The sequence below is a fragment of the Oncorhynchus mykiss genome, chromosome 27 (genome assembly GCF_013265735.2).
Source record: "Oncorhynchus mykiss isolate Arlee chromosome 27, USDA_OmykA_1.1, whole genome shotgun sequence".
Classification (NCBI taxonomy): Eukaryota; Metazoa; Chordata; class Actinopteri; order Salmoniformes; family Salmonidae; genus Oncorhynchus; species Oncorhynchus mykiss.
This window is the reverse complement of record NC_048591.1, coordinates 5,372,451-5,502,867: the sequence shown is the minus strand read 5'-3', so window position 1 is coordinate 5,502,867 and position 130,417 is coordinate 5,372,451. Positions and strand designations below refer to the sequence as shown.

At 42.7% G+C, this 130,417-nt stretch overlaps 2 protein-coding genes across 6 annotated transcripts; one reads left to right on the top strand and one right to left on the bottom strand.

Annotated features, from left to right (window-relative positions):
- The first annotated feature begins 12,312 nt into the window (after nucleotides 1-12,312).
- LOC110507384 (cell surface glycoprotein MUC18) lies at nucleotides 12,313-59,853 on the top strand. Of its 4 annotated transcripts, none has more exons than XM_021587344.2 (17): nucleotides 12,313-12,499; nucleotides 42,857-42,984; nucleotides 43,306-43,537; nucleotides 43,687-43,757; nucleotides 44,010-44,097; nucleotides 44,592-44,771; nucleotides 45,125-45,252; nucleotides 45,513-45,648; nucleotides 46,015-46,130; nucleotides 52,568-52,709; nucleotides 52,795-52,925; nucleotides 53,276-53,414; nucleotides 53,645-53,680; nucleotides 54,915-55,004; nucleotides 55,742-55,868; nucleotides 56,285-56,390; nucleotides 56,633-59,853. In XM_021587344.2, the coding sequence occupies exons 1-17, from the start codon at nucleotides 12,436-12,438 to the stop codon at nucleotides 56,633-56,635; spliced, it is 1,917 nt and encodes a 638-aa protein (XP_021443019.2). In that variant the 5' UTR covers nucleotides 12,313-12,435; the 3' UTR covers nucleotides 56,636-59,853. The 4 variants fall into 4 exon arrangements, with proteins under 4 accessions (XP_021443019.2, XP_021443017.2, XP_021443020.2 ...); XM_021587342.2 differs by having other exon boundaries at nucleotides 56,285-56,391; nucleotides 56,637-59,853; XM_021587343.2 differs by having other exon boundaries at nucleotides 12,330-12,499; nucleotides 42,860-42,984; nucleotides 56,285-56,391; nucleotides 56,637-59,853.
- Nucleotides 59,854-63,803: 3,950 nt separating this feature from the next.
- Nucleotides 63,804-127,312, bottom strand: cbl (Cbl proto-oncogene, E3 ubiquitin protein ligase). Of its 2 annotated transcripts, XM_021587339.2 has the most exons (16): nucleotides 126,467-127,312; nucleotides 108,032-108,279; nucleotides 89,339-89,485; nucleotides 88,624-88,780; nucleotides 76,445-76,566; nucleotides 75,268-75,405; nucleotides 74,335-74,422; nucleotides 73,757-73,888; nucleotides 73,393-73,605; nucleotides 72,603-72,734; nucleotides 71,918-72,295; nucleotides 71,647-71,741; nucleotides 70,383-70,535; nucleotides 70,047-70,135; nucleotides 67,081-67,305; nucleotides 63,804-66,631 (listed from the first exon to the last, which is right to left on the bottom strand). In XM_021587339.2, exons 1-16 carry the CDS (start codon nucleotides 126,608-126,610, stop codon nucleotides 66,336-66,338), a joined length of 2,757 nt encoding a protein of 918 aa, XP_021443014.2. In that variant the 5' UTR covers nucleotides 126,611-127,312; the 3' UTR covers nucleotides 63,804-66,335. The 2 variants fall into 2 exon arrangements, with proteins under 2 accessions (XP_021443014.2, XP_021443016.2); XM_021587341.2 differs by lacking the exon at nucleotides 72,603-72,734.
- Nucleotides 127,313-130,417: the final 3,105 nt, after the last annotated feature.

Genomic DNA, 130,417 nt, shown 5'->3' with positions numbered 1-130,417 from the left:
TATGTTTCCATCAAAACAGAGCAACGTCTCCACAAACAGATTGTCGTCTGATATCCCGGGGAAAGAAAAACAGAGCGCAATGAAGTCTACTGAGCATAAAAGGAGTTGTCTGGTCTGTTGAATGGCCTTCATTACGGTTTTAGAAAGATTGATCCCCCAGACGGCAGCACACCTGCCATGCACAGGACTACACAGGACTACACAGCAGATAAGGCAACGATGAAAGACTAAAAGCCTTTGTCTCGAAGGAAGCGTGAACACCTCTTCCACCTTTAATCATGGTATTATTATTGATGCCCCCTGCATGTACTGTACCTCACCTCAAGGACTTTTAAGTTCACAGTAGTCTGATCTGGGGAGGCTTGGCAGCTAGCTGAGAAAATAGCTTCACAGAGGCCTCTCCCACAGCCTCCAGTAGGTCACTACAACATAAATAAATAAAATACATATCTTAAAGAACACAGACTTGAAATAGAGCCTATGAATGGCAGACTAAAAATGATTAAAAACAAAGCCATACATGTATTCAAACTAATGATGAAATATTGAAATCGTAACAATGATAGCTCCTCATAAAATATCATATCCCAATTACATTTTTATTTAGTCATTGTATAACTTATTATAATATAGAAAGAGTTTAATTCCAAAATCCTGTACACTGAGTGTACAAAACCTTCCTAATAGTTGCACCCTCCTTTTCCCTCAGAACAGCCTCAATTCATCGGGGCATTGACTCTACACGGTTTTTAAAGCATTCTACAGGGATACTGGCCTATGTTATCTCCCATATTTCCCACAGTTGTGTCAAGTTGGCTGGATGTTCTTTGGTTGGTGGACCATTCTTGACACACATGGGAAACTGTTTAGTGTGAAAAACCCAGCAGCGTTGCAGTTCTTCACACTTTCAAAACAGTGCACCTGGCACCTACTACCATAACCCATTCAAAGACACTTCAATATTTTGTCTTGCCCAATCACCCTCTGGATGGCACGCATACACAATCCATGTCTTAATTGTCCCAAGGCTTTAAAATCCTTCTTTAACTAAAATGTCTTTCCTCCCAAATGGCGCAGTGATCTAAGGCAGTGTTTGAGGGGTCACTACAGACCCGGGTTTGATCCCAGGCTGTGACCGGGAGTCCCATTGGACAGTGCACAATTGGCCCAGCATTGTTTACTTGGCTCCTGGTGCTCTAGTGACTTCTTGTGGTGGGCCCGGGGCCTGCAAGCTGACTTCAGTTGTCAGTTGAACATTGTTTCTTCCAACACATTGGCGCGGCTGGCTTCTGGGATAAGTGTGTAGGTGTAAAAGACTGCGTTTTGGCGGGTCAACTTTCAGAGGACGCATTACTCAACCTTCATTTGAGACATTAATATTTAGTGAATGAAATTACATTTAAGTCATTTATCAGATGCTCTTATCCAGAGCGACTTATAATAAGTGCATCCATAGCTAGGTGAGACAACCACATATCACAGCCAAACATACTGTATACGAACATGCCATTCCAGCTAAACAATGGATATATAGCGTTTTGCAAAAAAAATACATTTTCATACAAGTCTAAAAATCTATGAATAAAAATCAGAGAACAGTAATATTTTACACATAGGCAATATTTTCTCATGAAAAAACACAAATCTGAAAAATTGGTGGACATAGCATTTTGGAAATACACCCTTCCTATCTCATTGAAACCTCGGTGCTCCTACATCCATTCAATCCCCTGACACAGAAAGAGAAAGCAGGAGGAGGAGAGAGAGGGGGGGGGGGGGGGGGGGGTAGACAGACAGACAGACAGACAGACAGACAGACAGACAAAGAGCAATCTGATCAAATAACTCAAAATTGGTTCATAACAGTCCACTTCACTTCAAAGGAGTAGTTCAGTTAGACTCAAAGTCCCACAAATGCAGAGGAGCCTAAATGCAGCCAAAATGCCTGTCTGTTGCATTTTCCTACTGCTGCCAGTGCCTAATGGTCAGAAGGTACCTTTCATTACTTGACAGCAGTGACGTGTGTGTGCTCTCCCACAGGTGTACAAACAGTCAGCGGCTCTGTATGCAAACACAGTGTATATTGAGACTGTCGACTCCGATACACTTGGTCTCACACCGCAGGGGGAGCTCCAATGCTGATGATAAAACTCCTGGCTCTAGTGCAGCGAGCACACTGCGCTATTTGTACTGGAGCTAGCCAGTTTTTTTTCAGACTACCTAAAAAAAAAGACTTCTGTCTACCTGTAGCAGAGGTTTTCTTTCAGCGCAGAGTAGTAGTTCCTTCTTTTCAAGTTCTTTATCACGTGGCAAATGTATTGAGGCTTGTAGTTGAAATCCATGATTTCCGAAGGCCCAGATATAGCACATTTTGAGTACAGAGGAATAAGCAGAGCAATCTAAGTTTTCTAATAGGCTTTGATTTATCAATTAGAACAGCTGTTGGTCAAGCAATTGAATGCTCGGGAATGCTCTGGAACCAACTGAAATGTAATTCAATGCCGTGTATGCTTTACGAATCTGGCAAGAGAACAGGCCCATGTATCATTTCAACACAATTACATTTTAAGGGACCCTCAGTCCGATCATACACTATATATATACAAAAGTATGTGGACACCAATTCAAATTAGCGGATTTGGCTATTTCAGCTCCACTCGTTACTGACAGGTGTATAAAATCGAGCACACGACTATGCAATCTCTAAAAGAAATTGTGGCAGAAGAATGGCCTTACTGAAGAGCTCAGTGACTTTCAACGTGTCACTGTCATAGGATGCCACCTTTCCAACAAGTCAGTTCGTCAAAATTCTGCCCTGCTAAAGCTGCAAGTGTAAGTGTAAGTGTTGTTATTGTGAAGTGGAAATGGTTAGGAGCAGAAACGGCTCAGCCGCTCACAGAACAGGACCGCCGAGTGCTGAAGCGTGTAACGGGTAAAAATCGTCTGTCCTCTGGAAGCAACGTCAGCACAATAACTGTCGGGAGCTTCATGAAATGGGTTTCCATGGCCGAGCAGTCGCACAAAAGCCTAAGATCACCTTGCGCAATGCCAAGTGCAGGTTGGAGTGGTGTGAAGCTCACCACCATTGGGCTCTGGAGCAGTGGAAACGCGTTCTCTGGAGTGATGAATCACACTTCATCATCCGACAGTCTGACGGACAAATCTGGGTTTGGCGGATGCCAGGTAAACGCTACCTGCCCAAATGCATTGTGCCAACTGTAAAGTTTGGTGGAGTAGGAATAATGGTCTGGGGCTGTTTTTCATGGTTTGAGCTAGGCCCCTTAGTTCCAGTAAAGGGAAATCTTAACACTACAGCATACAATGACATACTAGACAATTCTGTGCTTCCAACTTTGTGGCAACGATTTGGGGTTTGTGGCAAGGTCCTTTCCCGTTTCAGCATGACAAGGCCACCGTCTGTGCCCAACATCAGTGCCAGACCTCCCTAATGCTCTTGTGGCTGAATGGAAGCAAGTCCCCGCAGCAATGTTCCAACATCTAGTGGAAAGCCTTCACAGAAGAGTGGAGGTTGTTATAGCAGCAAAGGGGAACAACTCCATATTAACGCCCATGATTTTGGAATGAGATGTTCGACGAGCAGGTGTCCACATACTTTTGGTAATGTAGCGTATTTTTCACTCATACACGTCAAATGGTTTTTCCCACTATTTATTTAAATGTTATGTAAGTCCTGAGATCTGATAGGACAGCCATGACTGCAGGGAAGGTTGAAAATGCAGATCAAATAAATGACTCCATTGGTGATTGTCTTCTCACAGCTTTCCAAGATTTATGTAATGCTTTTCATAAAGCATATACCATGTCCATGTACCATCAATGAGCCTACATAGCAAGATGCCTTATAGCAAGATGTGATTTGCATAATTGGCAATTACTCAAATAATTCACATTTCAGATGAAGAAAATGAAGATATTTAGGGGTTCACAGTGAAGCTGTGAAACCTATTGTTATTGTCTGAATTTGTATTAGTATAATTTTTCCTTGACTTGGTCAAATAACTCAAGCATTGAGTAACTTGATAAAAAGGAATGGCACTGATTGGACTATTATTATAAGCAGTCTCAGTTATAAGTAGCCTAGAGACTTTAAACTTTGTAGGTATCTTTCTTCCTGCTGAACAAATCTGCTTCAAGGGTCCACCAGAATAGATTTTCCTCCATCTTGGACATTTTTGAAAACTTTTGAAAAATATATTTTTCATGAACCATACGTCAAAATAACAAAATTGGATTAAGAGATGGCTGAATTATTGATAAATAAGGAAATCTGATCAATCCATTGTAAATCCACTCCACAATGGCCTATCAACTTTAAACTTTTTAGGGTCATCAAATACATTACTATGATGAACCATATTAAGTTAAGCATATCTTTAAAAAAATTATGAAACTATTAACAATTCACTTTCTTGACTATGTAATGCTAATACTTAAAAATAATAATAACATTCAGATTCACTCCAAATTTGGTCTTTGAACTAATCACAATAATCCATAAAGAGTTTGAGAAAATAAAGCTGACGCGTTCAAAGATGGCCACCAGTAGATGCATTTCAGCACATTAAGGGCATTGACTCTACACGGTTTTTAAAGCATTCTACAGGGATACTGGCCTATGTTATCTCCCATATTTCCCACAGTTGTGTCAAGTTGGCTGGATGTTCTTTGGTTGGTGGACCATTCTTGACACACATGGGAAACTGTTTAGTGTGAAAAACCCAGCAGCGTTGCAGTTCTTCACACTTTCAAAACAGTGCACCTGGCACCTACTACCATAACCCATTCAAAGACACTTCAATATTTTGTCTTGCCCAATCACCCTCTGGATGGCACGCATACACAATCCATGTCTTAATTGTCCCAAGGCTTTAAAATCCTTCTTTAACTAAAATGTCTTTCCTCCCAAATGGCGCAGTGATCTAAGGCAGTGTTTGAGGGGTCACTACAGACCCGGGTTTGATCCCAGGCTGTGACCGGGAGTCCCATTGGACAGTGCACAATTGGCCCAGCATTGTTTACTTGGCTCCTGGTGCTCTAGTGACTTCTTGTGGTGGGCCCGGGGCCTGCAAGCTGACTTCAGTTGTCAGTTGAACATTGTTTCTTCCAACACATTGGCGCGGCTGGCTTCTGGGATAAGTGTGTAGGTGTAAAAGACTGCGTTTTGGCGGGTCAACTTTCAGAGGACGCATTACTCAACCTTCATTTGAGACATTAATATTTAGTGAATGAAATTACATTTAAGTCATTTATCAGATGCTCTTATCCAGAGCGACTTATAATAAGTGCATCCATAGCTAGGTGAGACAACCACATATCACAGCCAAACATACTGTATACGAACATGCCATTCCAGCTAAACAATGGATATATAGCGTTTTGCAAAAAAAATACATTTTCATACAAGTCTAAAAATCTATGAATAAAAATCAGAGAACAGTAATATTTTACACATAGGCAATATTTTCTCATGAAAAAACACAAATCTGAAAAATTGGTGGACATAGCATTTTGGAAATACACCCTTCCTATCTCATTGAAACCTCGGTGCTCCTACATCCATTCAATCCCCTGACACAGAAAGAGAAAGCAGGAGGAGGAGAGAGAGGGGGGGGGGGGGGGGGGGGTAGACAGACAGACAGACAGACAGACAGACAGACAGACAAAGAGCAATCTGATCAAATAACTCAAAATTGGTTCATAACAGTCCACTTCACTTCAAAGGAGTAGTTCAGTTAGACTCAAAGTCCCACAAATGCAGAGGAGCCTAAATGCAGCCAAAATGCCTGTCTGTTGCATTTTCCTACTGCTGCCAGTGCCTAATGGTCAGAAGGTACCTTTCATTACTTGACAGCAGTGACGTGTGTGTGCTCTCCCACAGGTGTACAAACAGTCAGCGGCTCTGTATGCAAACACAGTGTATATTGAGACTGTCGACTCCGATACACTTGGTCTCACACCGCAGGGGGAGCTCCAATGCTGATGATAAAACTCCTGGCTCTAGTGCAGCGAGCACACTGCGCTATTTGTACTGGAGCTAGCCAGTTTTTTTTCAGACTACCTAAAAAAAAAGACTTCTGTCTACCTGTAGCAGAGGTTTTCTTTCAGCGCAGAGTAGTAGTTCCTTCTTTTCAAGTTCTTTATCACGTGGCAAATGTATTGAGGCTTGTAGTTGAAATCCATGATTTCCGAAGGCCCAGATATAGCACATTTTGAGTACAGAGGAATAAGCAGAGCAATCTAAGTTTTCTAATAGGCTTTGATTTATCAATTAGAACAGCTGTTGGTCAAGCAATTGAATGCTCGGGAATGCTCTGGAACCAACTGAAATGTAATTCAATGCCGTGTATGCTTTACGAATCTGGCAAGAGAACAGGCCCATGTATCATTTCAACACAATTACATTTTAAGGGACCCTCAGTCCGATCATACACTATATATATACAAAAGTATGTGGACACCAATTCAAATTAGCGGATTTGGCTATTTCAGCTCCACTCGTTACTGACAGGTGTATAAAATCGAGCACACGACTATGCAATCTCTAAAAGAAATTGTGGCAGAAGAATGGCCTTACTGAAGAGCTCAGTGACTTTCAACGTGTCACTGTCATAGGATGCCACCTTTCCAACAAGTCAGTTCGTCAAAATTCTGCCCTGCTAAAGCTGCAAGTGTAAGTGTAAGTGTTGTTATTGTGAAGTGGAAATGGTTAGGAGCAGAAACGGCTCAGCCGCTCACAGAACAGGACCGCCGAGTGCTGAAGCGTGTAACGGGTAAAAATCGTCTGTCCTCTGGAAGCAACGTCAGCACAATAACTGTCGGGAGCTTCATGAAATGGGTTTCCATGGCCGAGCAGTCGCACAAAAGCCTAAGATCACCTTGCGCAATGCCAAGTGCAGGTTGGAGTGGTGTGAAGCTCACCACCATTGGGCTCTGGAGCAGTGGAAACGCGTTCTCTGGAGTGATGAATCACACTTCATCATCCGACAGTCTGACGGACAAATCTGGGTTTGGCGGATGCCAGGTAAACGCTACCTGCCCAAATGCATTGTGCCAACTGTAAAGTTTGGTGGAGTAGGAATAATGGTCTGGGGCTGTTTTTCATGGTTTGAGCTAGGCCCCTTAGTTCCAGTAAAGGGAAATCTTAACACTACAGCATACAATGACATACTAGACAATTCTGTGCTTCCAACTTTGTGGCAACGATTTGGGGTTTGTGGCAAGGTCCTTTCCCGTTTCAGCATGACAAGGCCACCGTCTGTGCCCAACATCAGTGCCAGACCTCCCTAATGCTCTTGTGGCTGAATGGAAGCAAGTCCCCGCAGCAATGTTCCAACATCTAGTGGAAAGCCTTCACAGAAGAGTGGAGGTTGTTATAGCAGCAAAGGGGAACAACTCCATATTAACGCCCATGATTTTGGAATGAGATGTTCGACGAGCAGGTGTCCACATACTTTTGGTAATGTAGCGTATTTTTCACTCATACACGTCAAATGGTTTTTCCCACTATTTATTTAAATGTTATGTAAGTCCTGAGATCTGATAGGACAGCCATGACTGCAGGGAAGGTTGAAAATGCAGATCAAATAAATGACTCCATTGGTGATTGTCTTCTCACAGCTTTCCAAGATTTATGTAATGCTTTTCATAAAGCATATACCATGTCCATGTACCATCAATGAGCCTACATAGCAAGATGCCTTATAGCAAGATGTGATTTGCATAATTGGCAATTACTCAAATAATTCACATTTCAGATGAAGAAAATGAAGATATTTAGGGGTTCACAGTGAAGCTGTGAAACCTATTGTTATTGTCTGAATTTGTATTAGTATAATTTTTCCTTGACTTGGTCAAATAACTCAAGCATTGAGTAACTTGATAAAAAGGAATGGCACTGATTGGACTATTATTATAAGCAGTCTCAGTTATAAGTAGCCTAGAGACTTTAAACTTTGTAGGTATCTTTCTTCCTGCTGAACAAATCTGCTTCAAGGGTCCACCAGAATAGATTTTCCTCCATCTTGGACATTTTTGAAAACTTTTGAAAAATATATTTTTCATGAACCATACGTCAAAATAACAAAATTGGATTAAGAGATGGCTGAATTATTGATAAATAAGGAAATCTGATCAATCCATTGTAAATCCACTCCACAATGGCCTATCAACTTTAAACTTTTTAGGGTCATCAAATACATTACTATGATGAACCATATTAAGTTAAGCATATCTTTAAAAAAATTATGAAACTATTAACAATTCACTTTCTTGACTATGTAATGCTAATACTTAAAAATAATAATAACATTCAGATTCACTCCAAATTTGGTCTTTGAACTAATCACAATAATCCATAAAGAGTTTGAGAAAATAAAGCTGACGCGTTCAAAGATGGCCACCAGTAGATGCATTTCAGCACATATTATGATGAATAAAGCTAAGGCATTGGTCAAAAGATGGCTGAGTTCTTGACAAATAAAAAAATGGGCTTTTACATGTCCATTTAAACCACAGATGCCTATCAATTTGAAATGTGTCATCGCAATCATGGACGTCCCAAAGATGACCCACATTGAATTTGGTATTGAAACAAAGAAACTATTAACAATGCATTATTTGCATATGCAATGTTTATGCTCAGAATTATCTGCTATCATCTTCTCATCATGAACCATACTTCAGATTCACTACAGATTTTGTATTTTGACTCATTACATCATTCTTTAATGGTTTTGAGGAAAAATTGTTGCTGCTTTCAAAAATGGCTGCTCTGTACCTATAGATGCACTTTAGCGCACATGCTACTGTTGAAAATACTTTTAAAAACTTCTTCTCGTGAACCATAAATCAGATTGACTCCAGATTTGGCATATAAACTCAATGAATTTATGAATGGTTAGTTGCTGCATTCAAATTCAGTCACGCTACACCACTAAATGGTACCACTAGGAGCTCCCGAATGGCGCAGAGGTCTAAGGCACTGCTTCTCAGTGCAAGAGGAGTCACTACAGATGCTGGTTTGATTCCAGACTGTAACACAACTGGCCGTGATTGGGAGTCCCATAGGGCGGCGCACAACTGGCCCAGAATCATCTGGGTTAGGGTTTGTCTGGGGTAGGCTGTCAATGTAAATCAGAATTTGTTCTTAACTGACTTGCCTAGCTAAATAAAGGTCAAATAAAATATCACACCAGGGCTATAAGAATTGAACTGATGGACATGAGACCATGACAGTTGTAAATGCAAACCATTTGTACACCCTTGGAAAAAAAGGTGCTATCTAGAACCTAAAAGGGTTCTTTCTACCTGGAACCAAAAAGGGTTCTCCTATTGAGACAGCCGAAGAACCCCTTTGAAACCCTCTTTTCTAAGAGTGTATACGTCCTGAGAAGCTGTGTGAATATAAAGTCACCGCAACCTTAGATGGATGCACCAGACTAGTTGTGAAAGTATTTCTGCATAAGTTGGTCATCAAATGTGATCTGATCTTCATCTAAGTCACAACAATAGACAAACATAGTGTGCTTAAACTAATAACACACAAATTATTGTATTTTTCTTGTCTATATTGAATAAATCCTTTAAACATTCACAGTGTAGGTTGGAAAAAGTATGTGAACCCCTTAGGCTAATGACTTCTCCAAAAGATAATTGGAGTCAGGAGTCAGCTAACCTGGAGTCCAATCAATGAGATTTTGGTTAGAGCTGTAACCCTATAAAAAACACTCACAAAATGTGAGTTTGCTATTCACAAGAAGCATTGGCTGATGTGAACCATGCCTCAAACAAAAAGGGATCTCAGAAGACCTAAGACTAAGAAATGTTGACTCGCACAAAGCTGGAAAGGATTACAAAAGTATCTCTAAAAGCCTTGATGTTCATCAGTCAACAGTAAGACAAATGGTCTATAAATGGATAAAGTTCAGCACTGTTGCTACTCTCCCTAGGAGTGGCCGTCCTGCAAAGATGACTGCAAGAGCACAGCGCAGAATGCTCAATGAGGTTAAGAAGAATCCTAGAGTGTCAGCTAAAGACTTACAGAAATCTCTGGAACATGCTAACATCTCTATTGTTGAGTATACAATACGTAAAACACTGAACAAGAATGGTGTTCATGGGAGGACACCACGGAAGAAGCCACTGCTGTCCCAAAAAAACAATGCTGCACGTCTGAAGTTCACTAAAAAGTACCTGGATGTCCCACAGCGCTACTGCCAAAATATTCTGTGGACAGATAAAAAATAAAATTGAGTTGTTTGGAAGGAACACACTACACTATGTGTGGAGGAAAAAAAGGCCCAGCACACCAACATCAAAACCTCATCCTAACTGTAAAATATGGTGAGGGAGCATCATGGTTTGTGGTTGCTTTGCTGCCTCAGGGTCTGGACAGCTTGCTATCATGGAAAAATGAATTCCCAAGTTTATCAAGACATTTTGCAGGAGAATGTTAGGCTACCTGTCCGCCAATTGAAGCTCAGCAGAAGTTGGGTGATGCAACAGAACAACGACCCAAAACACAGACGTAAATCAACAACAGAATGGCTTCAACAGAAGAAAATATGACTTCTGAAGTGGCCCAGTCAGAGTCCTGACCTCAACCCGATTGAGATGCTGTGGCATGACCTCAAGAGAGCAGTTCACACCAGACATCCCAAGAATACTGCTGAACAGTTTTGTAAAGAGGAATGGTCCAAAATTCCTCCTGACCATTGTGCAGGTCTGATCCGCAACTACACATTTTTTTTTTGGCTGAGGTTATTGCTGCCAAAGGAGGGTCAACTAGGCTACGCTGGGGTGGCAGCGTAGCCTAGTGGGTCGAGCCTAGTGGTTAGAGCTGACAAGGTAAAAATTCTGTCGTTCTGCCCCTGAACAAGGCACTTAACCCATTGTTCCTAGGCCATCATTGAAAATAAGAATTTGTTCTTAATTGACTTGCCTAGCTGAATAAAGGTAAAATAATAAAACGTATCCAAGGGTACACATACCTTCCCCACCCTGCACTGTGAATGTTTACACAGTGTGTTCAATAAAGACATGAAAATGCATAATTGTTTATGTGCTATTAGTTTAAATAGACTGTGTTTGTCTATTGTTGTGACCTAGATGACGATCAGATCTAATTTTATGACCAATTTCGGCAAAAATCCAGGTATTTCCAAAGGGTTCACATACTTTTTCTTGCCACTGTAGATATAATTGGCACCAGTGGCACCATAGGATACTAGAGCAATAACTAGTGATCAAGTGGACTTTGTCTTTTGCAAATGAATGTCAGACATAAATTATGCAGACAAACAATGCGAAAAATTGTGATTAGTATATCTGTATAATCACATATTTTTGCCCTATTATGTGGTCTGAATGTAGTGAAAAGTGGATATTTTATTTGGGAAAATTAGAAAGCGGAAGTCCTGCCGCTTGCGCAGTCAGCGTATTACAGCTGTGAGAGTGTATTGAAGTACTTTCGAATGCTAAAATTGAGTGTACTTAGTGAGATTTAAATCATTTACACAAACAGATTTCAACAAAATAAAGTCCCAGATTACAAAGATGACGGCAATATACAAATAAACGAATGCTGAAAATATTTCACATATCTTAACATTAGTCAAATTGACCCGAGAATTGGTATATAAATTCAATAGTGTTGGGGAGAAGTGAACTACATGTGGTTCAACTCGTTATTTAACTACATTTTGCAGTAGCTTGGTCATAGTTTAACTAAATTCAAATCTAGGTATTGTTTTAGAAATAGAAAATAAAATTCCTAATTCTCACTTGAAACATAGTTTTTGTGTTTAATATGCTACATTACACATTCTGTTGACATCTTACTTCAGAGTGATTTGTTCTTGCAATTTCAAGTCTATGACATTTTATATTTAGATATGATCATTTATGAAGTAGTTGGGATGTAGTGAACTACTTTTTCAAAGTAATTTTAGTTAAGTAAACTATATTTTTCTTACGGGTAGCTTCAGTTTAGCTTAACTTCTTCCAGTGTGAAGTAATTGGTACCTTGGTAAACTAGATTTCTAGAGTAGCTTCCCCATCACTGAAACTCAATACATTGAGTAATGAGTGCTTGCTTTGTTGTCCAAATGATCTTGTGTACCCCGTTCATTTCTGCTCGCAACTATATGTTATATTCTATTATATTCCATTCTAAACAATCAAGGAACCCTTGTACCCAACCATGTTATCATTAAGGCTACCTGTTCAGAAAGATTTGACTACTGTCTGTACTATCGCCTTTCCCCTACAAGTTCCTCCTACCAACTACACTGTCCCTCTCGACCATATCTGCACCCAGATCTCTTGCCCCTCTCGCACCCTGTCTGTCTCGCAGTTTTCCAGCATCGTCCAGCCGTCACACTCACTCTCAGGACGACACTGGGCAGAAGCAACAATATGGCTTTACGAATGAAGGCTTGCATGTTCGTGGGACTTTTCCTGCTTTCTCTGGCCTGGAAAGGTATGTGACCTAATACAGATCTAACCTCTTGAAAACACTGCATAGGACGCGGTTTTCTGCGGTCTATCGTTTGGTGACTACTGTACTGTACATTGGAAACTTTGCGGGGTTGCTTGTCAACTGAAGGCTGGCTTCTTGATGGAACGCTTCTCTGCTCCGCTCCGAATAAGGCTGCGTAGACGCAGCAAACTGCAAATATGTGATACCTTTATTCGGTCGTTTTTCTGGTCAATTGTTTAAGAAAGCTGAAAAGCAAATGGTAGCTTATTTTCACAAATTATGAATATAGTTGCCTAGGATGTTTAAAGCATATCAGTTTTCTAACATCAGTTAAAGTTAAAAGATACTGTAGGTAACCTAGTTACAATAATTCAAGTAATTTAAGTGTTTGAGATTTACATCAGAACACATGTGCACGTCTAATGTGTATAAAGTAGTTATTTATTTGTCATCATATAAATAGTAGTAGTAAGTGGATAGAAGAAGTGGATTCAATTAGTCACCCCTATACAGCAAATTCTGTCTTGAAAGATGGTCATTAGATTGTATCACTTAGCCTATGCATATGAACAAAAAGCTCTTCTTTCATGTTGTATGCATGCCCTCACTATTACTGTTTTTGGGTCATTATTTTGTTTTGACAGAATACCCAAATACTGTAATTTTAGGTATGTGTGACTCTTGAGGAATGCAATCTGTAACTGGCTATGAGAAAGATGAAAGTTGTCGCAAAGAGACCACTTTTCTAGTCTGTTCTATAGCTTGCTTCTTTTAGATCAAAAACGATTTATTCACAGAACTGCAATTGTGAAAAGCATTCCACTGATGCGATTGTATTTTTGTCCATAATGAAATAGCTCAATTATTTCAGATTTTATGGGAGCCTACTCTAAGGTCTATGAATGTTTGTGCAGTAAACCCATCAAATACAGCTATGTTTTTGTTATATGCTTCGCAGATACTGGTTGTTACAAATGTTTTTTTTGGTCATTTGGTCGAATATGTTGTCGAGAAGGGAAAATCAGCTGCCTAGCTGCTTACTGTCAGGTCATGTCTTCCTACCAGGGTTAATCTTGGTCAGTCATGTTCTGACAACATTTACATTTCCGCCATTTAGCAGATGTTCTTATCCAGTCATACAGTACAGTAGTGAGTGCATACATTTTTACACGGAGTCAGATATGATCACTCTGTGATGGATGCAGTATGCATGCTCTTACCAAATCTACACAGAACGATTTCTAGGGGAAAAGGTGAGGGGAAACGAAGGAAAAAGGATACAGGTCCCTCTGCTAGGCTATACCTTAGTGACATCTGAGATTATAATGTATGTTTTTTGTAAATGGACTAACTCAATCTGTGAAACAAAAGGAGCACCAGTCATTTTAAAACCTCTACGGGATTGGTGTCCCCGCCATGGGACGGTTGAGCCAACGTGCGCTAATGTGATTAGCATGATGTTTTACATAACAAGAACATTTCCCAGGACATAGACATATCTGATATGGGCAGAAAGCTTAAATTGTTGTTAGTCTAACTGCACTGTCCAATTTACAGTAGCTATTACAGTGAAAGAATACCGTGCTATTGTTTGAAGAGAGTGCACAGTTATAAACTTGAAAATGTACATTTATTAATAAACCAATTAGGCACATTTGGGCAGTCTTGATACAACATTGTGAACAGAAATGCAATGGTTCATTGGATCAGTCTGAATCATTGCACATACACTGCTGCCATCTAGTGGCCAAAATCTAAACTGCGCTGGAATAATACATTGTGGCCTTTCTCTTGCATTTCAAAGATGATGGAACAAAAGAAATACAAAAAACGTGTTTTTTTTCTTTGTATTATCTTTTACCAGATCTAATGTGTTATATTCTCCTACATTAATTTCACATTTACACAAACGTCAAAGTGTTTCCTTTCAAATGGTATCAAGAATATGCATATCCTTGCATCAGGTCCTGAGATACAGGCAGTTAGATTTGGGTATGTCATTTAAGGTGAAGATTGAAAAAAAAGGATCTGATCCTTAAGATGTGGAATGATGACTTATAAGTGTATTTTAGGGCGTACTGCCTGGGTGGGGTGGGAGGATGGGGGGGGGGGGGGGGGGGGGCATGTTGTAGGAAGTGTGGTGCGTATAATATCCTATTTTACAGCTCAGTAATTTCAAAGCATTTTTTCATCATATTTGTCTGTTTCTGTTTATTTAGACAGGTGTCTCCGGTCTTTCCCTTATAACCCGTTCTTTGCGTATCTGACTTCCCTCTTACGCCTCTACATCTCTGGTCGCCTTCTCTCCCCTCCTGTTTGGACACTTGTCTCGCTAACTCCCTCTCTTCATTGTTTTAGCTCACGCTCGGCTATTGTTCCTAATCTCATCCTTTCCTTGACCTCCCTGCTTCTGGTGAGCTTACTTCCTAAACCCCTGCCTTACTTCTTGGCCTCGGGGGACCAATTGTGGTGTTTTCCCACCGCCCCTCTTATCCCTTAGATGCTAGTTTTGGACTATGGTGGGAATGCCATAGCTATCATGTTGAACATACTGTACATATAGCATGGGTTGATAGAGCAGGCTACATCATATGACTTTATAGGCTACGTCGTCATTATTTACTGTCGGTCATGTTCTTGATTTCTTACTATGGGTTTGTCTGATGTCCATGTGTTGTCTATCTCGTCTATTCTTTGATGGGCATCCTTCACATTCACATTTGACAGCCGCATAAATAGTCAGCCGCATTAAATGTTTTTTTCATTCTGAAAAAAAACAGGTAAAGTCTGGTCTTGCTGTGTTGGATTTCATATTAGCCTCAATTGATTACTATGCCAGAGTGATCAAAAGGGTTTGCCCTCATCTGGTTGCTATGGAGGCCAAGTGTCATATTGGACACAGATTTCAAAGATATCTTATTGCCAGGATGCCAGCATGCTAGCTTGTTATTGACCACAAAGGCCCCAGCAAATACTTTCATATTTACCCTCAAAGGAGCATCACTTTAATAACTTATCTAAATGCATTAATGAAGCTGCTTACAGTAATACCTAAATTAACCTTCACAATAGTGACGGCATCAAAGGAGTGGTGGTATCATCAGGGATTCCAATAATGACCTTTTGATAATGATAGAATGTACTTCCTGTAACACCAGCCAAATGCAGGGGCAAACGGCATGCTCATCACAAAGACATCTCCCGTTAAAAGGACATCTTTTCTTTCCTTTTTTTTGTTGAGGAATGCTGGTGATGGGCTGGGTGTTGAGAGGGGCTGCCAGTCAATGTACACAATAAAAGTGATTGTGCACCACCTTAGAGCTTAGATAAAATGAAGTGTAGATCTGGGCAGCAAATCAGCAGAGAGCTGTGATTGAAACGGAAGTCCCTATATTCGGGCCTCTGGCAAAGGGGATAGAGTGCGGAATGCCACTGTTTCACTTCCAAGCCCCACTTAAATTTTCACGGTGACAGAGTTCTTACACTGTAAAGCCTTGTTCATCTTAGCCTTCTGATAAGAGCAACCAGTTACAGCCAGTGGCACACATTCTCCATCCTCATCCTGTTTATGTAACAGTTAAGTTTTTAGGTAGAATCCTCCTACAGTCAAATGTTTCCAGGAATTCAAAGTAGTAGCCTGGGACATGATCTTGAATAGTTAATATCTTTCTTCACACTGGTTGGAATCCTTGTGAATGAAGCCTCACCACAGACACTTTGCTTGATGTCTTTAAAAAATATATTTATTTATTTATTTGTATCTTTTTTTCCACCTTTATTTAACCAGGTAAGCTAGTTGAGAACAAGTTCTCATTTGCAACTGTGACCTGGCCAAGATAAAGCATAGCAGTTTGACACATACAACAACACAGTTACACATGGAATGAACAAAACATACAGTCACAGTAGAAAAAAACAAAACAAAGTCTATATACAGTGAGTGCAAATAAGGGAGTTAAGGCAATAAATAGGCGATGGTGGCGAAGTAATTGCTCTGACAGCTGCTCTGACAGCTGGTTCTTAAAGCTAGTGAGGGAGATGGGAATCTCCAGCTTCAGTGATTTTTGCAGTTCGTTCCAGTCAGTGGCAGCAGAGAACTGGAAGGAAAGGCGACCAAAAGAGGAATTGACTTTGGGGGTGACCAGTGAGATATACCTGCTGGAGCGTGTGCTACGAGTGGGTGCTGCTATGGTGACCAGCGAGCTGAGATAGGGCGGGGCTTTACCTAGCGGAAACTAGATAACCTGTAGCCAGTGGGTTTGGCGACGAGTATGAAGCGAGGGCCAGCCAATGAGAGCGTACAGGTCGCAGTGGTGGGTAGTATATGGGGCTTTGGTGATAAAACGGATGGTACTGTGATAGACTACATCCAGTTTGCTGAGTAGAGTGTTGGAGGCTATTTTATAGATGACATCGCCGAAGTCAATGATCGGTAGGATGGTCAGTTCTACGAGGGTATGTTTGGCAGCATGAGTGAAGGAAGCTTTGTTGTGAAATAGGAAGCCGATTCTAGATTACATTTTTGATTGGAGATGCTTAATGTGAGTCTGGAAGGAGAGTTTACAGTCTTTATTTTTTTATTTCACCTTTATTTAACCAGGTAGGCTAGTTGAGAACAAGTTCTCATTTGCAACTGCGACCTGGCCAAGATAAAGCATAGCAGTGTGAACAGACAACACAGAGTTACACATGGAGTAAACCATTTACAAGTCAATAACACAGTAGAAAAAAAAGAGAGTCTATATACATTGTGTGCAAAAGGCATGAGGAGGTAGGCGAATAATTACAATTTTGCAGATTAACACTGGAGTGATAAATGATCAGATGGTCATGTACAGGTAGAGATACTGGTGTGCAAAAGAGCAGAAAAGTAAATAAATATAAACAGTATGGGGATGAGGTAGGTAAAATTGGGTGGGCTATTTACCGATAGACTATGTACAGCTGCAGCTATCAGTTATCTGCTCAGATAGCAGATGTTTGCAGTTGGTGAGGGAGATAAGTCTCCAACTTCAGCGATTTTTGCAATTCGTTCCAGTCACATGCAGCAGAGAACTGGAAGGAAAGGCGGCCCAATGAGGTGTTGGCTTTAGGGATGATCAGTGAGATACACCTGCTGGAGCGCAACTAGGTATTTGTTATCCACGTATTCTAAGTCAGAGCCGTCCAGAGTAGTGATGCTGGATGGGCAGGCAGGTGCGGGCAATGTGTCATATTATGTTTATGTCATGCAAGTCTAACCCTATAAAAATGCTTTATCATTTTACATTTGAAAGCAAGCCATAACCAATGCTTTTGAGAACAGTGCGGTAGGTTTATATGTTTGATAAATAGCAGCTGGTTAGCCACCCTGCTCAGAAATGTAGCTGTGGTTGTTTTTTTTTAATGCCGTAATGTCCTGTGCTGTACCCAGATTAGGCCACATTGCCCCTTATCATCATAGTCCAGAAATAAACTTTAGCTCAGCTCTCCAAACGCTGTTTACATATTCACATTCAACACAAAGTCCTCGTGACAAAGTCAAGAAACAGGCCACCTCCGCTTTTTGATATTGTTCGGTTGTTACTGTGAAACATCCATCAGAAATGCTTGTGTAATGTCAATTCATTCTTCACACAATGGTCATTCATCGGTTTTAGACCTGTGTGAAAATGTCCAGATCTCTGTGCGAAATCAACAGGACAAGTTATAAACTCAAAGGATAGGCCTTTCCGATGTATGCCCGGAGAGAAAGTTAGTATCATATCCCAAGCAATGCTATACATTGTTTTTTATAGAAATATAAAAAATATACACACATTCATCTTGCAAAGCATAATCATTTCTAAGAATTAGCAGGATGGTACAGGAAGATGGAAGGAGGTCAGGAACAGAAACATGAATGATTTCTTTTTCAGCATTTAGCGTCATCTTGGACCCTACTTGGAATCTGACTCAAAAAGAGGACAGTGAGGCTGAGTTGTGACGATGTTGCTTGGTTACTGGTATGGTGCTCTGAAGTCTGAAGACACATCAAAGCTAACTGGGGAAACTGCCTGATTGATCAGATAGTCACAATGTTGTAAAAACATGCTGTCCTCAGCGCTAAAAGGCTAGAGGCCGTTGTCAGGGGTCTGGTTTTGAGGGATGTTTTGGGTCGTCAAGAAAACTTGGGGGCTTTTCCAAATCAACCCTATGATTGAATTAGGTTAGAACAACAACCAGAGTCCGTTAGGGACCTGCTAGCGTAATATTAGTTTAATTGGACCCCAAAGGATCTCTCCTTCAACTGGATTACTGCTGTATCTGGCTAGCTAGAAAGGAGCACACTTTCTTTATCTTGAGCAGCCTGTCAAAGCTATTGAACGAAGCCAGGCTTCCTGAATGAAGTACCCTCTCGCAGTAGTCTGCAGCCACACTGGTGTAAAGGATTCAGGAAAGTTTCACAAGCCGAGCTTAGTGATTATATATATAGATTTTGAAAAAGAATCAATCTTCCAAACCATTAACTTTTATTGTTGCTCGCTCTTACTCTCTCCATTAAGTTGTAGAGGACACCATCTGAAGTGTGAAACAAGTTAGAGAGTATAGCAGTGGCTACCGGGGCATTATGTTTGCTGTGTTGTCAGGATGAAATGGCCTAATGATTTTTAGGCTGTAGGGAATGACTTTCAATACTAGAGATGGCACGAGTAGAGACAAACAATGGACAGAAGCCAGGAAAGGAAATGTCCTGTGTAAAGTCCAGATCGGAGAGTATGAATCTGCCCCCAGACAGGCATTACCACAATCAATACATGGTGTGCTGGATCAGACTGGAGAAATGAAAGGAGCAGTCCATTGATTTGATTGTTTGTTTGTGTGGAGGCTCCCTCCCAGGCTCTCTCCACTGTTGACGTCAGGGCATTGTTGACACTTTGTTAGCACTGGCTATCTCGCTTAAGCTAATTGGTAGCACACAACCACTGCTCGATCAATTAAGCAATCAGGCTCGTTGAATGAAATCTTTGTCGTCAGCAAATGTTTCAAACAGCCATACAAATGTTTTTTTTTTATGATAAAGAAAGACAATTCTTGTGTCTTTTTTGTATTATTTCCAGGTGTAAAGGATCTGGTTCCGATCTGGTTTTGATTTCGATTGGTTCAACGCTGCGTTCAGTAATGCATTTACAGATTGGCTTGATGTGAAATTGCCATTACAGTCTTTCAATGTCTCCAGATGTGCAATGAGGCAGCCCGTATGTAAGACACCTGCCACATGTTGCATTAATATGTGTTCTCCAGTGGGGCTGTCGGACAGTCCATTGATCCATGAATGTTTAGTGTGTTTGAAATCACTTCAGCTGTTGATAGAAATTCCACCACTATCTTGCCATCAGTTCAACAGAAATCAGAAGAGCTGCCCTTATACCTTAGCTCTTTTGATTCCCACTGAACTGATCTCTAGACAGATGCACACACAGCTGCATACACCAGGCGCCAAAACTGTCTGAGAGAACCCAGACGAAGGTTCAGGTTACTGAAGTCTTCATTATCCAGTAGCATGTCTGTCCGCATCCCCCTGGTGTCATGTCTCAAGCACTGCTGCTACTTGATTCCTCTGAAGTCCTCCAGCCTCTGGAATCCTCCTTTATTGGCCACCCACTCCCACTCCCACACCTCCTTCTACCTCATTTCACTACACTCGCAATAACATCTGCCAACCATGTGTGTGTGACCAACACAATTTGCTTTGATTTGATCTCTCGTCGTTTTCTTCGATACAGACCAAGTGTTCTGTTATTGGAGCTGAATAAGTGTCAGACTGGTGTCATTGACATAATGCTTGACCGCATTGGATGTAATTGCCTGCCAATTACCTACCTTACATTTATCGAGGCTGGTGGGAGGAGCTATATGAGGACGGGCTTATTGTAATGGATGGAATGGAATAAATGGAACGGAGTCAAACATGTGTTTTCCATATGTGTGATGTGTTTCATACCGTTCCAGTCATTCAATAGCAGCCATTACAATGAGCCCATTCTCCTATAGCTCCTCCCAACGGCCTCCTCGGATCTAGCCTAACAATTTAGCGGAAAATGCTAAATATATTACTGCAAGAATTGCTGCACTGCCCACACATGTTACAGGCTTGGGCCTTCTTGGTTCTGTCTATTGATGCCTGTTGATGGTGTGATCTCACCGTCACAACAACAGTCATGTAAAGCCCCCTTCATCAAACTCTCAGAACAAGAGATCACAGAGACATTTGATTCACTGTTTCAAATCACTGAACGTTGGAATAACAAATAGCTAGCCTGCTTCGTAAGAGAGAGGGGGGGGGGATCTATCAGGGTGCACATCCTTTGATTGGTTATTAGCAGCTTTTCACACAGAATACACGTTTACCCTGAGAAATTGTCTGGGTGGTCCGCAGCACGTTTAAATTCATCATCAACACTCTGATTGCCTGTTGCTGCAGTGCTCTTGAACAGTGTAAACAAAGTCGCCTCCATTCAAATCCTCCCCAGCTTAACCAGAGCACTTTCGCATTGTGTTTATCTCAATGGAGACTGCCCCCACTGAGGCACCGTAGGGCTTCCCATGGAGGAGCTAACATGGACATTAAGGGACTAACCACGTCTTCACCTCTTGCTGTTCTTCTCCTGTCGCTGAGGGGCTTTGGCTAGTTGGATCTCAATCATTCGCTTTCCCTCCACACAAAAAAAGAACCCCTCAGTGACTTGCTGCCGTGTCATCAACACTTTAATATGAGTCTTCACCTGAGATCCTGAGAAGATACCTAGTTCTTAGGAAGTGTTCCTGTTGGTGTCTGTGGTAGCTAGGTGTTTCTGTTATGAGGTCAGAAAAAGTGTTATCGCAGTAGAGTAATTTTACTTTCCTGAATAGCTTGTGTGCTTGCTAAGACAGTCTTGGGTCTGGGTTAAAGCAACTAACCAAACCAAGTCAAACTCTGTATGCCACTACTGGTCAGCCATAAACTGATGCTTTGTCCACTGAGGAAAAATATTTTTGGTTTTTCTTTGACAAATGGCCAAAAACATCAGCGGTCACTTAAAATGTTGCTCTGCTCTTGCAAAATCCGTAATATTGGTATACTGAAGTTAGTCATTATTAAACAGGTGTTTGATCAAGGTATGAAATAAAAATCTGAGAACTGAATTTCTGTTCAATTTCTTTCATACCAGTTAAACTTAGCTCTACAGTTGTGGCAGTAAGTGTCCAAAGTTGGTTTTGCATTGTTGGTGTTGTCCTCTAGTAAACCTTGATTCTCAAAACTAGTAATTACTTCCGCAACATTTTGAGGAAGGCCCTTTCCTGTTTCAGCATGACAATGCCTCCGTGCACAAAGCGAGTTCCATACAGAAATGGTTTGTCGAGATCGGTGTGGAAGAACTTGACTGGCCTGCACAGAGCCCTGACCTCAACCCCATCGAACACCTTTGGGATGAATTGGAACGCAGACTGTGAGCCAGGCCTAATCACACAACATCAGTGCCCGACCTCACTAATGCTCTTGTGGCCGAATGGAAACAAGTCCCCGCAGCAATGTTCCAACATCTAGTGGAAAGCCTTCCCAGAAGAGTGGAGGCAATGGAAGCAAACGGGGGACCAACTCCATATTAATCCCCATAATTTTGTAACGAGATTTTCAAGCAGGTGTCCACATACTTTTGGTCATGTAGTGTACCACGGCAGGAACCCGGGTATTCCGCTTTGCGTCATTGGCCATATACCACACCCCCTCTGGCATCCAGGACCTCCCTGTTTATAATTAAGCAATAAGGCCCGAGGAGGTGTGGTATATGGCCAATATACCACGGCTAAGAGCTGTTCTTATGTGGCTAAGAGCTGTTCTTATCCGCAATGCGGAGTGCCTGGATACAGCCCTTAGCCAAGGTATACTGGCCATATATCACAAACCCCAGTGTAGTGAGGTGCGTACTGGCAGCAGAGAAGTCAGGCGCAAGAGAGCGAAAGCGGATTTACAACGGTGTCGTTTAATATAACAATTTAGCGGAAAATGCTAAATATATTACTGCAAGAATTGCTGCACTGCCCACACATGTTACAGGCTTGGGCCTTCTTGGTTCTGTCTATTGATGCCTGTTGATGGTGTGATCTCACCGTCACAACAACAGTCATGTAAAGCCCCCTTCATCAAACTCTCAGAACAAGAGATCACAGAGACATTTGATTCACTGTTTCAAATCACTGAACGTTGGAATAACAAATAGCTAGCCTGCTTCGTAAGAGAGAGAGGGGGGGATCTATCAGGGTGCACATCCTTTGATTGGTTATTAGCAGCTTTTCACACAGAATACACGTTTACCCTGAGAAATTGTCTGGGTGGTCCGCAGCACGTTTAAATTCATCATCAACACTCTGATTGCCTGTTGCTGCAGTGCTCTTGAACAGTGTAAACAAAGTCGCCTCCATTCAAATCCTCCCCAGCTTAACCAGAGCACTTTCGCATTGTGTTTATCTCAATGGAGACTGCCCCCACTGAGGCACCGTAGGGCTTCCCATGGAGGAGCTAACATGGACATTAAGGGACTAACCACGTCTTCACCTCTTGCTGTTCTTCTCCTGTCGCTGAGGGGCTTTGGCTAGTTGGATCTCAATCATTCGCTTTCCCTCCACACAAAAAAAGAACCCCTCAGTGACTTGCTGCCGTGTCATCAACACTTTAATATGAGTCTTCACCTGAGATCCTGAGAAGATACCTAGTTCTTAGGAAGTGTTCCTGTTGGTGTCTGTGGTAGCTAGGTGTTTCTGTTATGAGGTCAGACAAAGTGTTATCGCAGTAGAGTAATTTTACTTTCCTGAATAGCTTGTGTGCTTGCTAAGACAGTCTTGGGTCTGGGTTAAAGCAACTAACCAAACCAAGTCAAACTCTGTATGCCACTACTGGTCAGCCATAAACTGATGCTTTGTCCACTGAGGAAAAATATTTTTGGTTTTTCTTTGACAAATGGCCAAAAACATCAGCGGTCACTTAAAATGTTGCTCTGCTCTTGCAAAATCCGTAATATTGGTATACTGAAGTAAGTCATTATTAAACAGGTGTTTGATCAAGGTATGAAATAAAAATCTGAGAACTGAATTTCTGTTCAATTTCTTTCATACCAGTTAAACTTAGCTCTACAGTTGTGGCAGTAAGTGTCCAAAGTTGGTTTTGCATTGTTGGTGTTGTCCTCTAGTAAACCTTGATTCTCAAAACTAGTAATTACTTCCGCAACAGTTTGAGGAAGGCCCTTTCCTGTTTCAGCATGACAATGCCTCCGTGCACAAAGCGAGTTCCATACAGAAATGGTTTGTCGAGATCGGTGTGGAAGAACTTGACTGGCCTGCACAGAGCCCTGACCTCAACCCCATCGAACACCTTTGGGATGAATTGGAACGCAGACTGTGAGCCAGGCCTAATCACACAACATCAGTGCCCGACCTCACTAATGCTCTTGTGGCCGAATGGAAACAAGTCCCCGCAGCAATGTTCCAACATCTAGTGGAAAGCCTTCCCAGAAGAGTGGAGGCAATGGAAGCAAACGGGGGACCAACTCCATATTAATCCCCATAATTTTGTAACGAGATTTTCAAGCAGGTGTCCACATACTTTTGGTCATGTAGTGTACCACGGCAGGAACCCGGGTATTCCGCTTTGCGTCATTGGCCATATACCACACCCCCTCTGGCATCCAGGACCTCCCTGTTTATAATTAAGCAATAAGGCCCGAGGAGGTGTGGTATATGGCCAATATACCACGGCTAAGAGCTGTTCTTATGTGGCTAAGAGCTGTTCTTATCCGCAATGCGGAGTGCCTGGATACAGCCCTTAGCCAAGGTATACTGGCCATATATCACAAACCCCAGTGTAGTGAGGTGCGTACTGGCAGCAGAGAAGTCAGGCGCAAGAGAGCGAAGCGGATTTACAACGGTGTCGTTTAATATCCATAAACCACCGTCAACAGTACAATACAATAAATGGATCAAACAAATACCAGCATACCTGTGCATTAGCACTACAAGAAACAATTACCGACAAGAACATGAATGGGAACAGAGGGTTAAATACACAACATGTAATTGATGGAATTGGAACCAGGTGTAATGGAAGGCAAGACAAAACCAATGGAAAATGAAAAGTGGATCAGCGATGGCTAGAAGGTCGGCGACTTCGACCGCCGCCCGAACAAGGAGAGGGACCAACTTCAGCAGAAGTCGTGACACCCAGAGTTGCCTTATTGCTATTATAAACTGTTTCCCAACATAATTAGAGCAGTAAAAATAACAGTTTTATCACACCCGTGGTATGCGGTCTGATATACCACGTCTGTCAGCCAATCAGCATTCAGGGCTCTAACCACCCAGTTAAAAATTACACACTAGCCTGTTATGACTGCACCTTCATCAGACTGTCTACCTGTATCAGTCTATGATTTTATTTCACACCTACACAATTAGTTGTGACTCTCAGTTTGTTTTGCTGTCTGGCATGATACAATAAGAAGGACATTATTTAATGTTTGCATGCTTTTGGATACATTAACCAAACAAATGTTTCGGGACAATGCCCAGTCGGCATGTAAACAGTTGCTTTAATACTCGACTCATTACCTGGTTGTGAAAGATTATTGTTGTTTTCTCCAGATTTCTCATTTATTAAGATGTTTTTTGTGCCAATTCTTGCTGTTCTTGCTGTTGGGAGACAAACGCTGAGAGCTAAATCAAATCAGGCTAGCTTTTATTTCCTCTTTGCCCCTCAGGAGCAGTTAAGGTCATTTGTTTCAGTAATTGGCATATTTTGTGGCCAAGCACCTCTCCATGTATTCATGTGGTTATTAGATAATATAGCTCTACTCATGGTTCTCACCCCCTTCCATAGACTTGTGATGATAACGGATCGGAGAGAGTCAGGCATGACAGCTGTGCTCTGTGAGTCTGTGTGAACCAAGGGAGTCACATTTGTTTCAACTTTTCACCCCCTCAGCTGACGACACACAGACACAGATGCAGAGAGAAGCAGAAAGGCACACATGCACACGCACTTTGATCTTAACGACAACTAAATGACATTTGTAAACATTCCATGCAACCGTCCAAACTTTTGATCATGGATGGAGATACAGATACACTTGATAGAGATATCGAGTGCTAACACACCTAAGGTAGTTCTAACAGCCTGCTTGTGCCATGAATGAAAGAGGCCTGTTCTGTTCTGTGTTCTTCACTGTCCCGTGTCCACTGTCACATGAATTGTGTTGTGTGGAAGCAACGTCTAAAGCCCGGAGCTCATTACGCGATTTGCTGGAATCTGAGGCCACTCAGCGGCTTTGTGTTTGGTAAAATGGTCCTTCTGCACTGTCTCTGTCTAAGCATTAAGCTCATGGAGCCAGATCAAATTGAATAATGCTCTTACATAGAGTAGACGATGGGCTAAATGAGTGAGATTGCATTTATTTTTTGACCCTAATTGACCTTTTATACACTAAATATGTGTTTGTTTGAGTCTGGCACTTTTCAGGAATCACCATACAAAGTGGTGTAGGAAATGTAGGTGACATTGCTGAGTAACAACTGATGGCATTGCAAACACAAACACAGCGGGATCGTACCAGCTAACAGCAAACGTTCCCACAACTTTAGACAGCGTTCCCTTAAGAGTCTCTTTAGGTTATTAACTAACGTTTTGATAGGAATGTTCCTGTGATGTGCAAGGAATGTTTTCAAGAGACCATTCCGTTAATGTCAAACATAACTTGCGGTTACCATGTTCTCAGGACTTAAGATATTAATGTTCTAGACACGTTTCATGGGAACATTGCAAGAACATTCATGTGTCCAAAGAAAAATATATTACACATCACATCTTTTTACCGAGCCAATCAAAGCCCGATCCATGTTTAACTCTTTGTCTGTTGGCAAGGTTATGGATACTCACCTGTGGTGGCTCCTCATAGGAGGAAATTCAGTGAATTTCACAAAAATAAAAATAGTGAAACATTTAAAAAGTTATCCTTTTTAGATAAAACTATGCTATATATATTCACGTCACCAAATAACTGATTAAAACACATTGTTTTGCAATGAATGTCTACAGAATCCTCAACAGCCCTCACCATGGTGTAGAAGGAGGACAGCTAGCTTCCGTCCTCCTCTGGGTACATTGACTTCAATACAAAACCTAGGAGGATCATGGTTCTCACCCCCTTCCATAGACTTACACAGTAATTATGAAAACTTCCGGAAGCCACTCCTCAGTAAAAGGCACATGACAACCCACTTGGAGATTGCCAAAAAGCACATAAAGACTCTCTGACCATGAGAAACAAGATTCTCTGGTCTGCTGAAACCCATATTGAACTCTTTGGCCTGAACGCCAAACATCACGTCTGGAGGAAACTTGGCACCATCTCTATGGTGAAGCATGGTGGTGGCAGCATCATGCTGTGGGGATGTTTTTCAGCAGCAGGGACTTGGAGACAAGTCAGGATCGAGGGAAAGATGAACGGATCAAACTACAGAGAGATCTTTGATGAAAACCTGTTCCAGAGTGCTCAGGACCCTATCCAATCTAACAGAGAATGAGAGGATCTGCAAAGAAGAATGGGAGAAACTCCCCAAATACAGGTGTGCCAAGCTTCTATAGCGTCATACCCAAGAAGACTCAAGGCTGTAGTCACTGCCAAAGGTTCTTCAACAAAGTGCTGAGTAAAGGGTCTGATTACTTATGTAAATGTGATGTTTCTGTGTTTTATTTTTTATACATTTGCAAAGATTTCTAAATCTTTGTCATTATTGGGTTTTGTGTGTAGATTGATGAGGGGGAAAAAACGATTCAATCCATTTTAAAAGAAGGCTGTAATGTAACTAAACAAGGGGTCTGAATACTTTCCGAATGCACTGTATTTAACACACGATTACATTGTGCATGTTAATTTATACAGTAATTATTATACATCATGTCCGCACTTGGGATTTGAATTCACAACCTCTTGGTTCACGGTATTCCGATCTTCCTGCTATGCCAGCATGTCAGTTATCAGTTAATCTGAGTATTCTCATCATTTATTTTATTGATTTATTTCAGCAATTTAAGGGCTTTCGGTATTAGTTGTTGGTGGGGCATATTATCCTGTTTTAATGTTACTCCTGAATCACTATAATCAATCAAATATTATTTAGCACAATTACTGGAAGTCTATGGTATCTACTAGTATGCTAGGAGTTATCATGGACTTCCAGTCATTGCGTTAAACACTAGTTAGCAATTGTGCTAACGCTAGTTAGCAACTTCCTTCAAACTTCACGCAGAAGCATAAACATTTTATCCACGGGTTCATCTGGGGAATTAGATAAATGGCTAAATGGCTTCATTGCCAAAATACTGAAGTATCCCTTTAAAATTTGGAGATGGAACTTTGTGCTGTGTATTGTTTTGGTATAACTGCAGTCTGCATCACATCCGGCCGTGATTGGGAGTCCCATAGGGCGGCGCACAATTGAGCCAGCGTCGTCCGTGTTTGGCCGGGGTAGGCCGTCATTGTAAATAAGAATTTGTTCTTAACTGACTTGCCTAGTTAAATAAAGGTTAAATAAATGAAATGACTGTCATCGTCATTGCTTAAATGTGAAATGTGAGAAAGTACAGACATGCTATTGTAAACATACACATTTCTGATATTCTGAGAATATGGCAACCATGTTCTGGTTATGTTTCTATCAGAAGCAACACTGTGACTTGGTCCATGTTTTGTCAACAAATTAGCATTGTTTCAGATAGAAATGCAACGACTAGAACTGATGTGATTCCTTATCAGAGACACGTTTGTTCCAAATGTTATATGTGCTGTGGATTTTTAAAAAGACGACAGAGTTCTCTTTGAGATGCTCAGCTATCTAGAATTCTACATTCTTTCAAGGAGAAACACATTTAAATTAGAACAGATAGGTGTGTTGTAACTGTTGCCAAGTTATGACATTAACATACTGTATGTTGCTAAGAATGTGAGAGTAGGGTGACTCCCCTTGCGGGTCTCAAACCTAGGCCACCAGCACCGATGACAAACACTCTCACTACTGTCCCAAGAACGTATATCTCTAGGGCATGTGCTTATTAGGCCAGTACCACCCTATCCCCTCCTCCCTACGCACTTGTGTAGATTTGAAACAACTTGATAGGTGTAAGCAATAGGGTGAATGCACTTTGAAGTAAATCTCAGCTCTGTTAAAAGTACACTCGAGAAAAAAAACTTTTATTGAGCATAGTGATTCAGGAGAATCATTAAAACAGGTTAATATGCCCCAACAACATTAAGGAAACAAAATCAATGATAGTCCAAATTAGCTGATAACTGACACAGATGTGGTGGCGTAGCAGGAAGATCTGAATACCGTGAACCAAGAGGCTGTGAGTTCAAATCCCAGGTGAGAACATATTGAACAATAATTACTGTATGAATTAACATGCACCATGTAGTCAAAGTGTGTCAAATATGTAAGTTGAAAACACTGTTAAAAGCAGTGTGTCAGTATCCCTAACCTTGCCAACAGACAACAAGAGCTGTGAAAGGATCAATGGTTCACCAATCAAATCAGGGCCTGATGTCTTGACAAATGATACACAGAAATGTTGCTGTCACGTTCCCATGAGCAGTGTCTAGAACATTAACATCTAATATTGCGAGAACATGGCAACCATGTTCGGTGGAAAGTTGATGGAATATTCTCCTAATGCTCATAAAACTGGACACGAATGTTCTTGCAACGGAAATGTGCCTATTGAAACTCGTCTTGAACATTAATGCTGCATACTCTGAGAACATTGTAACCACGTTCTAGATCAGTGCTGCTTGACATTACGGGAAAGTTCTCCTAACTTTAACATCAAAAGGTTCTCAGAAAGGTTTGCTAACGTAGATAGGATGTTCCCCTAAAAAAAAAAAAAAGGCACGTGCTTCTGATTTGCGAGGTAAAACAAACCACAGCATCTCAAATGTGAAGGCAGAAAATGACTTTAGACCATGTGAGTTTAGAAGGCTGTTTTGTTTCTAGAACATATGTTCTAGTGAAGATTTTCCAGGAAGAAGCTAAGATACACTCTTTGTGTGGATTTTCATCACAGTGTGGAGAATCTGTTGAATCTTCTATGTGGAGTATATTGTAGATCGGCAATATGAAGTATGTCAGGAACTTACTGTGTACTACAGAACGCTAACTGTTATTACGCTTATTGAACTGTGGTTTTTCACGTCATGACATTGGTCATTTCCATAGCTTTCTCGCTCGAGCTCGGCCGACTGTGATTGTGGTTCTCAACCCCTTGACTTCTGCTCTGGGATCAAACGCACACTGCTTTCTGTTCCTGTTGTGAGGGTTAATGACCTGAGAGAAAACACTCAACACCAGCTAGTCACCATCGAGCAGTCCAGGAGGAGCAGGATAAGGAAGAGGAGGCCCTTCCTGGTACTACCACTCCTTATGTTTTCTCCTTGACTCCAAAAGACACGGTGGCCAATCGCTGTGGAGTGCTCGCCCCTGTCTCACTGTCAAGTAGCTAGACACTTCTGGACAGTGGTCCGTCAACTGGGTTCGGTACTGTGAGTTTTCTGAGAGAGTGTTTGTGTGCGTGCGTGCATGTGTGTGTGCACATGTGGTTGGGCCTTTCCTATAACCAAGGCAGCCATAATGGACTGAGATGCCGAGCATTCCTCAGACATTTCTCCCCCTGCCTGCCTGCTTCTCTCTTCTCTTCTGTTCCCCCGCCAGTTTCAGGGGCAGAGGGCCTCTGACCCCTCAGACCAGCCCTGGGTTCCTGCCACGGTTCTCAATTCAAGCCAATCAGAATGAGTTTTCCCCCACAAAAGGGATTTATTATAGATATATTTTGTAAATACTCCTCGGTTTCATCAGCTGTCAAGGTCTCAGACCATCCCGGAAGTGAAGAAGCCGAATGCAGAGGTCGTGGGTTGGCGTGGTTACATGACCCGGTTGGACGTACTGCCAAATTCTCTAAAACGACATTGGAGGCGGCTTATGGTAGAGAAATTAACATTCAATTCTGTGGCAACAGCTCTGGTGGATTTTCTTGCAGTCAGCATCCCAATTGCACGCTCCCTCAAACCATGAGACATCTGTGGCATTGTGTTGTGTGACAAAACTGCCCATATTAGAGTGGCCTTCTATTGTACCCAGCACAAGGTGCACCTGTGTAATGGCCATGTTGATTAATCAGCTTCTCGATATGCCACACCTGTCAGGTGGATGGATTATTTTGGCAAAGGAGAACTGCTCACTAATGTAAACAAGTTTGTGCACAAAATTTGAGAGAAATAAGCTTTTTGTGCGGATGGAAAATTTTGAGGATCTGTTATTTCAGTTCATGAAACTTGGTGCCAACACTTTACATGTTGCGTTTATATTTTTGTTTGGTATATTTGATTCAGCAGATGTGATTGAATGCCATTACAGATGAACCACAGAGCCAGACTAGCCAGACAAGGAGAGAAGTTCAATTTCTGTAGTTGCTGGTGAACATACACATTGAATTTGACAGTTACACCAAGTTCCATATTTAGACATAATATTTTACAGAGAGCTACATTTGAGAAAACTCAGATGTACAGTAGTTACTGTATTATATCAAATATCACCGTATAGGTGTTCTCTCTCTGGGAGATAAGACTCATATGGTAGGGAGACACAGCCGTGTCAAATATTGTCTTTGGCCTCAGCCACGTCCGTTTGCATCTCGGATCTCGGATCAAAAGTGAGGGAACACCGAAGTCCCTCTTGCAGAGCCTCTTAGAGCCCTGCTTTTAGCTGACGGCCTGTATAGGTATTGGAGAGTACTGGAGTGGCCCTCGGGGGTGCTCACTTGATTGGTTGAAATGTGGGAGCGGGGGAGATCGCTCAGCCCGTGTCAGAAGCAGTGTCTCGTCCACTGCCATCAATACACACTGCTGCTTAATAATGAATGCTGTTTTCTGAAACATCAAACGTCTCCCAGCTCATCTAAGGCACATTAGGCATTTTAACCCTAATGCCTAATGCAGACCAGACTACTGACTCCCTTACTGTGTTTGTGCGTGCATGTGCACGTGTGCGTGCATGTGCGCGTGTGTTTGTGCTGTTTCATGGAACATACAGCAGAGCACTCTGGTCGTGTCTGTTTACATTCCAGACAATGTTCTTCTCTCTGGACTTACTGTACAGTAGCCATTAGCTACTGTACAAGATCCTATCGCCATTATACGTTGTATGGCTCCTACATATAGAGCTGTATTATTGGGCGAGGTCATTTACATCTTAGCATCGTTCACGAGGAAGCACATGAAATAATACAAAGTGGACACTACATTATTTTATTCTATCTTTGCGGTAGCCATTTAGCTAATCTAAGGCGCTTTCAAGTGTAAAATGTTTAAATCCTGTTTAAATGTTTAAAGCCTGTTGTTGAACCCATTCGCCAATCTAAGTAACATAATACCAAAAATCCCCATCAAAATCCGTCAGTTTAAGCTTGCATGGGCTGCATCTCAATCCACCGCATCCGCCTATGTCGGCCTTCCGCATTTGCGGTGGAAGGTGGCCGAGCTACAGCCGTGTTTGTCCGACCATGAGACCCCCACTAATGTCAGTCTAATGGAAGTATGGAGGTAGTTTTGTACCAACAAAATAAAGGGTTAAATATGTGTAAAATATATATATATATATTTCCTGGCTTTCGTATATCTCTTAGATATCGGACAGGCACTTCAAAACCTTATCCCTTATTAGCAATTTTTTAAATGTATTTTTTGCTGTTTATGAACGTGTTATTCATGTGTTTCTATGGGCTATAGTAGTAAAGGCCAAATTCAATATTTTAATCCTCCCACCCAAAAATATATTGATATCTAAAAGAGTCCTTAAATTCACAATCAAATAACTAAATGATCCATGGTATGACCATCTTAAAACAATTCCATATGTTAGCTTAGTACCTTCTTTATAAGAACACTACATTGCTACTATTTTCAGGACTAGCGTACTACGATAAAGCCCTTGTAAAAGATGCTACATTAGTTTTGATGTCACCATACTGTACCAATTTATTGCTCTGCAAGACGTTGAAGTAAAACTGAATACTTTTTAATAGGGAACAGCTCTTTCTGTAATATTGGCTCCAAATTATTTGTTTTATCTCCACATAAAGGCTTTTTTTCACTGCATTGGATATCGAATGCCCTTAAAACAGGGATCGTCAACTAGATTCAGCCAAGGGGCAATTTCTTCTTGAGCGGATGGGCAGGGGGCCTGAACATAATTACAAATCATTTGTAGACCGCAAATTGACAGCAAGAAGCCCAAATAGATATAATATTTGACTAAAACATAATCATTTTATACCTTGCTTTACATTTGTATACAATCTATAAAGTGTGGGAATATTTTGGAACAGTTTTCCAAAATGGAAATCACTTGAAGCTGATTTCCCTGTGTTTTTACAATCTTTTATGACCAACAATGAAAAATATTAATAAAGTTGGGGGGGGGGGGGATAAAACCACACAATCTGTTGGTAAAACCTGCTTTAAAAGATTTCTCTGTCCCAATGGGTGAACGGCTGCTTCTCAGGCACACTCAACCCCTTGTATAGTACTGTGTACTACCTGGCATTGATTCACGCCACTTTTAGGGTACACCAAAAAAGGAGAGAGCCGCTCTCGAATACTTCTAAAGGTGGCTATCTTTAGAATTGCCGATGGGAGAGAGACAATGCGAGAGAGAGAGAGAGTTCCAGCATACATCTCATATTTCTGAAGGCATGTCATGGGGTTTGCTCTGTCGTCACAGTCAATGCGGCACGAATATAATTGTCCCTAATGGCCTTTCCCATACTTTTGTGCTTCAGTGTTATTTTTGCCTTTTCCTGAGTACACAAATCCTTTTGGAGGCCACTTTTTCTCTGAAATGTGGGAAAGAGGATGGAAGGGGAAATTTGTACCACCATGGGATAAGGCAAAAGGCGGGAACCCTGTGAGTTTGCAGTTAAAATGCAGCTGTCCATTTTGTTATGATTTCACTTGTATTTTTGGGGGGTGGGAGTCAGAGCTGGACATGGGAAGCTGACCGCATCCCACATAATGTCAGAAGTCATGGACAACACATACTTTTATGCAGAGGTTATCCAAACAGTGAGTGTTGGAGAGTGTGCGTGGAAGAGAGCAATATGTTGCCATGTTATCAAAGCAGGAGAAGACAGTGAACTCTCTTTGGTGTTCATCTTTTGAGACAATGCCAAACAAATAACAAATATTTCAAGAGCGATGAGCCAGTGAACCTGCTGAATCTGCAGTAGTAGTCTTCAGTCTCTTCACAGTGGGAGCCGGAGAATGTTCTAGACTGGGTCGTGTTCATTAGGGTACATCGTAGAAAAACAGTGCAACAGAAAACAAAAAACCTGTAACCTCATTGGACAGGTTCAGGTAGTACCTCCCTGTTTCACAACTTTTCCTCCCAATGGAACATGTAATTCAAGACAACATCCAGATGGACCAATAGAAGAGGAGTGTTACGTTTTTTTAAAATCCGCCCCTGAGGTGATTTTAGGAACAGGTGTGCTGCTGAAAGAGTAAGAAGGGATCGGATTCACTGAGAAAAAAATTGGATGACATTATTTTCTGTTGCGTGTGTGTGGTCCCATTTCTCCATCTTATGTTTACTTTCTGTTCCTCTCTCTTATACATCATTGGACTGTAACGGTATGTTGACTGGCCCCCAGAGTAGGCATTAGATGACGGCCCAGGGGAAAGCATTTGAGTCATGGTGACCAAGCAGCACACCTGTTCCTAAAATCACCAAAGGGGTGGATGTTTTTTTAAAACATAGTCACAGCTTCTTGCAGCGCAAGATGTTGGAGTTAGCCTTTCTAATGCTAACTGGCTAGCAGCTAACTCAGCACAGTGAAGTTGGAGTTAGCCTTTCTAATGCTAACTGGCTAGCAGCTAACTCAGCACAGTGAAGTTGGAGTTAGCCTTTCTAATGCTAACTGGCTAGCAGCTAACTCAGCACAGTGAAGTTGGAGTTAGCCTTTCTAATGCTAACTCGCTTGCAGCTAACTCAGCACAGTGAAGTTGGAGTTAGCCTTTCTAATGCTAACTCGCTAGCAGCTAACTCAGCACAGTGAAGTTGGAGTTAGCTGCTAGCCAGTTAGCATTAGAAAGGCTAATTCAGCACAGTGAAGTTGGAGTTAGCCTTTCTAATGGTAACTCGCTAGCAGCTAACTCAGCACAGTGAAGTTGGAACCATATAGCAGGTGTGGTGAGTTGAAGCTCAGCCATAACACTAGCGTTATCCCAAGGTTACGCCACTACCGTAGCTAGCACAGTGTCATTAAATGATGGCTGGAATTGGGACCAGTACACATTGTTATTAGGTCTCAAGAGATTTCAGAATATACCCAATGTTACTGTGATGGCATAGAAAAACAGTTCTTTGATCTCTGTGTCTCTCTGTTATATTTTCATTTTTAAAAGTTTTTTCTGTAGCCACTGTGTATCGAATACCAAGTTTGGTGAGAAAACATGTCTTATTCATGGTCCTTTATATTGAGTCCATTATGCCCAAGGCCAAGGGCTTTTGCCTGCTCGCCATTCACATTCAGACAGGGGCTACTCTATTGTTGTCACGTTCTGACCTTAGTTCTCATCGACAGTACCGAGGCAGCTGTCGATCGTTGTCTCTGATTGAGAATCATACTTAGGTAGCCTGTTTTCTCCATTTTGGCGGTGGGTGATTGTTTTCTATGTCTGTGTTTTCCACACGGAGCTGTTTCTTTTTCAGTTTGTGTAGTGTTCAGTTTTGTTTAAGAATATGACGAACACTTACCACGCTGCGTATTGGTCCGATCCTTCCTACTCCTCCTCAGAAGAGGAGGACGAAAACCGTTACAGAATCACCCACCACAACTTGACCAAGCAGCGCGGTAACCAGGAGCAGAGGGTTCTGGACTCCTGGACATGGGGTAGTAGAGGACGAAAACCGTTACAATTATTGTTGAACACATCATGTAACACTTTTGTTCTAACTTGTTCGGAATTTAATGCAAAGGACAGACATTTACAGAACTACTGCCATTACAATAATTGTTCACGTGGTAGTTCAGTTTTGATATGTCACAATCTACAGTAACGTAATGTGAACGTGTATTTCGTGCACTGATGCTGATTTATGTTATTTTTGATTTTTTACAATAAAAGTAGCATGTTATCATGCAGTCGTCCCACCAGTGAAATCTGGGTTGTTGTTCTTCGCCACAGTGCCAATGATATACAGTGTGTATGTGTTTTTAAGTTCTCTATAGCAGGGTTTTCCAAACTCGGTCCTGCCCCCCGGGTGCATGTTTACCCTTAGCAGTCCACAACTGATTCAAATAATCGAAGCTTGATGATGAGTTAGTTATTTGAATCAGCTGTGTAGTGCTAGGGCAAAAAAACAAAAACGTGCCCCCGGGGGGAAGTTTGTGAAAGCCCGGGTTATAGCTAGAGGTGAAACATGTTTGTCAGGTAATAACTGCTGTCATCCTGCTGTTGCTATTCAAAACCTAGCAGGAAGTTGTAGGAACCTCCAACCCTAATTAAAAGCTCTGGGGGTGAAGTTTCCGCTAGGTATATATCAAGGATCAGCTACCCCTCCCCCAATCCTACCTAATCTTACCAATTAGTGGGGGAAAATCCCAAATTGACTCAAGACTGGTGTCTAGAGGGGCGACTTCACTCTGCTCCTAATAAAACAGAATCCCAAAAGAGGATATTTAAAGTTAATGAGCCAGGCAATAATTAGGGGACGGCCAGAGTCCTAGTGTCTGATGCTTCACAGTGGGCCTCTTCTCGTTTGCTCTGAAGTATGCACGCCTGTGATCACTTTTCCATTCTCTTTTGAAGGTCTAGTCCCAAAGCATATGTGATGATGTGACTTTTAACATGTTCTGTGTGTGCAGACATGCTTGACTGACTGTGAATTGTACTCCTGGCGCAGCGTAACCGGTGAGGATCAGTGTTTTTGACAGATAAAAGGGCATTTGATGGATCTGATGATTAAAGGGGAGCTCTTTCTTTGGTGCCTGTTAGAACAGACAGAGGGTACAGCAGCAGAACTAATTTGATTGACGAGCTCTTGACAAGGTCCTCCTATTTGCATCTTTGGGAATGCCTCAGAGAAAGACCTACTCTCTTAAGGATTTTAAGACCTCTAGGCAACAGGGGAAACTAGTGGTACAAGAAGGCAGTTCTGTGTTGGGTTGACACGGTCTTGAACTTTGTTGCCCTCTCAGGAGGTTACTCCACCGCTTGCCATCCAGTATATTTCTCCTGTCAAAGGATGACACCAAAATGTAAGAATCTAGGCTACAGCACCACTCTGTGCCAACTGTCAATGCCAACTCTCTCCTGGTCTAGAGCCAGACAGGCCAGACAAACCCAGCCATGTTGTTCCTAGGTTCTCACGAACACTGACACGGCACTAAAGTAGGGGGTCTATTTATGACGCTTAGGGGGTCAACGCATTGTAGTGTCTACCGTATCGTGTAAGCAAACACACATGACATGGTATTGTTATTCTTAGAGGTGAACTGTCATTATGAACAATGAGTGGTGTATAAGAGTATGTATGGAAACATATACAGTGCACTCGGAAAGTATTCAGACCCCTTCCCTTTTCCACATTTTGTTATGTTACAGCCTTATTCTAAAATGGATCAAATAAATAAATTCCACAACAATCTACACACAATACCCCATAATGACAAAGCAAAATCAGTTTTTTAGAAATGTTTGAAATGTATTTAAAAAAACTATCTTAAAAAATACCTTACTTAAGTAATCAGGCCCTTTGCTATGAGACTCGAAATTGAGATTAGGTGCATCCTGTTTCTGTTTAAGGCTGTGAAGTAACAAAATGTGGACAAAGTGAAGGTTTCTGAAAACTTTCCAAATGCACTGTATCGTGCAGTGATCAAATTCTATAATGAACATCTATGGGGAAAATGAGAAAGCATGGAATAGCTGCTTTCTGTCCTCCTGGTTCCTAAACTGTACCGTTCATCCTAACGAATCATTTTAGATTTGTGAAATTTCAGTTTACCGAAGACCAGGGTAAAGTCCACTATAAATAAAGAATGGATTTATTTTTAGTGGGGAGAAATAAATATTATAAAGAAGATTTAGATGTAGCCCTGGTCTTGTTTAGAATAGATTCATCTAGCGTGCCAGACTTTACAGCTACACAGAGACACACTCACCTGACTGGAAGATCAATCAGAGTAGATGAAATACATTGTAGGCATTATATACGAACATTCTTTGTGGTACTATATGCAGTTTATATGAAGAGTTTTCAAATACAAATGATTCTCTTCACAACTGCCTCTAGAGAGTAATACTCAGTCACTTATTGAAACATAAACAGACGTAAAGTCAAGGGAAGAATGACTCTCCAATGGATGTGCAGAAAGATTCCATACCGTGTATATATGCACTATAATGTGGTGTGTGTATGTGTGTGTGTAGATGTGTGTCGATCTCAAATGCTGTAAATCTGGCAGGATGCCTTTAACGTGTGTAGTCTGTTTACTGGTGGAATCATGTCTTCAGGTCAAGTTCACGGGCCCCCAGAGCATAAACTTGCTTAAATTGAATGTTTCACGTTTGATTGGTAAGGTGAAGCTTTATTTAGCAGTTGGTTGTTGGGGGAGTCTCAACACAGATCTGAATCCACCGCCACACCCTCCCCCTCACAGGGATTTGTACCACTCCATAGCCCCCCAAGCCAGATGATAGGGATGAGCAGTATTGTCAGATGACAGGTCTCTCAGTTAGGAAATGACAAGGACATCATCCATAATTGAAAATCGTCATTGAAAACCTCAGTGGCAACATGAATTGAATCCCTAAAATGACTGCGGAGACTCTGATGGTATGTAATTTAACAATGCAGGTCTTTGGCTAGTGTGGTTGAAACCCATATATCCTGTCAAGGTCCAGTGGTTATGCTAGTTGAAAGGTGAGACCTTGAAGCAGATTAGATGGGGAGATACAGTAAATGAAGAGATAAGAGGTGGTGTGAGTGCCCCACACCTGCTCCCTTAAAGCCAGGCTAGCTAGACAGACAGACAGATGGACAGAGAGAGGGAGGCGGGTAGGGCGTGTCCCTCCATCCATCCCTTTGAGTCAAAACACATTCCAGGCTTTGAAAAGCCAGTGCCATGTCTCATCTACCTGTCTTGGGATGCTGTTTTTTTTTCCACTGCAGGTTAGGGGAAGAAAAAAAAGAACGCGTTATAGTGTGTGAAATCTCGAAAACATTACTCCGAATGCATGATCTAGTGCGTGATTGCGTTGACTCCCGCCATAGGTCATTTAAGTACAGCGCGTCAATTACCAGCTGTTGTCAAACACGTGAGTGTTTATCTCGAGAGGAGCTGTACGATGTCCGCATTGCTGTCACAGAGAACCCCGAACCAAATGGAATTCAAATAATTGAACCTATGTCATCAATTAGTCGTTTAAAAACCGAGAAATAACTTACATTTCAGATAATCGCTCAGCACTAGGTGTTTGCAGGCAGGAGTTACGTCTACAAATACATCAAGGTCTGGTGTGCAGATATGCAAAATATTTGATATAATATGGCCTGAAAAAGAGGGCTCCGCCTTTACATGCCTTTGAAAGCAGTAACAATAATGAATAGTTAAACCTGAAAATGCTTGTTTCTGTTATCTGGTGTAATTATGCCACGCTTTGTTGGCAAGCCCACTGATCTCACATGATTGAGCATGGACAGCTGGAACACTTCCGGTTCCTCACTTGAACTATCAACAGTGACTTCCTTGCTAGTGCATTGTAATGACACTCCTTTTAATCTCTCATCTTCTGTCAGAGAGCATGTCAACACCTAGAAATAATCAGAGTTGTCAGCCCGCTCCAGACGTGTCTCAGACTCATTTGTTGTAATTAGACTCAATTATGATGTTCAAGGTGGTTGATTCTTAGGTATGCAGACAACTGCCTCCAGCTAAACTCTGACTGCCGTGAACAATGCTGTGTTTGAAGCCACTTTTTTTTTTCATGAAACCTTTTTTTAAGACATTCTTAATGTGTCCAGTCTACTAGGTAATCACATTTAAAACCTGCAAAGCGTTTCATGTCATAATGATGAAAGGATGTTTTCAACTGCTGGTATCAAGCATTTTGTTTATTTGCGAGATAATGCTATACCATGTGATAATTATCTTCAATGTTAGGTAAGATGATGCCTAAATACCATGGGAGAAAGGTCTTGGTAACACCTTACAGTAGGCTGCATTCATAAAGCCTTAATAAGGGCTACTTAATGTTTGAACGTATCTCTTCTGCACATGAAGGTACTCACATGAAGGTACTCACCTCATATGTGCACAGTGTGAACAAGGGGCACAGCTCCTCTCACATTCTGGCCTCCCGGCCATCAATAACTCTTAATATAGTACCAGTCAAAAGTTTGGCAACACCTACTCATTCAAGGGTTTTTCTTTATTTGAACTATTTTCTACATTGTAGAATAATAGTGAAGGCATCAAAACTATGAAATAAAACATATGTAGTAACCAAAAAAATGTTAAACAAATCTAAATATTCTACTTTGAGATTCTTCAAAGTAGCCCCCCTTTGCCTTGATGACAGCTTTGCACACTCTTGGCATTCTTTCAACCAGCTTCACCTGGAATGCTTTTCCAACAGCCTTGAAGGAGTTCCCACATATGCTGAGCACTTGTTGGCTGCTTTTCCTTCAATCTGTGGTCCAACTTATCCCAAACCATCTCAATTGGGTTGAGGTCGGGTGATTGTGGAGGCCAGGTCATCTGATACAGCACTCCATCATTCTCCTTCTTAGTCAAATAGCCCTTACACTGGAGGTGTGTTGGGTCATTGTCCTGTTGAAAAACATGATAGTCCCAATAAGCGATGGGACTATCATGGCGTATCGCTGTAGAATGCCATGCTGTTTAAGTGTGCCTGAATTATAAATAAATCACTGACAGTGTCACCAGCAAATCACCTCCACACCATCACACCTCCTCCATGCTTCAGGGCGGGAACCACACTTACGGAGATCAAAAATCTCACATTTGGACTCATCAGACCAAAGTACATATTTCCACCGGAGCAAGTTTCTCTTGTGTCATTTAGTAGTGGTTTCTTTGCAGCAATTCGACCATGAAGGCTTGATTCACTCCTCTGAACAGTTGATGTTGAGATGTGTCTGTTACTTGAACTCTGTGAAGCATTTATTTGGGCTGCAATTTCTGAGGCTGGTAACTCTAATGAACTTATCCCCTGTAGCAGAGGTAACTCTGGGTCTTCCTTTCCTGTGGCGTTCCTCATGAGAGCCAGTTTCATCATGGCGCTTGATGGTTTTTGCGACTGCACTTGAATAAACTTTAAAAGTTCTTGACATTTTCTGCATTGACTGACCTTCATGTCTTAAAGTAATGTTGGACTGTCATTTCTCTTTGCTTTTTTTGAGCTGTTCTAGACAGCTGTGATATGGACTTTGTTTTTTACCAAATAGGGCTATATTCTGTATACCACATCGACCTTGTCACAACACAACTGATTGGCTCAAACACATTAAGTAGGAAAGGAATTCCACAAATGAACTTTTATCAAGGCACACCTGTTAATTGAAATGCATTCCAGCTGACTACCTGATGAAGCTGGTTGAGAAAATGCCAAGAGTGTGCAAATCTGTCAAGGCAAAGGGTGGCTACTTTGAAGAATCCAAAATATCAAATATATTGGGATTTGATTAACACTTTTTTGGGGTTACTACATGATTCCCTGTGTTATTTCATAGTGTTGATGTCTTCACTATTATTCTACAATGTAGAAAATAGTACAAATAAAGAAAAACCCTGGAATGAGTAGGAGTGTCCAAACTTTTAAATGGTACTGTAGATCTCGTAAGTAAGGTGAGCAATGTGTAACCCCTCCCCCCCGTCCCCCCGTACCTTTGTTTACACACACAAATGCATGCACATGGACACACACACAGTCCTTGACTTGGGCAGGAGCTCACCGGAGCTGAGTACAAGCACCTAAAATGTTCTACTGCTTGATCTCCTGTTCATCTCACAGAATATTAGCTCAAACGTATTGTGGAGTTCCTGCACCTTAATATAACATGAGTACCACCACCTATTTCAGTCCAAGTCAAGCACTGGACACACACAAGCCTGTTCAGAGTGAGTCAGCATTGGCCTGTTGTTACGTTGCTAATGCACAGGAAATGTTTTTGTGGGAATACCTAATTGAATCACTGTAATAAGACAACATCCTTCTTCCTCCATTAGCCTCTGGTGTGTGTGTGATTTACTGTTGGTGCAGGACATGGCGTAGAGATAATAACCTGCCTGTCACTGTGTTGTTGAGGTCAAACGTGCTCAGTGAGTATTAATGTGCCCTCCATGTGAACTGTCTCACCTGTTGAAGGGAAAAGGAAGACACGCATACGTACATACAGTACATGTACGTAGACCATGCATCCAATAAGACACACAAAGACACACTGTCCACTCCCCCCCCCCCCCCCATACACACACACACACACACACACACACATGATTGAGTTGCCACATTTCTTCCTTAACTCTTAACTCAGGCTTCTGAAAGTAGCTCATTAACGCTGGATCTGGGCAGAAAAGTCTATAGGCACAGCAAGGGGTCATTGCCAACCTAGAGGCTATAGGAAGGAGCCCGCTTTCATATTGTGTGTAAAGTGCATAATGGCCCTTCTGGTCTGTGTGTCGTCCTAGACACGCTTGGAGAGAAGAACCACTCATTCCTCTGTGAGAGAGCCGAACACTGGCTCACTATGCTGTCTGTAAATTGAGTCTTTCTTCCCTCCTAAACGGTGACACACTGGAATGCAGAACATTACCATGGACATGGGTGGGCTCCCAGAATTCCTGTCATTGCTTCTTTTTTCTTTGACCATTATGAGCTTTTTGTTGCTTTTTTTCAGCTTCGACCATATCAGGCCAGGCCTGTGTGTGTGTGTGTGTTAATGGTGAAACAGCAATGTCCGTTTGTGATATTACAACAACAAAGAAGTTACTGCAAGCAACAAACACAGTTTTTTAATTGATAGAAGATGGTGGTGTGGCGGCCATCGGTGCTGTTTCCCCCTACTGTGGAGGCCATCTTTAATGTTGGTACAGAAATTATTACTAAGTATGATCAAAACTACAAACTTTCACATCATTGTGAAAAGGGTCTTTAAACATGACTGATTCTGCCCACTCTGCCGGCTGTAAATGATCTCAAACATGTGGCTTGTTTCTCTGTGTCTCTACAGCAGCCTGGGCCAAGGTGCAGGTGAACATGGAGGACAGAGTGGAGGTGTTTCTGGGGGACACGGCCCAGATCACATGCATGTTCACGGTCTCAGACAGCCCCGACAACGTCATTATCCAGTGGTACATGGTGAGTAGTCCCACACACAAATGCATGAACATGGACACACACACACGCACATTAGCCTGGTTGCAAAATCTGTTAGTGCTTTAGCACACATCCCTTCCATCTCAGATCCCTGTTTCACAAATGAACACATGCTCTCTTAGCTCTATGGGCTGATTCCTAACCTACATCTGTACATTTATGCATCAGCTAACATTGATGTAAATGGGAGATTTACATGGGCACAAATATTTACTTTACACCCATGGATCTCAAGGATTCGTCCCTCTGTCTCTGCCCTGTTTTCCAATTGACTTTGACGATGATCTTCGACTTGGATCGTAGATCACGAAGACCAATGTCCGCTTGAGGATCTACTACGGAAATGGCACCATGCAGGTAGTCGACCGGGGCGGGCAGTTCACAGACAAGATCAGTGTGAAGGGGATGGGGAATAGCAGCGAGGTGGTGCTGACCATCAGGGACGTGAAGCTGGAGGATGAGCTAGAGTTCATCTGCCACGTCAACGAGATGTCAGCCGGTAGCGATGAGGGACGCACTGTGCTCAAGGTGTTCGGTAAGAGCGTGATGCACCCATTCCTAGGGCCAGTTTACCTGGACCCAAATTTAGCCTAGTCCTGGACTAGAAAGCATGTGGCATGCTTATAAAGCTTCCGTATTCTAGCTATTGCTCTCTATTTGATGTCATCCATTGTTCCTCTCTAGCGTCACCTGATCGTCCAATCATCACGGGGGAGGAATCTGGGATCTCTGTCAGCAATGAGAACCCATCTAAGGTAAAGACAAACAAACGAAAAACCACATTGTTAGCGATAGACAGTGAGGACCTCAGGTTATAGTATGGGGGTAAGGTAAGGGCTTGTAACTTTTGAGGGCTTGTAACACTGACATTTTGCGAAATGAAAGCATGTCGGTTTTATTGTAAAAAAAACAACAAAAACATTGAGCTTTTTATCCCCGAAATCGAGTACATGGTTTTCAGGAGAAAAGGGTTTACACTGTCCGTGTAACGTCATTTTTCTCCACAGATAGGGAGCTGTGAGGCTAAGAACGGCTACCCCAGGCCCAACATCACTTGGTACCGGGACCAGAGCTCACTACAGAACACGCCAGGCGGTGAGTACTACTAAGGCTTGGACCACAGTGTCCATTAGACACATTAGTATGAAACAGAGTTGATAATAACAGCTATCAATTCCACATCTGCTTCATGCTCTTCCTGCTTTTTGTGTGTGGGCAACGTGACAATAATAAACACATTTAGAATGTTGTAAACATGCCTCGGGATCTCACAAGGAATAACTTTGGGGTAATCAAAGGTGAAAGGCAGATTGATGTCAGTCAGGAATTTGACAGTGAAATTTAAGAACAATGATCTATGGATTAGTATGACAGCCTGTTGGAGAAATAGATGTCTGTTTCATGTGCCTGAATATGAGATGTGGCTGTGGAAAATATTAAAAATAGAAGACAAAAGTATGTGATAGTAAACCACCCCATGTATTCTCTCCCCCAACCTGGCCATTGGGGAGGCATCAACATGTGTAAGCAGCTACACTTCTACAGTAACTCAAGTTCTCTGTTTTCCATATGTGCTACATGTCTCACAGAGGTCAGTGTGGTGACCCTGGTCACTAAGGAGTCCAGTGGTCTGTACACTGTCCAGAGTGACCTTCACCTGAATGTGGTCAAGAAAGACAAGGATTCGTTCTTCTACTGCGAAGTCAGCTACCTTGTCCCCGGTGGAACCAAGATGACTGAAACCAACAAAATCAACATCACTGTCTACTGTGAGTCTACTGTGCCGCCCTCTTAATGTGTCCCCCCTCATATGGAGACAGTAGAAAACTATACACATGCACAGTCACAGATGTACACAAGCACAGTGCCATCTCAAATCTTGTTCAGTCTCAACGAGAAGCATGAATCTTAAATACAAGTAACTATGCCCCCGTGCAAACGTTTTTTATTTTCTGACTCTTTGTGCTGTCGCCACGTGTTTCTGTCAAGTTTCTCTTGTCCTGTACTTTATATGGCCATACTTGCCACTTTCCAGGTGATATTTGTCAACGAGAATTAGAATCTTGTTGACTTGCCTGGATAAATAAAGGTTAACTCGAATGGATGTAAAAAATCTCTTCAGATCCAACCACTTCCCTTGATGTGTGGGTGGAGTCACCAAAGGGTAGTGTCAAAGAAGGAGACACAGTTGAGGTTCATTGCCGTGCCGACGGGAATCCTCAACCACCCTTTACATTCATGCACAATATGGTAAGAAACCCTTGCCTATCCCCTAGTCCCATGTACAAATGTTAAATAAAATGCTTTCTGTCTCCAACTATAAACAGAACTATGTACATTTATGCATGTGTTTACTGTAAATGATTGGATGGGCCTATACCTCTGGATGTGGATTGTGTGTGTGTGTGTGTGTGTGTGTGTGTGTGTGTGTGCGTGCGTGTATGCGTGCGCGTCTTTGTTCATACACAACACTGTTGATGTATGTTATAAATGCCACTGTCTCTCTGTAGGAGGAGCTGGAATCTGATCTGAACGTATTGGTCCTGAAAAACGTGACAAGGCAAAGCAACGGCAACATCATGTGTACAGCACTGGACCTGGACACGTATGAAGAAACCCTCGGGCAAACAGAGCTCTTCGTCGACTGTGAGTGAGACATTACTCTGGTACAACTGTCCTGTACTTCCCGGACATTTCTGGGACGTTAGTCATTGTTAGTAGCACCAGGAGTTGTGACATGACCGGGAAAAAACTTTAGGGCCCTCTTTGTGATCTTATTAGTAGCACCAGGAATTATTCCCTGGCTCTGGGAAAAACTCCTGGCCTAATTATTGCAGTAGTAGTGAAATGTAGTGGAATGTAGTGCACTGGTTCTCAAACTGTGGGTCGGGAATGTGAAACTGGATGTGAACAATGTATACCATTGCCCCTTCGATCTGGTTACCAACATTGGCCTACTGTATATAGAGTAGTGTAGCAGTGTTCTTCACATTGGATGTTGTGTGTCCATAGATCTGGACCCGGCTGTATTGATCCCCAAAGACACCCATGTCATGGCCCAGGGAGAGGAGCTGATGGCCACATGCAACGCTCTGTCCTCCCTGCCCACACACACTGTATGGTTCAAGGTAAATGACAGTAGCCCACTGAGTCAAACGCTATACTCCTACACAGTTATATTAGACTGTGTTACCGTATATTTCATTTTTAGAGGCGATCTATCTATGCTGATATTTAGTATTTATTAGGATCCCCGTACTCTTCCTAGGGTCAAAACGGGGTTAAATCAATTACCTTACAACAAAACACAACAACAGCCTGCCTACATCTTAAATAAAACAGTACATTATACAATATATTGTTACATTATTACTCTCTTAATACAAATGTACAAAATAAAATACACAATACCTCAACATTAACATGTGTGTGTGTAGAGTGTGTTTTAGAGTGTGTGTGAATGCGTGTGTGTGTGTGTGTGTGTGTGTGTGTGTGTGTGTGTGTCTCTTCGCATTCCATGTTGTGCAATGAGGTGTTGTTTTATATATTTTTTTTAATGATTTTACTGTTTGCTTGAGTTACTTGATGTGGAAGAGAGTTCCATGTAGTCATGGCTGTATGTAGTACTGTGCGTTTCCCATAGTCTGTTCTGGACTTTGGGACTGTGAAGAGACCTCTGTATGTATGGGTATGTATGGGTGTTATGTATGTATGTATGGGTGTATGGGTGTTAGAGCTGTGTATTAGCTACTTTCAACATGGCAATACCTCTCACAAAGACAAGTAGTGATGCAGTCAATTTGCCTATGTTCTTCTTTGTGGCATTGACTATATACAGTAGCTGTGCAGTAGTTCATCTGTGATAAAACTAAGGCCTGTCGGACTTGTTTGGTTGATTGTGATGTCAAGAAATCAGAGCAGTGCTTTATCACGGACAGACCTCTCCCCATCTTCGCTACCGTTGCATCAATATGTTGTGACCATGTCAGTTTACAATCTAGGGTTACACCAAGCAGTTCCTCAACTTGCTCAATTGCCACATTATTCATTACAATATTAGGTTTAGGGTTTAGCTAATGTTTGGTCACAAATACAAAGCTTTTAGTTTTTGATATATATTTAGGACTAGCTAATTACTTGCCACCCATTCTAGAACTGACTACAGCTCGTTGTTCAGTGTTGCAGTGATTTCACTTGCTGTGGTAGGTGATGTGAGTCATCAACATACGTAGACACACAGGCTTTACTCAATACTGGTGGAAGGTCAAAAGACAGGTTTACTCACTAACATAAACCAAACTCTACCTGGTTTATGTTAGAGAGGCTTCCATTAAATAACTCCTGCTGTGTTCTGTTAAATAGGTACAGTAACTATCAATCCACGATATGGCAGAGAAAGGAAAGCCATGTTTTTTTCAGCAGAAGACAATGATCGATAATGTCTAACTAAACAGCTCCCACAACCCCCTGATATCTGTCTCAAGTATCTTTCGAATCTCCCTGGGTCTTTCGGATCTCCCTGTGTCTTTCAGATCTCCCTGTGTCTTTCGGATCTCCCTGTGTCTTTCGGATCTCCCTGTGTCTTTCGGATCTCCCTGTGTCTTTCGGATCTCCCTGTGTCTTTCGGATCTCCCTGTGTCTTTCTGATCTCCCTGTGTCTTTCGGATCTCCCTGTGTCTTTCGGCTCTCCCTGGGTCTTTCGAATCTCCCTGTGTCTTTCGGATCTCCCTGTGTCTTTCGGATCTCCTTGTGTCTTTCGGATCTCTCTGTGTCTTTCGGATCTCCCTGTGTCTTTCGGATCTCCCTGTGTCTTTCGGATCTCCCTGTGTCTTTCGGATCTCCCTGTGTCTTTCGACTCTCCTAAAAGAGGTGTAGCTGTGCTTGATTGGCACCGGAGGGGATGGCTGCCTTTTTACGGGCTCCTAACCAACTGTGTTATTTTGTTTGTTTTTTCGCGTTGTTTGTAACTTGTTTTTTAAACTTATTTTGTACATACACATGTTGCTGCTACCCTATCTAATGACCAAAAATAACTTCTGGACATCAGAAAAGCGATTACTCACCTCGAACTGGACAAAGATTCTTTATTTAACGAGTCCGATGCGAAGGATATACATCTTTCTTGGGAACGGGCCCAAATTCCTATAATTTGCGTGAAGAAAAGTCAGAGAAAAAGGGGGAGGAGATCGGGCTGCCTTCTGAGATTTTAAGTAAGTAAATCTCCACTACCATGCGTTCTATTGGCCAATCATTGGAAAACAAAATGGATGATGTAATGTCAAGACTGTCCTACCAATGGAACATTAAAAACTGTAATATCTTATGTTTCACTGAGTCGTGGCTGAACGACAACACAGATAATATAGAGCTGGTGGGATTTTCCATGCAGGACAGAGATGCTACGTCTGGTAAGAAGAGGGGCTGGGGTGTGTGTCTCAAGGTATTGCTCGCCTGAGGTAGAGTACCTTATGATAAGCTGTAGACCACACTATCTACCAAGAAGAGTTCTCATCTATATTATTTGTAATCGTCTATTTATCACCACAAACCGATACTGGCACAATGACCACACTCAACCAGCTGTATAAGGCCATAAGCAAACAAGAAAATACTCTTCTAGAAGTAGCACTCCTAGTGGCTGGGGACTTTAATGCAGGCAAACTTAAATCCGTTTTACCTCATTTCTACCAGCATGTCACATGTGCAACCAGAGGGAAAACAACTCCAGACCACCTTTACTCCACACACAGAGACACATACAAAGCTCTCCCTTACCATCCATTTGGCAAATCTGACCACAATTATATCCTCCTGATTGATTCCTGCTTACAAGCAAAAACTAAAGCAGGAAGTACCAGTGACTTTCTCAATACGGAAGTGGTCAGATGACGCAGATGCTACACTACAGGACAGTTTTGCTAGCACAGACTGGAATATGTTCCGTGATTCATCCTGTGGCATTGAGGAGTATACCACCACAGTCATCGACTTCATCAATAAGTGCATTTACGACGTCGCCCAACCGTGACCGTACCTACATATCCCAACCAGGAGCCATGGATTACAGGCAACATCCGCATCGAGCTAAAGGCTAGAGCTGCCGCTTTCAAGGAGTGGGACACTAATCCGGACGTTTATAAGAAATCCCGCTACGAACCATCAAACAGGCAAAGAGTCAATACAGGATTAAGATTGAATCCTACTACACCGACTCTGACACTCATCAGATGTGGCAGGACTTGAAAATTATTACGGACTACAAAGGCAAACCCAGCTGCGCGCTGCCCAGTGACGCGAGCCTACCAGATGAGCTAAATGCCTTTTATTCTCGCTTCGAGGCAAGCAACACTGAAGCATGCATGAGAGCACCAGCTGATCCAGACGACTGTGTGATAATGGTCTTGGTAGCCGATGTGTGCAAGACCTTTAAACAGGTCAACAGTCACAAAGCCCCGGGGCCAGACGGATTACCAGGACATGTACTCAGAGCATGCGCGGACCAACTGGCAAGTTTCTTCACTGACATTTTCAACCTCTCCCTGACCGAGTCTGTAATACCTACATGTTTCAAGCAGACCACCATAGTCCCTGTGCCCAAGGAAGCGAAGGTAACCCGCCTAAATGATTACCGCCCCGTAGCACTCACGTCGGTAGCCATGAAGTGCTTTGAAAGGCTGGTCATGGCTCACATAAACAGCATCATCCCGGATATCGTAGACCCACTCCAATTTGCATACCGCCCCAACAGATCCATAGATGACGCAATCTCAATCGCACTCCACACTGCCCTTTCCCACCTAGTCCCCTCCTGTACTCCCTGTTCACCCACGACTGCGTGGCCAAACACGACTCCAACACCATCATTAAGTTTGCTGATGACACAACAGTGGTAGTGATTACCGACAACGATGAGACAGCCTATAGGGAGGAGGTCAGAGACCTGGCAGTGTGGTGCCAGGATAACAACCTCTCCCTCAATGTGTGCAAGACAAAGGAGCAGATCGTGGTGGGCCAAACAGGCCCCCATTATCATCTATGGGGCTGTAGTGGAGTGGGACGAGAGTTTCAAGTTCCTTGGTGTCCAAATCACCAACGAGCTACCATGGTCCAAACACACCAAGACAGCTGTGAAGAGGGCACGACAACACCTATTCCCCCTCAGGAGACTGAAAATATTTGGCATGGGTCCCCAGATCCTCAGAAAGTTCTACAGCTGGTTGCATCACTGCCTGGTATGGCAACTGCTCGGCATCCAACCGTAAGGCGCTACAGAGGGTAGTGCGTACGGCCCAGTACATCACTGGGGCCAAGCTTCCTGCCATGAAGGACCTATATAACAGGCGGTGTCAGAGGAATGCCCATAAAATCGTCATAGACTCCAGTCACCCAAGTCATAGACTGTTCTCTCTGCAACCGCACGGGCAAGTGGTACCAGAGCGCCAAGTCTAGGACCAAAAGGCTCCTTAATAGTACCTACCCCAAGCCATAAGACTGCTGAACATTTAATCAGATGGCCACCTGGACTATTTACAGTTGAAGTCAGAAGTTGTTTTTTTTTACCTTTATTTAACTAGGCAAATCAGTTAAGAACAAATTCTTATTTTCAATGACGGCCTAGGAATAGTGGGTTAACTGCCTTGTTCAGGGGCAGAACGACAGATTTTTTACCTTCGTTACTAGTCCAACGCTCTAACCACTAGGCTACCTGCCGCCCATGTTGGAGTCATTAAAACTTGTTTTTCAACCACTCTACAAATTTCTTGTTAATTAACAAACTATAGTTTTGGCAAGTCGGTTAGGACATCTACTTTGTGTATGACACAAATACTTTTCCCAACAAGATTAACAAGACAGACAGATTATTTCACTTATCACTCACTGTATCACAATTCCAGTGGGTCAGAAGTTGACTGTGCCTTTAAACAGCTTGGAAAATTCCAAAAAATTATGTCATGGCTTTATAAGCTTCTCATAGTCTAATTGATATAATTTGAGTCAATTGGAGGTGTACCTGTGTATGTATTTCAAGGCCTACCTTTAAACTCAGTGCCTTTGCTTGACATCATGGAAAATCAAAAGAAATCAGCCAAGACCTCAGAAAACAAATTGTGGACCTCCACAAGTCTGGTTCATCCTTGGGAGCAATTTCCAAACGCCTGAAGGTACCACGTTCATCTGTACAAACAATAGTATGCAAGTATTAACACCATGGGACCATGCAGCCGTCATACCGCTCAGGAAGGAGACGCGTTCTGTCTCCTAGAGATGAACGTACTTTGGTGCGAAAAGTGCAAATCAATTCCAGAACAACAGCAAAGGGCCTTGTGAAGATGCTGAAGGAAACAGGTACAGAAGTATCTATATCCACAGTAAAACGAGTCCTATATCGACATAACCTGAAAGGCCGCTCAGCAAGGAAGAAGCCACTGCTCCAAAACCGCCATAAAAAAGACTACGGGTTGCAACTGCACATGGGGACAAAGATCATACTTTTTGGAGAAATGTCCTCTGGTCTGATGAAACAAAAATAGAACTGTTTGGCCATAATGACCATTGTTATGTTTGGAGGAAAAAGGGGGAGGCTTGCAGGCCGAAGAACACCATCCCAACCGTGAAGCACGGGGTGGCAACATCATGTTGTGGGGGTGCTTTGCTGCAGGAGGGACTGGTGCACTCACAAAATAGATGGCATCATGAGGCAGGTAACCTTTGTGGATATATTGAAGCAAGATCTCAAGACATCAGTCAGGAAGTTAAAGCTTGGTTGCAAATGGGTCTTCCAAATGGACAATGACCCCAAGCATAATTCAAAAGTTGTGGCAAAATGTCTTAAGGACAACAAAATCAAGGTATTGGAGTAGCCATCACAAAGCCCAAGGAGGCCTACAAACCTGACTCAGTTACACCAGCTCTGTCAGGAGGAATGGGCCAAAATTCACCCAACTTATTGTGGGAAGCTTGTGGAAGGCTACCCGAAATGTTTGACCCAAATGAAACAATGTAAAGGTAATGCTACCAAATACTAATTGATTGTATGTAAACTTCTGACCTATTGGGAATGTGATGAAAGAAACAAAAGCTGAAATAAATCATTCTCTCTACTATTATTCTGACATTTCACATTCTTAAAATAAAGTGGTGATCCTAACTGACCTAAGACAGGGATTTTTTTTACTAGGATTAAATGTCAGGAATTGTGAAAAACTGAGTTTAAATGTCTTTGGCTAAGGTCTATGTAAACTTCCGACTTCAACTGTACATTGACCCCATTTGTTTTTACACTGCTGGTACTCGCGGTTTATTATCTATGCATAGTCACGTTACCCCTACCTACATGTACAAATGACCTCGACTAATCCGTACCCCCGCACATTGACTCCCCTGTACCCCTGTATAGAGCCTTGTTTTTGTTATTTTATTGTGTTACTTTTTTATTATTATTTACTTCAGTTTATTTCTTGAGCTGAATTGTTGGTTAAGGGCTTGTAAGTAATTATTTCATTGCGCATGTGACATTTGATTTATTTAGACGTGTGTGTGTGTGTGTGTGTGTGTGTGTGTCTAGAAAGGAAAAAAAGTTGCAGAGGGCCACACACTGACCCTGAAGGACGCTGTGTTTGACATGGCGGGGACGTACGTGTGTGTGGTGAAGGTGTCTTCACTGGAAGGACTGGAGACCAGTGGCTCTTTACGTGTCTTCGTAGAGGGTGAGCCCACAAACACAAACACACACAAACACACACACACACATATACACACACACACAACTAACCCTCCTCCTCTCCCATGCAGGACACCCAGAGATCAAGAAGTCAGCAGACCCAGTCCAGGAGGTGAGCCCAGGGAAGTCCCAGAAGCTGAGCTGCCACGCTAGAGGATACCCAACCCCTGTTATCACATGGAGCTCCTCTGACAAATCACAGGTAGACAGACAGACAGACAGACCAGCAGGAAAAGAGGGCTTCTCTGGGTCAACTCATACAGACAATGTTTGACTAGCTTTTGATCTATTTATGCACAGATCTGTTCCCAATCCTGGCTTCCTGGGTCATTTCCTGTAACAATGTTAATCGACAAAGCAACTCACGTTCAACATTCCTTTCTGAACTGACATCTCTACATTTGTCAATAATGTTTATTGTTCGTCCCAAATGACCGTCTTTTCCCATTGTAGTGCACTACTTTTGACCCGGGGCCCATAGGATGACATTTGGGACAGACCCGTGGTTCGGTTTCTGGTCTTATCTGTACTTTATTTCGCCGTTTGTGCCAGATCCTGAAGTTGTCCCAAAGAGAGACAGAGGACGAGGTTCTCAGTGTGGTGAGCATCAAGGTGACCTCTGACGTCACAGCCTACTGCAACGCCTCCAACGACCATGGCACAGTCTCCACCTCCTTCAGCCTCAAAGCCAGTAAGTTCTGTCTGTCCACTTTCTTATTTGTCATATCGTGTATATTTCATGTCAACATGTCCGGTCTGATTGTTTAGAGAAAATCAACAGGCAGAATATACTAACGGCCAAAGGATTTAATTAATGGCAACATAAGAAAAAACTCGAACCTGAGCTTCAAATCATCTTTAGTAAAGCTTCTCTTAGTTTCCCTCAAACTCAGTGTCACTCTCCCCTTTGCCTGTTTACAGTTGTCCAAACGACCTCGTCAGCTCCCAGTACTACAGGTAAGTGTACCACTCTTTTAGTAGATAACACTCACCGTCATCACTGCTGTGGCATTGGTTGAGTTCCACGTAGTCTTTATTGCTGTCATTCCTTGAAGATCACTGTATCACATCAACGGGGTGTTTAACATTTCCCAAGCATTGTGAGATCTGATCACCTGTGAATGCAATAAAAAAAATGACCATGGTGTTGAAACAAGCAACTTCATTTATCAATCAAGCGAGCACCCTTGTGCTCAATCCTATTTCCCCCAATCTTGTGTTCGAACGGTTTGCGGTCTAGTTTAGCTTTCTATGTGAGTCAGGCCAAACATTTTTTAAAGAGAAGAAAAATAAAAACGCGACAGGTGCTTTTAGAAATGACCCAAATCTGAATTAAAACCCATAAATGGTCTTTATGGGTGCACTAAGGTTTCTACTAATGAGGACGGTCATGGTTGAGAAACCTTTTGTTGACTCATTGGTGTGCGAGAGCTGTTTATCTTCCAAATGTTGCTCCGTCATATAATACGAACATATCCTGATCTGTTCTTTGATAACTGTCATAATTAGATGTTCGATTAAATTAAATCTTCATGGCCCGGCTTCCCAGACACGGATAGATTAAGCCTCTTGTCCTGAACTGGACTAAAAATCAATTTCAATGGAGATTCTGGGCTGTCATTGAGCATGCTTTTTAGTCCAGAATTAGGCTCAATCTGGGTCCAGGACACCAGCCATAGAACTCTTACTACGCTGTCATCCTATTTCGGACTATGTTCACTAAATGGCTGCGTATCGCCCTATTGCATAAATATAGCCTATAGCTGTCCTGTTTGCACACAGATCAGGATCGAGGCTGAAACTGTAGCCGTGCGCTGATGGTAAAAGTGCCCTCAACACAGTCTCCTGACTCCCATTTCCTCAAGCGGACCGCTCACGTCATGCCAGGAAATCTATGCCTACGTCCCTCTGAGGGAAAATCCTGTTTGTTGTTTCATTTGCAGACAAAATTGGATTAAGTAGCCAGCGCTGCCGCTCCTGGAAACGATTAGGACATTTTTTGGGGGGAGGAGTGCAGACTGCAGAGCCTTTCCTGGTTCATGTCTCCTGCCTATCTGTGTTTGTAACACGGAGCTAAGTGATTAGGGCCATGCTAAGTAGACAAGGCGGTTGTTGCACAGTCGTTAACAGTGTTGTGTTGCCATAGAGCTGGTGTATTATCGTGACAACTGTGTCCATGTTGTTTGTCCAGTAACAACTCCATTAGTTCCAGGAACAGTGGTAGCTCCAGTGACAGTAACAACAGTAACGCCAGTAACTCCTCCGAAGAGAGTCAAGAAAGGTTTGTGACTTCTTGTCGATGCTGCCACCCACCTAACGCTCTTAGAAGGCTGCCCTGCCCACCCCTCGCTCCACCCAGCTCACACTGCCTAGACTGACCCCGCCCCCAACCACCACCACCACCATCACCCTCCACAACCCCCCACCACAGCTCTCGCTTTCTCAACACAGGACCCTCGTTCTCTATGCAGGGGCAGGCTTTGTACTCACTACTCAGGAGGCAACACCTGTGACATATGGAATAATTTATAATTGAATAGGATCTCTCGGTTTGTGACTTTGTAATACTGCATGAAAATGTACCGTATTACACAACTTTATCTATGTGGAGAGATACTTATAAATGATAAAGTGGAAAATTATGAAATCTAGATTTTTTAAAACATTTTTTATCATCATACATTGTTAGTTACAATGTTATCATTTGTATATTTTCTCTGTATGATGCTTCATGAATCATTGGAAACGTAATCAGAAAAAACTAAGTTAAACCAGGCTGAAAAGTTAAATTTGCACATGAACAACCTGGTTCAGAGACTGTACACCTGTTCATCACCACCACCACCTGTGCATGCTGTTGTCTCTGAATGATGCAAGCGACCCCCACGCACACGCACACACAAACACACACCATCATCATCATCATCAGAAACTCCTTAAAGAGGACGATGTTATCATAAAGCAATTACCGGACAGGAAATTACCCGTGGTTCCGCCTCTTCTTCTTTGTCCCACCAGAGGGCAGCGGTGTGATCATAGCTGTCATCATCATCTGTATTCTCCTGCTGGCTATCCTTGGCAGTGTGCTGTACTTCCTGTACAAGAAGGGCAAGCTCCCATGTGGGCGTTCGGGCAAGCAGGATCTGTAAGTGTGTTTTCCATTTTTTTTTAAATGTATTTAAGGTTTGCAAAATTCCAGAAGCATTCTCAAAATTCCCAGGTTTTCCAGGAATCCTCCAACCAGGATTGCTGGAAGAGCTGTGCATTTTGGGGAAAGTTTTTTATATCAGAGCGCTTAATTTGTTGAATATGCCTCAGACGATACCTCTACAACAGCTCATCGTTTTTTTTGTCCATGATTTTACCTGAAGTGTCATTATTGTTGCTATCAGATACCCTTTTCACACTATCGTGCTAACCCGAACCGTACTGTGCTGGCTGGGATAGTTTCTAGTCCTTTTTAGTATCGCAACTATGGTGGAGGCATAAACAGGCCAGCTCGTAGTAGTGTGAAAAGGGTAATATATTGGTCATGCTGGTGATTACGAGCTGTCCTTCTAGTACCAAACCGAATAAGGGCGGCATAGTGGTGGAGATGAAGAGTGACAACACAGAGGAGGCCGTGCTTTTAAGTGTCAACGGAGACAAGAAACCTCCTAGTGACCAGGTAACTATGGACACTGGCTATTGTTTTACCATCCTTGTAAATTGTACTACTCATCAAAATTATAGTTAAAATTGTATTTTTTAGTATCTGATCTTCAGTGGTTAATACAATGCAATGTTGTGTTGGTGTTGAATGTTCCTTACCAGCTGTCCTATGATACAATCTATGAGCACATTTACATATGGTTTCGCTTCTCTGTGTGTGTGTGTGTGTGTGTGTGTGTGTGTGTGTGTCCTCTGGAGTAAAGTGATAAGTACATGTACGTGCAGAAGTGAGCGTAGGTGTGTGAGGGGGCGACTGCTGCAGCTGCTCCCAGGCCAGTTCACTCGCTCAGGGTGGGATGGATCCTTTGATGCCTCGTAGCCTACAACTTCCAGGAGAACTCATCTGATATGTGCTGCAGTTCTCTAACCTGATCCCAGATTCGTAGTTCTTTAGCATGGCAGTGGCTAACAAAGGACGTGGCTATGTTCTCTCAAGTCATGCTATTTCATACTTTATCCTGTTTTTCATATGCATAATGAAGAACATGACAGAGATGCTGGCCTAAGCACGTACAGATCTGGGATCAGCCTAGCAATTTTAATGAATGTGGTTATTCTTTGCACCCATAAAATCCAGTTAGAGCATGAAATAAGAGGGACTGTTTGTTATATATTTTCCTTAATCCAAATGCCAACTCAGGCAACCAATCACTGAAGAGCAGCCCGGAACTGCTTTTTCATGAAGTGTAATATGTTCTGTATGAATTTCTTTATTTAAAATAACCTGAGACAAACCTTTTAAAAAGACATGGCTAGGAGTTGTTTTTGGTTTGTTGCTTTTTGATGGAGGGACGTCTGTGTAGGCTTCGCGCTAGCTCTGGTCCAGGGCGTTAGTGTGCGTTCCTTCTGCAGCATAGTGGAGCAACGTGAACTAACGCCCTGGACCAGAGCTAGCTTTACTCTAGAGGTCCACCTGCTGTTGTTCTGCGTGTGATTGGCTGCATTCACTTCCTACTTTGCTAAAGTCTGTACACTGAAACCGTGGGTGCATAATGACGGTCTTACCAACCATGTCTACATGTATACAGCCTGCTTCATCTACCCATGTAAACCAACATTCAACCTTTAGAGCTATGTTCTCAAAATGGACCCCAGTATGGGTCATGATTCCGTTTCAGTTTAGTCTTTGTATTTTTGTTGTTGTTGTAGCTTTTACTTACCACTGAAACTAATCTTAGATGTGTTTTCCCTTTGTTTTTGGCTTTGTGAATGAACATGTAAGGCCTTGTCTCATCCTCTGTTATCTTATGAGAGATGGGCCCTGTTTGAATATGTTGGAATGCATCCTTTCTTCTTTCCCTCATTTGGAGTAATCAATGAGCTGACACGACTTGGATAGGTGAAGGCCTATCCAATCAGGTCAAATCAGTGATTTCTTCATGGGTGGTGAAATATGCATGGATAAGGGGTCCCCATTCCTATCAGTTCCGGATTGGGTTATTTTGTACTACAATAGCCAATAGCAGAGCTCCGATGAAGCCAAAGCGTCATTGGTTACTTTTTCATTCTTCCATAGTTCTTGTACTTTTTTTTCTTCTTCCATAGTTCTTGTACTCTTTTTTTTCATTCTTCCATAGTTCTTGTACTCTTTTTTTTCATTCTTCCATAGTTCTTGTACTCTTTTTTTTCATTCTTCCATAGTTCTTGTACTCTTTTTTTTCATTCTTCCATAGTTCTTGTGCTCTTTTTTTTCATTCTTCCATAGTTCTTGTACTCTTTTTTTTTCTTCTTCCATAGTTCTTGTACTCTTTTTTTTCATTCTTCCATAGTTCTTGTACTCTTTTTTTTCTTCTTCCATAGTTCTTGTACTCTTTTTTTTCTTCTTCCATAGTTCTTGTACTCCTTGTAAATAAGAGTTAAGAATCACGCTGATATGTTTCCAGTTCTGTCTGCCTTATATACATTCAGCCTCTTATTCTACAAATCACAGCGAGCAGTACAGCTGACTTTCTTTCACACTTGTTTTATCGTTATTTGTGAATATTTGTCCAGTGCACTGATTTTGTTTTGTTTGTTATGATTTGTCGTCATGTTTTGTCTGTGAATATCTGGTTTAAGTTGGGTGAAGGAGTGTTTGCGAGTGAAATGTCAGCTTCGTTTCTCATGAAAGTGAAGATAAAATGGCTCTTTAATGTGGGGAGAGGGGTAAGTTGAGCCACCCTTGTTTCTAGGAAACCATTCACAAAATGTATAATTTGACCAAATTTTTAGCAAGAGGTCATCATTTCATGAAGTCTGAAGGAAGGAACCACATGGAAAAAGTGGTAAACAAGTTAGGTCCAAAAAACAGATTTTCGCCAAGTCAAATGAATTTAGGTTTGAGGTTTCGTGATGCTTGTATCTAAACCAAAGTATACAATTGTAAGATTGTTCTATACATTGGTTGGGGTCTCTATAAGCTTCAATATGAATTCCTAAACATACCATGAAAGTGCATCCTTGTAGCTGTGTGGGCTAGTAAAGTCAAAATGTTGGCCATGGGGTAAGCTGAGGCAATGCCAAGTTGAGCAAAGCTAAGTGTTTTCTTCCCAGGTGTAATGCAAGGCATTATCACTGGTATATGAGGTAACAACAGGATAAGGATAAATATGGTTTATAAAAACGTAGTGGTCATATTTAATTCAGTAAAGAAATGTAAGTATGTAAATTGTGCCAAGACAGCACTTTTGTTTGGACAAGCTGTTTTTAAAAACTGACATTTATATGAATTCGGATTATTTCCAGATCTACATATGTAGATATCCTTGTTAGAAAGAATACTATATTTCCCTTGATGGCGTGGTGCTGAAAGTAAAACAATTCAAATGTACTCTACTCACCCCTATGGCAAACATAACCTATATGAAAGTCGTCTGAACAGGGACTAAAATGTTCAACTCTGATAGTGTTTTACACAGAACTCCTCGGAAATGTTATGGTTATATGTATATACACATACCTAGTGGTTTTCATTCTACAAACAAAATGGCAAGACTTCATTTTATCTGTTGGTCAGACTACCACAATGTCTACAGGAGAGAATGACTTGATAACAATACACTCCTTAGTTTGAGCTTTCTTAATCACAAAGTAAGATCCGAAGAGCTCGCTCATGGCCATATTAAAACACAAACCCCAGAATGTCCTCTCATTACACCACAGGATAAAAGCTGGTATGCTTAAGTGAGCGCCAAACTTAAGTCTGCATCAATCATTAGGGCCACCAGTTCAAACAATTATTATTATAATATTTTTTTTTACTCATGGTTCTCCCAATCATATGTTACAGTCCAGCTAGGAGAAAAGTATGACAATCATCAATCTTTGATAGTTTGAGGTAAAATGTATGTTTGGTTCTTTTTTATTTATACCCTTCAATATCTCCCCCTAAAGATTTTGTGTTAATATTTTGGACAAGAACTGTGTTAATTTTGATTATTTAAAAAAAAAAAGTTTTATGGAAGTAAATGGCAAATAAAAATGACTTGTTCAATGAAAAACTTGTGTCTTGAAGCCCGAAAAGATTGTACATGATGTTGACGACCTTCCACGGTCCGTTTCCTTTGACAGGACTAGTGATCCATTGATAGAAAGAATAGTGTATAATATATACTCAAAATATAAACACTGCTTTTGGCTTGTGAAGACAGGAATGTAGACTGTACTACAGTCGCCGAGGCCGTGTGTTGGTCCTCTCCCATGTTTCCCACGTTGCTTCCCAAAGAGTACTAAAAAAAATAGATTTAGATAATTATCCCATTTTTAATTGATACCAAGATGAGAGGGGAACAGGAGTTGGTTGTACTGGGTCTGTGTTCATAAAGGGATCTTAGCCTTTTAAGAACACTAAAAATGGGGCTAACCATTCTTACCAAGAGATTCAGATAAAGGCACAAACGACAAGTAAGCAAGTCAGACCTCGATCGTCCCCTAGTGATCACTGCAGGGATGATCGTTGTAGTTGGACAGGGCGGTGGACTGGCAGAGCATCCGCTTCTCACTGGTAGATGCAATGGAGGACAAGCGCACCCCAATGTGGATCATTGAATCAAGTTCAGGTTCACTGTAGAAACTAAAATCCAAGGTTCCGATTCTCCACCCTTCTCCCAAAAAGCGTGCGTGTGCACACTACCCATCATGGATTTAAAATGCATTGAGTGTAAGCGTTTGAGGCAGTTTCCACCCATTGTTAAATCCACGACTGCATGTTTCTGGACTCGGGAGAAGGGTGGAGAATCAGGACATAACCCTAGTTGGGCTTTCTTTTGTCTTTTCTTTGTGATTCAAGTGACAAGACAGGACTGCATCAAATGAATGGATGTCTATGATAATGGATAAATAGCAGAAATAAATCAACAGGATAAATGATTACGGACAAAATAAATGCAGCATTGCAATGTAAATATATATTTTTCAAGACATGAAAAAATGCTTCTAATTCCAGAAAACAGTTTTATGAGGTTTTTGGAGGAGCAGCAAAGCATTAAATTAATAAATATGTTTATAATGGAAAATGCATAACAAAGAACAATGGACCCTGAAAGGCCCCCGTTATCGGACCGTCTACATGCATCAACTTACAGACATGTTCTAAACCAAAGTGGACGTGGTGGTACTGACGGTACTGGTGGTACTGAAGCAGTAAGGCAGCGAGAGAGCGGCGGACACTTGTCCAATCCCAAATCCACCCATAGCCCCTATGCACTTACGGAGGTCTCAGGAGCAATTACCATATTACTTCTAAAAAGGCACATAGGGTCAGGGGCTTGATTTGGGATTGGACAAGTGTCTTCCAAAAGCCCAAGCCTGGGGCACAATCAGCAGCCAATAACATGTTATGTATAAAACATGGGTTTTTAAAAACTAGATGGATGAAGAAAATATTTTGCTGCGGCACAGGTGTGAACCAGAGTAGTGAGCTGAACACAGTCCTTGAGCAAAGCATAAGTACCGTCAAACAGAGACCGGGACAAGACGTCTTACTATTCATTTAATAAAACAGTACAGCACTGTGCATACTTCCAAAGTGATATGAGCATTAAAAAACATCAAAAAGTTAAACGCCTTGACTGTTGAAGAGAAACATGGCAACGTGGACAGACAGCGCCCTCTTCTGGTAAAAAGTGGAACAATTCCAATTGTGAAAAGGAGTTTGGTGTGTAACGTGGTGACGCCATCCAATAGGCAGAGAGGGAACATAGGTACTGTAAGAAGAACACTGGACTAACTGAGACCAAAGGGTTGAAACCAAGTTCTCTCGTCGGACAACGCCTTATTCTTAGTCATCAGTAGGACATTACCGACACTTCTAAACATATGGCACTGCTCACAGAATTATTCACAAAAGTAAACAAAAACCGTCGGGGGGGGAAAATACAAAATAGAATTCTGACATATACAGGAATGCTAAATTAAATAAAACATAGCAATTTCCGCACATTATTTTAAATCAGTAAGTATACACCTCATTTTTAAAGTGACAGTATGGTAGCAAAAATTGGTATAGTATGCAGAAAAAGTCAATATACACTTATGAGTGCCTTCAGAAAGTTCACACCCTTTGACTTCATCCACATTTTGTTGTTGTGTTACAGCCTGAAGTTAATGTAGATTGTCGCTGGCCGACACACAATATCCCATAATGTCAAAGTGGAAAATATTTCTACATTTTCACAAATTCATAAAAAATGAAAAGCTGAACTGTCTTGAGTCAATAAGTATCCGACCCTTTTGTTATGGGAAAAAGGAGTTAAAAAAATGTGCTTAACAAGTCACAAATTGCATTGACTCATTCTGTGTGCAATAAGTGTTTAACATGATCTTTGAATGACTACCTCATCTCTGTACCCCAGACATACAATTATCTGCAAGGTCCCTAAGTTGAGCAGTGCATTTCAAAGACAGAGTCAACCACAAAGACCAAAGTTTTCCAATGCTTTGCAAATAATTGCACCTATTGGTAGATGGGTAAAAATAAATGCTGACATTGAACTTCCCTTTGAGCATGGTGAAGTTATAAATTACATTTTGGATGGTGTATCCATACACCCAGTCATTACAAAGATACAGGTGTCCTTCCTAACTCAGTTGACGGAGAGGATGGTATCAACATGAGGCTAATTGTGACTTTAAAACAGTTTGAGAGTTTAATGGCTGTGATAGGAGAAACTGAGGATGGATCAACAACATTGTAGTTACTCCACAATACTAACTCATTGACAGAGTGAAAAGGAAGCCTGTGCAGAATAAAAAATATTCCAAAACATGCCTCCTGTTTGCAACAAGGCACTAAAGTAAAACCACCAAAAAATATATATTTTTTGTCCTGAATACAAAGCGTTATATTTGGGGCAAATCCAGTACAACACATTACTGAGTACAATATTCTCCATATTTTCAAGCTAAGTGGTAGCTGCATCATGTTATGGGTATATGCTTGTAATCGTTAAGGACTGGGGAGTTTTCAGGATAAAAAAATAAACATAACGGAGCTAAGCACAGGCAAAATCCTAGAGGAAAACCTGGTTTAGTTTGCTTTCTACCAGACACCAGGAGATTAATTCACTTTTCAGCAAGACAATAACCTAAAACACAAGGCCAAATCTACACCTGGAGTTGCTTACCAAGAAGACAGTGAATGTTCCCAAGTGGCTGAGTTACAGTTTCAACTTACATCTGCATGAAAATATATGGCAAGACTTGAAAATGGTTGTCTAGCAATGATCAACTTAACAGAGCTTGAAGAATAAAAAACGTGAAAAAAAAGAATGTGCAAATATTGTACAATCCAGGAGTGCAAAGCTCTTAGACTTTCCCAGAAAGACTCACAGCTGTAATCGCTGCCAAAGGCGATTCTAACATGTATTGACTCAGGGGTGTGAATTCTTATGGAAATGAGATATATTTCTGCATTTCACTTTCAATACATTTGAAAAAAAATTTAAGCACTTTCACTTTGCCAGTATTGTGTGTAGATCGGTGAGAACAAGAAACACGTGTAATCCATTTTGAATTCAGGCTGTAACAACAAAATGTGGAGTAAGTCATGTATACATACATGTTCATACATAGACAAGAATCAGTACAGTCATCAAGATTAAAGGATACGTGGTTCCATTCTGAAACCTCACAATCCCTATTGAAGGTGGTGCATTCAAAAGTGACTTCATGGTTTCCCTCAAGGCAACTAGGAACAGAAGAAAAAGAAACAACAACAAGAAAGACGCCCACAAACCTCCTCCAGTCTGGAGACCGTGAGATACAGGTGAGAAGCTAGCCTATACGATGATTCTACAGCCCATGGTGGCAATCCCATTAACAGAGCTTCTCCACCTTTTAGGGGCCAACGTACCTCGATAGTACCGGTCCCGGAGAGAAACATCTAGGAATGTGAGCCAGTGCCATTTTTATTTATTTATTTATTTTTTACATTTGAACCAACAATGTAATAGAAGTCAGCACAAAATGATATGCAAGTTTTAATGACAATTTAGTAATAGGCTACTTTCGTAAATTCAATACGTGTGGATTATTCATCGGTATGGGCTCCCTAAAAATAGAGGTTTGTGGATTGCGTTCAAACTCCAAAGGCCCTACTGATTCTGAAAACACAGGAAAACTCAAAAGTGAACGAAGACCTACCACGTAGACAGACAGGAACGAGGTGCACCTGCTGTAATTCAATGAGTGCATTGCTTAGTTTAACAATTTGTTGCCAACTCATTAGAGAGTCAAGACGAGTCTGAACAGTCCATGTGAAGTCTCTTGTCTGGTTAGGGTACAAAACAGTATTTCTGAGTAACAGATAGGATTGCAACATTTTCCCTGGAATCAGGAGGTAATGAGCAGGGAGGCTATCTTATCCTCCAACTGGGATTTCTGGGAAACCTGGGAATTCTGGGAAGGTTTCAGTAACATTTCAACCCCAGTTACAGAGGAAAGATGTGTTAGTCCTCCTTCAACAGGGGAGTGTTTTAACAAATTCGGGGAAACCAGAGAGAAAAATTCCCACACTCCCAACTGGTCCACAAACCCTGCTGTTGCGTTGACCCAAACACTGGTTGTAATACCTCTATAGGAAAAAGAAAGGCATACACTCTTTAGAACCTGTCACTGTGTGACCGAAAAGGTTTACGGAAATAAATAAGATTGGGTGTGCGTCTCAAGATGTTCTTGTTCACTAAGCTACTGGGCTTAGTTGCAGCTGTGCAATTAAGTCAACCCTTAAAATGACAAAGCTCGCACAATTATAATCTAGATTAAAAGTGGAGGCATCTACAATACAGATTTCTGACACTGTTACTCTTCACCAATCACATGGTTTGTTTTGCTGATGCTACCATTTAGGTCAATCTGCGGGACAGTGCCATTTACGATGTCATCATAATTCCTCTAAAGGCTAACCGGTCCAACACTTTCCTAAATATGGGGAAACAATTGAAGTCGGCTTGAATTGCACAACCCCAAGTATTTTCAAGTATGCTACATCACCAAATAAAGAACACAAATGAGATACTGTCACTTTAAAAAAAAAAAGAGCGGTTAAACAATATTTCACAAAATGTACATTTAAGGCTTAATTGTATAGCACTAACAATAGTAGCAGCAGTAAAGCACTTCTGAATTAATAATAACAACAATGATCATAATAATAATATATTATTAAAGTAATCGATGACACATTTCTCTCACGACGCTGAACAGCTTCGGTGCACATCGCAGACGAAGCTCTCCTCACGTCTAAGCTGTTGTCAATGTATCATAGAATCTTGACCCCGGTACTGGGTCTTTATGAGAATCCATCAATCCTTTTTTTTCTCTCACCATTACATTTCCGTACACTTTGCCTCTCCCATTCAGACTCTTGCTTGAGAGCACTACATTTGAGGAGGAAGAAGAACGAAAACGTCTGAGCAATATATTAATTCCACATTCGTTTTGCACAGAAGAGGGATTGGGACATGGGCCAACCGGGACCTCCCAGATGGCTTCGATTGATTGGCTCCGACAGCAGAGCCCGGACTTGCCTCTAAAAACCGTCTTACTGAAAAAAACAAAAAACACAGGCTTCCCAGTCTGGGCATCGGTATCACTGGACGAGATGATTAGGGGTGGTTAGATGTAGGAAACCATGCTACCCACCGTAGAAAATGATGCACATAGACAACAACACAGTCAAACACAGCTTTGCTTTTCACCGGGGTTTTAAGTCAAATGGTCAACCAGTGAGCTAGGTCAGCCATCACGTCCCAACACTACTAGCCAAGTCATTGGCCCGGCACACACACACACACACACACACACACACACACACACATTATTTTCCCCCCAAAGAAGTACCGAAGCATTAATAAAGGCCATATTTGACATGTTGCCAAATGTTCTGCTGTGAGTCTAGGAAACAAAGGTGCTCTCTCCCAAAGAACCACCATCTTTGTCCTCTGCAATCCATCCTTAAACATCAACGACGTGAAATAAAAACAGACCTTCGAAGCGGAACTCATTGGAAATATATATGTATACATTACACACATTTAATATATATTTAGTTATATATTAAATTCTTAGATAGACACACATATGTGTTTTTGGGGGGGGGGGGGGGGGGGGGGTGTCGATTACATTTCGGTAGAGGCCTCGAGAGGACGTGAAAACAACCGTCGAAGCGTCGGTTGTGCGATGAGCCACCATCATCATCATCATCATCACTTCACCCCATGGGATCTGGAGAGTGGCCCTGCAGCACATTACAAAAGGCGTCCGGTCACTCTTGAAAAGGCGCGTGAAGCGCAGGGCTCGGAATGAGCTAGTTTTGAGAGGGCGCCGGACAGGAGACGGCAGGGGCTCCAGTTAGCGCTGAAGCGCTAGTACTGCAGGCGATGGACTTTGGGCTGAGCTGGGCAGGGCTGGAGCAGAGGAGGTACTATGTAAGAATGTGCGCCGTGGAGGGAATGGAGACAAACTCGCGCAGGATATTCTTGGCCATCTCCATATTGTTCTGTGCAATCATCAGGGCTTTCTGGATGTCCTGGTAGGTGTAGCCTTGCCTCATGAGATGCTCAATCTCACTGGTGATCTGGGGGTTGGCTACTCCTCCACCACCTCCTCCTCCGCCACCACCGCCGCCTAATCCAGGAGGTATGGGCCGGTGCTCGGAGTTGATGCGGCGGGGGAGGGGCTTGGGCGGCCGCTCTGGGGCGTCGCTGGAATCTGAGAAGGCTAGAAGGACAGGGAGGAGAATAGAACAGCATTCACATCACAAACCACAGAACGACAAGCAGCATCCACATTCCTGTACTCCTGCCCAAATCTCGATTCGCAATCCGAAGTCTTGAAGACGCCATAAGGGTGCTCTGAGATAATATGTATAAATATAGGAATACAACACTAGGGACAACCTTGTTAAATAAACAGGGTTGTGTAACCGTTCGAGACACATAGGGCCAGGAGTTTCTCCTCAACACGACTGGTCTGGAAAAACTCTGGGCACTAGTAACAGAATTAGCTATTTATTTAACTCAAATCTGGTGCACCGTTTTTTCGTACATGGTCTCTATCAAACAAACTACCTAGTGCCCAGAGTTCCCTGGTCAGATCAGGAAAAAACTCCCCGCCCTACAAATTAACTATAAAGGTCTGAAACAGGTGGCTCTGAAGCGAACGCTTACAGGCGGATGCTCCGGGCTCGCTGTCCACGGAGAGACGGTTGAAGGCAGCGCTGGAAGTGGCCCCCAGCTCGGACAGGGCGCGTCGGGCCGGGGCCATGGGCAACGCTGGTTTGGGGATGTCGTAGCCGTTTTCCTCCTCTACCTCCTCAGGGGGCTCCCGCACCGGGCAGGGGATCTCCCAGATGGGACAATTGGTACTGGCCAAGGGGGGCAGCTCAGAGTAATCTGAGGAACGGAGAGATTCACAGTGGGGTCAGAAGGGTGAAATGAAACAATGGCATTTGAATCTCTTTGAATAGAATACAGTGGGGATAGAATAGAATACAGTGGGGATAGAATAGAATACAGTGGGATAGAATAGAATACAGTGGGGATAGAATAGAATACAGTGGGGATAGAATAGAATACAGTGGGATAGAATAGAATACAGTGGGATAGAATAGAATACAGTGGGGATAGAATAGAATACAGTGGGGATAGAATAGAATACAGTGGGGATAGAATAGAATACAGTGGGGATAGAATAGAATACAGTGGGGATAGAATAGAATACAGTGGGGATAGAATAGAGTACAGTGGGATAGAATAGAATACAGTGGGGATAGAATAGAATACAGTGGGGATAGAATAGAATACAGTGGGGATAGAATAGAATACAGTGGGGATAGAATAGAATACAGTGGGATAGAATAGAATACAGTGGGATAGAATAGAATACAGTGGGATAGAATAGAATACAGTGGGGATAGAATAGAATACAGTGGGATAGAATAGAATACAGTGGGGATAGAATAGAATACAGTGGGGATAGAATAGAATACAGTGGGGATAGAATAGAATACAGTGGGGATAGAATAGAATACAGTGGGGATAGAATAGAATACAGTGGGATAGAATAGAATACAGTGGGATAGAATAGAATACAGTGGGGATAGAATAGAATACAGTGGGGATAGAATAGAATACAGTGGGGATAGAATAGAATACAGTGGGGATAGAATAGAATACAGTGGGGATAGAATAGAATACAGTGGGGATAGAATAGAATACAGTGGGGATAGAATAGAATACAGTGGGATAGAATAGAATACAGTGGGATAGAATAGAATACAGTGGGATAGAATAGAATACAGTGGGATAGAATAGAATACAGTGGGGATAGAATAGAATACAGTGGGATAGAATAGAATACAGTGGGGATAGAATAGAATACAGTGGGGATAGAATAGAATACAGTGGGGATAGAATAGAATACAGTGGGGATAGAATAGAATACAGTGGGGATAGAATAGAATACAGTGGGGATAGAATAGAATACAGTGGGATAGAATAGAATACAGTGGGATAGAATAGAATACAGTGGGGATAGAATAGAATACAGTGGGGATAGAATAGAATACAGTGGGGATAGAATAGAATACAGTGGGGATAGAATAGAATACAGTGGGGATAGAATAGAATACAGTGGGGATAGAATAGAATACAGTGGGGATAGAATAGAATACAGTGGGGATAGAATAGAATACAGTGGGATAGAATAGAATACAGTGGGGATAGAATAGAATACAGTGGGGATAGAATAGAATACAGTGGGGATAGAATAGAATACAGTGGGGATAGAATAGAATACAGTGGGATAGAATAGAATACAGTGGGATAGAATAGAATTCAGTGGGGCTAGAATAGAATACAGCGGGGATAGAATAGAATACAGTGGGTATAGAATAGAATACAGTGGGGATAGAATAGAATACAGTGGGGATAGAATAGGATACAGTGGGATAGAATAGAATACAGTGGGGATAGAATAGAATACAGCGGGGATAGAATAGAATACAGTGGGTATAGAATAGAATACAGTGGGGATAGAATAGAATACAGTGGGGATAGAATAGAATACAGTGGGGATAGAATAGAATACAGTGGGATAGAATAGAATACAGTGGGGATAGAATAGAATTCAGTGGGGATAGAATAGAATTCAGTGGGGATAGAATAGAATACAGTGGGATAGAATAGAATACAGTGGGGATAGAATAGAATACAGTGGGTATAGAATAGAATACAGTGGGGATAGAATAGGATACAGTGGGATAGAATAGAATACAGTGGGGATAGAATAGAATACAGTGGGGATAGAATAGAATACAGTGGGGATAGAATAGAATACAGTGGGATAGAATAGAATACAGTGGGGATAGAATAGAATACAGCGGGGATAGAATAGAATACAGTGGGTATAGAATAGAATACAGTGGGGATAGAATAGAATACAGTGGGGATAGAATAGGATACAGTGGGATAGAATATAATACAGTGGGGATATAATAGAATACAGTGGGATAGAATAGAATACAGTGGGGATAGAATAGAATACAGCGGGGATAGAATAGAATACAGTGGGTATAGAATAGAATACAGTGGGGATAGAATAGAATACAGTGGGGATAGAATAGGATACAGTGGGATAGAATATAATACAGTGGGGATATAATAGAATACAGTGGGATAGAATACAGTGGGCTAGAATACAGTGGGCTAGAATACAGCGGGGATAGAATAGAATACAGCGGGGATAGAATAGAATACAGTGGGGATAGAATAGAATACAGTGGGGATAGAATAGGATACAGTGGGATAGAATAGAATACAGTGGGGATATAATAGAATACAGTGGGCTAGAATACAGTGGGCTAGAATACAGTGGGATAGAATACAGTGGGATAGAATACAGTGGGATAGAATACAGTGGGATAGAATACAGTGGGATAGATCAGTGGGCTAAAATGAGAATAGAGCTGAGTGCTGAACTAGGTAAAGATGGGGTATACTGCATGTGTGTTTATAATAAGCAGAAGTAGATAGGGTTTCGAACAGAGAGTGGCCATAAAGTACTGGTCAATAGTGAACTACGTAGTGAAAATGGTGCCATTTGGCACACAGACAGTGTTGCGGTAGGGCAGTACCCGAGTCTCTGGCCAGGTGAGCCTGGACCTGCACGTTATACATGGCTTCATACATTTGAGGTCCTTCATCCAGGTCATTCAGCATGGGCCTACCAAACACAGGAAGGGGAGGAAAACTAATAGGACATGACATCATATGGCCAGTAATTATTATTATTATTTTTTTTTTTACTTGTGTTTTTTGCTATTGACGTGCAAATCAAATGTCAGAATAAGAAAACACATAACAGAAGATGTACACATTACCCCCTACAATATCATCAACAGTATCAACAAACTCACAGTGAAGTGTTTTTCAATGAGAGGATAGGCTGACTTATAGCAGAGGGTGCTTACCATGAGTTGAGAGAGGTAGGCTGGGGGGGTTTGGGGACTGGGGTCTCTGCCATGGGGACCAGGACGGGCCGAGAGGTGGGGATCATGTAGTCGGACTCCTCGTCACTCTCGTAGGCCTCCTCCCCAGCCACTGGTTTCAGACCTGGATGGGGTCTGACAACGCAGGGAGAGAGAGGGGGACACTTCATATAACCAGGGCCAGGAGATTTTGGGACCTGATCAGGGAAAACTCGGGGTTCTGAGCTATACACCTAGGACAGAGTTTTTCATGGGTCACTTGGTCAGGAAAAACTCCTGGCCCTACACAGTGGGGAGAACAAGTATTTGATACACTATGACGGTCAATCACCCTCGGTCTGGGGCTCCATGCAAGATCTCACCTCGTGGGGCATCAATGATCATGAGGAAGGTGAGGGATCAGCCCAGAACTACACGGCAGGACCTGGTCAATGACCTGAAGAGAGCTGGGACCACAGTCTCAAAGAAAACCATTAGTAACACACTACGCCGTCATGGATTAAAATCCTGCAGCGCACGCAAGGTCCCCCTGCTGAAACCAGCGCATGTCCAGGCCCGTCTGAAGTTTGCCAATGACCATCTGGATGATCCAGAGGAGGAATGGGATAATGTCATGTGGTCTGATGAGACAAAAATAGAGCTTTTTGGTCTAAACTCCACTCTCCGTGTTTGGAGGAAGAAGAAGGATGAGTACAACCCCAAGAACACCATTCCAACCGTGAAGCATGGTGGAAACATCATTCTTTGGGGATGCTTTTCTGCAAAGGGGACAGGACGACTGCACCGTATTGAGGGGAGGATGGATGGGGCCATGTATCACGAGATCTTGGCTAACAACCTCCTTCCCTCAGTAAGAGCATTGAAGATGGGTCGTGGCTGGGTATTCCAGCATGACAACGACCCGAAACACACAGCCAGGGCAACTAAGGAGCTGCAGTGTGTGCAAACCTGGTCAAGAACTACAGGAAACGTATGATCTCTGTAATTGCAAACAAAGGTTTCTGTACCAAATATTAAGTTATGCTTTTCTGATGTAAAAATCATACAACGTGATTTTCTGGATTTTTGTTTTAGATTCCGTCTCTCACAGTTGAAGTGTACCTACGATAAAAATTACAGACCTCTACATGCTTTGTAAGTAGGAAAACCTGCAAAATCAGCAGTGTATCAAATACTTGTTCTCCCCACTGTACATCATACAACACATTCACACAGCAGGGAGAGGAGTGTGTGCACTTTATGGTACCTTGTTGACAGAGCATAGATGGCATTTGCCGAGACTGAAGGCTTCACTTTGGGGTTGTCATACGCCTGACTGCCAGACGCCATGCCTCCAAAACTCTGGGGAGGAACAAGAGAAGACCGACAAGACACACAGTCAGACACAGCTAAAGTCGTATTTCTGTAAATACCAATTTGTGATCCCCATACAAATTGTACACCGTCTTGGCATAGGTTAAATCCATGTCTGTGAAACCACATTTAACCAACGGATCTAACAGAAGATCGTATTAGACCTGGGCTCCCTTCTCCAGCTGATGGTCCAGACTGAGCGAGCTGTTGTTCCTCTGTCCGTCTGTGCATCCGTCTAGCACTGAGGGTAGGGCCAGGGGGAGCGAGTGTCTGTTGGAGAGCTCCCGGACCCCCCGCGTGTCTCCCACACTGGGTGGCTGTCCGGGGGCCTTGGGCACTGGCCTGGGGTTCCAGTCGGCCAGGTTGCGGTTGGGCGGGGCCGGGGGCAGCTTGGGCTCCCCCAGGGGGGTGCAGGGTAGGGGCCGTCTGCCGAGCCACCCGTCAGGCCCGGCAGAGAGAGGTCTGTCTGGGGGAGGAGGGGGTGGCAGGTCCCTCAGGGCTGGGGGCAGGGGGAGAGGCTTGTCCTTGTGGTGGGAGGACGCCTATGGGAAAGGAGAGCACAATTACAGACCACGAGGACAATCAATTGAATCGGTTTTCAAAGGAGGAAGTAGCCTACTTCACAGGAGTATTTGTCAACTTATTACGGAAGCACATTAATTAACAGCTGTCAAGCCTTTAGTTTTTTTAAAGAAAGTTGTTTGAGGTTTTTGGTTGAATTATTATAATTTTTTATTTCTAGTCAACCTCCACTGTCCTCCAACAGTGGCTAAATAGGCCCCTCTCTCACACATTTCAACTTGTGACATTCCCATTTGTCTATTGCTGTTTGATGAGCAGAGAGCTTGCCTTGGATGTGGCCCCTGGGCTGGATGCTCCTGGGGGGTTAGGTGGTCGGTGCTGCAGGAGGTCAAGGCGTGGGGGCACGGGGGGCAGGGAGGACTGGGGCGCCAGGGACATGGGCGAGGGGGGACGCTCCACCTGCAACGCACCAACATCACCACCCCACAGCTCAGGAAGAGAGTTCTTGGATACTTTTCACTGCACTTACTCTTCAAAACCAGGTGGAAAACTTTCCCCCATCACGTCAAAGCTGTGTGTGTAGTCTCACTCTCAAAGTAGTCGTCTGTTCAAGCTTACGCCACTGGCTGAGTTCTGACGTGTTACAGACAGACAGCCGAGAGATGCCGGCTCACAAGAGGAGAAAAAGAAAGGGGACCTCCACATCAAATACCTGGGGGAAGCAAAGCTAACCCTGACCTTAGAAGTCAAAGATGAAAGCGATGCGATCTTACACTCTGAAGGTGCGAGAAAGAGAGAGGGAGAGAGTTCCTCAGAACAGTTCAGTTCACAGCAGGGGTGTTCAACTATAGTCCACAAGGATTACAGTAGGCTATGTGCCCAAATTCAGTAGGCAAACTTAGAAAAAAATTCTGTCACAAATAATACGTTTCTATCTGAACGTTCCACAGTGTTGCGCCTTGCTGAACGTGGCCCAGGGATAGAGGAAGAGTAATGTATTAAGATTGGGGAGGGGGGGAGCTGATCCTAGACCTGTCACCTAGAGAAAACTTCACCCGGGAGCTATAGAGAAGAGGGCTCCATAATCAGCTTTAGGCCCCAGCTAGACCACGCTCACCTTGGAACAGGCCAGCTTGCTCATCATGAGGTGGGGGTCGTCCAGCCGGTCGTCGTCGTCATCGTCGTAGCTGGGCGAGGGGGCGCCCTCTGCCCCGAACAAGCCCCTACAGGAGCCGCCTATGGGGTCCTTGGGGTCAAAGGGGTCAACCACGATGGGCTCCGTGCCCTTGATCTCACAGCGGCAGAACGGGCAGCCCTGACCCTCCGACTCCTGAAGGAGAAGAAAAGAGGAGAGAGAGGGATTAGGGAAATTCATGTCGATATGGAGGACGCACATGCATGCACCCACATACTCACTTCCGCCCGCTGACCCACTGATCCACCCAACCCAGCAAGTGTGAAAGAGACTAGGGGTACAGTACCTGCCAGGCGGTGAGACAGGAGGTACACATGAGGTGACCGCAGGGCTCGATCTTCACGTCCTTGTCGTTCTCCGCACAGATTTTACACAGCTGGAAGGTGGAGCCCATCTCACAGTACAGCTCATATTGCTCCTGAGGACATGCACACAGTCAGCCATGGGATTTCAGGAGGCCTCACTGAGCACAGGGTAACACATTCATACAAATAGAGCACATTAAAGCACCCTTAGTCGAGTTCGGTTCGTACCGTATGCGGCCACTGAAAAGAGCCAGGGTCATGTTCAGGAGGACACAGCACGGCAAAACATTTTGAAACAGACAACTAAATGAGAATTTTCTACTGGGCAAGTTCATATGCGTTTCACTCAGTTTCAAATCTTTTTCCCTACTAAACAGGACCCAAGATTCAGGAAGTGCAGTATGTCCTGTGAGGTTATGAATGAGAGCGAGCGAGACAGAGAGACAGAGACAGAGACAGAGACAGAGACAGAGAGAGAGAGAGAGAGAGAGAGAGAGAGAGAGAGAGAGAGAGAGAGAGAGAGAGAGAGAGAGAGAGAGAGAGAGAGAGAGAGACCCACCTGTGTGACTTTAATATGGTCTTGTGGCGAGGGCTCACACAGTCCTGTGAGGTCTGGGTTCTGGGTGCGCCCGTCGGGGAACAGGTAGCTGGGCAGAGGAGATGGAACTCTGGTCACTCACAAGGGTAAAGCAACACACACAGGTTGTCTCAAATTACACCCTATTCCCCTTATAAAGTACACTACTACTGACTAGAGCCACACAGGGCTGCCACATAGGATCAAAAGCACAGCACAATATGGGGAATAGGGTGTAATTTGAGTCACAACCACACTGCATGCTTTTGACTATATCTTTCATGTAACCTTGAGGCCTAAGTGATACTTTCATAGTGGCTTTATAGAACACATGCATCAGGCTCTTTGCAAAGCAAACCTTTCCACAGACTAATTCAGCATTTGATTACAGGTTTGAAGATACTTACCACAGCATTTATACAAATAAAAAAGAAATACAAAATTTAAACACCGGCATACTCGAGGACAGTGGTTCCCAACTCCGGTCCTCGAGTACCCTCCAACAGTACACCTTTCTGTTGAAACCACAGACAAACACACCTCAATTCAACTTGTCAAGGGATTGATGATTAGTTGACAAGTAGAATCAGGTGTGCTGCTGGGGGTACTCGAGTGTGGAAACACTGCTGTAGGAGACGATATTATATACACTGTCCACCCAAACTACTGCACGTTGCAAACCAAACTCTCCCGTTGCTTATGAAAACATGGAGTCGTGGCCGACGCAACATGAGACGTGTTGGTTTGAGTTCAGTGGCATAGGGACTTTGAGACGTATCCACAAAGTTTATATGGGCGAGGGAGGAGACAGAAATACAGGCGAGACAGAAAGACCGACAGAGAGAGAGACAGACAAGCGAGACAGAAAGAGAGAGAGACCGACACAGAGAGAGAGAGAGAGGTTGGTGAACTCACAATCCTTCCCGGAAGCCGTCGATGAGGGCCTGGAAGAGGGGCTTGTTGTGGGGGATGGTCTGCAGGATGTTCCCATCTGCAGTGACGTAGCCGATGGCCCACTGGCCCAGCCGCGTGCAGCTCAGCCTGAAGATGTAGCTGTGGAACACCCACATACACACCAAGGACTAATGACAACAGGGGGGGACGGACGGACGGACGGACAAAATAAAATGCCCAATCCCAGCTCATCCCCACCCTAAACAAACTCCTGGTGAGCTTCCCTGCACTGAGTTCAATACTAAATGACATATTTTCATTAACAAGCCTTTTATAAAGCAATTGTGGGCATTACAAGGTTAGTAAACAATATACGGTTATAAATTGTACTGCTTATAGTTTGAGTGTTTGTGCACACACACACCCACCGCTTACAATGCAGTATATATGCAACGCCTGTAAATGTTCATACATCACAGAATCCTCAAGTATTATCAGTATGAATATACACTATCCATAAATAGCTGAGTAAAGCTTATTCTTTTAACATCATTATAAAGCGCCACCAAATTTGTCAACTAGGCCTAAGAGGTGAATGAGGGCTAAATACTGGCCGCGTTGTGTCACACACTTGCGCTCTGTTGGAGCGACTATTGACATCAGCCCAGTCTCTACAATACGTCCTATTGATGCTAGGTACCACGCCGTTCCGTGTGCCACAGGGGGCACGTGAGACCGGATGGGGGGGGGGGGGGGGGGGGGGGTCATTGCCTTCTGGGTCATTGTGTAAGTGTGTGTTAGGTTGGTGGTGCAAGGTTGGGTTTGTTAGTGGTGTGTAAGCTCTTGACAGACAGACTGTGTAAGAACGTAGTGTGCTTAACAGTTGTCTAAGTAGCTGTATTGGAGCGTGAGAGTACGCAACAGCACGGGCAAGTCAGTGAGTTGATTATTTATATATATTTTTTTAATATGCAGAGTAATGGTTATAATGAGTTGGTAACTTGATTGAAAGTGCATAATAAACAGCAGCATCTGTCACTGTGTGTGTGCTTTGACATTAGCAGAGAAAGTGTATTTAGCTGAGGTGTGTGTGCTCCTGTCAGTGTGCATATGCTATGTGTGTGTGGGTGTGTGTTGATGTGCGCGTGTCAGTGTTGCATGCGTCTGTGTACGTGTACGTATGCAGTCTCTCACTGACCTGCCAGGTTTGTGGATGAACTTCTGCAGCCGGGCCTTGACCTCATCATAGGTGAGGAAGGCCATGTAGCCCGGGTGAGTCACCGCCAGGCTGTTCCAGTTCCTCAGCAGAGATGACCAAGGCTGTATACACACACACACACACACACGCACACGCAGAGCGTGAGTCCCGTCATCTCAGAGTGGTAGAACGCCGTGGTACAACGTTGAGAGCAATGCACGAAATCATGACTGACTCTTAAAGCTCCCTTTACATTCTCCAGAGATGCAACCCTATCTTCATGTCAGATCTGCCCCCGGGGATGGTAATGTGGTAACGACAGTGAGAAGCTACGAAGGTACTGTACTAAGAGTCAATCACCCTGCGCTGCACCACGCCTGCCTGCTTGACTCAAATTAGAGTGTTACTCCGCCGGGAGGGGGAGGAGGGACGGACGGATTCACAGAGTACACTGACACACCATGAGGAACTATTTTCAGCTGGCTGATATTAAAATGTATGCGTGGTGGAAAGAGGAAATAGAGTTAGGCCAGTGATTGTGAAAGTTATGGAAGCTAGCAATGGAAGCTAATGCGCTATAAACCTCTTTAAAAATGTACTTAGCAATTAGCTAGCATACATAGCGGTACAAAGGGGGATCCACACCAGTGAGTTTATGAGGTCCTTTGACACGTCAAAAACCGTGAAAGAAATTGTGAAGTGAATTCATGCTGATGGTTTAGAGGAAATAAAACACAAAAAATAAAGTGGAAACACAATGACCAAAGGCCTAGCCTTGTTCAACACAGTTAACCAATGGGTTATGCACGTGTGGTGACCCAACAGACAACAAAATGGCACTCAGGGTTGACTTCAGCATCAGTCACAATATGACCAGAAAGAAAGCTACGTGTTCATCTTTACCTCAACCACTACCAGGTGCTAAGTGTCATGCATGCAGCATCACCAATGAGCCATTAGCAAACCTACTACTTGTCATGACTCTCCTGGTCGAGGATCCAAGACCTCAGATCAGCTTGGCAAAAGGCTGACAGATAGCCAGACTAGAGGTCAACCGATTAATCGGAATGGCCGATTAATTAGGGCCGATTTCAAGTTTTCATAACAATCGTAAATCTGTATTTTTGGACGCAGATTTTGCCGATTTAAAAAAAAATATACTATTACTTACACCTTTATTTAAATGAGGCAAGTCAGTTAAGAACACATTCTTATTTTCAATGACGGCCTAGGAACGGTGGGTTAACTGCCTGTTCAGGGGCAGAACGACAGATTTTTACCTTGTCAGCTCAGGGATGCAATCTTGCAACCTTACGGTTACTAGTTCAACGCTCTAACCACCTGTCTCACGAGGAGCCTGCCTGTTATGCAAATGCAGTAAGAAGCCAAGGTAAGTTGCTAGCTAGCATTAAACTTATCTTATAAAAAACAATCAATCAATCATAATCACTAGTTATAACTACACATTGAGGATATTACTAGTTTATCTAGCGTGTCCTGCGTAGCATATAATCGATGCGGTGCGCATTCGCGAAAAAGGACTGTCGTTGGTCCAACGTGTACCTTACCATAAACATCAATGCCTTTCTTAAAATCAATACACAGAAGTATATACTTTTAAACCTGATTATTTAGCTAAAAGAAATCCAGGTTAGCAGGCAATATTAACCAGGTGAAATTGTGTCACTTCTCTTGCGTTCATTGCATGCAGAGTCAGGGTATATGCAACAGTTTGGGCAGCCTGGCTAGTTGCAAACTAATTTGCCAGAATTTTACGCAATTATGACATAACATTGAAGGTTGTGCAATGTAAATTGTCCGATTAATCGGTAACAGCCTTTTTTGGTCCTCCAATAAATCGGCATCGGTATCGAGGTTGAAAAATCTAAATCGGTCGACCTCTAAACCAGACCCCCCCTCTCCCATAGGAGAGTAGAGGGCTGGGCAGGTTTTATGACACCTCACGCCAATCGTAAATCTTACGCAGCAGAGAACCCTCTCTTACTCTTTAGTATTATTAAAGGAATGCCTTGGTCCCCAATGAAGATTTTTGCAGCCGAAACTATAAACACCCAAAGAGTGAACTTTGGAACAATATTTCTAAGATAGGAATGTTAAGATTGGTCAGTGGGGATCTAAAGAATAATCATGTCATATTGCTATTCATTTTGTGACGTTATTAACTGTATGAACCAAATACTGTAACTTAGGAAGGAAACCACCTTTAGCTGTTAAGTTTCCATCCAATATGATGTTAATACAATATGAAGAACAAGGAAACTATTTTTGTTAAGATAGGAATGTGATTTTAGTTTTCTAACAAGATCATAGTTTTCATGTTCCATGCACATTAACTAAGCCACGCCCCAAATAAGATCAGAAGAGTGTGTCAGTGAGATGGAACCGACTTTTTCGACCAGAGTGCTAAAAAAAGACTCGCTAAAGAAATAACTCCCGGACCAGCAAACGTGAAACATGAGCTAAAAGTTACAAATGGTTGAAACTCAAACTCAACACGACGTGAAGAAGGTAACCTCACTAGACCAAAACATTGACAGTCTGCAGCTGTGCATGTAAAGGGGTCTAGAACTTTGACAATCTACCTGAGGAAGAAAGGTCTTGAGAAGTTCACCTCTGAAAATCAATTGTGAATCATTGAAGCCACATACAACTAAGGACATTGTGACCTCTGGTGGACAACCAGAGCCTTACACCCATCGAGACATTCCCCATAGAAGGATCGATTTGTTTCAACAGAGAGGCGAAGAACAAAGACATCTACAAATAAATACAGTTGAAGTCAGAAGTTTACATACACTTAGGTTGGAGTCATTAAAACTAGTTTTTCAGCCACTCCACAAATTTCTTCTTAACAAACTATAGTTTTAGCAAGTTGGTTAGGACATCTACTTTGTGCATGACAAGTAATTTTCAAACAATTGTTTACAAACATATTAATTCACTGTATCACAATTCCAGTGGGTCAGAAGTTTACATACACTAAGTTGACTGTGCCTTTAAACAGCTTGGAAAATTACAGAAAATGATGTCATGGCTTTAGAAGCTTCTGACAGGCTACTTGACATAATTTGAGTCAATTGGAGGTGTACCTGTGGATATATTTCAAGGCCTACCTTCAAACTCAGTGGCGCTTTGCTTGACATCATGGGAAAATCAAAAGAAATCAGCCAAGACCTCAGAAAAAAAATTGTAGACCTCCACAAGTCTGGTTCATTCTTGGGAGCAATTTCCAAACACCTGAAGGTACCAAGTTCATCTGTACAAACAATAGTACGCAAGTGTAAACACCATGGGACCACGCAGCCGTCATACCGCTCAGGAAGAAGACGCGTTCTGTCTCCTAGAGATGAATGTACTTTGGTGCGAAAAGTGCAAATCAATCCCAGAACAACAGCAAAGGACCTTGTGAAGATGCTGGAGGAAACCGGTACAAAAGTATCTATATCCACAGTAAAACGAGTTCTATATCGACATAACCTGAAAAGCCGCTCAGCAAGGGAGAAGCCACTGCTCCAAAACCGCCATAAAAAAGACAGACTACGGTTTGCAACTGCACATGGGGACAAAGATCATACTTTATGGAGAAATGTCCTCTGGTCTGATGAAACAAAAATAGAACTGTTTGGCCATATTGACCATTGTTGTGTTTGGAGGAAAAGGGGGAGGCTTGCAAGCCGAATAACACCATCCCAACAGTGAATCACAGGGGTGGCAGCATCATGTTGTGGGGATGCTTTGCTGCAGGAGGGACTGGTGCACTCACAAAATAGATGGCATCATGAGGGTAAACATTGTGGATATATTGAAGCAAGATCTCAAGACATCAGTCAGGTTAAAGCTTGGTTGCAAATGGGTCTTCCAAATGGACAATGACCCCAAGCATAATTCAAAAGTTGTGGCAAAATGTCTTAAGGACAACAAAGTCAAGGTATTGGAGTGGCAATCACAAAGCCCTGACCTCAATCCTATAGAATATTTGTGGGCAGAAATGAAAAAGTGTGTAAGGACTCAGTTACACCAGCTCTGTCACAAGGAATGGGTCAAAATTCACCCAACTTATTGTGGGGATCTTGTGGAAGGCTACAGGGAAAAATTTGACCCAAGTTAAACAATTTAAAGGCAATGCTACCAAATACTAATTGTGAGTATGTAAACTTCTGAGTATGTAAATCATTCTCTCTACTATTATTCTGCCATTTCACATTCTTAAAATAAAGTGGTGATCCTAACTGACCTAAAACAGGGAATTTTTACTAGGATTAAATGTCAGGAATTGTGAAAAACTGAGTTTAAATGCATTTTGGCTAAGGTGTACACTTCTGACTTCAACTGTACATTGCATTTCTTACCCAGACGGACGGTGGTTCATGTGCAAGGTATATGATTAATGTGAGAATAGTTATAGAATGTATCCACGATAAACGTCCCTTCATCTCTCGCTTTCCCACCCCCTCTCCATTGTGTAACAAGCCGTCAGATCTTGTCAGTCCACAAGGGACTTTTGTCTCGTGTAAGTGTGTATGTGTATTCTGTGTAATTATTTAGTTAGTAAATAAATGATTACATCAATTTGTGTAGAACTGAATAATCAGAAAAGGCTGGGGTTCTTGCCGATTCAAGAAGTCTGCGACGTTCAGAATGAGACTGATATGAGGTAATGATTAATAAATGACAGTTATCGATATATCTTATGTTAGTGATGCACCGATATTACATTTTTGGCCGATACGATATCCGATATTTTACTTGCCAAAAGAAACGCTGCCCGATATTTACAATTTTAGCGGCCTTTTAAGCATTCTAGTACAGTTAAATAGTTAACACACACACAGAGGTCAAAGGCACTCCATCTCAATGCAAGAGGCGTCACTCCAGTCCCTGGTTCGAATCTAGGCTGTATCACATCCGGCTGTGATTAGGATTCCCATAGTGCGGCACATAATTGGCCCAGCATCATCCGTGCAGTCATTGTAAATAAGAATTATTTTTAACTTCTTATTGCTTGGGGGGCCGTTTTGAGTAGCTTGGATGAATAAGGTTCCCAGAGTAAACTGCCTGCTACTCAGGCCCAGAAGCTAAGATATGCATATTATTAGTAGATTTGGATAGGAAACACTCTAAAGTTTCTAAAATGATGTCTGAGTATAACAGAACCCATATGGCAGGCAAAAACCTGAGAAAAAATCCAACCAGGAAGTGGGAAATCTGAGGTTTGTAGTTTTTCAACTCTTTGCCTATCCAAGATACAGTGTACATTTGGTCCGATTGCACTTCCTAAGGCTTCCACTAGATGTCAATTCTTTAGAACCTTGTTTCAGGCTTCTACTGTGAAGGAGGCGAAAATAAGAGCTGATTGAGTAAGAGGTCTGCCAAAAGGCCATGAGCTGATCACGCACGCTCCAGTGAGAGGTAGCTGCGTTCCATTGCATTTCTAAAGACAAAGGAATTATCCGGTTGAAACATTATTGAAGATTTATGTTAAAAACATCCTAAAGATTGATTCTATACATCGCTTGACATGTTTCTACAAACTATAATGGATTTTTTAAAACTTTTTGTCTGGCCTGCGCGTCGTGAATTTGGATTTGTGAACTAAAGGTGCAAACAAAAAGGAGGTATTTGGACATAAATTAACTTTATCGAACAAAACAAACATTTATTGTGGAACTGGGACTCTGATGAAAATCAAAGGTAAGTGAATATTTATAATGCTATTTCTGAGTTCTGTTGACTCCACAACATGGCGGATATCTGTATGGCTTGTTTTGGTCTCTGAGCGCTGTACTCAGATTATAGCATGGTGTGCTTTTTCGGTAAAGCTTTTTTTAAATCTGACACAGCGGTTGCATTAAGGAGAAGTTTATCTAAAGTTCCATGCATAACACTTGTATCTTTTATCAATGTTTACTTTGAGTATTTCTGTAAATTGATGTGGCTCTCTGCAAAATCACCGGATGTTTTGGAAGCAAAACATGACTGAAGGTAACGCGCCAATGTAAACAGATTTTTGGATATAAATATGAACTTTATCGAACAAAACATACATCTATTGTGTAACATGAAGTCCTATGAGTGTCATCTGATGAAGATCATCAAAGGTTAGTGATTCATTTTATCTTATATTTCTGCTTTTTGTGACTCCTCTCTTTGGCTGGAAAAATGGCTGTGTTTTTCTGTGACTAGGTACTGACCTAACATAATCAGATGGTGTGCTTACGTCGTAAAGCCTTTTTGAAATCGGACACTGTGGTGGGGTTAACAACAAGTTTATATTTAAAATGTTGTAAAATACTTGTATGTTTGAGGAATTTTAATTTTAAAGATTTCTGTTGTTTGAATTTGGTGCCCTGCACTTTCACTGGCTCAGCCGTAAGACTTGCCTAGTTAAATAACGGTTACACACACATCATTTTGTTGGCATTTACACATGTCCCCATTACTAGTAAAACAATCAAAACCTATTTCTTTCACTTACTGCTGTGCTGTTTCGTTATTAATTTGTTCAGTCGTTTCATTCTCAACCAGAATTTCTATGGAACGCCGTTTGGGTCTTTGCGTGTCAAAAAAGATACATGTCAAATAGTGTTATTTGACGTATGAAATTACACAACATCTACTTCAGTAGCTATAGTTAGCTAGCTAACTATATAGCTAGGTGTCATCATCTAAAATAACCCTATAAGACTGTTCTTATTTGATTAATGGTTGTCGGACCCATCTATGTGAAGCTAGCCACGATAAAAGGATTAGCCACAAGTGGACTTTGCGGTTAGCCTTCAAAATAAAACTATGGCATAATTCTACTATTTGTATACATTTGCATTACTGTCAATGACATACTTTTATTTTGAAGGCAAACCGCAAATTCCGTTATTTTGCCTAATGCTTACTGTGGCTAGCGTCACAACACATAACCTGGTGCGGTTGAGCCTCACAAGCCAGATGAAGCTAGCTGGCTGCTTATAACGTTAGCTTTGGGCAACAGGGTTAAGTTGCTGACTAGCTATTTATTTTCATGAACTGAAGTTCAATTTCAATAGGCGAACAACAAGTGGCAACCTAGCTCATACTTACTGACAAGGATCCCTAAATCATTGCTAAGAATAATGAAATTGACTTTAGGTTCTACTGGTCATTGTTTTCTGACTGGTTGTATTGGTGCTAGCTAGGTACCACGCTAAAGCTAGCTACCCCAGAAGTTGCGGTTGACCAAATTATGCTTTATTACCAACACGGTATTGTAAACACATAGTTTGTGGCCGGTGTTTGCTAGTTTGCAGACTTTTTTGTACAGCTTTGACAGTGCTACTGTATCTTTTTTGACACACAAAGACCCAAATGGGGTTCCATAGTATGTATGTTGTGAAGCTACACAAGCTAACTCCGGTAGGGAAACATCGGAAAAATAGTGCACTTGGTAGTGTGTACCGGTGCTCGACCAGTCGGCAAAAGCCAACATCACCCCGACAGAGAACGGTTGATTGTCAAGGGCAATGAATTCCATTATCTTGGCGTTAATGGATTTCGCCTTTGAGTTGTCTCGCTGAAATTTTGTTACTCTTTCAAATGACTGCTCGACTTGTTGACTGCTCGATCCACACAACAGACATTGTGAGTTAGTTTAACAATGAGTTTAATTCGGCAGATGGTAACTCGTTAAACAACAACTTCCGTGGTGCCCGAAATTCCAAATGAGTTAGTTGTTACGTGATTAATTAAATCTGGTAACAATTAAACATAAGTTAGTTGATTCTATAAATAACAGTCATCACATTAATCAAAGTCAGGTCACGACATACTGCACTGAACCTAACCATCAGCTAGCACAGGAGCCATAGTTATAGATAAGACATCCATGGCAGACAGCAGTCCTAATTATACATTTACTAATACCAGCATTTTTATCGTCAGTTTGGCCATTGTATAAAGGAAGGTAGCCAGTAGCAAATGGATACGTCACAAATGGCACCCTATTCCATATAGTGCACTACTTCTAAACAGACCACCCTGTCTTGTGTTTCTAACTGGAAATGATGCTTCCATCCTACTGCAGTGTCTCTTTTAGCCATCTATCCATCATACAGGTTGATTCACATGCTGATGAGAAGCATGACCTTGATGTCCAGGGGCTTCAAAAGAACATGAGCCGCTGTCGGCAAACACGCAGCGGCTATTTCTAGGGCGCTTCTAAAACCCAAATAAAGAGCCTGTATTCAGCTGTTCAGCATGACTCGCAGCCAGCCAGCCATCTCGGTTGAACCGCATCCAATCCACTCACAATCACAGGGAGCTAGCTACGGCCTAATGAAATAAAGAAACCATCAAATCAAATATTAGTCGTCCCTTAGAAACAACAAGAAGAAACAGATGACTAAATGGGGAACATTTATATAATCCTTCGCTTTTAGGTTTTGAAATTGGCATGTAAGTGGCGTGGGTCACATTCATTAGGCACCAAACAGAAGAAAATGGACTGAAACAAGGAGCAACTACTTGGACTTGTACAATAAGAAACACCTCATTTCCATTTTCCGGCGCAAAATGTTTTACAATATTTCCCGGGTGCGTGTCCTAATGAATACAACCCTGTGCTTTGTGCATCATAGAGCTAACTACAGTGAGACAATTACTTAGTTGGTTGTTGGTCCTTTAGCAGCACTATGTGCGAAGAAGTGTCTGAAGAAGAGCAGCGGGGGTTGGGGGGGGGGGGGGGGGGGGGGGCGGACACAGATTCATCTATATTGAAACCAGTCCAAGACTAGGCTTAAACTTAATCTTCAATGCAACTAGAATAGAATCTGAAGTGTCAGATTCCGAGGTCCTTTGTGACAGGACAAATATGTTGTGGTACAGTTTGTGCCTCACAGTTGATCCAGCAGGCCCAGTAAGCACTCTCTGTTCTCTGTACAGTTGCCACTTAACGACTTGATAGAATTAGCCCAAAAACACCACTCCTCTCCAAGGCACTTAATTTCATCCAGTCTCCTGACTCCCTGCAAAGCAACGATTCAAAACTGGTGGGTCGCGACCCAGGTTTGAATGGGTTGTGAGTGTTCTCTAAATATATACGCCAGTCTGAATTGAAATGACTAAGACCAGAGAGAAAGTGTGTAGAAATAACAAAGAACCTTTACATTCAAATCATTTAACCTCCAAATTACTTTTTTTCAATCATAGTATTTTCAATATAGAATTATTCATTTAGAGTATTTGGTTGATTTTATAGTCTCAAACCAGAATATGGGCAAAATTGAATTATTGAAAATGAAAAAGATGGGACTGTTGTTCCCTTGTCATATAATTGGCACATTTACTATCAATATAGAATAAAACAGTTTTCCAGATTGCATTTTGGCAAAAATAAATAAAATCACAATGTGAATATTGGATCGCGACTTAGACAACCTGGTTCAACATGGGTCCCGAAGCAAAACCAGTTGAGAACCACTTCTGTAAAGAAGAGTTGGAGCCTGCATTATGCCAACAACAAGGGGCGGCAAGAGGCCTCTATTCAGCCTGGACACACGTGAAGCAGCCACTCAACTCAAAACACTGGCTCCCTGTCTCTCTCTCAGCAGGCAGGGATGCAGACAACTGCCACCCAATAACACACAGCTGAGAAATGGCCACAATAGTCTTGCTTTGGCAAACTCATGTGTAGTTAGAAAGTGTGGCTATGGTAATGAGCATTGTTAGACCCTTTTCTCAACTTACCGCTCAAGAGATATTGTGTACGTTGTCACAGTGGTGTGTAGTACAAATGGGGCTGTGTGTGATTGTGTGTGTTTGCGACCATGCATGCGTGTGACCATGCATCCAAGCTAGAGGTCGACCAATTAATCGGAATGGACGATTAATTAGGGCCGATTTCAAGCTTTCATAACAATCGGAAATCTGTATTTTTGGACACCGATTTGGACAATTTTTTGTTTATTTACTTAGTATTTTTTTACACCTTTATTTAACTAGGCAAGTCAGTTAAGAACACATTCTTATTTTTTCAATGACGGCCAAGGAACAGTGGGTTAACTGCCTTGCTCAGGGGCAGAACGACAGATGTTGTACCTTGTCAGCTTGGGGATTCAAGCTTGCAACCTTACGGTTAACTAGTCCAACGCTCTAACAACCTACTTGCACTCCACGAGGAGCCGGCATGTTACGCAAATGCAGTAAGAAGCCAAGGGAAGTTGCTAGCTAGCATTAAACTTAACTTATAAAAAACAATCAAGGAGGGCCTCCCGGGTGGTGCAGTGGGCTAAGGCACTGGCTGTGCCACCAGAGACTTCAGGCTCTGTCACAACCGGCCACGACCGGGGGGTCCATGGGGCGACGCACAATTGGCCTAGCATCGTCCGGGTTAGGGAGGGTTTGGCCGGCAGGGATATCCTTGTCTCATCGCGCACTAGCGACTCCTGTGGCGGGCCGGGCGCAGTGCACGCTGACCAGGTCGCTAGGTGAACTGTGTTTCCTCCGACACATTGGTGCGGCTGGCTTCCGGGTTGGATGCTCGCTGTGTTAAGAAGAAGTGCAGCTTGGTTGGGTTGTGTATCGGAGGACGCATGGCTCTCGACCTTCGTCTCTCCCGAGCCAGTACGGGAGTTGTAGCGATGAGACAAGATAGTAACTACTAACAATTGGATACCACGAAATTGGGGAGAAAAAGGGGGTGAAATTCAAAAATAAAATAAATAATCAATCAATCATAATCACTAGTTATAACTACACATGGTTGATGATATTACTAGTTTATCTAGCATGTCCCGCGTTGCATATAATCGATGCAGTGCGCATTCGCGAAAAAGGACTGTCGTTGCTCCAACATGTACCTAACCATAAACGTCAATGCCTTTCTTAAAATCAATACACAGAAGTATATATTTTTAAACCTGCATATTTAGCTCAAATAAATTCAGGTTAGCAGGCAATATTAACCAGATGAAAATGTGTCACTTCTCTTGCATTCATTGCACACAGAGTCATGGTATATGCAACAGTTTGGGCCGCCTGGCTCAATGCAAACTAATTTGCCAGAATTGTACGTATTTATGACATAACATTGAAGGTTGTGCAATGTAACAGGAATATTTAGACTTATGGATGCCACCTGTTAGTGAAATACGGAACCATTCTGTATTTTATCTGAAAGAATAAACGTTTTGTATTCGAGATGATGGTTTCCGGATTCGACCATATTAATGACCAAAGGCTCGTATTTCTGTGTGTTATTATGTTATAATTAAGTCTATGATTTGATATTTGATAGAGCAGTCTGACTGAGCGGTGGTAGGCAGCAGCAGGCTCGTAAGCATTCATTCAAACAGCACTTTCGTGCGTTTTGCCAGCAGCTCTTCGCAATGTTTCAAGCATTGAGCCGTTTATGACTTCAAGCCTATCAACTCCCTAGATTAGGCTGGTGTAACCGATGTGAAATGGCTAGCTAGTTAGCGGGGTGCGCACTAATAGCATTTCAAACGTCACTCGCTCTGAGACTTGGAGTAGTTGTTCCCCTTGCTCTGCATGGGTAACGCTGCTTCGAGGGTGGCTGTTGTCGATGTGTTCCTGGTTCGAGCCCAGGTAGGAGCGAGGAGAGGGACGGAAGCTATACTGTCACACTGGCAATACTAAAGTGCCTATAAGAACATCCAATAGTCAAAAGGTATATGAAATACAAATCGTAGAGAGAGAAATAGTCCTACAATTCCTATAATAACTACAACCTAAAACTTCTTACCTAGGAATATTGAAGATTCATGTTAAAAGGAACCACCAGCTTTCATATGTTCTCATGTTCTGAGCAAGGAACTTAAACGTTAGCTTTCTTACATGGCACATATTGCACTTTTACTTTCTTCACCAACACTTTGTTTTTGCATTATTTAAACCAAATTGAACATGTTTCAATATTTATTTGAGGCTAAATTGATTTTATTGAAGTATTAAATTAAGTTAAAATAAGTGTTCATTCAGTATTGTTGTAATTGTCATTATTACAAATACATTTTTTATTTATTTTATGTTTTATTAAATCGGCATCGTTTTTTTGGGGTCCTCCAATAATCGGTATCGGCGTTGAAAAATCATAATCGGTCGAATCCAAGCTCATGTACGTGTGTGTTTGCGTGCGTCCATGTGTGTGTGCATGTGAGTGTAGGCTCGACCTGGAAGAGCCTGGTGAAGATATCAAACTCGAAGACGGAGATGTAGTCGTTGCAGGCGAGGTCGATGGTGGACTTGAGGGCCATGGCTTCCAGGCCCGAGCTGATGGGGTGGAACTCGTGCAGTGCCTGCCGGAACACCTTCCAAGGCACTATAGTCCTGAAAACACATCAGGACAACATGTTTACTATACTATACCCATTGAGCCGAACAAGCAACATTGATGCAGTTTAAACCTTCCCTGTTATTGCACTTACAATGTCCGATCCCACTTCTGATTTGACCATTGGACGTTCCAAAAATGCCATTTGCTACAGTGCAATAATAGTGTACAGGGCAGGGGTCAGCAATGACATTAAGCCATGGCCCGATTCTGTTCTTTTTATGGACACATTTTCATCAGGCCATATGAAATCCTGTGGGCTTAATTTGGCCAGTTCCTTTTCCTGGTTCTGGGTGTTTACGGGAACTGACAAAGATGTGACTAATAAAACAAGCATAGTAAACAAAAAAATCTACTCAAGTAACTACTTTCTATCTGCTTATCTAGTCTACCTCACATAGCTTGAAAAGGTCAAAGCCATTTCTTTCTTCCTGTTTCCATCATGTGGTGCATAAATATATCCAGTCTTACCACTTAGATGTCAATACTTCCACCGTGACTAGCGAGCTTGCAGCAAATGTCTACTTTTTGCAGAGAGCAGAGGTGGGACTCACTTGTCCCCAAACGATCTTCTCCAGAACTCGGCGGCGTCAGCCTTGGTGATCCTGAAGTTATCCCCCTGGAACAGGCCGTTGGGGAAGATGGCTTTGAGCTCGGCCAGCATGTGACTGAAGATCAGCGACAACTTGGTCAGGTTCCGTCTACAGAAGAGGAACAGAGAGAGAGAGAGAGTATTGTACAACTTCAGGTTAGATGGTTCCTCACCCTGAAAGTAGTCTTATGAGAAAACTAACCCATGGATCGGTTGCCTTTAAATAGCCACTACACATATCAGCTAACTTTAGCCACCGATAGCGAACATGTCATGTTAACATGGCTTCGTAATTTCCACGCCACAACATAGATAGAAGCCAGGGGCTGTGCTTCATGGTGGAAGCTGTGTGAGTGAGTGAGTGAGTGAGTGAGTGAGTGAGTGAGTGAGTGAGTGAGTGAGTGAGTGAGAGAGAGAGAGAGAGAGAGAGAGAGAGAGAGAGGACCCCCCCCCCCCCTACACATGCTAGCCAAGGCCCTGGATGTGCAAGCTGGGGTTTGATGGGCAGAAGGGAGGGATGGTTGGAGGGAGGTGAGGCGACGACATGCCTGGTACATTTTTCTGATTCCAGCCGCCCCTGGGCACATGAGTAGCGAGGTGGGGCAGACGGGCGAGCGCAGCGGCGGCAGGGGGGGAGAAAGTGGGAAAGAAAAGCGCGTGATTTACGGGATAGCACAGTGAGGGATTGTGTGAGGCTCTTGGGGCCGGAGAAATTGACATGCACAAGAGAGCGCGAGTGTGGCGGCAGCAGCGTCGTCACAGCTGCCTCCAACCAGATTCTCCCTCTCCTCTCACTCCACAATGCCAGCACAGAGGAAGGGTGGGGAAGGGAAGGGTGGGGAGAGAGAGAGGAGAGGACAGACTTAAGATGAGCTCGAAAAGACAGTGAGGAGTGAGGATACAGACACCCTGACAAATTGTGCGAGTTGAGTGTGTGTGCACGCACGCGCCTGTGGGGGCATTTCTCACACTCAACTGTAAAAGCGAGAAGAGAAAGAATATTTTTTGTGAATGGCTTTCCAGCTAAGCCTTAGAGCGAGTGAGGCATTCTATCTGCCCCGCTGGAAATCAGTCCTGCGTTGCTTCCCCTCGTCGCAACCCTGGCAAAACTCAGCCTGTCTTACTAATCAATTCTCTTACCACTCCTTTACACTTTCCAGTTTACTTATTTTTTTAAATGCATCAACAAAATGGACTTCATTTATCTTAACAATTTATTTTCCACTGGAAAAGTATGCCAATGAGTGCCCGCATTTCAAGAAGGGGAAGTCCTGTGGGCATTACCGCCCCTAGCTAACAGAGTGGGCAGTGATGGCAAACAGAAAGCGTAAACTGGAGTCACCTTCACACACATAAGCGCGTGTGCACAAACATTGTTGCTGTGAGGGTAGTCTTGCATTGCCATACTGCCAAAATCACACCGCTATCACGCCTCCCTTAGAGGTCTGGAGAATTTTGTATTGCAAGAATGGTATGAACGGTTTTCCAGCCACTCTCGCGCACTGTTGAATCTACAACACTTATCTAGTAAACACTTTGAGTTCTGCCCAAGCAAGGCATTTGATATGCTGTGCGGCATCACTGATTTACACAGGGTGTCCACCTCATTTAGCGTTTTTTTTTGTTGCCATGAACTTCCCCAGGCTTCCAGTTTTAGGGAAGCCTGGTTCTTGACGAGGCTAGTGTGAGGGCATTGCTCTGTAGGTGGCAAAGTGCCCTCGGTGAAGCACACCTGCGCTCAGTCGTTGTGTGTGTGTGTGTGTGTGTGTGTGTGTGTGTGTGTGTGTGTGTGTGTGTGTGTGTGTGGTCACCATTAAGTGAAACATTCTATAAAACAATGAGTTACCGTCAATCTGAGAGTGATATTGTAGCTTATGAGTTCACAGTGTGTGTGTGTGATTTCTTTCCTCATATCTCTGACTAGGGTAGGACTCTTGCTATGTATTTCTCTGTGCGACTGGGCATGGCACCAATGCTACAAGGAGAGGCAAGGGAGCCCTAACCCTTAAATGCGTTGCCTGTATGTTGACTGATACAGAGACCAGCCTAGTGGACAGTGGAGTAGACACACTGCTTAGTCGACACACTCCTATCAGAGGGCAAGGTGGTGCTATTAAAACATTGTTTAGAATCCTCTCGGATCCTCACAAGTGCATTTGGGCTCCCGAGTGGCGCAGCGGTCTAAGGCACTGCATCTCAGTGCAAGAGGTGTCACTGCAGTCCCTGGTTCGAATCCAGGCTGCATCACATCCGGCCGTGAATGGGAGTCCCATAGGGCGGCGCACAATTGGCACAGAGCCGTCCGGGTTTGGCCAGGGTAGGCCGTCATTGTAAATAAAAATTTGTTCTTAACGGACTTGCCTAGTTAAATAAAATAAAAATAGGCTTGTCCTATACTCCTCTGTCTGTATGTATCATCTGCTCTAACTCAAAACCAGTGTACACAGATACAAACAACAGCACCCAACAAAAGTTAAAGTTAGAAATATTTGGAAAAACTACACCAACTCACAAATACATCCATTTATTATTTATGTCCATTCCTTTTCCTCTGAAAAACCCAAGGACATCATTAGCCGGAGAGAGAGGGAGAGAAAGAGAGTATGTTTCTGAGTAAATGCAACCTCAGTGAGTGGGCTGCTGGGTGTTTTGCTAACCCCGGCATGGCATTTCTTTCTGCGTTCAAAATGGCACACTACTCCCCATATAGTGAACTACTTTCGACCAGCGCCCAATGGCCAAAAGTAGTTCACTATATAGGGAAAATGGTGTCACTTGGGATGCAGACCTTTTCTTATTCTGCATGCGCTAGTTAACCCGCAGATACATATGCCACCTCAATCCAGCTCTGCCTCGACGATTGAGCATAGATCCTCGCCGTTACCACGGGGATGAGCCAAGCTCTCCCTGGATACGTCGCTGACCTCTGACCTGCAGCTGGCTGCTCCCTTCTCCTTTCCCATTTACGGTTTTCTGCAATAGAAAGCATTAAGGCCAATCTGAAGGTGGTGCTGGCTAAAGCTATAACTGGCGAGTGTAGAGAGTATAGAGATATTGTTATCCCTGTCGGCACCAACGATGTTAGGATGAAACAGTCAGAGGTCACCAAGCGCAACATAGCTTCAGCGTGTAAATCAGCTAGAATGATGTGTCGGCATCGAGTAATTGTCTCTGGCCCCCTCCCAGTTAGGGGGAGTGATGAGCTCTACAGCAGAGTCTCACAACTCAGTCGCTGGTTCAAAACTATTTTCTGCCCCTCCCAAAAGATAGAATTTGTAGCTAATTGGTCCTCTTTCTGGGACTCACCCACAAATAGGACCAAGCCTGGCCTGCTGAGGAGTGACGGACTCCATCCTAGCTGGAGGGTTGTTCTCATCTTATCTACCAACATAGACAGGGCTCTAACTCCACAATGAAATAGGGTGCAGGCCAGGCAGCAGGCTGTTAGCCAGCCTGCCAGCTTATTGGAGTCTGCCACTAGCACAGTCAGTGTAGTCAGCTCAGCTATCCCCATTGAGACCGCATCTGTGCAATTTTATTACGTTTGCAATCGCAACAAATAATCTGCTCAGACCCCAACCAAGGAGCATCAAAAGTCGTGCTATAAATTCTCCGACAACACAAAGATTCCTTGATGCCCTTCCAGACTCCCTCTGCCTACCCAAGGATGTCAGAGGACAAAAATCAGTTAACCACCTAACTGAGGAACTCAATTTAACATTGCGCAATACCCTAGATGCAGTTGCACCCCTAAAAACTAAAACCATTTCTCATAAGAAACTAGCTCCCTGGTATACAGAAAATACCCAAACTCTGAAGCAAGCTTCCAGAAAATTGGAACGGAAATGGCGCCACACCAAACTGGAAGTCTTCTGACTAGCTTGGAAAGACAGTACCATGCAGTATCAAAGAGCCCTTACTGCTGCTCGATCATCCTATTTTTCCAACTTAATTGAGGAAAGTAAGACCAATCCGAAATGTATTTTTGATACTGTCGCAAAGCTAACTAAAAAGCAGCATTCCCCAAGTGATGATGGCTTTCACTTCAGCAGTAATAAATTCATGAACTTCTTTGAGGAAAAGACCATGATCAATAGAAAGCAAATTACGGACTCCTCTTTAAATCTGCGTACTCCTTCAAAGCTCAGCTGTCCTGAGTCTGCACAACTCTGCCAGGACCTAGGATCAAGAGAGACACTCAAGTGTTTTAGTACTATATCTCTTGACACAATGATGAAAATAATCATGGCCTCTAAACCTTCAAGCTGCATACTGGACCCTATTCCAACTAAACTACTGAAAGAGCTGCTTCCTGTGCTTGGCCCTCCTATGTTGAACATAATAAATGGCTCTCTATCCACCGGATGTGTACCAAACTCACTAAAAGTGGCAGTAATAAAGCCTCTCTTGAAAAAGCCAAACTTTGACCCACAAAATATTTAAAAACGAATCGGCCGATATCGAATCTCCCATTCCTCTCAAAAACTTTAGAAAAAGCTGTTGCGCATCAACTCACTGCCTTCCTGAAGACAAACAATGTATACAAAGGCCATGGTGGCAAGGTAAATACAATATAGCAAGTAAAACACTGGAATGGTAGTTTTGCAATGGAAGAATGTGCAAAGTAGAAATAAAAATAATGGGGTGCAAAGGAGCAAAATAAATTAATTAATTAAATACAGTTGGGAAAGAGGTAGTTGTTTGGGCTAAATTATAGGTGGGCTATGTACAGGTGCAGTAATCTGTGAGCTGCTCTGACAGTTGGTGCTTAAAGCTAGTGAGGGAGATAAGTGTTTCCAGTTTCAGAGATTTTTGTAGTTCGTTCCAGTCATTGGCAGCAGAGAACTGGAAAGAGAGGCGGCCAAAGAAAGAATTGGTTTTGGGGGTGACTAGAGAGATATACCTGCTGGAGCGTGTGCTACAGGTGGGAGATGCTATGGTGACCAGCGAGCTGAGATAAGGGGGGACTTTACCTAGCAGGGTCTTGTAGATGACATGGAGCCAGTGGGTTTGGCGACGAGTATGAAGCGAGGGCCAGCCAACGAGAGCGTACAGGTCGCAATGGTGGGTAGTATATGGGGCTTTGGTGACAAAACGGATTGCACTGTGATAGACTGCATCCAATTTGTTGAGTAGGGTATTGGAGGCTATTTTGTAAATGACATCGCCAAAGTCGAGGATTGGTAGGATGGTCAGTTTTACAAGGGTATGTTTGGCAGCATGAGTGAAGGATGCTTTGTTGCGAAATAGGAAGCCAATTCTAGATTTAACTTTGGATTGGAGATGTTTGATATGGGTCTGGAAGGAGAGTTTACAGTCTAACCAGACACCTAAGTATTTGTAGTTGTCCACGTATTCTAAGTCAGAGCCGTCCAGAGTAGTGATGTTGGACAGGCGGGTAGGTGCAGGTAGCGATCGGTTGAAGAGCATGCATTTAGTTTTACACAGCTGTACATTTCAATGAAACATGGTGAAGCCTCAAAATTGCCCTTATGTCTATAAGGAAGTGGATGGCTGCAAACTTTTTACTTTTAAACTCGGACAAAACAGAGTTTGTTTCTTGGGACCTAAAACAATGAGATATTCTGTTGAATCTGACAATTAATCTTGATGGTTGTACAGTCATCTCAAATAAAACTGTGAAGGACCTCGGTGTTACTCTGGACCCTAATCTCTCTTTTGACGAACATATCAAGACTGTTTCAAGGACAGCCTTTTCCATCTACGTAAAACATTGCAAAAATCAGAAACTTTGTCCAAAAAATGATGCAAAAAAATGAATCCATGCTTTTGTTACTTCTAGGTTAGACTACTGCAATGCATTACTTTCCGGCTACCTGGAAAAACCACTAAATAAACTTCAGTTAGTGCTAAATATGGCTGCTAGAATCCTGACTTGAACCCAAAAATTTGATCATGTTGCTCCAGTGCTAGCCTCCTTACACTGGCTTCCTGTTAAGGCAAGGGCTGATTTCAAGGTTTTACTGCTAACCTACAAAGCATTACATGGGCTTGCTCCTACCTATATTTCTGATTTGGTCCTTCCGTACATACCTACACGTACGCTACGGTCACAAGACGCAGGCCCCCTAATTGTCCCTAGAATTTCTAAGCAAACAGCTGGAGGCAGGGCTTTCTCCCATAGAACTCCATTTTTTTGGAATGGTCTGCCTACTCATGTGAGAGACGCAGACTCTGTCTCAACCTTTAAGTCTTTACTGAAGACTCTTCAGTGGGTCATATGATTGAGTGTAGTCTGGCCCAGGAGTGTGAAGGTGAACGGAAAGGCTCTGGAGCAACGAACCGCCCTTGCTGTCTCTGCCTGGCCGGTTCCCCTCTCTCCACTGGGATTCTCTGCCTCTAACCCTATTACAAGGGCTGAGTCACTGGCTTACTGGTGCTCTTTCATGCTGTCCCTAGGAGGGGTGCGCCATTTGAGTGGGTTGAGTCACTGACGTTGTCTTCCTGTCTGGGTTGGCACCCCTCCTTGGGTTGTGCCGTGGCGGAGGTCTTTGTGGGCTATACTCAGCCTTGTCTCAGGATGGTAAGTTGGTGGTAGAAGATATCCCTCTAGTGGTGTGGGGGCTGTGCTCTGGCAAATTGAGTGGGGTTATATCCTTCCTGTTTGGCCCTGTCTGGGGGTATCGTTGGATGGGGCCACAGTGTCTCCTGACCCCTCCTGTCTCAGCCGCCAGTATTTATGCTGCAGTAGTTTGTGTTGGGGGCTAGGGTCAGTTTGTTATATCCTAGAGTACTTCTGTCTTATCCGGTGTCCTGTGTGAATTTAAGTATGCTCTCTCTAATTCTCTCTTTCTTTCCATCTCTCGGAAGACCTGAGCCCTAGGACCATGCCTCGAGACTACCTGGCATGATGACTCCTTGCTGTCCCCAGTCCACCTGGCCGTGCTGCTGCTCCAGTTTCAACTGTTCTGCCTGCGGCTATGGAGCCCTGACCTGTTCACCGGACGTGCTACCTGTCCCAGACCTGCTGTTTTCAACTCCCTAGAGACGGCAGGATCGGTAGAGATACTCTTAATGATCGGCTATGAAAAGCCAACTGACATTTACGCCTGAGGTGCTGACTTGCTGCACCCTCGACAACTACTGTGATTATTATTATTTGACCATACTGGTCATTTATGAACATTTGAACATCTTGGCAATGTTCTGTTATAATCTCCACCCGGCACAGCCAGAAGAGGACTGGCCACCCCTCAAAGCCTGGTTCCTCTCTAGGTTTCTTCCTAGGTTTTGGCCTTTCTAGGGAGTTTTTCCTAGCCACCGTGCTTCTACACCTGCATTGCTTGCTGTTTGGGGTTTTAGGCTGGGTTTCTGTACAGCAGTTTGAGATATCAGCTGATGTAAGAAGGGCTATATAAATACATTTGATTTGAAAGCGAGCAAGTTAAAGCCGCGGACCACTTGAAGCCAATTACTGGACGGACGGTCTGGGGGACTAAATGACAGTGCCTGGGGCACTACACACATTAGGCCTACATGACATTAGGGGAGGGGTGGGGGGGGATTGACATCTTGCAAGCCTGGTGGTAGGCCTTCTCTCAACGCAATACAATGTAGCCATCAGTCTGTGAACTAGGATCCTCAACACCCAGTGTGCAGCAGCAACAAGAGCACACCACAATACTCATATTGAAACTTTGACAGAAAAAATAAAATAAAACCATCGCTGCCACAAGATGGAAAAACTGGGTTCCCCTTTCATCACATTCTTCACATTATAACATTGAACTCTCCGGAAGTGGCTTCGCACCAGATCACCTATAGGAAACAGCAGACTTACGCATCCACCCTGATAAAGACTCGGGAAGACACAAGTCACTGCCTAACCCCTGAAAAATTTTCACTCAAAGTGCTAACAATGTTAGAGAATGCAACCGATGCCTAATCTTACTATTTCCTGTCTAAATAGCCTTTACCACACTTGCATAGCCTATTTGCTGTGTCGCCAGGCCAAACAGTCAGCGGCTGTTCCATGGGAAACAATAAAGAATATGAAAGTTAGTCATAAAAAGGAGTGTGAACGGTTAAACGAAATTGGGATCCTTAACATTAAGAAAAATCCGTAACTGAAAAAAAATCCGTAAAATCAGGGCGCAGTGATCACAAATCATATGATTTTCCGTGTTATTGCCGCCTAACTCGACGATAGGCTATAAAAGGCCTGTGGAAAGTTATATAATTTAAATAAAACCAGGAGAGGAAGAGGCGAACTTAAGGCTACTTTGGTGAATTTGTGAGGCATGCAAGACATTGCGAGATACAGATTACCAAGACATATGCGTCCGTTTCTTTCCACCTGCCCCCTCGCGCTGGTTCGCCTGGTCTTTCTCTTATCTAATGATGCGAGTACGTGTTCAGTCTTCGGTCTGTTGCGTGTAGAATATCCTAGCCGCAAGACACTGTAAGCCAAGAAATTGTGAGATACAGGTTTTGATCGCCGATGGATAGGCCTAGTGCACAGTTCTGACTCCGTTCGCCTGGTGGCCGACATTCCTATACTGTGCCCCTCTCCTCTCTCTCTCCATCCCTCGCTAGCTTGCTATGAAAGTTGCGAATGTTCTTGGAAGTACGGCAACTAAACAGTTTCCTCCGTTTCAAAAAGATTGAATCTTAGGAATCGATTCCTAGCGGAATCCAATTTTGACACTCAGAAATGAGAGTCGACACCGGGCAAGAAGTCGAGGAATCAACTATTTTGGATAGACTCTATACTTACGTCATCATTGTTAGCAGCTGGAAAATTGGCAGAGAAAGGAAAGCGACAGAAGCGAAGTCCTGTACGTAAGGCTGCCCCCGACTAAAAATAAAATATTCGGTCGACCTAGTTGTCTGTTACAATGGATTAGTTGAAATTTTGAAACGTGTATTTTTCCCTATTTAGACACCCTATGTGTTTTAATCAAATCAACTATGTGTAGGCTACTGAGCTTGTCTGATGCTTTAAGCACACTGTTTAAATAATTAAGACACACAAGAAAACCTAATCAGAAGAAAACAAATCTGTTCCCGACCCTCTTCCTCCTGCTGATGCTGGCCTTTGTAGATTCTGCTGTTACGCTCCTAATCAAATCAAATTTTATTTGTCACATGCACCGAATACAAGAGGTAGAGTGAAATGCTTACAAACCCTTAACCAAAAATGCAGTAACAAAAAATTAACAAAGTATTTTACTAAAACAAATTGAAGTAATTTTTTAAAATTTGAATTAAAAAGAGCAACAATAAAATAAACAGTAACGAGGCGACATACGGGGGTACCGGTACAGAGTCAATGTGCGAGGGCACAGGTTAGTCGAGTCGTAATATGTACATGTAGGTAAAGTGACTATGCATAGATAATAAACAGAGTAGCAGCATCATAAAATAATGGGGGTGAAAGAGGTCAATGCAAATAGTCCTGGTAGCCATTTGATTAGCTGTTCAGGAGTCTTATGGCTTGCGGGTAGAAGTTGTTAAGACTTGGCGCTCCGGTACAGCTTGCTGTGCTGTAGCAGAGAGAACCGTCTTTGACTAAGGTGGCTGGAGTCTTTGACAATTTTTAGGGACTTCCTCTGACACAGCCTGGTATAGAGGTCCTGGATGGCAGGAAGCTTGGCCCCAGTGATGTACTGGGCTGTACGCACTACCCTCTGTAGTGCTTTGCGGTCTGAGGCCGAGCAGTTGCCATACCAGGTGGTGATGCAACCAGTCAGGATGCCCTCGATGGTGCAGTAGTAGAACTTTGAGGATCTAAGGACCCATGCCAAATCTTTTCAGTCTCCTGAGGGGGAATAGGTGCTGTCATGCCATCTTAACGGCTATCTTGGTGTGTTTGGACCATGATAGTTAATTGGTGATGTGGACACCAAGGAACTTGAAGCTCTCAACCTGCTCCACTACAGGCCTGTCGATGAGAATGTGAGCGTGCTTGGCCCTCCTTTTCCTGTAGTCTCCTTTTTCTTGATCACATTGAAGGAGAGGTTGTTATCCTGGCACCACGCTGCCAGGTCGCTGACCTCCTCCCTGTAGGCTGTCTAATCATTGTAGGTGATCAGGCCTACCACTGTTGTGTCGTCGGCAAAGTTAATGATGGTGTTGGAGTGGTGCTTGGCCATGCAGTCATGGGTGAACAAGGAGTACAGGAGAGGCCTGAGCACACACCCCTGAGGGGCCCCCGTGTTGAGGTCCAGCATGGCGGATGTGTTGTTACCTAACCTTACTACCTGGGGCCGGCCCGTCAGGAAGTCCAGGATCCAGTTGCAGAAAGAGGTGTTTAGTCCCAGGGTCCTTAGCTTAGTGATGAGCTTTGAGAGCACTATGGTGTTGAACGCTGAGCTGTAGTCAATGAATAGCATTCTCACGTAGGTGTTCTTTTGTCCAGGTGGGAAAGGGTAATGTGGAGTGCAACTGAGAATGCATCATTTGTGGATCTGTCGGGGTGGTATGCAAATTGGAGTGGTATGCAAATTGGACTGGGGCTCGGGTTTCTGGTATAATGGGGTTGATGTGAGCCATGACCAGCCTTTCAAAGCACTTCATAGCTACAGACGTGAATGCTACGGGTCGGTAGTCATTTAGGCAGGTTGCCATCGTGTTCTTGGGCACTGGGACGATGGTGGTCTGCTTGAAACATGTTGGTATTACAGACTCAGTCAGGGAAAGGTTGAAAATGTCAGTGAAGACACTTGCCAGTTGGTCAGCGCAAGCTCGGGGTACACATCCTGGTAATCCGTCTGGCCCTGCGGCCTTGTGAATGTTGACCTGTTTAAACGTCTTAAATCACATCAGCTACGGAGAGCGTGATCAGAAAGTTGTCCATAACAGCTGGTGCGTTCATGCACGCTTTAGCGGTGTTTGCCTCGTGTCACTGGGCAGCTTGCATCTGTGTTTCCTTTTGTTGTCCGTAATAGTTTGAATGCCCTGCCACATCCGATGAGCGTCGGAGCCAGTGTAGTAGGATTCAATCTTAGTTCTGTTTTGACGCTTTGCCTGTTTGTTGGTTCGTCAGAAGCCATAGCAGGATTTCGTATAAGCATACGGGTTAGAGTCCGCCTCCTCGAAAGCAGGAGCTCTGCCCTTAGGTCAGTGCGGATGTTGCCTGTAATGCATGGCTTCTGGATGGGGATGTACTGTGGGGACGATGTCATCGATGCACTTATTGATGAAGCCAGTGATTGATGTGGTGTACTCCTCAATGCCATCGGATGAATCCCGGAACATATTCCAGTCTCTGCTAGCAAAACAGTTCTGTAGCTTAGCATCTGCGTCGTCTGGCCATTTTGGTATTGAGCAAGTCACTGGTAGTTTTTGCTTGTAAGCAGGAATCAGGAGGATAGAATTATGGTCAGATTTGTCAAATGGAGGGCGAGGGAGAGCTTTGTATGCGTCTCTGTGTGGGGAGTAAAGGTGGTCTAGGGTTTTTTCCCCCGTCGTTGGTAGAAATTAGGTAAAACTGATTTAAGTTTTTCTGCATTAAAGTCCCTGGCCACTATGAGTGTCAACTCTGGATGAGCATTTTCTTGTTTGCATATGGCCTTATACAGCTCGTTGAGTGTGGTTTTAGTGCCCGCATCGGTTTGTATTGGTAAATAGACAGCTACGAGAAATATAGATGAAATCTCTAGGTAAATATAGTGTGGTCTACAGCTTATCATGAGATACTCTACCTCAGGTGAGCAAAACCTCAAGAATTCCTTGATACAAATAGACACAGACCGCCACCCCTCGTATTACCAGAGGTAGCTGTTCCATCTTGCCGATGCACGGAAAACCCAGGCTACACCAGGGGTCGGCAACCTTTTCCACTTGGAGTGCCAACTTATCTTACCATTTCTACCGATCTGCATGCCAGTTATGATTTTTATATGCACGTTTTTCATGAAAAAAATATCTAAAATGTAACATGCAAAAATGTCAAAGATTTTACTGAGTTCATAAGGAAATCAGTCAATTGAAATAAAGTAATTAGGCCCTAATCTATGGATTTCACATGGTATGGGCCCAGCCAATCAGAATGAGTTTTCCCCACCCAGGGCTTTATTGCAGACAGAAATGCACCACTCAGCACCCCCTCAGACAATCCCGCAGGTGAGAAATGAACATTAAATTCTTTGGCAACAACTGTGGTGGACATTCCTGCCAGTCAGTCAGCATGCCAGTCAGTCAGCACGCTCACTCAAAACTTGGGCCATCCGTGATATTGTGTTGCGTGACAAAACCGCACATTTTAGAGTAGCCTTTTTACCCCCAGCACAAGGTGCACCTGTGTAATGACAATGCTGTTTAATCAACTTCTTGACATGCCACACCTGTCAGACGGATGGATTATCTTGGCAATGGAGAAATGCTCACTAACAGGGATGTACACAAATTTGTTGTCAATATTTGAGAGAAATAAGCTTTTTGTGCAAATGGAACATTTCCGGCATCTTTTATTTCAGCTCATGAAACATGGGACCAACACCTTACATATTGCATTTATATATTTTTTCAGTATAACAAAGTCTTCGAATCTCAAAATAAATGATCATGTGGTTAATCAAAATGATTTTAAAAAATGACTTCTATAGCCATTGCCAACTACGTAAAAAATAGCATATATAAATAAAAACATTGCAGCCTGGAGGTAGAAAATATCCTGTTTGAAACATAAATATCCTATAAATCACATTGGCTAGGCATGACCTATCTGCAAAGAACTTGAAACATTGTATCAACTATTAACTTGGGGTCTGTTATCGAAAAGAGAGCTGGAAAGATTTTTCAAATAGGCTACATGGAGGGACTATTCTCAATGGGTGTAAAAACAGACTTTGTTCACTTGCTGTTTGAGGTGAAGTAAAAAAAAAAAAAAATGACAGAAGTTCCACAGTGGTGGTGAGTTAAGACAATCAGAAATACTAATCAGATCCCCAAATGGGCACATTTATAGGCCTACATTTGCACACAGGCCAGGCAGACATACATCTATGTGTAATCTGGTGCGTGTCTTTACTCAACACTGACAGGATCGCTTCAAACAAACGACAATGACAACTATTTCTATAGTATGTATAAGCTTGGAAGCAGAAGCCTAAGCGTTGTTGTTCAGTAGTTTACTTTGATTATGGGAGGGGCATGGTACGGTTAGAAAGTAAAAGGAAAATATATATTTTTTAAAGTGTGTATTTGTGTATGCATGCATGCATATATATATATATATATATATTTGCAAAAAGATGTATGGGGGAGTGGAAGTGATACAGACAATTACATTGACATATATATATAATATGTCAATGAATAAATGAACAACTCCTAAATGGAATGAAATGAACTAAAACTAGTGGAGCCTAGGTTGTGCGGTCTGCAAATGTGTCCACCGAGACAATGAAAACAGTAAAAGACTGTAATCAAAATATATTTCATGCATTAACAGAAATTACCGTAACCAAACAAGCATTATAGATTAGAAATTATGGGAATTAACGGTAAATGTACTACTGGTGATACTGGTGCGCCATCCCGCAGCGTCCGCAATGGATTAGTCAACTGAGACAGGTGTCTCATGCGCAATAAAATATATATATATATATATATATATATATATATATATATATATATATATATATATATATTTATATTTTGGACTGCTCTACAATTAAAAAAAAAAATCTTGGTCGACCAACAGCCTGTCCACCAAACAACAGACCAGTCGACTAAATGGGGTCAGCCCTCCCTGTACGGCAATACTTTGAGAAGTTAAATGAGAAGGATATGCAAACTTTGCGAGGTGGAATTGAGGTACAGGTGCAATGTGTAACTCTCTGAAAGGGACTTGGACACAAACCATTGCTGAAAGCAATACAGCTGTATTGGAATTTTAAGATTTTTTTTCTTATTGAAAAAAAAAAAAAAATGGGCCGTTTAAACGTTACATTTTTTCCCCATTTGTCACATCACTAGTCAGAAACCAACCACAAACCGTCTGTCTGATCTTACAGAACCCATCAAGAAATAGTCTCACATTTCAGACAGAACAGTTATATAAAAGCATGAATGGTGTATGAATGAATGAAGTGGCAAAGAATATGTAAAATTCAGCAGCCCAAAAACACAGATAAGCAGACAATGAGTGACGCTACAGTATGCATTATGCAAATGCAGGCTATATCACATTCTCTGCAAGCACCCCAAAAATGTACACATCCTTTTTGCATGATATCGTTATCCGACAGTGCATTTCCCTATTGCTAGAACTGATCCGTTCACATAGACCTTTGCCAGCAGATAAGATGCGAGAGATAGTCAAAGCCAATAGCCTGCTCCTGAGAGAGAAACTATTGTTTCACCAGCAGGCTGTCTGCCCGTCTAGTCAGACACATTTATAGAAAATGGGAAGTCATACTTTATCTTAGGCCAGAGCTTTGAGGGACAAATTTAGCAACTGGCACAAGTGCCCTTTGCAAACACAGTGATGGTCATGGTACTAATGCCGGAAGGGACATGAATACCACAGAGTTCCGGCAGCATAGATAGGAGGCAGAGAAGCCCCTTTAGATAGCAACTACATACTGTAATGACAACCGTTTGGTCAACGTTCTCAAAAGCTATCAAAATAAACCATTTGCAAATCATTTCTTTGTCTTATTTAGAGAAGAGATCGAACATGTCAGAGTAAAGGTGGTTTTAGAAGAGACGGACACAACAAAAGGGGGTTGTGTGAGCCGCCGAGGCACTTGCAGACTGGCTTGAGACTGCCAGGTGCAAGAAGATATGAGAGGCTAGCTCTTCCTCTGTCTGCAGAGAGAAAGGATGGCATAGAGACGGTGTGGGTGTCTGCAGACGTGAGGAAGAAGGAGGAGGCCCAGGGCCAACCACGCAGATCCTTCTCCCAACGTCACTGGGGTGTCACCATCTGCAATACCCTCAGCTGTAACCAGCGGAGGCTGCAACAGGCAGCCGGAGGCTGTGACGGGGACACATGAGCGTAGAGGGAGTGTCCTTCCTCTTATGTCGATCTGAGCACGTTCAAATCCAACAAGGCCGGGATCATGGGCATGCGGTGGAGGGAAAGAAGGATGAGAAGGCAGGCCCGCTAAAAAGGAAAGCCGGACTCTCGTTCTGGTTTCTTGCCCCGTGGACATGAAAACGGCGACAGGAGTTAAAATGACAGCCGCGCCTCGGACTACAGACACCGGGACTACTCTCCTCTTGGCAGCATCCCAAATGGCACCCCATTCCCTACATAGTGCAATACTTTTGACTAAATCCGCATAGGCCCTGGTTAAAGGTAGTGCACTATATAGTGAGTAGGATGCCATTTGAGGTCCTTCCTCTCCCCTCAGGATATATTAACCACCAGCAGTCAGGATGGCTCGCTCGTCATGGGCTTAGTCAAGAAAGCCAGATCAAACAGAAAAGCTCAGGGAGGTCAGAACGATATCTGGATATAGGGGAGTTTGGAAGTGCCTGTTTTCTGCACACATCGACTCCATACTCAGCCTGGACTTTGCGGTTATAGACAGGCTAGTGTTTGCTGTGCACCCTCCCCCTCTCCCTCTTTGAGCAGGTTAGAAAATGGAACTAGCTGGCCTGTGAGAAACAGGAAAAGGAAGCTCGCAGGCTACCGGGAAGAAACTGTGGGGCACACAGTTTGTGACTGTGTGTCACTGTTAATAATTAGGTCCCTTCTCGCAGACAACACCTCGCCCCCTCACACAACAGCGTTGCAGCTAGACTCCCATGTCAGACCACTGCCGCACAAAAAGCGGAGCTCAAAAAGGCTGGGCTTTCAGTCTACTGTGGTTGTGGTAATCAACCAGCAATACAGTCCGAACACTGAAGGCAAAGTTCACACTCCTGGCAACAATTCAAATATATATATATATATATATATATATATATATATATATATATATATATATATATATATATATATATATATATATATATATATATATAAATAATAATTTTACCTTTTATTTAACTTGGCAAGTCAGTTAAGAACAAATTCTAATTTACAATGACTGCCTACCCAGCCAAACCTGGGCGGGGTCGAACCAGGGTCTGTAGTGATGCCTCTAGCACTGAGATGCAGTGCCTTAGACCGCTGCGCCACTCGGGAGGCTATGGGGGCTGTGTGTCTGTGTACAAGAGAAGCCAAAACGATTTGTACTGCTCAAATCTAAATATGGAGGGCCGGACGCCAAAATGAAAATAAACAGAAGAGTAAATTTAGCGGGGGTAATAGTGGCGAAATCTGCATAGCATCTCAGCACCACATCCACCCACTCTATCGCTCTTTGTACTGCAAATGGTCCGAGGAGAAACGACCATGTAATCATCACATATCATTCATAACTACCATCCACCATTTTTCACTAAATGGTGCTCAATCTTTAACAACCAGAGGAAAGGGAATAGCTCACATTATGTCGGTATAGGAAACTGTTTCAGTCGAGTCTGAAGCTAACAGTGTATCAAATTGTTTCAACCATCTCCATCCTGTCCAGAAGGAAAGAGAGTGGTAAAAGTAGGGCTTTATAGTGCGACCATTTTAAATCGCATACGCCCCTAAATATTTAACTGCGCGACATGGAATTTCAATTTAGGAGCTTTAGCTTTAGTACCTCAAATATTTCCCATTGTGCTCCTAAATGTGTTGTGTCCGCCTACATTTTCTTCGACTTAGGCAAACACGTGCTCCTTGTAAAAAAAAAAGTTTTTTTTAAAAAAAGGTAACGTAGAGCTGGGAGGAGTGTCACTCGGCTAAAGCCATTTTCTAAAAATGATAACACACGAACCACACACTACCGGGCAATAGCCTACTCATTTGAGCCCTCCCCTAGGCACAATAGCGCTCTTTGTCTCGGGTCCCCGTGTGGGGGAGCTTCATCGGTTATTACCAGCTCCGGCTCTAGAACCCACTCCCTCTGTAACGAAGTGATGAACATGTATTTCTCAAAAGGAGTGGTTAAGACAGCTCAAAAATGGGCCCAATGCCAATTCAATTAGGATGAAGACAGAACAGAGATGAACTTGTGAGCGGCGCCTCCTCTCCCTTAGTTTCAGCACAAGGAGACCCGTTGTCCGAAAAAAAACAGAAGCCGTGCAAAAACTACAGGCAGGCAGAGTCATCGCTACTCTGATTCATTGCATTAAAAGAAGGAAATGAACCACAGTTTTCATAAAAAGTTTTGGGGAAAAGAAAAGGGTAGTGTTGAGTCGATTGGAGATTGAATGAGCTCAGGGGTCTAATTGGTGTATCAGTTTATGGACAAAATATATGCTATTGATACTTGACTCAAGCCATCATAATCATGCGTGTCACCGATTGGGCTGGGAGAGGCCAGCAATAAGATAGATATGTGCAAATCAAGCTTAGTCTGTCGTCCTATTTAACTGTATAACCTGGGGCTGTAGTTATCAAGCATCTCAGAGTAGGGATTATACAGGGTGCCGTTGGCAAAGATGAATGACCGCCTGTAATAGCCCACCCACACCAGATTTAGGCCAAATCCTGCATTTCTGACGGGATTTATAAATGGCAGTCAAAAATGTTTCAACTTTGCTAATGGGCTTCGCATACAATTCCTTCTCTGAGATGCTTGATTACTCTGGCCCCTGACCTACAAATCATAAAGGGAATGAATGGACAGCAAGGGCTGTGGCAAAATATGAGCTCAGTCATCTAAAAAAGACGTTATAATGCATTTTGTTGAACAATTTCATATATATATATAAAAAAAAAAAGTGTTAGTTAAATTGATTCAATTTAAGGCCTACTGGCAAACAATAATGCAGGCAGTAGTGATGGGGGTGTGAGATGTAGTCATTGTTTGTGTGCATCTGTAAGTTGTTTGTATGTATACCTTTGCATATAGACTGACTTTTGTTGATGTCATTAAGAAAATAAAAAAGGTGTTTGACTACATTTTGCAGTTTCTTTAGCTCCTTATAACCTGCAGGTCTGGGGGCTACTGCCGAGAAAAGGCTGTGAACACAGAGACAGAGTCACAGGCAAGTAGATCAGCGTCATCCTGACCACAAACGTTCACTTGTGAAAACCACAGCACACTTCTCTTTGGCTGTTACTCAGTACAAGCCTAAATTGCTCCATTTTAAGATAGGGTTAGATCTCATCGGTGGGTATGTTTCTTCACCTACACCTGCATGCTATGACTGGGAAGGGTTCAACAAAAAGTACCCCCTCCCCCACCACACTTCACTTCAGACATAGTCTGCAAAGGCTCTGAATTTGTTTCTCCTACTATTGTGCCATCCCAAACCGTACTGGCTCAGATACTTGCTTTTCACCATGTTCCTTCAAATCACGGTTTTCTGGGCCTATGGTGGATGTGTAACCAAGGCCAGTGCCGTACAGCTCGGCTTAGCTCTGGGCTCATGAAAGGGATGATATTCTGGTAGTGAGTATCACCCAACACTGGTCAGGGTGCAGACCTACCTCACAAGAGAATTTCAGGAGGAGGATGACGAAACCCAATTCTCGCCCGATGTACAAAAACAGAGGCCCTTCTCTTGATGTCTCGTAAAAATCAGGATACGGCAATTTTGAGATTGAGAAAAGTACCTAAGTATTACAGGAAAATAAACTATATTTCGTCAACAACAAGTTCCATTGCCACCTCAATCTCCAAAAAAGTAATCCTCTCACCTGGGCTGCGAGTTCTCCTCGTACATGCGCTCCTTTCCCTCCTTGAAAAGGCTGATGGTCTGCTTGGTCTTCTTGGTCAGGTTCTCCATGAAGACGCGGAAATACTCGTTGTCGCCGAGCGTCTCCATCTTTCCCTCGTAGCGGGACAAGATGGTGCGAAGGTGCTGGTAGGTGTCTGGCAACAGGTCCAGGATGTAAGGTGGGCTGTTCTTCAGGGCCAGCTTGGGGTTCTGGCACAGTCGCACCACCTGGATGGAGGGAGAGGATAGGACACGTTAGGGGAGATGATGAATCAGCTTACTGAGACAAACAATAAGCCGGCAACCGTGGAGGAAGAGACTAGGTAGCACGCTAATGCATAACAGGGTTGGGATCCATTCTGTTTTAATACAATTCAGGAAGTGAATAAAAATGCTAGTTCTTGAATTGAAAGTTGCACATTGCTTTCCTTTGAAGATCTTTTCAATTCAGGAAGTGAATTGACCACAACCCTGACAAGTAGCCTAACATTAACTGAACTAACTTCAAGAGTTTACAGTGTTTAAACTAGCCTACATACACAAACAGAACTTCTGCACATAAAATAGTCAGTGAAAAGGGACCATCAAAAATCACTAATGAAACTACCACTGAACACCATTTGACAAACACATGGGTATTATGATAGTGTGACGACGTGGATTATATTTATCATACCACTTTTCGCGTGAATGTAAAATACTCCAGCTCTATCTGACAAATTTTACATTTGTGCAGCAGTGTGTTGCCAGAACATCAAGGCAAGTAAAGACTAGGTACAAAAGGGAAGAGAGATAAGCCTCTCCGGAGAAGAGGGAGATCTAGTAAAAGTGAATGGGAGAGCGAGTGAAAGATCAGTGCTGAGATCGTAACATTCGGGGTTTGCTACGTGAGTCTATTTTAAAGCCTTCAACACAGCGAAGAAAATTAAACACACTCATCTCAGGCTTACTGTTGGTCTGGTAATAGACACACACACACACACACACACGTGAAGACCTGTTTTCTTATGAATCGTCATGGCTTGTACAGTGCATTTGGAAAGTATTCAGAGCCCTTGACTTTTTCCACATTTTGTTACGTTACAGCCTTATTCTAAAATGGATTTAAAAATTATTTTCATAAATCTACACACAATACCCCCATAATGCCAAAGCAACATTTTTTTTTTTTTTTTTAATGTTTGCACATGTATTAAAAAAACTGAAATATCACATTTCCAGAAATATTCAGACCCTTTATTCAGTACTATATGTTGAAGTGCCTTTAGAAACGATTACAGCCTCTAGTCTTCTTGGGTATGGAAGGTGAACCTTCGCCCCAGTCTGAGAGCCTGAGCAGGTTTTCATCAAGGATCTCTCCATACCTTGCTCTGTTCACCTTTCCCCTCGACCCTGACTATTCTCCCAGTCCCTGCCGCTGAAAAACATCCCCACAGCATGACGATGCAACCACCATGCTTCACTGTAGGGATGGTATTGGCCAGGTGATGAGCAGTGCCTGGCTTCCTCCAGGCTTGGCATTCAGGGCCAAAGAGTTCAATCTTGGTTTCATCAGACCAGAGAATCTTGTTTCTCATGGTTTGAGAGTTTTTTTAGGTGCCTTTTGGCAAACTCCATGCGGGCTGTCATGTGCCTTTTACTGAAGAGTGGCTTCCGTCTGGCCACTCTACCATAAAGGCCTGACTGGTGGAGCGCCCCAGAGATGGTTGGCCTTCTGGAAAGTTCTCCCATGTCCACAGAGGAACTCTGGAGTTCTGTGAGAGTGACCATCGGGTTCTTGGTCACCTCCCTGACCAAGACGCGTCTCCCCCGATTGGGGACTGAATACTTATTAAAACATTTTAAATGATACCTTATTTACATATGCAAACATAAAAAAAATCTAAAAAACTATATTCGCTTCGTCATTGAGTGTAGATTGTGTGTAGATGGATGAAAACAAAAAAATGTATTTAATACATTTTTAGAATAAGGCTTTTACATAACAAAATGTGGAAAAAGTGAAGGTGTCTGAATACTTTCTGAATGCACTGTACAGCAGATGTTGATGCAAGGGGCTGACAGTACTTGTTTTTTTACAAGTATTTGTCGGAGGCTCGCATCTTAGCTGTGTGTGGGTTTGCACTTCCCATTGTCAATCCCCTCAAGCTACGAACACATCTGGTGAAAGACAATATAGCGAAGCAGGGCATGCAGCTGAGACACAACCATAAACACAATCAATAAACACAAACAAGCATGCCATGGCATTCTGCAATGAGTAACGTTATCAGAATGAAACAAGGAAGATGGGCATAAGTTCCCAAAAATAATAAATCAACTACACTATCTACTTTTTCCGTCAGCTTCTTCTTTGTATATAGTATAAAAGCCAGATCAAAAAAAGAGACAATCTGTGTCTACCTTAGACTTACTGGCTACATTCATGTTCAACTTGCAGACAGTCAAAAGCAAATAAAATGTTATTGGTCACAAACATATGTAGCAGATGTTATCGCAGGTGTAGTGAAATGCTTGTGTTCCAAGCTCCAACAGTGCAGTAGTATCTAAAAATGATTCACAGCAAAACAAAACACATTTAAAAGTAAAATAATGATATTAAGAAATATATCAAATATTAGACTGAGCAGTGTCGGAGTGGCATTGACTAAAGTAGAATAGAATACAGGAAAAACAGTTGAAGTCAGAAGTTCACATAGAGCTTAGCCAAATACATTTAAACTCAATTTTCACAATTCCTGACATTTAATCCAAGTAAAAATGCTGTCTTAGGATCACCACTTTATATTAAGAATGTCAGAATAATAGTAGAGAGAATTACTTAATTTCAGCTTTTATTTCTTTCATCACATTCCCAGTGGGTCAGAAGTTTACATGCTACCAAATGCTAATTGAGTGTATTGCCTTTTAATTGTTTCACTCGGGTCAAACGTTTCAAGTAGCCTTCCACAAGCTTCCCACAATAAATTGGGTGAATTTTGGCAAATTTGTCCTGACAAAGCTGGTGTAACGGAGTCAGGTTTGTAGGCCTCCTTGCTCGCACACGCCTTTTCAGTTCTTCCCACAAATGTTCTACAGGATGAGGTATGGGCTTTGTGATGGCCACTCCAATACATTGTCTTTGTTGTCCTTACGCCATTTTCCACAACTGTGGAAGTATGCTTGGGGTCATTGTCCATTTGGAAGATCCATTTGCAACCAAGCAATGGTTCCTGATTGATGTCTTGAGATTTTGCTTCAATGGGAAAATCATAACATTATGAAGCAGGAAAATTATATTTTTTGTGAATTGCACCAGTCCCTCCTGCAGCAAAGCACCCCCACAACATGATGCCGCCACCCCTGTGCTTCACGGTTGGGATGGTGTTCTTCGGCTTGCAAGCCTCCCCCTTTTTCCTCCAAACACAACAATGGTCATTATGGCCAAACAGCTCTATTTTTGTTTCATCAGATCAGAGGACATTTCTCCAAAAAAAGTACAATCTTTGTCCCCATGTGCAGTTGCAAACCGTAGTCTGGCTTTTTTATGGCGGTTTTGGAGCAGTGGCTTCTTCCTTGCTGAGCGGCCTTGAATCCCTGTTGTTCTGGGATTGATTTGCACCAAAGTACATTCCTCTCTAAGAGACAGAACGGGTCTCCTTCCTGAGCGGTATGACGGCTGGTGGTCCCATGGTGTTTATTCTTGCGTACTATTGTTTGTACAGATGAATGTGGTACCTTCAGGCATTTGGAAATTGCTCCCAAGAATGAAGCAGACTTGTGGAGGTCTTGGTTGATTTCTTTTGATTTTCCCATGATGTCAAGCAAAGAGGCACTAAGTTTGATGGTATGCCTTGAAATACATCCACAATCCACAATTGACTCAGATGATGTCAATTAGCTTATCAGAAGCTTCTAAAGCCATGATATAATTTTCTGGAACTTTCCAAAACTGTTTAAAGGCACAGTCAACTTAGTGTATGTAAACTTCTAACCCACTGGAATTTTGATACAGTGAGTTATAAGTGAAATAATCTGTCTAAACAACTGTTGGAAAATGATGTGTGTTATGCACAAAGTAGATGTCCTAACCAACTTGGCAAAACTATAGTTTGTTAACAAGAAATTTGTGGAGTGGTTGAAAAAAGAGTTAATGACTCCAACCTAAGTGTATGTAAACTTCCAACTTCAACTGTATATAAGAGTTGAGTAAAGCAGTACGTAAACATTATTTAAACATTAAAGTGGGCAGTGATTCTAAGTCACTGTATATAGGGCAGCAGCCACTAAGGTGCAGGGTTGCGTAACCTGGTGGAAGCTGGCTAGTGATGGCTGTTTAATAGTCTGATGGCCTTAAGATTGAAAAACAGCTTCTGTCTTCTGAAACAAGGGGGGACAGAGACTGGAATAAAGAATACGTCCATAAAACACTCCAGCCAGCTGGTCTGCGCATGCTCTGACGACGTAGCTAGGGGGGCCGGCAGCCCTACGATGGTTAACAGGCTTAAAATGTCTTACTCATGTCGGCCAAGGAGAAGGAGCCCAAAGTCCATGGTAGCGGGCCATGTCGGTGACACCGTGTTATCCTCAAAGCGGCAAAGAATGTGTTCAGCTTGTCCAGAAGCAAGACCTAAGTGTCCGGGATGTGGCTGGTTTTCCCTTTGTAGTCCGTGATTGTGTGTAGACCCTGACACATACGTCTCATGACTGACATGCTAACCACACCGCTCGTGTAGCATGCACGAGTGTTGTAAAATAAATGTACACACACTACCGGTCAAAAGTTTATAACACCTACTCATTCAAGAGTTTCTTTATTGTTAGTATTTTCTACATTGTAGAATAGTTAAGACATCAAAACTATTAAATAACACATATGGAATCATGTAGTAACCAACAACAAAAAATATATAAATATATTTTATATTTGAGATTCTTCAAATAGCCACACTTTGCCTTGATGACAGCTTTGCATACTCTTGGCATTCTCTCAACCAGCTTCATGATGTAGTCACCTGGAATACATTTCAATTAACAGTTGTGCCTTGTTAAAAGTTCATTTGTGGCATTTCTTTCCTTCACAAGGCATTTGAGCCAATCAGTTGTGTTGTGACAAGGTAGGGGTGGTATACAGAAGATGGTCTTTTACCAAATAAGGCTAAGTCCATATTATGGCAAGAACAGCTCAAATAAGCCAAGAGAAACAACATTTCATCATTACTTTAAGACATGAAGGTCAGGCAATATGAAAAATGTCAAGAACTTTGAAAGTTTCTTCAAGTGCAGTCGCAAAAACCATCAAGCGCTATGATAAAACTGGCTCTCATAAGGACCACCACAGGTAAGAAAGACCCAGAGTTACCTCTGCTGCAGAGGATATGTTCATCAGAGTTACCAGCCTCAGAAATTGCAGCCCAAACAAATGCTTCACAGAGTTCAAGTAAGACATATCAACTGTTCAGAGGAGACTATGAGAATCAAGCCTTCATGGGTAAAATTTCTGCAATTTGGTTCCAATGGCCGTGTCTTTGTGAGACGCGGTGTGGGTGAACGGATAATCTCTGCAAGGTATTTCCCACCGTAAAGCATGGAGGTGGTGTTATGGTGCTTTGCTGATGACACTGTCTGTGATTTATGTAGAATTCAAGGCACACTTAACCAGCATGGCTACTACAGCATTCTGCAACGATACGCCACCCCATCTGGTTTGGGCTTTGTGGAACTATCATTTGTATTTCAACAGTACATTGACCCAACACACCTCCAGGCTGTGTAAGAAGGAGAGTGAAGGAGAGTGATGGACTGCTGCATCAGATGACCTGGCCTCAACAATCACCCAGCCTCAACCAAATTGAGATGGTTTGGGATGAGTCGGACAGCAGAGTGAAGGAAAAGCAGCCAACAAGTGCTCAGCATATGTGGGAATTCCTTCAAGACTGTTGGAAAAGCATTCCAAGTGAAGCTGGTTGAGAGAAAGCCAAGAGTGTGCAAAGCTGTCATCAAGGCAAAGTGTGGTTATTTGAAGAATCTCAAATATAACATATATTTTGATTTGTTTAACACTTTTTGGTTACTACATGAGTCCATATGTATTATTTCATGGTTTTAATGTCTTCACTATTATTCTACAAATGTAGAAAATTGTGAAAATAAAGAAAAACCCTTGAATGAGTAGGTGTTCTAAAGCTTTTGACCTGTCTTGCACATGTTATTCAATCATTGCAACCACACTGCTCACGAGCGTCTGCGTAGCCAGGCGCTAAAATAGAACTTGGTTCTATTTGTGATGCTTGATGCGCTGCAAATCCCACTTCTCCCTTCTCCTCAATGTTTTTTAGGAGCATAAACCCACATGGGTGATTGAAAGATGGTCCAAACTCCAGTCTACTTGGTAGTTGTAATGCACCTTAAAGTTTGTTGCCATCCGCCATATAAAGTCCAAAGAAGAAGCCTCCACCCTTTTATCTGTGGATTAATTGTCAGAGTAGAGGACCTTGGGTTGTTATTTTACCTGTATATCCGTGGACAAATTAGCTAGCAACAGTAAGTTAGCTAGCTAAATTGCCTTATATGTTTAATGTTTTTGACCTGTCCCCAAATGAATATTAGTTGGTTCAGAGATCGCCATATTCCAAGTCACCTTGCCATGGTTAAATGTGGTGGTTCACACTTTCAGTTTTGCGCGAATGCTGCCATCTGTCCACGGTTTCTGGTTTTGGTAGGTTTTAATAGGTCACGGTGGGTACAACATCTCCTATACGCTTACTGATGAACTCAGTCACTGCATCAGTGTATTCGTCAATGTTATTCTTAGAGGCTATCCAGAACATATCCCAGTCCACGTGATCAAAACGTACTTGAAGCATGGATTTCGATTGGTCAGACCAGCATCGAATAGATCTTAGCACGGGTACTTCCTGTTTACGTTTCTGCCTATAGGAAGGGAGGAGCAAAATGGAGTCGTTATCAGATTTGCCAAAGAGAGGGTGGGGGAAGGCCTTGAAGGCATTTTGAAAAATTGAGTAGCAGTGGTCCAACGTTTTACCAGCGCGGGGACTAAAGCCAATGTGTTGGTAGAACTTCGGTAGCGTTTTCATCAAATTTGCTTTGTTAAAACCCCAGCTAAAATAATTGCGGCCTCAGAATATGTGGTTTCCAGTGAAGTTCTTTGAGGGCCGTCGTGGTATCGGCTTGACAGGGAATATACACAGCTGTGACTATAACCAAAGATAATTCTCTTGGTAGGTAATACGGTCAGCATTTGATTGTGAGGTATTCTAGGTCAGGTGAACAAAAGGACTTGAGTTTTTGTATGTTATCACAATCACACCATGAGTGGTTAATCATGAAACATACACTCCAGTCTTTTTTCTTCCCAAAGATGTATTTATTCCTGTCTGTGCGATGTACTGAGAACCCAAAATAGCTGATTGGACGGGGACAGTATATCCAGGGAGAGCCATGTTTCCATGAAACAGAGTATGTTACAATCCCTGATGTCTCTCTGGAAGGAGATCCTCGCCCTGAGCTCGTAAACTTTATTATCCAGAGACTGAACATTAGCGAGTAATATACTCGGAAGCGGTGGATGGTGTGCACGTCTCCTGAGTCAGACTAGAAATCCACTCTGAATACCTCTTCTCCACTGGCGGTGTTTTGGAGCAGCATCTGGAATAAGTTTAATTGCCCTTGGGGGTACGAACAAAGGATCCAATTCAGGAAATTAGTATTCCTGGTTGTAATGCTGGTGAGTTGCCGCTGCACTGATATCCAAAAGTTATTTCCAGCTGTATGTAATAACACCAAAAAATGTGGCCTGCTGTAAGGCAAGTCCTTCCCAGACATCACCGGCAACAACGTCGCCTATGGGCACAAACCCACTGTTGCTGGACCAGACAGGACAAGTGCTCTACTCTGATGAGTCACGGTTTTGTCTCACCAGGGTTGATGGTCGGATTCACGTTTATCGTCAAAGGAATGAGCGTTACACTGAGGCCTGTACTCTGGAAAGGGATCGACTTAGAGGTGGAGGGTCCGTCATGGTCTGGGGCGGTGTGTCACAGCATCATCGGACTGAGCTTGTTGTCATTGCGGGCAATCTCTATGCTGTGCGTTACAGGGAAGACATCCTCCTCCCTCATGTGGTACCCTTCCTGCAGGCTCATCCTGACATGACCCTCCAGCATGACAATGCCACCGGGGGTAACCCCAGACAATCACCCACAACTGCAATCCTTATCGATTCAAATGGGAAGTTCTTAGTTCAGGAAATATTATTCCCTAGACACCAGGAGTATACGTTTTGGCGTCCTACAACTGAGAGTGCAATGCAGCTACTCAGTCAGACCAGGATTGACACCCTTGACAACACCTGGCAAAGGTGAAAAGGTATCTGGGGAAGTGAGAAGAGTGGCAGAACAGTCACAGGCTATGTTCCCAAAAATACAATATAGTTGGGTCCTACCAAGAAAAGACATCCCAGGAAAGTTGATCAACAGAATAAATCAACAGATCACCGTGGACTGTGCCTCACTACTCAATGTCAGAATGGCTCACCATCCAACTCTGACATAAGAACACTTACACGATAATGTACATCTTGATCAGGACACTGTCAGAACCTTTTGCTAAGGACCTAAAAGGAAGCAACACTTGGCAGGGACCCACACCCTTCACCACAGCAGCAGTGGCCCCCCGATCCACTTTCTGAAACAACAGTACCCCCACGGTCCCTAGGAGAGAAGAGCCAGACATGGCCCAACACAGCACAGATTTACCAGACCAGACCGGGCCCATCACAACACAGCTCTACTAGACCCAGCCCATCACAACACAGCACTGACCACTACTCTAGGGTCAGGCAGAACATAGTCCTTCAGAGAAGTGCACCACGTGATGCAGTCCACACCATTTATCATTCAGATTATCAGGCTACATATGTTGAGGTAACCTCTGGCAAAAGACACCTAGAACTATCAGAGATTGGAGAGGTGCACCAACTACTGCAGGGGTGTCAAAGTCAAATGGACGGAGGGCCAAATAAAAAAATCAGCTACAAGACGAGGGCCGGACTGTTCGAATGTTCATTGAAAAATTTTTAAATGACGCATATAGTCTAGTGAACCTAATTGAACCTACTGAAAACCTAACAAATATATTACAATATGATCAGATAAATAAAGCAATATTTTCTTATGGCTCTGTCAGTAATCTTTAATTTTCAACAGACACAAAAGACAAATTTCCTTTATATAAATATCCCCATAACATGAACATTAAATGAAAGAAACCGGTATTCAAGGCACCATCAGTAGACTATATTTTCTATTTTAGCAAAAGTGGGCTAAATTTACTTCAAAGAAAAAACAATAATAGCAATTTTCTATCATCCACTCAACTGAAATATTTTTAAAATATAATTGGATTGAAATACAAAAAAATAAAGTGCAAAAATCTATTAATCAAAAACAACACTTTGTTTAAGGAGAAGTAACATGCAGTGAAAACAAATATTAAATTTTAACTTTTAAACTTGAACTGAGTAAAAACTCTAAATATGTGATTGCACAGTAATGTTCACTTGTTTGAGGTTGAGGGTGATACTTGGTGGTGTCCCATCTTTTCCACAAGTTCATCAATGTTCGGGGTAAGGCTCTGAGCTGAAGAAATCCTCAGAATTGAGTGGAGGTGTTCAGCAGTAAGTCGACTTCTGTGTGATGTTTTGTTCAGGTTCATCAAAGAAAACAGTTGTTCACACAGGTATGTGCTGCCAAACATAGACAACGTTTGAGCAGCCTGGATGCGCAGCTGGGGCATTGTGCCGGGGAGGAAACGGGCGAACTCCGCAGCACCCACTGCCGCATATTTTGCCCTCAGTGCATCATTGCATTGGAGGTCAATCAACTCCATTTGGAGGTTTGGTGGTGAGCTTTCCACGTCAACAGCAAATGGGTTACCGAGCAGTTCCAACCTGCTTTTTTGTGCTTCAAAGTCAGCAAATCGGCGTCGAAAGTCAGCGGCAAGCATACCTATTTTATCAGCCAACTGTGTGCTCGGGAACGCACTGGTAGAGAGCTTCTCTTTCATGGTCTGGCAGCTGGGAAAGTGGCTCAAATTTTCTTTCCGCATCTGCGTCTCCCACAGAGTCAGTTTGGTTTTAAATGCCTTCACTGTACTGTACATATCAGAGATGACACGATCCCGACCCTGCAGCTGCAAGTTTATTGCATTCAGATGACTCGTAATGTCACACAGAAAAGCCATTTCACACAGAAACATTTCGTCTCGGAGTTGTGTTGTGTCTTTCCCTTTGCTGTCCAAGAACAGACAAATCTCCTCACGAAGCTCGAAACATCTTTGAAGCACCTTTCCCTGGCTTAGCCATCGCACCTCTGTGTGATAAGGCAAATCACCATGCTCCGTTTCTAACTCCGTCAGAAATGCCTTGAACTGGCGGTGATTCAAACCTTTGGCTCTGATAAAGTTAACTGTGCGCGTGATGATGCTCATTACATGCTCCATTTTCAAGGCTTTACCGCACAACGCTTCCTGGTGTATGATACAATGATAAGCTGTCAGCTCACCTGTCGCGTTTTCCTCTTGCATCTTTTCCCGTATCTTCGCCACCAGTCCGCTCCTGTGTCCACACATCGCAGGTGCTCCGTCGGTTGTCAAACCCACGAGTTTTTCCCAAGGCAGCTCCATCTCATTTACACATCTTGACACCTCTTCATACAAATCATGCCCCGTAGTTGTGCCATGCATAGGACGTAAAGCCAAAAACTCCCCTGTCACGCTTAGGTTGGAGTCCACTCCGCGGATGAAAATTGACAACTGGGCAATGTCAGAAATGTCGGTGCTCTCATCCACAGCCAAGGAATATGCAATAAAATCTTTTCCCTTTTTCACAAGCTGCTCTTTTAGATTGATGGACAACTGGTCTACTCTCTCGGCAATGGTGTTTCTGCTCAGACTCACATTTAAAAAGAGTTGCCTTTTTTCTGGGCAAACTTCGTCACAAACTTTAATCATGCAGTTTTTGATGAAATCCCCCTCCGTAAATGGCCGGGCTGATTTAGCGATCTCTTCTGCCAAAATAAAACTGGCCTTGACAGCAGCCTGGCCTTGTGATTTGGCTTTTTTGAACAGAGCCTGTCGAGATTTGAGGCCTCGTTTTAATTCCTCTGCCTTTTGTAGCCTTTGTTCCATGTCCATATTCTTGTTTTTGTCCGCGTGTTTCGTTTCATAATGTCGTCTCAGATTATACTCTTTCAGTACCGCCACACTTTCTCCACACAGAAGACACACAGGTTTTCCAGCTACCTTCGTGAACATATACTCCGACTCCCACCTTGTTTGAAACCCCCGGTTCTCAGTATCCACCTTCCGTTTTGCCATTTTTGATGGGTATCTGAAAGTTAATTTTACTGTGATGCTGACGACTGCTGTGCCAATAAATATTGAAATGAAGCAGCCTACTGCTCGGTGCGTCACCTTTGCATTGTGGGAAATGTAGTATTGGTGCGTGTAAAAGATCTGCGGGCTGCCGGCTTGCTGCGGGCCGGTTCTAATAATAAATCAAGATCATCCCAGGGGCCGTAAAAAACCTTCTTGCGGGCCGGATGTGGCCCGCGGGCCTTGACTCTGACATATGTGAACTACTGCATCTGATATGCTGACTACTTGGCTGGAAATCCCCTTTAATTCACACACACAGCAATGCACTTATTTTTGTGTGCAAAATTATTCCATTCTTACTAATTTGTTTACAACTATCCTTTATTTTACTGGTACTTATATGTAGTGTGTGTGATATACAGTGCCTTGCGAAAGTATTCGGCCCCCTAAAACTTTGCGACCTTTTGCCACATTTCAGGCTTCAAACATAAAGATATAAAACTGTATTTTTTTGTGAAGAATCAACAACAAGTGGGACACAATCATGAAGTGGAACGACATTTATTGGATATTTCAAACTTTTTTAACAAATCAGAAACTGAAAAATTGGGCGTGCAAAATTATTCAGCCCCTTTACTTTCAGTGCAGCAAACTCTCTCCAGAAGTTCAGTGAGGATCTCTGAATGATCCAATGTTGACCTAAATGACTAATGATGATAAATACAATCCACCTGTGTGTAATCAAGTCTCCGTATAAATGCACCTGCACTGTGATAGTCTCATGGGTCCGTCAAAAGCGCAGAGAGCATCATGAAGAACAAGGAACACACCAGGCAGGTCCGAGATACTGTTGTGAAGAAGTTTAAAGCCAGATTTGGATACAAAAAGATTTCCCAAGCTTTAAACATCCCAAGGAGCACTGTGCAAGCGATAATATTGAAATGGAAGGAGTATCAGACTACTGCAAATCTACCAAGACCTGGCCGTCCCTCTAAACTTTCAGCTCATACAAGGAGAAGACTGATCTGAGATGCAGCCAAGAGGCCCATGATCACTCTGGATGAACTGCAGAGATCTACAGCTGAGGTGGGAGACTCTGTCCGTAGGACAACAATCAGTCGTATATTGCACAAATCTGGCCTTTATGGAAGAGTGGCAAGAAGAAAGACATTTCTTAAAGATATCCATAAAAAGTGTAGTTTAAAGTTTGCCACAAGCCACCTGGGAGACACACCAAACATGTGGAAGAAGGTGCTCTGGTCGGATGAAACCAAAATTGAACTTTTTGGCAACAATGCAAAACGTTATGTTTGGCGTAAAAGCAACACAGCTGAACACACCATCCCCACTGTCAAACATGGTGGTGGCAGCATCATGGTTTGGGCCTGCTTTTCTTCAGCAGGGACAGGGAAGATGGTTAAAATTGATGGGGAGATGGATGGAGCCAAATACAGGACCATTCTGGAAGAAAACCTGATGGAGTCTGCAAAAGACCTGAGACTGGGACGGAGATTTGTCTTCCAACAAGACAATGATCCAAAACATAAAGCAAAATCTACAATGGAATGGTTCAAAAATAAACATATCCAGGTGTTAGAATGGCCAAGTCAAAGTCCAGACCTGAATCCAATCGAGAATCTGTGGAAAGAACTGAAAACTGCAGTTCACAAATGCTCTCCATCCAACCTCACTGAGCTCGTGCTGTTTTGCAAGGAGGAATGGGAAAAAAATTCAGTCTCTCGATGTGCAAAACTGATAGAGACATACCCCAAGCGACTTACAGCTGTAATCGCAGCAAAAGGTGGCGCTACAAAGTATTAACTTAAGGGGGCTGAATAATTTTGCACGCCCAATTTTTCAGTTTTTGATTTGTTAAAAAAGTTTGAAATATCCAATAAATGTCGTTCCACTTCATGATTGTGTTCCACTTGTTGTTGATTCTTAACTAAAAAATACAGTTTTATATCTTTATGTTTGAAGCCTGAAATGTGGCAAAAGGTCGCAAAGTTCAAGGGGGCCGAATACTTTCGCAAGGCACTGTATATATATTCAACATTTTGGGGTCACTTAGAAATGTCCTTGTTTTTGAAAGAAAAGCACATTTTTTGTCCATTAAAATGAACATCAAATTGATCAGAAACAGTGTAGACATTGTTAATGTTGTAAATGACTATTGTAGCTGGAAATGGCACATTTTTTATGGAATATCTACATAGGCCCATTATCAGCAACCATCACTTCTCGTACAACGCTGTGTACTACTCCCTTCAAAGAACAGCGTAAACGAGCACTAACCAGAATAGAAAAGGGAGTGGGAGTTCCTCTGTCCAGTGTCTGTGTTTTTTTCCCCATCTTAATCTTATCTTTTTATTGGCCAGTCTGAGATATGGCTTTTCTTTGCAACTCTGCCTAGAAGGCCAGCATCCCGGAGTCACCTCTTCACTGTTAACGTTGAGACTGGTGTTTTGCGGGTACAATTCAAATGGGATTTTTACCAAATTACCGTACGACAGACCATGAATTTCACCCTGCACACCCTAATTGACAAACAAACAAACCAAAACAAAGGCAAAATCTTCTCATGCTTTGTTGATTTAAAAAAAGCCTGAGACTCAATTTAGCATGAGGGTTTGCTATACAAATGATGGAAAGTGGTTTGTGTGAAAAACATACAACGTTATCAAATCCATGTACACAAACAAGTGAGGTTAAAATTGGCAAAAAAACCATCTCTTTCCACATGAGAGAGCCATGAGGTGAGACAGGGATGCATCTTAAGCCCCACTCTCTTCAACATATATCTCAACGAATTGGCGAGGGCACTAGAACAAGTCTGCAGCACCCAGCCTCACCCTACTAGAATCTGAAGTCAAATGTCTACTGTTTGCTGATGATCTGGTGCTTCTGTCACCAACCAAGAAGGGCCTACAGAAGCACCTAGATCTTCTGCAAAGATTCTGCCAGACCTGGGCCCTGACAGTAAATCTCAGTAAGGCAAAAAATAATGGTGTTCTAAAAAAGATCCAGTCGCCAGGACCACAAATACAAATTCCATCTAGACACCACTGCCCTAAAGCACACAAAAAAACTACACATAGCTTGGCCTAAACAAGAAGGGCTGTCTATGCCATCAAAAGGAACATAACATTTGACATACCAATTAGGATTTGGCCAAAAAAAAAGAGACTTGAATCAGTTATAGAATCCATTGCCCTATATGGTTGTGAGGTCTGGTGTCTGCTCACCAACCAAGAATTCACAAAATGGAACAAACACCAAATTGAGACTCTGCATGCAGAATTCTACAAAATTATCCCCAGTGTACAACGTAAAACACCAAATAATGCATGCAAAGTCAAATTAGGCTGATACACGATAATTACCCAAATCTAGAAAAGAGTGGTTAGATTCGACAACAACCTAAAAGGAAGCGATTCCCAAACCTTCCATTACAAAGCCATCACCTACAGACAGATGAACGTGGAGAAGAGTCCCCTAAGCAAGCTAGTCCTCTGTTCACAAACACAAATCAGACCCCACAGAGCCAAGACAGCAACACAGTTAGGCCCAACCAAATGTGTCAAAAAACAAAAAAACAGAGCAAACTAGAATGCTATTTGGCCCGAAACAGAGAGTACACAGTGGCAGAATACCTGACCACTGTGACTGACTCAAACTTAACGAAAGCTTTGACTATGTACAGACTGAGTGAGCATAGCCTTGCTATTGAGAAAAAGCAGACCTGCAGGCTATGTGCACACAGCCCACAAAATGAGGTGGAAACTGTTGCACTTGCTAATCTCCTGCCAAATGTATGATCAAATGTCATACCGCTGCTGCCATTTCAATGGCATTTGAGAACATAAACACACTAGCTAGCTCCAGCCGAACAACTGACTATGAGAAATAAGCGCATCAACCGCGCCTGAAGCAGACGTGATACCCCCGGTCATGGCATTGAAACGCCTGCTCAACAAAGCGATTTGGTGGCACTCTCTCTTTACTGTGTCGCCACCATGCTCGACGCTATGTACAAGGACCGCTACCTCGAGGCAGACAAGAAACAGGGTTTACGTGAAATGTTACATACACAGCTGAACAATATGGAAACGGACTGCTTGACATGTATGATGAAAACCTGGTTGAGAATGAAACGACTGAACAAATGAACAACGAAACAGCAAGTAAGTGAAAGAAATAGGTTTTGATTATGTTTTACTGGTAATGGGGACATACATAAAACGCCCCAAAAAATGGTGTGTGTAACCTTTATTTAACTAGGCAAGTCAGTTAAGAACAAATTCATATTTACAATAACGGCCTACCCCGGACGACGCTGGGCCAATTGTGCGCCGCCCTATGGGACTCCCAATCACGGCTGGATGTGATACAGCCTGGATTCGAACCAGGGACTGTAGCGACGCCTCTTGCACTGAGATGCAGTGCCTTAGACCGCTGCGTCCATGTGTGTGTTAACTATTTAACTGTACTAGAATGCTTAAAAGGCTGCAAATATGTTAAATATCGGTTATCGGTATCGTTTTTTGGGGGCCAGGAAAATATTGGATATCGGCCACAAATGTCATATCATGGCATCTATTGTAAATACAACCTATATTTATGTTTATTTATTTTCCCTTTTGTACTTTAACTATTTGCACATTGTTACAACACTGTACATTGACGTAATATGGAATATTATTTTGGAACTACTGTTCATTTCACTTTTGTTATTTGTCTACTTCCCTTTGGAAATGTTAACATAAGTTACCCATGCCAATAAAGCCCTTGAATTGAAACAGAGAGAGAGATAGCATGCTTATCTCTGTATCCATCTATGCGTTGAGTGTAGCCAGCTGAGAAGGGGGGGGGGGGGGGGGGGGGGGGGGGGGGGGGGGGGGGGGGGGGGGGGGGGGGGGGTTGGCTGAGCAGCAGCACTGCTGACGTCAGACAGAGGGGGTCACAGTAATGCGCTTCCAACCCAGGAATATGAGTCCTGTCAGAGAGCAGATAAGCCCTCGGCTAAACGTGCACAGACGCATAATGCAGATACATCCAGTCGTGGTGGCCTGGACCGAACCAAAAACGAAGAGAGGATTGCCTTATTCCCCTTCTCTGCTCTCTCGCTAACCTCAGGATTGAAGACTGTGAGAGAACCAACCCACCCCCCCCCCCCCCCCCCCCCCCCCCCCCCCCCCCCCCCCCCCCCCCCCCCCCCCCCCCCCCCCCCCCCATACTGCAGGGCTGAGCTGACCTCCCTCAGCTCTACACCACTGTGTTCTAAATCATTGGTACATCCCAAATGGCACCCTATTCTCTATATAGCCCACTACTTTGATCAGCACCACATAGGAGTCCATTTGGGACGTAACCCATGACTGCACGTTCCAGCTATGATAAAACCACTAAAATATTGACTGTTTCCCGTACCAATAAAGCCCCTTAAATTGTCATTTAATTCAGAGAGAGAGAGACACCCAATCAACATGGGAAGAGTAATAAGCCTATAATAACCCTAAAGGCCACTTATACTCTATTCAAACACTTTTGCTGAACGTTGACGTTCTTAGGGAGATCTATGACAAGCATGCACTGTTGTTCGGGTTGTCCTCATGATATTTGAATGAGCAGATAGGCCAACTTGTGCATGGAGCCTAACCGTCTGAAGAACAGCTTTAATCATTGGTTAAACCTGATGCCTTTAAGCACTCACACACTATTTGACAGAGACCTGTTGATACTGCTAAAATCAGCAAGCCAAAGATCACATATCGCAGGTTCCACCGTGGTTTTCCTTTCAACAAAACCTCCATCGTGGACAAACTCTTGTATTTCAAAGGTCTTGTGGAAACACACACACCTCTTCCTCAACTCGGCCTCATAAAGACTAGACATTGTGCCACTGATTGGGAAGCCCAGGCTACTTTCTGAAACAGAAAAGGAGAACTGACATTGCAGTGTCACTTCTGTTTTTCTGTTTGTATGAAGTGACCTCTTCTTCATAATGAGTCAATGCAGATGTGCTTGTCTGGTGGAAAGAAATGCAAATTGGCCCCCCAAAAAAGTGCCATTATGACAATCTTCAGGGGCTTGGGTTCTTACTGATAAGAGAAAAGAATGACAGATGTGTAGACTACCCCTAGAGAAACAAACATAAAAGGCTGTCTTGTCCTCTGAATCACTGTGATAATTCAGTGTGAATTACACAGGAAACTAGGGGTCAGCCAGCTACATTTTTCAAAGAAGTGATGCTGTAAATGTAGCTAATTCTTTATTATGCTCACATGTATTGATTTCATTGCTGCACATTTACTCTGGATTTCAGGGGCCACAGCTAAGTGTTGGACTCAAGCAGTTAGATTGTTGTCACATTGTTTAGACAATGATTGTGTTTAATATCTGATCATACAATTGACAGATTCAAATCTCATTTAGCTAGCTAAATCTCACATTTTACAACCTTATTGAACAACTTTGTCAATGGGATGGATCTTGTTCTAAACAGTAAAATATAGCTAGGTGGGTATGATCAAAACCCAAGCCTAACTTTGCTCAGCTAGCTACTACTCAGCTAGCTACTATTTTCATGACCCTAATCTGGGATGATGATTGAGTCACCATCCCTATGCACACGAGATTATATTGGTCAATGTTGCTAACTAATGTTAATTGGCTAGCTAGTTGCCTAGGTAGCTGGCCAATGTAGCTAGCAATCCAGACACCAGCATTAAGCTAACTAGTTAGAACCATTTAGCCAGTTCTAGCTACCTTCAGCCATCTACATATTCTACAAATGAATACAATATATTATAGATCATTAACGTTAGCTAGCTACCACCTTCTCTACTATTCGGCGTAGCCTAGCTGGTCGGTGTACCCCTAGCTAACTATGTTTTATCTAGCTGGCTAGAAACAGTCTCGTTAGCTAGGAAGCTAGCCAGCAAATTAGCTAAAGTTAGCTAAGCTAACTTCCTGGGCCACTGATCATCAACTGGGTACTGTAGCTAGATAGATAGTTTTTCAACTGCTAGTCACCCACCTTGTCCATTAGTTTCCAGCATTTCTCCACCGTCTTTTTGTCCACGGCCCCAGGTTGGTGATGGGAATGGAGGTGGTGATGGGGCTGAAACGCGTCCTTCATCATCCCGATCAGTCCTCCGCCTTTCTTCAGATTTCCTGCCATATTAGGCTCCACTGGGGTCGGCCAGAGCGACAGTCAATGCTGGGGGGTGGGGGGGGGCGCCCTCCTTCCCCAGTCAGACTGAGCAAAAACCGGCACCCCCCGGGGAAGACAGCGCCCGAGTCGGATTCGAGCGAAGGTCCGTCGGGGGGTGGGAGAAGGGAGTTCTATTGAAACAAGGATCCCATTAAACCCCCCCACCAGTGGTTGTATCGAGCCTCGACGACAGTGGGGCAAACTGCAGCTAGGTGCTCAGCAAGGAATACAACGCAGGTTGGTAAGCAAGCCAGTCGAGACCCGTCTCGTCGACTAAAAGAAGACAATGATATCGATTTGTCTACCCGTCTGGTCTTCGTGTAGATTGACCTGTATTCTCATTGACACCCCTATATTCCCTATTCAGCTGCTCGATCTCTCCGTCTGCGTTCTTCTCAGTGACGGGAAGTTCAGTGGCAGGCTGGATCCAGTCAAGATAGCTTGATAATACGCTTACTGTTGAGGTAGAAGGAAGAGCTGACGGTGGCGCCAATAAACTAAAGGGACATTTACATAGCTAACACAAATCATTAACATAGGCGGAACGGAGACGAGGTGCATAAATACATTTAGAAAAATCCACACAGGCTGCAGTTTCCCCCCCCTCCTCTGTGTGCACGGCCCTTGCTCTTCCTGTTCATCCCCTTCCGTTTGCAGAACCTCTCCCTGCCCTCCCTCTTGCACAAATGTTGCCCCCCAACACCTCCTCTAACTACGCCCTCTTCGTGCGCGATCTCGAGGTGAAAATACAGGCACGCGCTTCTGTTTTAACAGTAAGACTGCATGTTCAAGAATATCATGGTCGGAAATTCCTTTCTGCCAAAAACATTTGGCTGTGTAAATTCAGACACAGGTTTTTTTTTTTTGTAAATTCCTAACAACAACTGAGGTGACATTGACCTGTGCCCGCTCCTGTGGCATGAATCATTACGTTATACTTAATGTTGTAGCCTACGTAGATGGGTACTACTTCATGATAAGTGTGCAATTGGCACTAAAACGCATAAGGCTATGTCTGTACCGTTGTCGTTGGCCTCTACATTATGCACACATTTTTGTGCTAAACATTTCTCACTGTCAATCGTGAATAAAAATTCAAGTTTTACCAGTGAAACATCCACGCCGCCAAGTATTTGAACGAAAATCAGTTTCATATCAGTTTTCATTCCCATGTGGGAATGTGCAGGGGTGCAATTTTCGTTTTCGAAGTTGGTGGGGGGGCATTATTATTATTTTTTAATCCTGTCGAATAAACATTCTAAACAGCCAACCGGCTTGGAGGCATCCGCATGGTCCTAAAGCACACAGTTGCGCTGATTTGTATGACATTCCAATGATAACACCGAAGGGGTACAATTTCAGAATGTGTCTGAAAAAAAGTTGTGACCCTGGGAATATGCATTTAGATCTTCAGGAGTTATGTACAGTGTTGTTTAAAAGTAGCCTACAGTGTTGTTTCGAATTATGTACAGTGAGCTAATTATAGAGCAGATGGTCTTAAACTATAGCATAGGCTTATCTGTGTTATGTTTCAATCAATGCACATATTTTGCCTATAGAGCCCCACAGTGTGTCGTAATACCCATAAAACCTAGTGGTCAAACAGGGTAATGATACCTTTCATTTTTCCCATAGGGGATTTTAGAAACACTTAAAATAAGGGCTGTGTGTTGTTTAGGCTTACCCTGGCCTGACGTTCTGATAGCCATTTAAAGGTCTCTCGGCTACTTCTCAGAGAGTTTTGAATTGACATGAGGAGTTAAACAAGGGTATCCGCTGTCACCATATTAATCTATTCTTTATGGTCATCGAAATGCTAGCTATTAAAATCAGATCAAGTAAGAACATTAGAACATTTTCTTTTCTCTGTGTATACAATGATGTTGCTCTTGCTGCTGGTGATTCTCTGATCCACCTCTACGCAGACGACACGATTCTGTATACATCTGGCCCTTCTTTGGACACTGTGCTAACAAACCTACAACCGAGCTTCAATGCCATATATATATATATATATATATATATATATATACACACATATACATATATATATATATATACACATATATATATATATATATATATATATATGGCATGTATATACACATTCAATGCCATATATATACTCCTTCCGTGGCCTCCAACTGCTTTTAAATGCTAGTAAAACTAAATGCATGCTCTTCAACCGATTGCTGCCCGCACCCGCCCGCCCGACTAGCATCACTACTCTGGACGGTTCTGACTTAGAATATGTGGACAACTACAAGTACCTAGGTGTCTGGTTAGACTGTAAACTCTCCTTGCAGACTCACATTATGCATCTCCAATCCAAAACTAAATCTAGCATCGGCTTCCTATTTCGCAACAAAGCCTCCTTCACTCATGCTCCTAAACATACCCTCGTAAACCTGACCATCCTGCCGATCCTTGACTTTGGCAATGTCATTTACAATCCTATAACTGGTGCTGTGACGGTACCTCCATCAGAGGAATTGCATGGAAGGATCAACACTGTCACTGGCATTCTCTCAGAGACAGCCTGTTAGTGACATTGGACTCTTTGGATATGATGTGTACATACATGTGTTAATAGTACCTGTAACTGAGCTTGTTAACATCATTGTTGATGTTTGTGATGACTTTGGTGAAGACCATAGTGGTATCATCAGTGAAAGGTCCTACCTTCGCAAATTAAATCCTCAGATTATCTGTAAACTCCACAGTATTTCAACTACACTGTACACTGTACAGTACCATTGAGCATACAATACACTGTGTTACTGTAATGTGATCCATGTCTGTCACGGCGTACCTGAGATTCCAACCAGTGCTCCCAACAACACAGCATTCATATTGTTGACATAAAGAGCCTAAGGCTGCTACACTTTGAAAGATACATTCACAAATTGTTTCCGACTTCTATAAGAAAAATGGAAACAACACATGTAGCATCATGTGACTCTCGGATGATAATAGATGAGGAGATAATAGATTGTCACCAACCACTTCTGGAAATGATAGATGCACCGTTTGTGAAAATGTTTCTGTTTCTGGTAGAATTAGTTGGCATCAACACTGTGACCAAGTTATCACACTATAAAAGCCTCTTACCTGCATTCTCTCTCTTCAAGTCCTCCATCTCTTTCTTGTGGAGGCAGGGTAGCCTAGTGGTTAGAGCGTTGGACTAGTTAAATAAAGTTTTTTTTAAAAATCTCTTTCTCGCTAGCTGTCACTTGGTCCCGGTGGTGGGAATTACAGAGAGAACATATTTGGAGCTCTTGATCTGATACAGACAACCAAATAATAAACCATTTCTTTTAGGGATAAATTAAAATAATATCCACACATTTAGCTGCATTCTCTTTCTTCAGCTCCTCCACCTCTTTCTCCCTGTCTGTGACTACCCTCTGGGCAAAAACTGGTTGAATCAATGTTGTTTCCATGTAACCCCCCAAAATCTATGTGATGACATTGAATCAACATGGAAAACTAATTGGATTTGCGAAAAGTAATCAACGTAAGGGCATTTTGTCTTTTTTTTCACACAACTTTTAACTTAAATACAATGACATGGTGAAATGTTTTGTTTATTTCACGTTGAATTCACATTAGTTGACAACTCAACCAAATGTAAATCAAAACTATTAAAAATGGTCTGTGCCCAGTGGGTATTGCCCCCTGATAGTTCTGCTGCTTGGGCTGGAACTATACAAATCAAACATACTAACTCAGGGCATTGTTAAAGAGTGTCCCCAGGAGGCCTTACATTGAATT

Bases quoted from the DNA above. Each gene is read 5' to 3' on its own strand.
- LOC110507384 (XM_021587342.2), top strand. From the start codon at position 12,436: ATGGCTTTACGAATGAAGGCTTGCATGTTCGTGGGACTTTTCCTGCTT. The intron at 46,131-52,567 runs GTAAATGACAGT...GTGTGTGTCTAG, and splicing joins CACACACTGTATGGTTCAAG to AAAGGAAAAAAAGTTGCAGA. The intron at 56,392-56,636 runs TAACTATGGACA...CTCTGGAGTAAA, and splicing joins GAAACCTCCTAGTGACCAGG to GTGATAAGTACATGTACGTG.
- cbl (XM_021587339.2), bottom strand. From the start codon at position 126,610: ATGGCAGGAAATCTGAAGAAAGGCGGAGGACTGATCGGGATGATGAAG. The intron at 88,781-89,338 runs GTGAGTCCCACC...ATGTGTTTTCAG, and splicing joins AGAAGATCGTTTGGGGACAA to GACTATAGTGCCTTGGAAGG. The intron at 72,296-72,602 runs GCAAGCTCTCTG...CCTTTCCCATAG, and splicing joins GCCCAGGGGCCACATCCAAG to GCGTCCTCCCACCACAAGGA.